The sequence below is a fragment of the Cynocephalus volans genome, chromosome 12 (genome assembly GCF_027409185.1).
Source record: "Cynocephalus volans isolate mCynVol1 chromosome 12, mCynVol1.pri, whole genome shotgun sequence".
Lineage (NCBI taxonomy): Eukaryota > Metazoa > Chordata > Mammalia > Dermoptera > Cynocephalidae > Cynocephalus > Cynocephalus volans.
The window spans coordinates 18,343,189-18,487,367 of record NC_084471.1 but is presented as its reverse complement, the minus strand read 5'-3'; the positions used below and the strand labels follow the sequence as shown (position 1 = coordinate 18,487,367).

At 44.9% G+C, this 144,179-nt stretch overlaps 1 protein-coding gene across 1 annotated transcript; it reads right to left on the bottom strand.

Annotated features, from left to right (window-relative positions):
- Positions 1 to 28,386: 28,386 nt before the first annotated feature.
- On the bottom strand, positions 28,387 to 100,058 carry NUAK1 (NUAK family kinase 1). The gene is made up of 7 exons (XM_063074651.1): positions 99,052 to 100,058; positions 68,449 to 68,569; positions 51,000 to 51,151; positions 48,373 to 48,438; positions 37,766 to 37,885; positions 35,806 to 35,938; positions 28,387 to 32,981 (listed from the first exon to the last, which is right to left on the bottom strand). Exons 1-7 carry the CDS (start codon positions 99,307 to 99,309, stop codon positions 31,828 to 31,830), a joined length of 2,004 nt encoding a protein of 667 aa, XP_062930721.1. The 5' UTR covers positions 99,310 to 100,058; the 3' UTR covers positions 28,387 to 31,827.
- Between the last annotated feature and the right edge of the window lie 44,121 nt (positions 100,059 to 144,179).

Below are 144,179 nucleotides of genomic sequence, written 5' to 3'. Positions count from 1 at the left end.
CCTTATTGTACCTCATCTGTAGAATGAGTGAACTCGACATAAAAACTCCTCTGCCATGTTGGTAGAAAAGTAAATGATCACAGACATTTCAGAAAAATCTGTCAGCCCTGAGTAAAATCAAATGTGCATATGTCTTCCTGGATACATATCCCAGGGAAATTTTCTCCCTCTGTGGTTTATGGTAATGGAGATACCAGGAGAAACAACAAAGTTAAACATAATGAAAGCAGTCTATGGGATGCACTGCAGCAAAAAGAAGCAACAAGCTATACATCATAGAGCAATGTGGACAGATTTCAAAGGTGCAGCATTCTCATGCAAAAGAGGCAAACAGTCCAGAAACATGAAAATATGTACAACCTCATTCATTATTTTAAAAATGCAAAATAAATATGTGCTGAGGTACTATTTCTCACCTATTAGATTGTTAAAACTATAAACCTTCAACTTTACTCTGTTGGCAGGACTGTGGACTAACAGGTGTCTCATACATTGCAGACAGGATGTGAAGGATACAACTCGAAGGAGGGGAATTTGGAAGTATCTCACAAAGGGACACAGTATGTGTTCTTTGACCCTGCAGGTCCTTTTCTAGGAATCCACCCTGAAAATGCACTTCCACAACCTACATCCAAAGTTATGTCCAGTGGCATTGTCTGTAATAATAAAAGAATGGAAGGAATCTAAATTTCAAACAATAGGAAACTGGTTGAAGAAACGAGTTGTAGCCTGAAATAATAAAAGGAATGCAACAGTAAAAAGAATAAGATTTCCATATGTTGATATAGAGTAACTCCAGAATATATTGTTATGTGAAAAAAAAGCATAGAACACTGGGAGGAGACACCTCTGAGTGGAATTTTTAATTTAGTTTTTTTCTTTTAAATTATGTGTTTTACATATTAAAAATAAATAAACCAAAAAGAGGAGAAAAAGACAAACCCCCAAGTAAAAAACAAACTTTTGAACCCAATGTCCTAACTATTCATCCTTAGTGGGATCTATTCTAAAAACCACAACAACGAAAGAATTTTGCAGAGAAATCTTAAACTTCATTCAGTAGTTTTATTGTTAGTAATATTTGTGTTTTAAAAAACATTTTGTGTTTTAAAAAACATAGTATTGAGTGAGAAGATAAGAATAAGATTTAAAGCATAATATTATTTGTGACTATTACAAACACTGGCAATATTTTACAAGGACACAGCCATATGTAAGGATATATAAGGGTCCTTAAAAAAGTTCATGGAAAGATTCATATTGTCTTTTAACTGTATTTTTCCATGAAGTTTTTAAAGTACGTATATATCACATTAGAGTGAGTACCTATTGAAAGGAGAGAGAATGGGTATGGGGATCAGGAAAAGGGGGAAAAATAAAACACGAGAGTTTTTGCAGGGACTAATGATGACAACATGCTATGAGATGAGGGGAATGACTTACAGAATTCTCTGAACATGAGGGGGAAAGTAGTATAGATATTAAATAAATTAAATGAATGGATTGGTTTGAGTAATTGCTGAGGTTTCTTCTACCCCTAACTCAAATTTTAGATAAAGAAAATTTGAGAAGACCATGAGCTACATGATGGCGTTCTTTTATATCCAGTACACAGCACAATGTCTGGCTAATGACAGGTGCTCATCAAATGTTTACTGCGTAGATGCATATCAGCTATACGTTGCATTTGACTGCTACTAACACAGACCAAACTTCATAAGAAGCAGCTTATTTCTCTCATGCACAAAAGATGTCTAGAAGTAGGCAGATTTGAGCAAGTATGGTGGATTCCTGGTCATTAGGGACACAGGCATCAATCTTTCTGCTCCACTGACTTCATCCTATGGCTTCTGTCTTCAAGGTCACCTCATGGTCCAAGATGGCTACCAGAATGCCAGTCATTTCATGTACATTACAAGCCAGATGAAGGAGGAAATGTGAAAGACCAAAGGGAAGGAAGAGTGGTTTATCCCCTCCCTTTAAAGGAAACTTTCCAGAAGCACCAAATAACAATTGTGATTACATTTTATTGCATATAACATAGTCATTCAGTCATACCTGGTTGTAAGGGAGCAGTAAAGAAGGCTGGGAAGCATAGTCAGGTGATGTGCCCAGCTCGAAATTAGGATTTGTACAAGGAGAGATAGAGGACAGGAGTAGAGTGGGGGCAGCTAGTAGCCTGCCACAGGAGAAAGAAACCAGGCTTTTTGGGCCCCAACTATGTGCCAAGTGTTTAACAGACTCAAAACACATTATCACATGGCCATAGCTCATGGGACACACTTATACTAAAAAATTGTCGTTTATGTGAAATTCAAACGTAATTGGGTATCCAATATTTTTATTAGCAAGAGCTGGTAATTGTACACCCTTGGCAGCTGAGCAGGAGACTGAATGGCTTAGTAGTAAAGCAAGCAGGCTCTGGAGGCTGCTGGAGTGCAAATCCCCATCGATTATATGAACCTGAGCAATTGCTTAGTCTCTTTTTATGAGTCACTTTCTTCAGTTGTAAAAGGAGGGTAATAATAGTCTCTAATTCCTAAGGGACTTGTTAGGATGAATTGTAAGAGCAAAATACCTAGGACCAAGCATATGTAAATAGATAAAGGAAGTGAGTTTTGGACAAAGTCCCCTGTCCTTCATGTCCTGACTGACACCCCAACAGGCTGTATCCCAGATAACATGTGTTACCATTGACCCTCTACCTTCCACTTATTACAAATACTAATGATGATTAATCATAACAGCAGTAATTATAATCACCCATCCCACTATATTTTACAATGAATGAAAACAATCTCCCTCACCTTACCTCTGCTCTCAGTCTCCATTAACATCTGTAAATTATCAGTGATATTCACAATGATACCCACTCAGAGGCCGATGTGAACATATATGTGAGAATATATATGAGATCATGCATGTTCAAGCCTGTCACATAATAGGTGTTCAATAATGCATATGTTTAAATCCTATACTCTATTGCTTAGCCCTAAGAATATGCAACATAGAACGTTTATATATTGAATATTTATTTTCTATATTTGAATATTGAACGTATATTTATATCTATACTGATTTATGCATAGGTTGAATATTTATTGCAAATAATGCCTAAATGAGCCAAGTCTTGTCGGTGGAACTAGGTCACCCCCATGGATGACTGTCATTGGGGGTCACCCTGAGGCACTACATGAGCATGGCTTGTTTCCGTTTGGCCTGGCCCTCGCACCAGTGCTGTAACTCAAATCTCTTTCAGTCACTGGCCTGTGACTGGGCCTGCTCCAGAAATCCCGAGTCACGAAATAGACTCAGAATGGGGACTTTTGGGTTCTTTTTGTTGCAGGCCTGGCTCAGAGCTGGGAGGACATCGGGCAGAAGAGAGAGGTCTCCAGGATGCTAGAGGGGGCCTGGAGTACGGAGCACACCAGGGGAGTCCCCTGACCCACGAACTGCTGTAAGGAGTGTCCACCATGTCCAGGCAGAATCCAGGGTGAGTGGGATTCTGTCCCCTTTCCTTTGCAATGCTTGGTGCAGACAGATAGCAAAGGGGGGAGGAGAGGCAGGATAGAAAGAACAGCAAAGTCCCCAGTGGTGGTCTCCACAGCAGGGCCTCAGCATCCCTCATCTAAGTTTCAGGTGGATAGACGGTAGGCCATGTCACACAATGTAGTCACAAAAGGGGACCAACTCAGAACAGATATTAGAAGGCCTATTTCACCAAATAGGAAAAAAAAGAAAAAGTTCTGCCATGCCCAGGCCTCACAAGCAAAGGGGTCAGAACTGTGTCCTGCTGGCTGCTGTCCTCATTCTACTGTCACCCCAGAGTCCTCTGAACCAAGGGCCAGATGGGATCCACCTGCCTCTTCTTTCCTCAGAAGGGATCTGCGCCTTGCCTTTCACCCAGCTTAGGTTACCGTGGGTAGAGTCTACGTGATGTGCTCGAGACTCAGATGACCTGGGTTCAAGTTTTAGCTCTGCCCTGCACAAGCTCAGCATCTCAGGAAAGTGTCTTCACCTTCCTGTGGCCTCAGTTTCCTCTTCTATTAAATGGGGAGAATAGTGGCCCCCTGCTGGATTGTTATGTGGATTAAAGGAGATGGCATAGGATGATTGTCATTTGTCATGGATCGCTTTTTGGCTGCCCAGCATTTGAACCTCATGGGCCTGTGACAAAGGCCAGAGCAGCCAGACACACCTGCTTGGGATTTCCAACCTGAAAGTAGCAAGCCACAGAAGCAGTGATGAAGAAGCATGCGTGCCGGCAGTACCAACCAGGGACATCCCATTTTCTAAGGCAGTAGTGCCCAGACCTGGCCGTGGAAGCAAAGCAGCCATGATGCTAGTGCTCAGCCATGGTGGCTATGGTCTACCCAACAAACTGGCTCTGGGCTCCAATTGTGGCTGAGTTCTGGACACCTTGCTTCCTTGAGTTTTCCAACTCTTTCTCAAGCCTTGTTTTCCAGCCTTCCTGGAGATTCTGGGAACTCTCTTATTTTCTTTGATAAACTTTGCTTAGATCAGCCAGAGCTCCTTTCCGGTTGCATGCAATTCAGAGCCCTGTCTGGCACCACAGTCAAGAGGCCTGGCCACAGTGTTTGGTCAGCAGCAAGCATCCAGTGCCTGGTAATTTCCTCCTGTACTAGTTTTCTACTTGTATTAGTTCGTATTTGGGCTGCCATAACAAAGTATCACCAGTTTAGGGGCTTAAATCACCCCCATTTGTTATCTCACAGTTCTGTAGGTCATAAGTGAGGAATGGCATTGGCTGAACTCGCTGCTCAGGGTCTCACAAGGCCAAAATCAAGATGTCAACAGAGACGAATCTCTTCTGGAAGCTCTAGGGCAGAACCCACGTCCAAGCTCATCCAGGTTGTTGACAGATTTCAGTCCTTTGGTCCTCAACCTGTACCCCCATCTTCAAGCTAGCAGCAGAGTACTGGATCTTCTCGTACCTCATGTCTTTCTGGCTTTCTCTTCTGCTTTTGTGGGCTCATGTGATGACAATGGGCCCACCAGTGTTTTCCAGAATAATCTCCCTGTCTTAAAGTCAACCAATTACTAACCTAAATCCCATCTGCCAAGTCCCTTTTGCCATGGAAGTAACATTCACAGCCCCAGGGGTTGGGCTGGAATCTCGTGGGGGCCCTGCCCCTCAGCACCCTTTCTTTTCAAAGGCACCCTGAAATGCTTCAATTTTCTCTCCTTGCTCAGACCGTTGATATCACCTAGAAAATGTTCTGAAGTGGGGTCTGATGTGTGGCAGTATACCAGACGAAGTGCAGAGGAGACAAGGTGGCCGGGGAAATTGGCTCTGAAAATTTGTGAGACAGTGAGGGTGGAGACCAGGCAGGGGGAGGCATCGAGAGCCACAGGGAACCTGGAAACTGGAGCCAGAGGGAGGGCAAGGGGAGGCGAGGCAGAAAGCAAGGCCGGCTCCTCCTAGCATCTCATCCAGGGCATCCATCCAGTGCCAGGGAGCAGAATGGAAGCCCAACAAGGAGCAAAAGCGGGCTTGCTGGGCAGGGAGGAAACGATTTTTATTTGAATACATTGAATTTGAGAGGCCTGAGGAACGTCAAAGTGAAGCTGCGTCCCCATGCCCGGCCAGGAGGCAAAGGAAATTTGAGAAAACTAAAGCTAAAATTTTAGGTTGGCCGGTTAGCTCAGTTAGTTAGAGCACCGCCTTGTAACACCAAGGTCAAGGGTTCAGATCCCTATACCAGCCAGCTGCAATAAAAAAAGAAAAGAAAAAAAAAGAAAAAAATTAAAATAAAGCTAAAATCAAAAAAAAACAAAAAACACCTGAGAGCAAAGGGAAGAGAGGGATGAAGAACTCGGAGGGAGTGGAAAGTAAAGACAGGGAAGGAAGGAGGAAAAGCAGCATCTCAAACATGTGACAGCACTGCCTGGAAGCCAGATTCCCCTGACAGTGCCTGCTCTGATCACGTGATTTCCAGTTCCCATCTGCTACATAATCAGTCACGCCAGCTTCTGCCTCCAAAGCACGTGGCTTTTATGCTTCCATGTGAGGCTGCAGCCTGGCACAGGCCTGCTTTCCTAATTTTGCAGAATAAGGCTGCTCAGGGACGTTATGGAACTCCAGATGGCACTCTGGGATTCCTGCCCACATGCCTTATGCTTCTCAGGCCCAAGAGGGGTGCTGCCACCCAAATTCTCCTCTGTTCCTGCCTCCCATCTCCAAACATCCCACATAGCAGTCTTTTCCACATCTCCCTCTGTTTTCCCCCTTCCACTCCTTCCTTAGTCCCCTGCCCCACGATACAGTGGAAAGATCGTGAGCTCTAGAATTTGATAGACCTAGGTTAGTATCTTAACCAGCTGTGTGGCTTTGAGCAAGTTACTTAACCTCTCTGAGGCTCAGGTCATTCACATATACCATGGAATCAGGAACACCATCTCAATAGGCCTGTTGTGAGTAAAATGTCCAATGCAGTACCTGGCAGGAAATAGAAACCCCATCAGCGTCGGTCCCCATCCTCCAGCCTGTCACACAGGCCTCTTTTTAGAGGTTAAAAGGTTTAGACAAAGGTTCCAGGACCAGAATGACTCTGGTAAGCACAAGCTTTATAGTCAGAAGGACTGAGTTGTCGTTTGTCTTTGCCATTTATACTTGATGTAATCTTGGGCCCATTCTCTGTGTGACATCTCTGGGCCCTGGCTTCTTCCTCTATAACACAGGGATAGTAATAGCATGACCTCTGCTGATTCTCTCCCATTTGCCCCTCCAGGCATATTCTCCTGCCTTCTCCACGTGCTCTAGGCCTTGAAGCTGACCTATGTCACCTACATCAGCGGGTATCCCGCCCTCTGGCTGCAGCAATGTTTCAGATGAGGGGGCGCACTGGCAGATCAAGGGAAGAGACAAGACCCAGGCCCGGGTGGTTGTTCCCCAGTTCCCTCCCTACAGGTCACCTCGGGCTGGCTGCTTCCCTTGGTGACAGCTCCTGTCAAAGAGGCCCTCTCAACATAGCTCTCTCTTCCTAGAGTCCACTAACTGCTCCCTTTCTCACACCTTACTATGCCTGGGTACAGCAGGGCCCCTGTGACTGCCCTATTCCCTGCCCACACCTTCATAAATTGTCCTTTTACTAAAATTCCTCAGTTTATCTTATTTCATGCTCAGACTCTGTCAAAAACTGGTAAGGAATGAGTGAGTTAGTTAATGAATTAATACATGCCAAGGGCTTGGAAAATGTTCTGGCATAGAGTAAACACTAAATAAGCATTATTCTTGTTGTAGTATTCCATAGGATATTCATGAAAATTGAATGTGATCTTTTTTGTAAAGTGCTTAGCACCTGGTCTGACACAGAGCAAGATCTCAATTAGTGATATTCTCAGGAGAGTGTTTAATCCTCCTGTTTTGACAAAGGATAGGGAACTCCTTTCCTACTTGGCAGGTGGGAATATTGAAAAAGGGCACACATCTCACCCTTGTCTGTACCCCTGTCTCCTGTGGAACGCAGTAATTATCTGCCTGCTGAGACCAGGAAAGGGGCACAGGGCAAGCTCACCAAAAACCGTTTTGCTTACCACCCGCCCACAGGAATTCCAGTTTCTTCCCTTGGGTCTGGGTGAGATACCCCGAGTGGGGAAGACTGTGGTCATCTGTCTTCTCTGCCTGTTATTGACAGACAGCAGAGAGCAGCAGCAATAGAAGAGGGAAGGAGCAAGAAGCCCATTTGGGCTTAGGGTCCAAGCCATTCTCTAATTTTGCCTTATCTGCAATAAAGCTAGTTATAAAGCTAACACCTGGTATGGCCTCTCAGTAGATTCAGAACCTAGAACAGAAAAAAGTGAGACTATTTATTACCCTGTGAATCCCGAGCTAGAAATTGATTTTGTATCATTTTTATTATTATTATTCTACTAAAAGGTAAGTTGCAAGCAAAAAAGCAGCAGCATTAGTTGCTTGGCTTCATGGGAAAATATACCACAGGAACCTACTTGGTAATGCTTGTCTAATTTGCCTCCCCCCAGGACCCCTCCCCCAGGCAGCATGCTCCATAGTTCTTGTACTTGGGGCCTCATGACGCTCTAGATTCAACTTGACCTTCCCTAACATGGTTAGCACTGTGGATATTTGTCATCCTGTCTGGCTGCCTAACATTGTGGAATGCTCTTCCTATGTTGAAGAATTCGCCATCATATAAAGTTTTGTTTAAGGTAGAGGTTACTATAGAAACCTTATCTTCACTTTTCTGGCCACTAGGGTGCAGGTATATGACCCAGTCTCCTCCAATTAGACAAGCCCATGCCTAACTTGACACATGGAGATGTCACATGGAGTCCACTCTGGGAAGGGTGGTGGAAGCTACCTCCAATTTTCAGAGGCAGCTGTGACAAATACTGTATCATTAACATCCTGTCCTCAGCATCATCCTGTCAGATGTTGGCAGTGCACGGGGGCGAAGTCTGTGACCACTAGGGCCGGCAGTGAGGTCTCCACCTGACCAGTTCTGCAACAGAACTTTGTTTCTGCAATTGCAGTCTCAAAGTCTGGTCCTTCTGAAGGTTCTGTGTTTACTAAATAGGCTTTAATAATTTCCATTTCTGCTTAAAAGAACCAGAATTTGTTTCTAGTGTTTGAAGCAAAGAACTCTGACTGATATAGCCATTAAAATGACATCCCCTTGGACCATGAAGAACATGAGAGCAAAGGCCAAGTTTGTCTTCCCAGCGAGAATTTCCTCTATCTTTTTATCCCATGTTTTACTCAGAAACTGTATCAGCCAAGAATCCTTGGGTTGCAAATGACAGAAACCCAATAAAAGTAATTAAGACCCCCCAAAGCAAATAATTCTCATCACTGTAGGGACAGCTGGACTCAGAAGATAAAGGATGCTACAGTGCACATTTCACTTACTTTCTTAGTTCTGTTTCACTCTCTCTTGGCTTCGATGTCAGGCCATTTCTTTTATCACTTGGTGATAAAATTGGCTGCCAAGAGTAACTCTAGTTTTACATAATTCTCGTGGTAATCCCAGAAGAAAGAAAATAATGAAAGAAAGGAAGAAGAAGACCACAACCAATTCCTCTCCCCCAACATCTACATCTCCCAAATGGCACTGATTGGCCCTGTTTAGGTTTTGGAACAAAACCTGGACCAATCAGTAGGTCCAGGAGAAAGAAAAATCCAACTAGTTAGAGTGGATGGAGAGTTTGACCCTGTGGTGCAGAAGGTAATTACAGCCAGATGATGCCGCACTAGAATCACATTGCATCAGGAGGGACAGTATCTCAGAGGAAGTGACGCGGAACTGACAGAAAGAGCAGATTTCCACTACAGAGCCATCATTGGCACAGAGGATGTATTCGATGAATGCTATTAGAATGGAAACTGAAAAAGAGATCTTCTACTGAGATTAGTACAGTCTCTCTTCTCTCTCTCTCCCTCCGGTCCCTGTCTCACATACACACAAAAGGATGTGTTTTCAAAGAGTCCCTGGGGCCCTAACAGAGGAAAATAGCCAAGAGGATCAATCCCAGTATTACTAAAAGGGATAGAGATAAAAAAATCTCTTGTTACATCAAGAGGAAAAGAAAAACTGCTAACTGAGGTGTGAACTTCCTAATTGTGGAGACCATGATTGGCAGGCACTGAACACTTTATCATTCTCAAATAGACCGTAAGCTTCAGGAAGCCTTCAATAAATAACCGATCATATTGTCATGAATGAAGTTGGGATGGAGTGGGCTGTGAGAAGGTGGTAAAGGCTGAACGAGAGGGAGAAAAAGATTGTTTCGGATGTCCTTTGTATCTCACCGTTATCCAGATACTGAAATTGAACCACCATAATGAGCCAAGTATTATATTCCAAAAATATCTGCCAGACATTCCTGCCATTTCAGCTTTATCCAATTACTATGTAGGGCAGCCTTAGAAATATAAATCACAGAGAAGCAGGAAATGGGTTTATTTCATTAAGCCATCCAGCCTTCATTTAAGGCATGCTGGTGCTCCTCTGAGGAGGAGCCTTACAACCTCGCCCTGCAAACACGCTGCATTTTGATCTGCTGCAGCGGTAAACCTGACGATGATAGACTATCGTTCAATTCCTGCTTCTCCTCAGAAGCCCTTTCTTTCTAATTTAATAGCTCAGATGTCATACAGAGCTTTCAGAGGAGAACATCTTTGTGTCCCTCTGTCATTTCTTGGTCTTCCAGGCGGTAGCTGGCCAGACTTGCTCTTTCACTTCCATTTAAATGGGAACAAACATCTGGATGACATGCAAAGTATCCAGATGACCTTGGATATAGAACCCGGTGCTCTGTGGAGGGATGCACACCCAAAATGCTTAATTGATGGCACCAGTAATAAAGACAGGTTATCTGGTAATAGCAAGAAACTCTGCGTGCTTAGATGACAGAGCAGAATTAGGACCAGAAGATCTGGATTTAGATGGCCTGAGTTCAAACTCGGACCATGCACTGACCAGCTGGATGTCATAAGCTTGCAGCTTTCCTTTTCCCAGTTTCCATTCCATCAGCAGTATTAACATTTACCTCTAGGGGCTATCGAGAGGTGGCTTCAAGGAAAAAATGAGCGTGGTGATAACCTGCAAAACATAACTCAACTTTGTTATTATTATGCACCCAGACGAAAGAACACAAGAGACCTATATTCAAATGGTTCGGCTTGAGGCAAAACTTCAGAGTCTCTCCTTGCCACCTTTCCTGCGAGTACTCCTATGCTTTCTCATTCTGCCCCATTTCCCAAGGAGCCTATGTCACTCCCCATTCTTACTCTCAATTAACACAATAAATATCTCCTGAAATATTAATAGCTGGCTAAGGGTCCAGCTGTCAATAACTTTATGTGTGATTCCTCCCACGAGTATTGGCATTTATTTTAATAGAGAAGGAGACCCTATCTTTGCTCCTAACCACCCAGAAGCTCCACCAAGGCCTAGAGAGACATCCCTAAAATATTACCTTCTGGGCCCTTCCCACATGATCACATTGAAGGTTTGGTAGAGTGAACAAAATAAGAAGAAGAAAGCAAAGGAAAACCTCTTGGGAGCACTTGTCCCTCCCACCAAAAAGAAAAGCCTGGTGCCTGGAACGCATAGGTGATCCATAAATAATCTTGAATAAGTGAATAAAAAAAGATAGAATTAATGAATGAGTGAATACATAAATGAACAAGTGCCCCATACTTTCCTTGTTCACTCACAAGGAAGAAAATAAGTGAAAGCTAACTTTGGCAGGGCACTTCTGAGAAGGAGCCAACTGTAGCAGCAAGCTCCCTGCTGAATCCTTTTTACCAGAATTGCAAGCAAGCAGAAGAACCAATTTGCTTTTCACTGACTGCATTCTTACCTGCCTTCTTTCTGGAATGTGATCAAAAAAGGGGAGAATGGGATCTTGCTAATGGGGAAGGGCATCAGCCTTGAAGTCTGTCATACCTGAGTTTTAGAAGCAGTTCTGCCAGCAACTATTTGTGATTGGACAAATGGCTTCACCTCAACTTGGCTTCTACCCATGAAGGAGAAACTCCTATGGGATACTCCCAGACCCACTGAATAAACAAACTACAAAATAGAACAAAATATATTAAGCAATTGTTTTCAGACATACGACAACAGGCCACAGTAGAAAGGGATCCTAGTAGAGGGGGAAAAAATAAGGTAAACTGTAAAATTGACCCCGATTAACCTGGGAACAATTTCTGGACTGAATCACGAGGAGGATGAACCCAAACAGAGCAAGTGACAGATCAGGGAGCCCAGTGCAGCTAAATTTGTGGGCACAGAATACTGAAGTGGAGGGAACTATATAAAAAACAAACTCCAGAAATCTGCATAGGGGCACTGTGGGTCTTTAGCTAAATACTAATTTACACATGCATGGGGGAAACCACCATAGGCTGAGCAAAGAAAAAAAAAATCACCAGGGAGCTGCAAGCCAGACAATTCTTAGATCTCACCCAGGGCTAAAAATATTCAAATTCCCACCAGCCAGAGTACAGAGACTTTGCTGAATGCACAGGGAATTTAAAACACCTCAGAATGTTTATGTCTTAGTAGTGGGGCTAAATTTAGCCCTTGAGTAAAGGGGTTAAATTAGCCATTTAAAATGTCAAAATCAGGCCTCAAAAGAATCAAGCTGAACTGCAAGTAACTCAACTACCTACCAATACAAAGCCTAACACTCTTTAAAAGGATACAACTAAATCCAACAATAACCAACATAAAAGGCACAATGCCTAACATCCAATAAAAAAATGACTAGATAGAACAAGAAAATGTGATTTATAAAAGAAGAAAGATCAATCAATAGAAACATCTATAAATTTGAAAGATGAAGGAATTATCAGTCAAGGATTTTTTTTTAGCTTTTTTTGGTTATTTATTTTTCATAAAATCTGTCACAAAATATTACTTCATAATAAAATATTAATTAATATACACTTTCCCCTGGCTTTTAGCAATTTTTATGTTAAAAGTAATACATATTCATTAAAGATTTCAAGAGCAAAAGAGAAATATCAGCTATGATCCTATCACCCATCTACAAACTGTTAACATGTTTTCCTTCCAAAATTTTAGTGCCTGTTTGCTTTTTGGAAAGCATAGTTCTGATTAAACATTGCAAATACTCATCAGTGCCCTGATCTTTCATATTACATTGTAATTTAAATATTTTTATAAGTTCTTCATAAATATCATTTGGATAAGTGTGTAGTCTTCAAATAAATATATGATAATTTATTTTATCTTTTCTCTTCTTTTGGGTAGTTATCAGCTTATTGCTATTAAAAATAACATGAAAGTAAATATCTTGGTGAAAAAAAATCTCCATTTTTTACTCCTGGATTTTGGAATATTTTCTTAGACTAGATCAGAAAAGTGGAATTCTTGAGCTAAGTGGTATGACTATTAAAATATATAAATTGTTTTTGTAATTAATAAACTTTGTTTTTTAGCAGTTTTAAGTTTATGGAAAAACTGAGTGGACAATGCAGAGTTCCCATATATCCCCTCGGCACTCCCCTGAGTGCATATTAACATGTTATTATCTGTTAATAAGGTGTTCTCTAATTAACATCTTTTTCCTTATTTATTTATTTTTAATTGAATCAGAATTGATTGTACATATCTGTGGAGTACAGCATTGAATATAAATACCTGTGTGCAATATGTGATCCTCAATCCAAGATAATTACTCTATTTATCATTCCACAGTGTAATCATTTTTTATGGCCCTTTACCAATCTCTTGCTAACTCCTCCTGCCCCTCACCCTTTCCCACCTCTGGTGGCCTCAGCAAGGAATTATTATGATTGTTCTTTCTTTCTTTTTTTGTTGATTTGTTGTTTTTTTTTTTTTTTTCAGCTCACATTTATGAGTAAGGATATGTGGTATTTCTCTTTCTGTGCCTGGCTTATTTCACATAACATAATTTTCTCTAAGTTCATCCATGTTGCTGTGAATGGCAAAATTTCACTCCTTTTTATGGCAGAGTAGTGTTCCATTGTGTAAATATACCACATTTTCCTTATCCAGTCGTCCATTCATGGACATTAGATTGGTTCCAACTCCTGGCTACTGTAAATAGAGCTGTGATAAACATGGGAGTGCAGGTATCTCTTTAACAGAATGATTTCCATTCCTTTGGACGTACACCCAGCAGTGGGACTGCTGGATTACATGGCAGTTCTATCTGTAGTTGTTCGAGGAAACTCCGGTTGCATAGTGGCTGCACTAATTTACAGTCCCACCAACAGTATATGAAGGTTCCCCTTTCTCTGCATTCTTGCCAACATTTGTTATTTCTGTCTTTTTGATAATAGCCAGTCTAACTGGTGTGAGATGATATCTCAATGTGGTTTTGATTCACATTTCCCTGATGCTGAGTGATGCTGAGCATTTTTTCATATTGGCCATTTGTGTGTCTTCCTTTGAGAAATGCCTATTCAGCTCCTTTGCCCATTTTTTAATTGGGTTACCTTTTTTTACTGTTAAGTTCTTTGAGTTCTTTGTATATTCTGGATATTAACCCCTTGTTGGATGCATAGTTTGCTAATATAGTCTCCCATTTTTAGGTTGTCTTTTCACTCTGTTAACTATTTCTTTTGCTGTGCAGAAGCATTTCAGTTTGATATAATCCCATTTGTTTACTTTTTCTTTTGTTGCCTGTGCTTTGGGGGTCTTATCCATAAAGTCTTTTCCCAGTCCTACTTCCTGAAGTATTGCCCCTGTGTTTTCTTTTAGTTGTTTTGTAGTTTCGGGTCTTATATGTCTTTAATCCATCTTGAGTTGATTTTGGTATATAGTGGGAGGTATGGGTCTAGTTACATTCTTCTACATATGGATGTCCAGTTTTCCCAGCACCACTTATTTAAGAGGCAGTTCTTTCCCCACTATATGCTCCTGTTACCCTTGTCAAATATCAATTGGCTATAAGTATGTGGATTGATTTCTGGGTTCTCTATTTTGTTGCATTGGTCTGAGGTTCAGTTTTCATACCTGTACCATGCTGTTTTTGTTACTATACCTTTGTAGTATAATTTGAAGTCATGCAGTGTTATGCCTCCAGCTTTATTATTATTATTACTATTACTTTGCTGAGAAAAGTTGTCACTGGATGACCTTCACAAGAAGAAATGTTAAGGAAAGTTCTTCATGAAGCAGAAAAATGATACTCAGAGGGAAACTTGGAACACAGAGTGAAAACATGGTAAACATAAAATTATGGATAAATATAAAAGGTACTTTCCGATTTTAATTTTTAAAAGATAATTCTATTTATTTCTTTATTTACCTAAGAGATAATTTTAAAAATAACAATGTAAAACAAAAGCAGTAATTATGTATTGTGGATTCAAAACAGATATAAAAGTAAAATATGTGCAAACAATAGCATAAAAAACATCAGGGGATTGAAAGTATACTATTGTGATGGTTTTACATTATACATAAAGGAAACGGTATAATATTATTTGAAGACAGACTCTGATTAGTTAAATATGGATATTGTAAATCCTAGTGACACCAATTTAAAAATAGATAAAGCAATGATAAGTGGCTAACACCCAAAATAGTAGACATGAAGTACAGTACTGAAAATATTCAATTAATTCAAAAGAAGACAGGGAAAAAATGGGGGTAAAGGAGCAGAAAAATAAATGAGATAAGTGGAAAACAAATAGCAATATGATAGATTTCAATTCAATAATATCAATAGTAGCATTAAGTACAAATAGTCTTAACACACCAATTAAAAGGCAGAGATTTTTAGATTAGATGAAAAAGCAATACCCAACTATGTTTTATCACCTGGAAGCCCACTTTAAATAAAGGGACACAAATTGGATGTAAGTAAAAGAATAGAAAGGCTACAACCATGCAAACACTAATCATATGAGGGTACTTCAAAAAGTTCGTGGAAAAGGGGAATTAAAAGATACAAATCTTCCCATGAATTTTTTGAAGACCCCTTGTGCTAGAATGACCACATTATGATTAAACTTCATTAAAAGTAATATTACTAGGAGAAAGGGGGACATTTCATAACATTAAAGCAATCAATGTATCAGGAGACATGATTATCATAAATGCATACACCTAATAACTGAACTTCAAAATACATGAAGAAGAAACCGACAGGATAAAAGGAGAAATACGTAACTCCAAATAATAGATGTTTCAATCCTTTTTTTCTTTGTAATTGATAGAAGAAACAGACCATAATTCAGTAAGGATGTAGAAGACTTGAGCAGCACTATCAACCATCTTGACTGAAATGACACTTAAGGAAACGGTCAATGCAACAACACCTGAATATGCATGTTTTCAACTGTGCATGGAGCATTCACCAAATTAGACCAGATATTAGGAATAAAAGTAATTTCCATTAAGTTGACAGAATTGAAGTTAAACAGTATATTCTCTGACTATAGAAGAATTATCTTAGAAATCAGTAACAGAAAGATATTTTTAAAATATATATTTTTTGAAATTAGACCATACACTTCAAAATAAACTATAGGAAAAAAAAAGAAAGAAATCAACAAGGAGATCAGAAAATATTTTGAGCAAAGTAAAAATGAAAACACAACATATCAAAATTTGTGGGACGCAGCTTCAGCAATTATTAGACAAATATATAGCATAGAATATTTATATCTGAAAAGAAGAAAGGATCAAAATTAATGACCTATGCTTCTAAAAAGCTAGAAGAAAAACAAATTAAATCCAAAGTAAGAGGAAGGAAGAAAGTAATCAAGAACAGATACCGATAAAATTAAAATGAACAAACAATTTTTAAAAACTTATGAATCCAAAATTTTATTCTTTGAGGAAAAAATCAATAGAATTGATAAAATTCTATGAAGACAGATAAAGAGAGGGAGAGAGAAAGAAGAGAGAAGGAAAGGGAAAAAGTATTAAGAATAAAGGATGGACCATCACTAGAAATCTTACAAAAATTAAAAAGAAAAATAACAGAATATCATGACCAAATTTATGACAAAAATTTAAGTAACTTAGATGCTTAAAAGACATGAATTATCAAAACTAACTCAAAAAGAAGCAGACTAATCAGCTCCATGTCAAGTAGAGAAATTAAACTTATAATTCAAAACCTTTCCACAACGGAAATTCCAGGACCAAATTGCTTCACTGGCCAACTAAATTAAATAGTAAATGAAGAAATAATACTGATGCTACACAAACACTTTCAGACACTAAAAAGGAAGATAGCATTTCCCAACACATTAGAAGGTCAATATTACTCTAATGGCAGAAAAAGACTTCACGAAGAAAGAAAGAGAGACAGAAAGAGAGTGAGAGAGAGAAAAAAAAACTTATAAATCAATATCTCACATAAAATTTTTTTAAAAGAATATTAGCAAATCAAATCCAGCAATATATAAAAAATAAAAGCAACAGTACAACATGATACGGTGGAAATTATCTCAGGAATGCAAGGTTGGCTTAATATTCAAAAATCAACCAATACAATCACATACGAACAGAACAAAGGTGAAAACCATATAATTATGCTTATAACTTCAAGAAAAGTACAAATTTCTATACCCATTTGTATCTTTTTTAAAAACTCTCAGAAAATTAGTAATATAAAGAAACTTCCTCAGCCTGATCAAGGGTATCTAAATCTAAGATTACACTTAATGGTAAAAGACTGTTTTCTCTTAAGTTCAGGAACAGAGCAAAGAGATTTTCTCACTGTGTCTATTCAGTGTTTTACTAGAGATCTTAGTAGAGGTGTATTCTATTGTAAGGAAGCAAGAAAAAGAAATAAAAGGTATACAAATTAAAAAGGGAGTAGAACAGGTTTTACATATAGAAAACCTAACCAGGTACAGCTATGTGCCACATTACAATGTTTTGGTCAATGACAGATCATACATACAACAGTGGTCCCATAAGATTATAATGGCTATACCATACAGCCTAGGTGCATAGTAGGCTATTCCATCTAGGTTTGTGTAAGTGCACTCTATGATGTTTGCACAGTTCACCTACCAATGCATTTCTCAGACCATATGCTTGTTGATAAGCAACACATGACTGTACATAGAAAATCCTAATGAATCTTCAAAAAATCTACTAGGACTATTAAGAGAATTTTGCAAAGTCATAAAATTCAATTATATTTCTATATACTAGCCATAAAGGATAGGAAAACAAATTTATAAAGAACACCATTTGTAGTCAGTGTGATTCTCAGAAAAAAAAAAAAAAATAATAATACCATATATAATAGTATCAAAAGCGTAAAATACATAGGAATAAATTTAACAAAAACTGTGCAATACCTGTATGCTGAAAATACCAAATAGTACTGAGAGAAATTAAAGAAAGCCTAAATAAATACAAATACTCTGTTCACAAACTGGGAGACAGTATTGTTAACATGTCAATTCTCCCCAGATGAGCTATAGATTCATTGTAAGAGCAATCAAAATCTTAGCAGACTATTTGTAGAAATGGACAAGCTGATTCTAAAATTTATTTGGAAATTCCAAGGACCTAAAATATCCAAAATAATTTTTAAAAGAAAAACAAAGTTATATGGTTTCAAAATTTACTATAAAGCTACAGTAATCAAGACAGTGTGATTTTGGCAAAATGATTTACAAATTAATGGAAAAGGATAAAGACTCAGAAATAGACCCACACATTTGTAGTTAATTTTTTGGCAAGGTGCTTTGCCAATTTAATAGAGAAAGCATAGTCTTTTCAACAAATAGCACCCCAACAACTGAAGATCCATATAGGAAAAGTGAGACTCAATCTTTTCCCCACAATGCAAACAAAAATTACCTCAAAATGGGTCATACACCTAAATGTAAAAGTTCAAATATAAAGCTTTTGGAAGACGACATAGAGAAAATCCTTGCAACATTGGTACAGGCAAAAATTCCTTAAGACACAAAAAGTGCAAATCATTAAAAATTTTATAAAGTGAACTTATTCGAAATTCAAAACTTCTGCTTTTCAGATTACTCTGTTAGGAAACTAAAAAGGCAAATCCACAGACTGGAAAAAATATTTACAAACATACATCTCACAAAATCCTTTTGAATCATATGTATAAAGAACAATTATAACTCAATACTGTGAGGATGACCAACTCAACTTTTAAAATGGGCAAAATATTGGAAAGACACTTTACAAAAGAAGTTATGTAACCCCAAAGCACCTGAAAAGATACCCAACATCATGAGTCATCAGGAAAATGCAAATTAAAACTATAATGTGATACCACCACATACCCACTAGGATGACTAAAATTAAAAAGACTGACAATGCCAAGTGTTGGAGAGTATATGGATGTCTTAGTCCGTCTTGTGTGGCTATAATAGAACACCTGAGACTGGGTAATTATTAAAAAGAGAGGTTTATTTGGCTTACGATTCTGGGACAGCTGCATCTGGCATGGGCCTCAGGCTGCTTTTACTCATGGCAGAAAGTGGCAGGCAGCCAGCAGTACAAGAAGATCACATGGCGATAGGAAGCAAGAGAGATGGGGGAGGGGAGGTGCCAGGGTCTTTTAAGCAACCAGCTCTTGCTGGAACTAGTAAAGCAAGAACTCACTCGCTACCCCAACCCAGGGAGAGGATTAATCCATTCATGAGGGATCTGCCCCCATGACTCAAACAGCTCCCAACACTGCCACATTGGGAATCAGATTTCCACATGAGTTCTGGGAGGACAATACATCCAAACGCCATCAATGGAGTAATTAGAATTCTCATCTATTTACGGTAATAATGTAAAATAGTACAACCACTTTGAAAAACTCTGTGGTTCTTTTAAACTTAAGCATACATTTACCATATAATCCAGCAATTCCACTTCTAGGTGTTTGTCCAAGAAAATGTTAACATATATCCACACGAGGATTTGTACACAAATGTTCACAACAGCTCTGTTTGTAACAAGCTGTGGTATGTGCATACAATAGAGAACCACATGGCAATAAAAAAGAATGAACTATAGATTCTTGCTACAACATCAATGAATCTCAAAAATATTGTGCTGAATTAAAGAAGCTAGACACAAGAGTATATGCTATATGCTTTTATTTATGAAAAATGGTAAATCTAACCTTTAATGACAGAAAGGTGAGTGAGTGGCTTAACTATAACGGGGTGTTAGTGATGAAAATGTTCTACAAATGTTCTATATCCTGATTGTGGTGGTAGTCACATAGGTATATGTGTTTTTCAGAATTCCTCAAAACTAAACCCTTGTAAATGGTGTGTGTTTTATCATATGTAAATTATGCCACAATAAAGTTCACTTTAAAAAACAAAATGTCCTTACAATTATACATACAGTGGGAAGAATAACGTATCTAGTCCTCTGGGTTGTTATGATGAAGAAAAAAAAGAGAATGCATGCAAAGCACAGTAAATGTCAGAATGGAAGAGGAGATTTATTTTCCAAATTTTCCCTCAGAAAGGAAATGGTTGCCTTTTGTCGTGATTAGTGCTGTTGACCCAGAATTTCCACTCTCCCGGAACACAGTAGGACTGCATTTCCTTGCCCTCCTTTCAAAGCTATGTCTGTGGGATTTGCTTTGGCCCAGGCAAAGTGAGCACAGTGCCATGGGTCACTTCCAGGAGAACCATAAGAGCCAGGGCCCATTTCCCCACATTGCCTTTCCACTGCTGCAGGGGACATGCGAGCACGTGGCAGGATGAAACCGTGATCAGCTAAGGTCCCTAAGTGACCACCCAAGGCAGCCACAGATAACCCAGGTCACACACGCAGCATGAGCGAATAATAAGCTTTTACTGTGTTAAGATGACACGCAAGAGTCACCTGTTATAACAGCGTAGTCTAGCCCATCCTGACTAATACGCTATCACCCTTACAATGTCTCTCGTACTATGCTGTGCTCTCTTAATTGACACATTTTGAAAAATGAAGTGTTGCTTGGGGTTAACATGTTCACGTGAAATGATCTTAATCAATGAGAATTTATCATACTTATAGGTATCAACAAAAAGAGTAAAGAAATTTAACACAGATTTAGTCATTATTCTGGGGGATATTCCCACATAGACAAGTGTTGGATCCCTTATAAAACAATACAGTGAGTTGTTTGGAGGCTGTGAATACTCACCTACAGCAGTGATTCCCAAAATTTTTGGTCTCAGAACACTTTTGAAATTATTGAAGATCTCAAAGAACTTTCGCTTTGGGGGGTTATATCTCTAGGTATTTATGAAAAATTAAAACAGAAGATTTTAATATTTATTTATTTTAACATAGCCATGACAAACCCAGTAAATAACATGATTTACATAAATAACGTGCTTTACGAAAAATAGCTAGAGTTTCAAAAACAAAAAAAATATATAGAAGAGTGGCATTGTTTTATATTTTGACAAGTTTCTTTCATGTTTGGCTTGATTCTAGATTACCTCATCAGTATTCTTAGCTGGATTCGCATTTCTGCTTCAGCACACACTATGATGTGATACATTGTTTTGCTTAAATTGCATGAAGAAATGCAGACATGTACGTGCACAAAGTCTGGGGGATCCCCGTCAGTCCTCAGACCACACTTTGAAAATTACGAGGAAAAAAACCCATCTCTCCCTGTGTTCCTTAAATGAGTTCTGTGGCTTGGGATGCCTCTTGCTACCTCTTTGACATCATCTCCAGCCACCCTTCCCATTGCTCCAGCCACCCTGGACTTCATGTTTCTTGAACACCTCAAGTGTATTCCCTACTCAAGGCCTTTGCATTTGCCGCTTCCTCCACCTGGAAGGTGTTTTTCAGTGCAAAGCTGCAGGGCTCACTGCTGTGTCACCTAATCAGTGAAGCTTTCCCTGATTACGCTACGAAAAAGTACGGCTCCTTGCCCCACCCCATCCCCCTTATCCTGCTTTATTTTTTCCATTGTTCTTATCACATCTGACATATTATGTATTTTTGGTTTTATTGTCTGCCTCCTCCCACCCACCTCTGGAAGTCACCTCCCTGAAGGCAAGGACCATCTCTACTTATTCAATGCTGAGTCCCTTGCACCTATAACAGTGTATGCAATAAATATTTGTTGAGCGAATCAATTAAAGCAGGGCAAGAAACATTTCCCATTTAGAGGGGTAAAGGGTTTCTGATCCTAAAAGCATCAGGGAACAGTGCTGTAAAAGTGAACCAGTGTATATTCACTATATTCACTACATGCATGCAGTGAAAAACCAGGTGAAGTGACTGGAGTAGCTATTTCCATTTGTGCGGCACTTGGGGAGACCACTAAGACCAGCAGTGTTAGTGGAAGATGCTCACACTGGCTCATAAGAGCCAACTATTAAATTTCTGGGAAGATTACTAGCTGGTTGATATCACTCTACAAATCAGTGCATCTCTTCACACCCCACCCTGTCTCCCACTGCCCAGCTGCTCTGACCCCAGAAAGCCAATTGTTAAGCATTTACCAGCACACCACTGATTAAGGCCTTATAGCCTAGTGCTTTTTTTGAAACTTTTCCAGCTGTGAATTTCACTCCTCAAACAAAAACCTTTTAAGAGGCACAATACACAGATAAAATGGAACAGTTTAGGTTGAAGTGTGGGTAGGTTTTCTAAGTCCCACCAGCTGTGGTTTCGTCTCCCCACTCTCCCTGATCCAGGTGGTTATCCTTTAAGATGATCAAAAGAACAGTTTGAAAATCACTGCTCCAATTTGACCCCTTCCTCTGCAGATGAGGAAATGGAGTCTAGTAAGGGGAAACAATAGGATTAACATCACAAACACCAGAAATGAGGTCTCCTGACTCCCACCTCAGCATGGGCATCTGTTTTACACCAAGCCCTCTGACTCATTTGGCTTGGAAGGATGATTCCCAATCATTTATTAGACGTTGGGTCAGACAACAAGGTAGCCCAGTGTGGTAGAGGGTGCCAGCTGACCCAAGGGTCCATGCCAGGGAACCCACAACAGTGGTCACATTCAAGAAATGAGTGTGAGGCTAAAAACAAAGACAAAGCAAGAGTTCAAGAGTCAAGAGAAGGCAGAAATGGCTTGGCAGGTGAGGTGGAGGGAGGAAAAAAGCAATGAGAGACAGGACTTTGGCTGTGAGCAATGTGGTTGGCATTGGGTATGGTGGCAGGATCGTGAGTAGGTCGGCCAGAATGAAAGGTGCAAGGACAGGAGGACCTCAGGTAACGCACTAGTCAAAGCACTGGCACGTGGCAACTGCACTGAAACCCTAGAGGATGACTTGCTTCTTCTAACCTGTCCCTTCACTTTAGAATCCTCTTCTCAGCATTCTCAGGCCTCTCTTTAGCTCCCACACAGTCTCATGGGCAACATGACCCCACTATTCTGGATCCCAATAGGACATGAGCATGTGATGATGAGTTGTTCCCCTATTTCCCCCCTGGCCTTCCGTGTCTCTTTATTTCATCATGGTGCCCAGCTATACACGTTTATGAGAAGCCAATCTAAGGGCCCACTTCCAGGGACCATCTGTACTTTATAGAGATTGAATCCACAGCCATGCCTCCCTGGAGCTAACCAGCAGGACTGGTTCAGAGGCCTGCATCTGGCTTTCTGCTTTGCACACATGGTTTTGTCTAAGCTCCAAAGCCTGGGGCTGAAGCTTCTGGAATGCCCTAGGCACTGCTGAATCAGATGTTTTTCAGCTTCAATGATTCACGAATTCCAATTTGCAGAACATTTTTAGGCTAGCTGTTTTTTGGAGTTCCTTTTCTTCAGCTGACTCCAAAATAGATTATCCCCCACCCTGTTTCTCCTGACAGAGAAGTGCTCCTCTGGAAATCCGGTTTGGAGCCATGCCTGTGTCATCGTCCTGCTCTGGGATTTGAAGACATGGGGATACCCTGCTTTTTGCATGATGGAAGTTGCTATTGCTGTGCCTGACCCCAGGAAGGTCCATGCAGACCAGATGGCATCTTGTATTTCCACATGGCTCCAAGCGGGCTGCTTTGAATTCTCAGCCCTCTAGAAGCAGGGTCCCCTGAGGCATAAAAGCACAGGAAAGAGCATGTGGAGCCCTGTTGGCGTGCATAGATACACAGCTGTGGACAGAAGAGACCTGGCTGCTGAGGTCTACTGTTCCTTCTGCTGAGTTCTGAGCCATTGCAGAGGCTCAGGATGGAGAAAGACTACCTGCTCCATCCCATCCCACTCTGTAGTAGTTAAGAAACCTGAATCATTCCATTAATTCCATCTGCTGGGACTGGGTCTCCTAAAACTTGACATTAATGGGGTATGGGGGGGGGGAGGTTTCTCTCTTCTCCATGTTCATTTGGAGAATGCACTGACTTGGGCCAGCATCTCCATTCCTGGTATCTGTTCAGCTCCTGCAGGAAAATGCTATTTACATGAACAGGGGTTGGGGCTTATGATCAAGAGACTGAGTTGCAGAAGGATCATTCCAGATGCACAACAGAGCAACTAAGAGTTGGGCTTGGAGGTCAGTCACCCCAGCCCATACTTGAATCCAGCTCTACATTTAACAACTGGGTAACTGGGGCAAGCTACCACACTCTTCCGAAACTATTTCCTCTTCTGTAAAAATGGAGAGAAGGAATATGAGGAGTATTAATAGAGATAGTGTACATAAAGTGTAGGTACACAGACTGCTGTTCAGTAAACGCTTGGTTAATATTTAAAATAATTATCCTTTATTTGCTCTCCATGGGAAGCAAAAATAAGCTGTGGCAAAAACATTGCAAAGTGTTCATCTGATTCCATTTTATTTTCTACTTTTTATGTACTTTAGACTTGAAGACTATCCGTGAAGTTAGGATGGAGTCAGGTGACTGAGTTCCGGCCCATGAGATGTGGGCACAAATGACGCACACCACATCCGGGCCCAGTCCTTAAAAGGTTCAGGCTTGTGCCCTCTCCCTTGTTTGCACAGCAAGAAGCAAAGAAGCCCAAGAATGCTCCACAGGATGTAAGGAGCTCAGATCCCCGAGTGCCTGCTTGGAGGTGACATGAAAGGGGAACTGCCCAACCTGTGTTGGACTTTGCAGGAGCAAGAAAGAACTGCTTATTATATTGAGCCACTGACATGTCGGGGTCTATCTGCTACTTCAGCATAACATAGCCTGTCCAGACTAATCCACAAATGAAAAGTAGCACAGGGAGTAGGTGGGAGAACCGGCTGGTAAAGACATGATGGATATTCCCAGTCAGGTAGAAATGAACAGTGTAAATTTTTCATCAGGAAGAAGATAATTGTCGTAATTTTAAAACAGAATTGATTGCTAGTTTCCCACACCATTTCCTACTGGAACCTGAAAGTTGTGTGAGGATGGGGCAGGTCTTGTTACATAAGAACCTTAGTCCACTTTCTGGACTTCACATAGCATCACTGCTGCACTGTTTCCATGCCCCAAACTTTGCATGACTCTGTGGATTAAAAACACCCTCTCCAGGAATTTCAATAAATTGGCGGTGAATTTCTGCAGTGGAAACATACTCCTTGTCTGGGGACCACCTGTCAAAGACATTTGTAATTAAGGGTACACAAAGTTATAAATGATCACAGCCAGTCCACGTTAGAATGTGGCTGCATATGTTTAACAGAACATCACACTCCCTGGACTATGATTGTCCTATGCCAATGCACCAGAAATTAACTCTGTAAAGACCTGTTTTGAAGACCTCAGGGCCTTTGCATATACTCTTCCCTCTGCCTGGAATGCTCACTCTTCCTACAGTTAGTTCTTCAGCTTCAGATCTCTGCCCAAAGGTCACCTTTCAGAGATGGCTTCCCTGTCTACTCTTTCTACAGGAAACAACCCTCCCTTAATGCTCCATCTATGCACCCTACCCATTTCCTTTATAACACTTATTGCTATGTGTAATTTTGGGGGGGAGGGGGTATTTGTTTATTTGTTTATTGTCCATGTCTCCCACTAGAACTAAGTAACCATGAAATCTACCCTACCTTTAGAATTCCAGGTATGTGAGCTAATAAATCCCCTGTAGTGTTTAAGCCAATTTCAGCTGAATTTTCTGATTCAATGATTTTATAGCTAAAATCTTCCCCCAAAATATACTTCCTCTCTATAGAATTACTATAGTCTTCACCGAGATTATCAGTGTAAATTAAAAATCTATGTGCCAGGCACTGTTAGGTACTATATTTCATATCTTCACAATAAATCTGAAAGTTAGGAAGTAGTTAATGCTCTTTTGGAGGTGAGGAAATTGAGAATGAAAAGATGTGACTAACATGGATGACATTTTGTCAGCTCTGCATCCCTTTCTCTGGGGGAGCTGCACTCCCACACTCTGTAGGACTCTGAAGGTGCTATGGTTCAAGTGTACCACAAGGGTGGGCACATGATCCAGGCTGGCCAATCAGAGCACCTCTCTACCAAGACTTTGTGATTGGGCCAGAAGGAGACACATGACCCAAGCAAAGCCAATCACAGTCCTTCCTTGTTACATAAATGCTCAGACAGTAAGAACCTCTCTGACTCTAGGATCCCACACTAAAAGGAACTTGTAAGTCTTCTACTGCCGGCAGCTATCTTGCTGCCATGCAGAGAGAGCCTGCCTAAGAATGAAGCCCACATCCAGTGAGAGTGAGTGTAAAAGAGCCCAATGACATCTCTTGAACCCCTGGATCCAGCTGTGCCTGACATACTCCTTGGTCTTCTCAGTTCCAGGAGGCAGTAAATTTGTCTTATCACTTAACATGATCAGAGTGGTTTCTGCCACTTGCCACTCAATAAACATGCAGTGAGCATCATGTAGAAGCTCAAAAAATGCTAGTTCCCTCAATTTTCCTCCTTAAAGTGACCATTGCCCATTAACCCCACCAACGGTTGACAACATGTCAACTGCTGCCACTCCAGTCAACCCTATTTCCTCACTACCCTTTATATGTCACATTTGGTCCAGCCTCCAGGTCATACACATGTGATTCCCTCTATCTGGATGCAGAATTATGTCTTTCCAAAGGGTCTCACTTTTAAGCAAACTTCCTCTTAGTCCCTTACTTCTGCAAATGACTAACATTTTTTAATGTCCTATTTTAAAAGTCAGTGAATATTGCCTTGTAAAGAAAGGACTATTGTTTCCCACTCATATTGAGTTTTGCTTTCAAGGTAGTTTCATAGAAATTGTCTCATTTGCTCTTCACTGTTAGAGTTGGGTAAGATAACAATTAATATATCCATTAGACAGATGAGAAAACTGAGGTCTAAAGAGTTGTGGCGATTTGACTCAATAGCAATCATCAAGTCCAGACTGGAATTGGAATTCTTCCCACCTCAGCCCAGCTCAAAAGGCAGCAACATGTTCTAATTTGGCAGGTCACAAAATTATAAGCATCTATCCCTCAACCCCATACCATACCCAACACTTCATCAATTTAGCCTTAAACTCCATCAGATTAAGTTGTCAGATAAAATACAGGATGCCCAGTTAAATCTGAATCTCAGATAAATAATGAATTTTTTTAGTATAAGCATGAGTCACATATTGTATGGGACATACTTATACTAAATAATTATTGTTTATCTGGAGTTCAAACTAAGTTAGGTGCCCTGAACTTTTATTTTCTGAATGTGACATGGTACATCAGATTTCCTTCCAGTATATCATAAAAGAGTTCCAGTTGTAATTTCTTCAGAAAGTCAGACTTTACTCACACAGATCCTATAACATTACTGTTTGGTGCAGAGCATGACTCACTAATGTTTGATACTAAGGCAGGGTTCTATGTCATTTAATATCATGGTCAAGATCCAGGAACTGCTCAGTCTTACCCTATTATGCATCTCTCTTTCCAAGAGTTTTCTAGAGGGTATGTTCACACAGGCAAAGGTGGCAAGATAGGACCTAAGATGCCATTTTATTTTAGGCTGAACCATGGTCTTCCCCACTAGGAAATAATGGCCCATAGACCTTGGGCTCTGATCAATCACGTTAGCAATTTGTCTGCCTTTGGAATAGAGAGGTGTCCTAGGAGGGGGCACGAGGAGAAGCAGAAGTGTGAGGAGGGAGAGTGGCGGAGTGTTAGCCTTTCATGATGTCTCTAGTCCAGACTACCTGGTTAGTCATCTCTTTTGGAAACCAGAACTGAGAACATGTAAATTTCAAAGTTATATGGTAAACCAAAGTGGGTTACACAATCAGGGAAGAGAAAGCTGGAAGATAATTGTTGAGAAAATAGAATAATTTAATCAGGCCCCCTGGCCTCAGGTCCGGTTGGGTGTGGTGCAGCACATTCTTTGTAAACAAATTGTACGTGGGAAGGTGGAGTTTGTGTGCATGCATGTGAATGTATCTTTTTAGTTTTGTTGCTATTCTTGTGTTCTTGAGAGTTGTGTGGAGCAGCAGCCCTGAACTGCTGGCCAGCAGAGAGCTCGCATCTAAAAAGAAAGCATGTTTACTTTGCTGGCAGCTGCTCAGTTTTTCTTTGGACTTTACCGGTAGCAGTTGAGTTTCTGAGTTTCTCTTTCAACTGCCTAGCTCTCAGACGTGTGTGTGCAGAAATAAAGACTACTTTCTCTTCAACCAAGGCTCCAAGGATCTTTCTTCCAGTTACCTAGCTCGTAGACCTGCATGTGAAGGGTTTGTGACCCAGCCTGGACAACAGGCTTGAGGGGTCTGTGACCCAAGCTCCAGGACCCAGCCCTAGCTCTACAATAATAAAGCTAGTGTGCAAAGAGAAGCAGAGAGTACGTAGTCCTCTTGGATCTCACTTCTCCAGTCCTAGATTCCAGCTGCATTGAGAGCTGCATGTCCTCTTCTGAGAACTTTGAATAAATCCCCCTTCTTGGCTTAAGCTAGGCTGGGTAGGCTTCTGTTGCTTACACCCATTCTGTCACTTACTTGACTAAGAGGAAAACAACCAAATAAAGAAGCAAGGTCCCAGTTCAGTTCAGTTCATTGCAATTTATTTAATTTAAAAATAAAAACAGAAACAAAAAAAACAAAAACAAAATGAAACAAAAAACAGTTTCCAATGAAAATACAAACACTTTGGGTGGTTATCCAGCTTTTTTTTTTTTCCCCTGTAGGATGTTCTGGGCTCAAACCAATCAAATGAGCGAAAACCAATTTTGACTGGAGCCATAAAGCATGTTGCACCAATTAAATTACACCAATATATTATTATAATACCTTTGAAATGCCTTTCAGACCAATAAATAAAAAAGACAAATTCAAATAAAAAAGTCAACTTTTTATTACCAAAAAAAAAAAAAATAGAAATTAAATTAAAAATCACAACATGGATATTTTAAAAATGTGCAGTCAAGTTTCTCTCTCTCTTTTTTTTTTCTTCTAGGAATGATACCATGCCAGTAAATCCCTACAGAACATTTCCAGTTTGGCAACAAGCAGTCAGTCGATCATTCACATTTGTACTCAAGACAGTAGGCCTGGGCAAAACTCGCCTGAATTTCACCCTGAAAAGTGCTCCCCACATTTGAAGAAGCAGCACCTGGTAACAGGGATGGAAATTCAGAGGGTACTTAGCATTTTCATTTTCGCCTGGGGTCTTGAAGCACTTCCTGAAAACTGATCGTGCCTTGAAATTTACCTGTAAAAAGAAGTATAATTCTACCCCTTTGGCAGATGTGTAAACTGAGACGCTGAAAGGCCCACAGGGACAAGGAAAGGACCAGGAGAGCCGACATAGAATCTCCTGCTCTGTCCACCAGATCATAAAAGTGTCTCTCACTTGTAATTCCATGGAAATGAATCAAGCATAACTTCCTTGGCAGGGGATTGGCTGGTACGGATGACAGGACTTAATCAGGAAGCAGAGGGAGCTGCTGTGAAAGGGCCTTTCCTTCTATTCCAAGTTTTTCCTTGAAAGGACAGTCAGCATCAGATCTAGAACCAGAGGATGTCAGCAGAATGTCGGAACTGAGCAGAGCCTGAGAGACCTGCTAATCTACCCCTTCAGCGCTCAATGAAAGGAAAACTTAGCCCTGAAAACACTTCAGGTGCCTAAGACCACCAGCGACTTCACAGCAGACTGGGACTCAACTGAGTATCAGCCTCTGAGTGGAGGACTTTCTGTGCCACAATCCACTGTCTGAGTTTGTTGACAAAAAGAGGATAGACAGGTGTTTTTAGGGAGAGAGAAGGGAGTAGAATGATTTTCCTTAATAGTTTCACTTTTACTTAAAGATTAGAATGATGGAAAATACCAAACAGACATAATCACCTGGCAAAAGGAAAAATTGGTTAATAGATGGACGTTATACGTCCTGACAGCTACCAACGTGGCCAGCTGCCATGCGCGAGGGGCCAGCAGTGTGGCAGTATAGGCTGCTCAGAAAAGGCTGCACAAAATGAGGCAGGAAGTAGGGGGCACAGAGGCTGCCAGCTGCTCTCTGTGCACCCCCACACCCCCACACACAATTTGCTATCTGCAGATTTTTTTTCCCTTTTCACCTCTGTTGGAGTTCAGGAAGGAGGTGGAATTGAATGAAAGGAAACTGGGCAGCTCCCATAAACCACTGCTCAGCTCCACCTGAAGGAACACTCAAGCCAAATCAGCAGTGCTGGTGGCATGGGGAGAAACAGAACCTCCTCCTTGAGGAAACGGCAATCTCATTCTAATTAACCCAGTGCTGTAAAATGAATTCTTTCTCATCTCCCTATGGACTATTGCTTGTTGGTTTTTCCAAAGATATCCCCAAAACCAGTCCTCCAATCTCTCGACGTGCCTATGAGTGGTCAACCATCTTGAAATAAGGATTTTGATTTGCCCAGGACAGTAGAATCAGAAGTCATCCCAAAGACACCATTAATTCCAAGCCCAGTATCCTGAAGATGTCCCATGTGGGAGTGACATCTTGTCACCTGTAATCTGAGTGTTTAGAAATTACACACCTAGTTCTTTGCGTTTTTAAGATAAGAGTCCTGACACATCTCTTTTCTGCCTTCTCCAGAACCACCTGCAGGACTTCTGAGGAAATGTCCCCTCTCTTATAAGCTTCTTCCCAACCCACTCAGCTCTTCCAAACACCTTAGTCATTTAAATGAATGGAACTTTCCTTTTCCCTAAAGCCCAGGAGTTCATGTCAAAGTCAAAACCATGACAAAGAACACTTATATTTGGGGAAAAGTCACCTTCTGCCTGTCTTTCCTCATCCAGATATCCCCCCTACACACTAACTCCCTAGAGGCAAACTCACCTACCTCTGAGGATTCTACACTAGGTGGACAGGGAAACCATTTGCTCTTAGTGAACGGGGCTGATGGCTGAGACAGGCAATCCTTTGGAGATGATGGACAGTATCACATCCAATTCAAGCCTTCATGCAGGTGAGAACCCAAGAGGCAGCATTCCAGTTAATATTGAGACATTAAAGAAAGTGACAAGTTGCCCCTTGCCGTTGTGCATCAACCTCCAGCCATCTGTGCAAAGACCACAGAAGGTCTTGTGCTCTGTGCTCTGTCACACACAACAGTTTCGACCTCTGAAACCACCGTCCTTTGCTTTGTCCACCCTCAGGAGGTTGTGCTAAAGAGCACGGTGGACATGAAGAAAGAGGAGGTGGACAGCAAGGAGCCAAAATATCACCATGGGCTGACCCTATGTCCTCAGCAGGGTTCAGCGCATTCTCTCTCTGACCAAGGCCCTGTCTTTCATTCAAGATAGAGTAGCAAACTGACAAATGCCACACCAGTGGCACAAATGTAGATCTCACAGGATGCCTTAACTTGATTCCCAGGGCTTAGCCAGGTCAAAGATGACCTGGCATGAGGGCTATGACCTCCCTTCCCATTCCCATGGCAGACAGTACTATTCAATCACAGCACTCCTTCCTGACATGCCTGGGCTACTCACACCAGGACACCCAGCAGACACTATCAATTGAGCATCGATGCAACCTCAGGTTGCTGACATCTACTTGCCAGCTCCATGCAGTCAGGCCAAGCTTGCTAATGTGAGGAGAAAAGGAGCAAGCTCCTAGGGCCCACCCAAAGCAGATGGCCGCAGCCACTCTCACCCCTCCCCCAGAAGCACTTGCATAACATCTAGGGAAATGCTTCCTCTCCCATGTTTCCTCCCCCAACTAAGTGCTGGCCAACACCACCCTCCTGGACAGGTGGTCCTCTAGGAGGTGCCATAAGCAAATGCCAATTAGGACCCAAATTCTGACTGGCAGTAGAACTGGCAGAGAGCCCATTCTCCCTTTTAGGCGCTGGCTCAAGGCTGCAAAATTGGCCAAGCGAGATGGCACCAATCCTTTTTCAGTCTATCCTCATGGCCAGCAAAGAGGTAAACAGCCTGTCGGCATAAGTCTTGCTCTCCTTCCTCCAAGGTGCCCGCCCGCCCCACCCCTGCGCTCCAGACAGCTAGTTGAGCTTGCTGCAGATCTCCAGCGCTTTCTTGTACACCTGAGTCACGTCATCCATGTCCGTGAGGAGGGAGAAGCTGCTGTCTGCCAGCCGGTTCCGGTACCGTTTAAGGTACTGGGGCCGGGGCCGGTTCTGGAGCCCCTCAAAGTCCTGGATCTGGAGGAAGTTTTCGGCAGAGACGCAGCTGCGGATGCGCTGGCGGGCAGGGCAATTCTCCTGCAAATCCAGCAAGTCGAAGGAGTCGCTGGACAGGATACTGTCATCGCTGATGACACTGGAAGGACGGCTGTAGCTCCGGGAGAGGCCCTCGGTGGGGACACCGGGCTCTGACAAGGATCCCAGTGTGGGCATCTCGGAGCTGACGAGGGCCGGGTCCATGGTGCCCGCTGAGTACTTGCCGCTGTGTTTCAAGATGCCCTTCCTCCGGCAGGAGAGGCTGTGGGAGGTCACCCGGGCTGGGTCTGGGGGGCTGGGGGAAGGGATGCTGCTGCCCATCCCGTCGTTACTGTCCAACAGCTCGGAAGACTCACTGCGTTCTGGGGACGAGTAGTAACCCGATTCTCTCTGCTGGGTCTTTTTCAAGATGCCTTTCTTGGGCATGGTGGCCGACTGTTTGGGACTGAGTTTTACCGGCACCTCTGCATCGGCGGAGCTCGGGAGGGGTGCACCAGTCCGGCACAAGTCCTGGTCCATCTTGAAAGCAGATGGTAAGGCAGGACCCACGACGCCTTCAATGAAGCCGGTGCTGTGAGAGCGATGTTCACTGTTACTTCGTTTCTTCAGGATCCCCTTGGGCCTCTTGGAACTTAACTTGGATGGGCTTTCCTGCACTGAGTCCTGGCCAGACTGGGCAAAGTCATTCTCTTTCTTGGACTTCTTCAGTGACCGCTGTCGCTCCAGCATGACCTCAGAGGCCCCAGGTTTGGCCAGGCCCTTAATTTTGGCTTCGGCCTCAGCCTGCAGCCCAGTGGAACGGTGGTGCCAGTCGATGATCCGTGCCAACAGCGGGGACTCGGAGTCGTGAAGGGCATCGCAGTCACAGACGCTGGTCTTGTAGCCCCAGTTCACCCACCAGTGGTTGGCAATGTCCTCAATGGTGGCCCGGCGATCAGGGTTCACCATCAGCATCCACCGAATGAGTCCTCGAGCATCTAGGGGGCAAGAGACAAAAGGAATCAGGCATTACATGGGAGCTTTCGGCTTCATGACAGGGGTGGCCCTCCAGGAGTGGCTGAAGAGACACACTCACATTAGGAAAAATCCATTTGTAACCCTGGTCCAGCCACACTGTGGAGCAGCAAGCCAATGCCCTTAAGACTGTACATCAGAAGCATAATTAAGACTCAGGGCCACTGGCCAGTGCACCATCCTGTCAAATCTTTCCTTATGAGGGAAGGAATGTCATGGAACAACTGAGCTCTCCATCATCTCAGGTGTTTCTAAAATGCAAAAGGCCACGGAATCGGGAAAGAATCCAAACCCAATCCTTTGGTGGATATGATTTTACCAAAAGGGAAAACAGGTGTAGATCGCCACGGCTTTCTTTATTCCTCCAAAGGTGGGTTGCATGAACATGCAGTGCTCACGGTCACTGGGAAAATGTGCTGGAGACAAGAGGATGGAGAGCAGCTCAGAGGCACTCACCTGACACACCTGGGCAGTGAAAGCGGCCTCACCCCGGGTCTTGCCGGGTTCTGAGACCCACGCCCAGTAAACACACCTGCTTTCCCTCTCTGATGTCATCCATGTCCTACTGAGCTGTCGGATCAGACTGCTGATCTGTATCTGCTACCTGTTCACAGCCTGTCTGGAAAATCCCACTTGCACATTTCTACTGCCAGAGAATTAAGGGAAAGCCCCAAAGGGATGTTGGGGAGGACACAAGAACCAACTGGTTCTCACAGCTGATAAACTGACTTTTAAGATCAAACTGTATTCCCTCAGCTAGGGTTGAATTATAACCTGGGAAGCTGATGCCTTCCCCCAGCTGCTTATGTAGGCTAATGAGTAGCTGGCAAAGGCCTGGCAATGGGGGCTGGGATGAGCTGCCCCCCTTAAAAGTAATAGGTTGCTCATTCATTCAGTCATTTGATAAATATTTCCTGAACCCCTGCAATGTGCCAGGAATTGCATTGGCACCAGTTAGCTGGTGAGGTAAATAAGGACACTAGGTCACCCTGAAATTTCCCAAAAAGAACAGGCTGGCTTATTGAAAAAATAGATAGATGCACGCACACACACACGCACACGCACCCCAATCCATCCTCATTATCTACAGATTCTATATTTGAAAATTCGCCCACCTGCTAAAATTTATAGCCCCAAAATCTATTCTCACAGTTATTTTGCAGTCATTTCATACATGCACAGGGCAGTGAAAACCTTGGGTCTCCCCAACACATGCGTGTGTTGGCAGTTGAGGTTGAATAAGGCCACATTCTCGCCTCATGTTTCAGGTGTGATGCTGTAAAGTGTCCTTCTCTCAGACTATTTAATGACATTCTTTTCACACTGTTGTACTTTTCTTGGTGATTCCACTATTTAAAATGGCCCCCAAACACAGCGCCGAAGGGCTGTCCAGTGTCCCTAAGTGCAAGAAGGCTGTGATGAGCCTTACAAAAATGGGTGTTAGAGAAACTTCGTTCAGGCATAAACTATAGTGCTGTTGGTCATTGAGTTTGATATTAATGAATCAACAATATATATTAGAATCAATAATATATATTAAATAAGACATCTTTAAACAGACATATACATAAATCAAGACTATGTATCGACTGGTTGACAAAAATATTGTGAGCAGAGGCCAACAGAAATCTAAACTGTAGATTCCCCCAGGAGCAATGGTTCAGTATTCACTAATTTGGGGTTCAAAGCAACCTTTTGGAAAATATCTACTGCAAATAATGAGAATCAGCTGTGTGTGTACGTGTGTATGTGTGTGTGGAAAAAGTTTGTGGAAAGATCCATATTATCTTTCAATCCTGTTTTCCACAAACTTTCTGAAGTCCCCTCACATACAACATATATATAGTATGTATATAAATGACGTCCCTGCGTTAACTTCATTTGTTGACAAAGATGACCAAAGCTAGCCACCTGTGCACACTCTCTCTGTGCAGGCATGATGCTCTCCCATCAAGAGACAGAGCTTCTGACCTGGGCTGCTTTGACCTATAGAACATGGCACAAGTGACAGTATTGGGTTTCCACGCACAGACATTACGAAAGCCTGGCAGCTGCTTCTTCCTCCTTTTTAGAGCCCTGAGCTGCCGTGAAAGAAGCTCAGGCTCCCTCCTGGAAAGAGAGGCCTTGTGGAGGCTCCCCACAGAGAGAGCCCACACAGAAGAGCACCGGGATGTCCCACGTTCAGTCCCAGCAGCAGACCCACTTGCAGTCTGATGGCAACTATAGGAGAAACCAAGGCCAGAGAGCCCTTCCAACCCACAGAATTGAGAGACATGGGTACATGGTTGTTTAAACTGCTCCGTTTGCTTTCGTGGGGATGGGATAGAGTTATTATGCAACAATCGATAAAGGAACAGTGCCCAGGAGTCATACCCCTGGCCAGGGGCACAGAAGTGGAAGAGCAGGTGCCAGCCTCACTTACAATCTAGGGAGAGTGGTTTATATGTGTTCATGAGCTGGAAGGGACTTCACATATACCTTTTCCAAAATTTTAATTTATAGTGGCAAAACTGCATCCAAAGAGGTTAACTGACTTGCTTAGGTTTGCACAGAAAACAAACAGGACTCCTAACCTGCCATGTAGAATATTAGTACTGACAATTTTATTTGGGAAGCTTTGGATAAAATAGCCTAACAAGCCTGCTTTGCTAGGGATGACTTTTCTGGAAAGAAGAAAGAGAAAAAGCAGGAGACTCCTTACAGACTTATTAAAACAAAAGCAGAAAGTGTGTGTAGTGTAAGCCGATCACTCTCCCCTGGACCCCTGACCCTCCACAGGGCACGCACCTGAGGGCTGCGTGGGCTCCCGGTACTCTCCGCTGCTGATCTGCCGAATGAGGTTTTTGTGATCGAAACCATCGAAGGGCATTGTTCCATAAATGAGAGTGTAAAGCAGCACGCCCAGGGCCCAGCTGTCCACCTGGAGCAGAGAGATGAGACGGGACATATAGGAACAGGGAAGCAGATTCCCGGGATGCCTTCCAAACCATTAGCATCACAGCATGTGAGCAGCCACCCCCAATGACACCAGGAGCTGAATTTAGCACCTGGCAGACAGGTTCCCACCATAGCGTGACAACTGATAGCAGTGCAGCTGGGCCTGCTACAGAGTCTGACCTTTCCATTTTGAACAGAGGCCAACAGTCCCAACCTATTTAAGAACTTCAATAGATTATCTTCTTTCATCTTCATTATAATTTTGCGAAGCTGGTTTGGCCTGCATTATTTTCAGTTCCATTTGACAGATGGGGATACTGAGGCACACTGAAGCTAAATGGTTCCTCCAGAGGCCCTGCCCCAGGGATGGAGGTAAGACCGGGATGTGGGCTCTCCATTCTTAATCCAGGAATAAATTCCTTCCTGCATCTTCTCCAAATGGATCGAGGGTTGCAAACTCAAATGATTACGAGAGCCAAGCAGACAACACAAAGCAAGAAAGAATTTGGGGTACAACGTGGAGTGTTGGGGATGGACACAAAATGTAGTACATTTGCCCATCCTGGGCAGGCAAGCTCTCCTTGACTAATTGCTGCCATGCAGTAACACAGGCCCAACACTACTGGATCTTTTGGTTTTTCAAGAGAAGTTATGTGAAATCTCCCAATTACTGAACGTTTGTTCATTTTTTTTTCTTATGATGACTAATGTGGCCAAATAAAGCCTCTTTGGCTGGCCAGACTGCAGGCGGCGATAGGTCATCAAAGATCAAAGCAGCATTCATTGTCTACAATAAATTTACAATGTTGAATTCCCACAATTTTGTCAATTGAATCCTATGCTCCTGCCTTACGTATTTTAAAAAGACTTTCTCATCACCAAAATTGGTAGAGGCTCTTGGCATCCTACTCTCACCCTCCAACCCTGCTCCTAAACACTCTCAAACAGATAAATACTTGGAAGAAAAGATTTCAACACACTGAGCAGCTGCTATTTAAAGGATACTGAGTGGATGAATCTCTCTGTAAAGAGAACCATATTTTTAAAAGAGAATAATCACTCCCAACTCACCCATTTTCAAAATCTCATTTTCACATATGCATATCCTACAGTGGCCCTGAAAGCTTTAGGCATGTAGAGAAATACATTTCTCATAAATTAGAAGATGCAATTAAAATGTATTTCCTTAGTCAAACATACATGCTATCAAACATATATGTGAAAAGATATTCACTGCAGAGTCAAGGGGGTTTTTTTTGTTTGTTTTCTTGTTTTGTCTGTTTTGATATAATAGGGAAAAACTGAATGTCCAAATCTAGGGACATTATTAAATAAATAACAATATATGCATACAATAAAACAATGTTTGTCATTAAAAATCTTAATTTTAATAATAGTGAATTCGGAAAATGTCATAATATAATGTCATGTACATATGTATATCTTGTCTTTTATTTACTTCACATCAATTATTTTTAAGGTGATTGCATTATATTTGAGATCTCAATTATTTTTGAAATTGCAAAGATCTGCATTGGAAAAAGTCTAAAAGAAAAGTCACAAAAATATTAAGTGGTTATCTCTCAGTGGGGGATTGTAAGTAACTTTATTTTCTCCTTTACACTTTTCTGGATTTTCCAAATTTTCTTCCAGGTGCATATATTATTGCTTTTATAATCATATAAGAAAAAGGGTTTTTTTTGCTTGCTTTTGGGAGTTTTGTTTCTTAAGAATTTCCCAAATCCAGTTCTTGCCCCCTCTCCTTTCTCCTGCCATCTCCCCTCTAATACACACTAGGCAACCTGCTCACCTCTGGCCCTCGGTAAGGTCTCCCATTGACAATTTCAGGAGACGCGTAGAGTGGGCTCCCGCAAAATGTTTGCAAGAACTTGTCCTTCTGGTACAGGTTGGAAAGCCCAAAGTCAGCAATCTGCAAAGAGAAGCAAGACCCAGGGAGACTTGTTAGCATTCCAGACAGTGTCTGCATTGGATCAATTCACGGTACACAACACATAGAGTGGTTGAGGGCGCCCTGGTGCCAGCTGGATTGCCATTGTCTTTCCAGTCCTGAGACTTCGTAAAAGGACCACTCAACACAACTAGGCCCGTGTTTCCCAACTGAGGTCCTTGGTATCCATCACGAGTTCTGCCATATCTCCATATTACTATTACTTAAAATTACTCTTTACATGGACTCTCTATCTGAACTTCAATTTGGACTTGCCCTGAGAAATAGCATCCAAAAAATCACTGCTTGATGTTTCTGATGAACATTAAGGTGTGTAACTATTAATTTAAAAATTGTCCCTCTGTGGCCTACACCAGATCACGCTGCACCCACAGTGGTGTGCGTATCACACTGTGGAAAACCCTGATCGATGCAACTGACACTATCACTTTCACATCCACCCTCTGACGAGAACTATATTTTGCTCGCCTCGTGACCCGAGATGAAATGAACTTAGACCACTGGGTATTTTGAGTCACTGTATTCCAGCCCAAACTCTGCCACTAGCCATTTGTCTGCAACAAATGGTCACATAGCAACCCTGAGCCTCAGTTTACCCACCAGAAAATGAGACTTCATGATCCCTACCCTGTTCTAGTTCACAGTATTATTGTGAGACTACTACTAATAATAATAAATCAATCAAGATGAGACCATTAATGCAAAAGTGCTTGATAACCTTCAAGTTCCAGGCAAATGTTATACATAATCTTGCTTCTGTTGTATTCTACACACCTTGGAATCATTCTCCTCTCCTTTGGTTTCTTGAAGTGTTTTTTTATCTTCCTTTATGGAAGCACTTTTACATATAAATGTATATGTGTGTGTGTGTGTATACATATATGTACATGTACATGTATATACTTTATACACATACATGTGTATTTGCCTTCCCAACCAGGCTGAGTCCCCTGAAGCAGTTAGCAGGTCCCACATCTTTCACTATCTTTGTATCATCCACTCCAGAGCACCTGCCCCCACCCAAGAAACACTTTCACTAGAACAGGCAATATATTTTGAAAAGCACAAGATAATTAATAGATAATGCAAAATAATAAAAATAAACATAGTTGCCACTTATTAACAACTTCCACCTATCAGGCACTGTTCGAAGTGCTTTATGTTCTCTGATCCTATCAAAAACCCCATTTCCACAACAATGTGAATGTACTTTATGTCACTGAACTGTACACCTAAAAATGGTTAAAATGGTCCATTTTATGTCATGAATCTGCTACCACAATTAAAAAAAAAAACAACAGTATTTAACAGATGGGAAGCTGAGGGTTAGGGAGATGAGGTTATTTATCTAAGGAGATGCAACTAGTGAGCAGCAGTGTAAACCCGTGTGTCTCTAAAGCTTCAAACCACTGTGCACACTGCCCCTGGGGAATCTGCATGTTTCACTCCAGTGGAAGCCAGCCTTGCAAGCTGAGCCCCTGTGGGTTTCTGCCACCGCCCAAGCTGATTTCCATTTGAGGCTTATATAGAGACTGGGCAACACATGTGCCCAGAGAGCAGCCCACCCTGAACACCAGTGAGGCCCTGCTAGGAATGCAGCCCCTGGAATTGGCTATTTCGTAAAAGTTGTCCCTGAATGAAGAGAATGTCACGGAAAGTGGCTGGTGTACAACCGCTCTCAGAAAATGCATTCTTGAGACTCAGATGGCACTTAATTGCCCTGAATTCCACTTTCTTATCAAGGCCCCTGACTCGCCTGCAGGAAGCTGGCTGAAAGCTTTATGAAGTGTGCCCCGTCAATCAGAAGAGGAATGGAATGGCTGCAGCCCTGGGCCATCCTGAGATGTCCCCAGGCTTCGTCCTCTCTCCGGCCGCAGATAAGGCACAGCTGACACAGCACAGCAAAATACGTTCCCTTCCTGCGAGTCAGAGCCTGTGGCGTCTGGGGCACTGTCTGAGCTTCCAGATACACATGTGCGTGAGAGGCACCACTGTGCACACACACACAGGGTGGTTTTCCAAGTCTGGGACATCCTCGCTTGCTTTGAAGCCATTCTGGAGAAGTATGTTTATGTTACGGCCCACTCCCACCCTCACAGACCTATATTTATCAGCCTCTCCCAGTAAAACTGTCATTGCCACTGACATAAGATTAATAGAAACCTAGATTAGCCCATGTTCTTGGCACTTCAACGGGAAAGCAATATTAATCAACGCATACACACACACAGAGAGGTCTCAAACCTTGAGCCTTTCAGACTTGGTCTTCAGCTCTAAGATTTAATGCTATGTAGAGCTAATATCAACTATAATATATAACATATCTGAGAGAAAATGGCCACTGGTTATGAAATCTCTCAGAAGCCTCAGTTTTCTCATCTGTATAATGGGGATAGGAAGAGTATCTGCCCTACAGTGTCATGATGAATATTAAACGATATAAAGTACATAAAATGTTGACAACAGTAATGGGCACAGAGTTGGAGTTTCCCACCTTTAAATCCAGATAATTAACTTCATGATACTTGAAGCAGAGTTTACCCCAACACCAGAGACTCTCAACAGTGAAGAAACAGAGAAGTCTTAGGTGACAAACAGTCACAGAATTAAATAACTGAATCACAAAATGAAAAATTCATTCCTTTCTGGATTTTCTTTCAGTCCTTCAGATTAAGTCAAGGAGAAGGTCTCAGTTGGGCACTGGTGTGTCTTTGGCACCCCCACTTTTATCAGAGAGAGCAGGCATCCGGCTCACAGCCTGCGCCAGCTACCAACATCAAACTAGAAGTTAATAATGCAATTTGGTTTCCATTATATTTACTTTTAAGCTTATGTTCTATTCATGGCGATTGACACTGATTTTTCATTTAAGATCATTATTTAGGGCTTCTTTTTCAAATAAATATCACATTAAGAAGTGACCTGAACTAAATAAAAATGTGAAGTTAGACAGCAGAGAGGATAATAAGGCAAAAATCTACCAAAAAAAATGAAATAAAAACTGAAATTTGGGAAATACTGATTTTAAACATAAGGAAACAAAAATAATCACATCCCAGAATTGGTTTCAACCTGAAAGATCCCCAAGAGATGCAAATCCTGCCCTTTGTTCTGTAAGGCACCCCGGTGGCACTTTTGTGGGTGCTGGGCAGTCCCCTTGCCCTGTACTGGTTCAGAACCACCCTCTGTCCCTGCACTGTGCTATTCAGTTCAGCCTTGACTCAAAAGAAATCTGGGAAGTCAAGGCTCATGTCTTTAATTTTTGGAGTTGTTATTGTTATCAAGCCTTTCTAGAAGTGTGTCCTGCTAGATGAAAATCAGAGGTAGAAAAATAAATTAGGAAGTGAGTTTTAGCATTTCAAAAGGATTAAACTCACTACAACACAGATGAACCTTGAAGACGTTATGCTAAGTGAAATAGGCCAGACACAAAAGGACACATATTATGATTCCATTTATATGAGGTCCCTAGAGAGGTCAAATTCATAGAGACAGAGTGGAATGGTGGTTGCCATGGCTGGAAGGAGGTGGATGGGGAATTAGGGTTTAATGGATACAGAGTTTCAGCTGGGGAAGATGAAAACACTCTGGAGATGGATGGCAGTCATGGTTGTACAACTATGTGAATATGCTTAAGGACACTGAACTGTACACCTAAAAACAGTACGTTTTATGTTACGTATATCTTGCCACCATTAAAAAAAGGATTAACCTCAGAAGACTGAATGACGAGCTCGCCTGTTGAAAAAGGAGGTATCACCTTGTCGATATTAACGACTAGGAAAGGATGCTGATGACGATGATAATTAGTGATGGCCTGACAGTCATTTGCAGAGCCTAAGAGGAAGTGAGGTGCACTCCATGGATCAGAGGTCTTGGCACCAGGAAGACCTGGTACTAACCTTGACCTTGTGATTACTAGGGCATTGGTGGAACCTGCCAAGTCACTCAATTTCCCCATCTGCAAAATGAGACTCTTAACAGAACCCACCTCATAGAGGCGTTGGAAGACTGGAGAAAACACATGTAAAACCCCTAGAAGAGTCCTAGTACTGGTGGACTTTATAAATTACAGCTGTTATGATAATGCTGATGGTTTGGCTGACTAACAACTGTCCGCTAGGCAAGGCAAATTTATGACAGAAAGCACTAAGAGCCACTGCCCACTAAGGGGCCAAGAAATATTATCACCCTTATGAAATAGGTATATCCAGCCTATAAGACAGGAAAGGTGAGGGATTTCGGGTTTGAGTACTTGAGTTTCAATCCCGGCCCTACCTCTCACCAGCATCTAACCTGAGGCACCTGAGTTAATCCCGCCCCACTCCAGGTTGGTCCATGGACCAGCAGCGTGGCCATCATCTGGGAGCATCCCAGAAACGGCGACTGTCAGGCCCCACCCCAGGCTGCTGAATCGGAATCTGCATTTTAGCAAGCCCCAGGGAATTCACTTTCACATTAGCCATTCTGAGCCTGCGTTTCTTTCTCTGTATGAAACCAAATGAATGATATGTGGCAAGTGCTTACACCAAGCCTAGCACATGCATGTAGTAGGCTTTCGACAAGGGTTAGCTATTACTACTCTAAAGTCTCTGAGTCTCAGTGTCCTTTATTGGAAAATGGAATTACAGTAGCACCAATCACACAGTGTCGTGAAAACCAAAGTCAGATTAAATGAGATAAGAATAATAATAATAGCTGCATTACTACGTGCCAGGTACTGTTCTGTGAGCACTACATACAAGCGGTCTTCAAAAAGTTCATGGAAAGATTCATATTATCTTTTAGTTCCATTTTCCATGAACCTTTTGAAGCCCTCTTGTATATTAATGTGTTAAATTCTCACAACAACCCTATGAGGAGGATTCCATTACTATCCCCATTTTATGGATGAGGAAACTGAGGCACAGGGAGGTAAAGTGGCTTGCCTGAGGTGTTGGTGAAGAGCTATCTTGGTCGTAAAGTTCTATCTACATAAAGGGGACCTGGAGTCATTGCCCTCAGGTGGCTGATGAGGAAATGGGCTTTCTGCATAACTCTTCGGGAAGACAGCAATTCTATCCAGGAAGACACACTCTGAAGCTCCTTTCCAGCCTGGGAGTTCATTGCTGTGGCTTTACCCACCTTGAGTTGTCAGGAAGTGAAGGTAGGGAGTGGAAAAATGAGCACAGGGAGTAGGGTCGGCTTTCATCTTCAGAAGATCTAAGTTCACACCGCTTCTCTCGAGAGACAAGAAATGACCGACCAGAAGCAATCTGAGGAAGCTCTTAACCCAAGGCGTGTCCAAGCAGCAGCCTCTCAGGGCATGCTAATAGAGTAGCTGGTGCCGGTCACTGCACACACAACTCTGGTGTCCCTACATGGCCGCTCTGGCCACCCTGACTCAGGCAGCCTGGCCATGGGCCACCATCAGACTTGGACAGTTTCTGCCAGGGACAGCTGTCTGCAAGCCTGCCTGCAGACAAGGTAAGCCTGATGAAGGTGAGCACCAAAAAAATGCCCTCCTATGACACTCTTTTGGATTTAGGGCAAATTTAGGTGGTAGAGGATAGAGGGTGGAATTTATCAGGTGTCTGGTCTTTAGAGTCAAATAGCCATAGGTTTGTAGCCATTCCCACCACTTATAAGGTGTGGGAGCCTCCTCATCTGTAAAATGGGGGTAATTAGACCCACCCTGGGTGGATACATTCTGAGGACCAAATGAAGTAAGGCATTTGGAGGGTCAGGCACAGGGCCTGGCTTCTAGTAGGGGCTTGATAAACGTTGCTGTCCTTTTCTAGTCTCCATGCTCTGTTCCTGTGCTTGCTGTTTTTTCCTCCTGAAAGGTCTTCATCACATTCCTTTCTGTCAAACTCCTATCTAGCCTCCAAAACCCACATCTATCACCATTTCCTCTACGAAGGCTTTCTGGTGCATCCAGCTGGACAGACCCACCACTTCCTGCTCAGCACTTCCACAACACATTACACAAGGGACAAAGATCAGGGAAGGCTTCCTGGAAGAAGAGATATTCAAGAAGAGCCCCAAAGGAGGGGCAGGCAAAGAAGAGTGGAAAGAGCATTCCAGACAGCGGGAACTGTGTATGCCAAGGTCAGGAAGCCAAAGAAAGCTTGGTGGATGTGAGTTCAAGTCCTCTGCAAGGGGCGTTCCCTGACCCCCTAGATAAAACAGTACTTTAATTCTGCATCCTCAGCCTAAGTGGATTTTCTTCACCATCACGTTACATTATGTATTTATTTGTTTATTACTTATGTCCCCACCTGGAATTCTAAGTTCATTAAGGCAGGCACCTCTTCATTTACTTCTGTGTTCTTCTGGCCCACTAATACTGCTGGTTTAACAGCTGCTAGATTCTGCATTCCAAGAGGACAGGGATTTGGCCATCTAGTTCACTACTAAACCCCAGCACAGGGCCAAGTATGCAGGATGAACTTAATAAATATTTGTGATCAAATAAATATTGCACATAGGAGATGTTCAATTGCTCAATGAATAAATGCAGGAGCAGATGAGTGAATACAGGTATACATGGGTATACATACAAAAATGGAGGAATGAACAAGTGAATTGATTAATTAATGCATGAACGTAGAGTTCTCACATTTATGTAATCAAAGCCCAGAGGCCTATGATCCCAAGCTGCCCCATTTGGTCTTGCTAAGCATCAGAGGTTTCTCTCTCTCCTCAGCCCTGGCCATTCAAAGCTTCTTTTCTTATCCACAGCAGACATGTTTCCATTGTCCTAGGAGGCAACAGGCCATTTCCCCCATGCTCCTCTACTCTGAGCCCTGGGAGCTCACCAGATTCCCAGCCCTCTTTGAAGCGGTCAGCTGACCCCGATGCCTGGACCTCTTCTCATTGTAAAGCATTTTTACAGGAGCCTTCTATGGGAATTGTCAGCATTCTATTCTCCCAGAGAGTGGGATGTGAATCTGGCCCATTTTTATTAATTGTGAATTAATGCTATGCTGGGTGTCTATTTTAGTAGACATGCTTCCACAGAGTACGGAATGCAACCCAAAGAAGCACATCGCTCTCATTCTTTCTGCCGACCGACTGTGTGAATATTTTTAGAAGCCACACCCTCTCACAGTGGCCAGATAAATAATTTCCAATGCCAGATGTGCTCTTTGCAAATCAACAGCAGGCAAGGAAGGGCAGAGGAACAAGCTACGCGGCTCACACTGAAACTACATTGACATGTGACAAGTTTAAACCAGTAGCATTTTTATGGGCTTCCTGGGCCAAAATCCACCACTCTACCCTTTAAACACTGAAGATGGATCCACATTTAGAGAAGCAACAGAGGGGCTGCAAGAGGGACCTCGTTGCTCACATCCTGTTAGGTGGCAGCTCGTCTGTTGTCCATGGTCCCCGAGGTCCAGACCCTGCTGGCTTGGGCTTTCTTCAACATTACAGTCCAGCTTGTGGCCATGTGTCTGCCTCCTTTTGTCACCAACTGCCCTTTCTAAATATGTTTCAGCAATATGCTGAGTCAGGAAGAGCTGAGACTATGCAGCCGGAAGATGAATCAACACCAGCTGAAACACATTTTCAAAAACTCTGGAAGTGGGTGTGAGACGATAAAAAGAGAATCTGCCTAGAAGTCAAACATGTGAGTTCTAATCCTGCCTTGTCGTTCCTTTATTCCAAAATCAAACAGCTCTTAAGTACATACTGTATACCAAGCACTATGCTACACTCTGGGGAAACAAAGACCAATAATGCAGTCTATACTGATCCACTGTGTGATCTGGGGCACATCACAGACTTCCTGAGTCATAATCATTAAAACGAGGGGTTGGAAAATGACCCTCAAAGTTCTTTCAAGCTCTAGGATTTTCAGATCTGAGTAGGATTCTTTGAAGAAGCAGAGAAAGAATTTAAGAGTGTTGATAATGGGAAGATTTGGCTTCTGTTTGAGGTGTGTGTGTGTGTGTGTGTGTGTGTGTGTGTGTGTGTGTGTGTGTGTGTGTGTGTGTGTGTGTGTGTGTATTTTACCTTGGAAAATGCCAGGAGTAGAAATTCTTAAGGAAAAGACAAGGAAAAAGATATGACCAAAACCTTAATTTTATAATATTCTATGTGTGTGCTATTTCCCTACGTAATGCATAGGAATGCTAGATTCAAGGACTTGGTCCAGGAAAACTATTAGGCCAACATCATTGCCCTATTGCTTATGCAGATGAGCTATTCTTCTGGGCTCCTGCCCCATTGTTCTCCTGCAGAACTGCTTTCAGAATTCTAACCATTCTTCTCCATCAGAGAATTCTGTGACTCCATAGGAAGCTATGTGCCTTATCACTTCTGGACCACATCATATGACCAAGAGGTCACACTGTACCACAGAACCCAGTCCCCAGGCGAGAGCCTCACATTCCAGGCCTTGTAAAGACTACATTTAGTTTTGAGAGCTCTGGGGGCAGGTGGCAGGATGAATCTAGAGAGAAAGACATCAAGGTCGCTGACACAAACCCTTAGAGTATGGCCCTTGGGCCAGGACCCCATATTGCAGCCACTGCCAACCACTCCTCAAGACCCAGGCACCTTCAGAGCAACTGGCTTCTGCTTCAGTTCCCTCTCTAGTGGCCTGCCGTTTAAGCAGGCTGCTGGTATAGTCATAGTTAAGTGCTAACTGCTTTGACTATAGTATTGTCTAGAATGTCCAGTTTGTTACTGACCCCCCAGGACTGGCACAGGGCACTGCATGCAGTAACTGCTCAGAAAACATTGGGAAAAAATGAACAAATAAACAACAATCCCCGGAGACAAGAACTGCCATCCCTACTTGACAGGTGAGGAAACTAAGACTTACATAGACAGGTACTTTACCCAAAATCCTGCATGAGTAATGGACTGGGTTGCAATTCAAACCCAGGCTATCTAATTCCAAAGCCACTGCTCTTAACCTTGACTTGCTTACACACAAGTGCTTGGCAGTTTATAAAGCTAAACAAAGAGAGCATCTCATTTAGCCCTCAAAGCAAGCCTGTGGATATTACTGTGACCCCTTTTACAGGTGAGAAAACAGAGTTAAATGGCTTTCCCAAAGTCAAATGGCTAGTAAGCCACACAGCTGAGAATTTTCTAATTCTACATCCAGTGATCAATCTAGAATAATCCGGCTGCTCTGCTAGAAATGGAGAGACCCTGGGATTTCACTTTCTGTTCCTAGAGAGAACTGTTTTGACCAACTATTTCTCCCTTACTCTATAGTCTACACAGAAATATGTGACTAAGGTCAACCACTCTGCAAGAACAAGAGGTCACCAGTATAATGGCTTCCAGGGGCTTCTCAAAGGATGACGGTGACTAATGGTTGCCTCCCTGATCTGCAAACAGAATCCAAACACCAAAGTAACTGCATCCTTCCAAGCAAGGAAATAGTCTCCCCATCATGCACCCCACAACTGAGAGCAACAAAAACAAAAATAGAGGAAGATGCAAGATCGTTCCCATGCCTTGACCAGGGACCAGGGGTAAGCCACTAACGTCACCAGCGGCCAATTGGAGAGCTCCTGCTGGTGTCGGGAGTACTAAGGCCATTTCATAATGAAACCCATGCGGTGAGCTCCATTTATTTTGAAACCGTATTTGTTTATTTTGCAGACGTGATCAAAAGGACACTCAGAGTGCTCCCCAGGAGGCACTTGAACCCCATCAGCCAGGAGAGCTTTCTCCAGCTCCAGCAGCAGCCAGCAATAATACTCTCCATAAAAGTAAACTCCATCACTCGCTATTTCCCAACAGCAGACACCACCATCATTTCGGTCAGCTTTCCAGTTGCACGGCTGGTTTCAGGGGTGGGAGGGTTGGGAAGGAGAAGTAGGAGACATGGGGTGGGGAGTGACAAAAAAGTGGCCAGGGAACGAGTTCCAACTCTAAAATAACTGGGGACCCTGCTAGCAAACTGAGCACAATCATTTGAACTTGGTCTCATGAGTCAGACAGACACGGGTCCAGATCCCAACTCCACTACTTACCATTGTGTTATCTCGGGTACATTACTTAGCTTTTTCATGCCTCAGTTTCCCTGTCTATGATATGACATAAATAACAGCCACTATCTCCTATGGTTGTTGTAAAGGTTGAATTTAAGTGATTGCAAGCAAATATGATATGAAATACACATGAAATATGTTGGTTGTTACAAGTATTTTTATGTGATGACTTTAGACTATGAGCTTCCTGAGGGCTGGAACTGTAGTCATTGCTTCTTATCCCAGCAGGAAGAACAATGTCTGGTATGCAGTTGGAGATCAATAAATGTTGGTCAAATTTAATTGTCTGAACAGAACTGAGACCTCCAGCAAAGAGGGTCTCCCTACCCACCTGCCAGGAAAGCAAGTGGCTACCTTCTTTCCAGGCTGCAGCTTGGAAGGAGTTAATCCCCTATCCGGCTGCAGTCCCCAGGCCCTGCATATCAATCAATGAGGCAAGAGCTTTACCTTAATATTGCAGTTGTCATCGAGCAGTATATTTTCCAGCTTCAAGTCCCGGTGGACCACACCATTCTGAAATGAGAAGGCGAGGAGGGAATTGAATGAGAACGGTTAGGATGAGAGAGAGGAAGGAGGAGGATGAACACAGGGAAATGCTGGACAGATTAAAGAATCGCTCCAGCCTGGTGGTCTTTGCTGCATCCTTCAGGGCTGCTCTCACTGTCAGGATGCTTCCCCACCAGCCATCGACCAGCGACAGGAGAGCATTAGTCACTTGCTGTGTGGTTAAGGGAAAAATGACTGGAATCCATTCTCCCCCAGAGCCTGTAAAACAGCAGGGGGATTCTTTGTTGGAATGCAATTCCACTATGTGAAAGCCATATCATTCCAGGCACGGGCAAACAATGTCTGTCTGTGATGCGATTCCCAGGGAAGAAGCAGATTTCTCTGCTGGGGACTCAGAGCATGGGGCTCATAGGTCTTGATTGTCTGTCTGTCTGCCTACTTCCCCAATGCTGGAAAGGGGCCTGGCCCAGTCTATCCTGACCCATGAAACCAACCCAGATCTGTCCTGAGGATAACAGGGTATTTTCTAAGCAGCCACAAGAGAAGATTCTGAAAGTCCCTCTCTGCTCAGCAGGACTCTGTGCTGGGTGAAAGGTGAAGCGTAGGAGCAGGCCAATGAGACTGCAGCCACTGGCCTGACCGAAGCAGGTGGCTGCCCTACTGTGTGACCTTTCCATTCAGGCCAACTCTGGCAAGGCTGGAGGCTGAACTTCAATGACAAGCAGACAGGCAACTGAAAGGTGAAAAGGAGTCATTAACCAGTAGCAACAGTCTACACAGCAGTAACAACTGGCCTGCTCAATTCTTTTCTAAGACCCAATTATCTTTTTTAAGGGGTGGGTGGGCATGCCAAGAGCGGTAGGACTGAAAGAACCGGCTGTTTGGGGGCTGAGCAGATAAATGGCAGGGAGTAGGTTCTGAACATCATTCAGCACAAAGGACATCTGTGATTGAAGCTGCTCTTTTGAGTAAACCAACTGGCATGTTTACAGTTGGTTCTCTATTGTTTATTTTTCTTTCCAATTGACAGTTCCTAAAATCTCCAAAAGCACTGACTGGAGAGAGAGATGAAAACATGTATTTCTACTACTCTTTTTCTACTTCAAGCCTTCGAGGAGGTATTTTGAATTCAGAAATGCACAGAACCAAGTCTCCTAGAGGAAAGCTATGAAATACAAGGCACATGATTTTGTTTAGTTTTAAATATTGGGAGCAGTTTGATTTACACATTGTTGCATTCCTGGTTTTCATAATAAGATGGAATGAGTCTAATAAAGCCCCATTCACACAGAATCCAAGTGTTCACACACTTCAAATAATGAAAATATGGTCTGTAGTGCTTTTACAATCATACCTGATGATAAAATACAAAATATTGCATGACTGAAATCATGAGTACCTTTTGAGTCAGTAAAGACAGGTCAAGTAATGTTCACATGGGGTAAGGGTTCTGGATTTCAATAATCCTCTACTAATTACTTACAGAGCCACTCTCAATTAAACAGAATATTTAACAAGCCAGAAGGCCCCATGCTGCAATTATTTGTATAAAGAAGTTGACTCTGTTTGGAATGCCATGTTCAACTGATGTCATATTGTCCTCAAAGTGTGAATAATTGTTCCAGGTATGGCAGTCCTGGGGAAGTCTGAATGGGATGAAAATCATAGCTAAAATGATTAATAGTAGTAATGACTGAAACATGGCTGGGAATTATCTGTGTACTTCATTTCCTTCTCCAGAGACCCAGGGAGCTACACTGTGGCTACACAGTGAGCACGTCCCACGACGTGTGTTGCAATAAAATATATGTGTATGTAGGTAACCTGTGCAAGGAAAGGTACCAAGAGTATAGAAAAGTCCAGGACCTTTCACCCAGTAAGTCCACTTCTGGAAAATCCCTTAAGTAAATTATTCAAATGAGAGGAAAATATGTTTAAAGCTGTTGATCACTATTTATAGTAATCAGAAATTAGAAACAGCCTGAATTTACGACAATCTATAATTACAGAGAATTCTTAATGACATAGAAAAATGTTCAGAAGATTAAAATATTACGTGAAAAAGCAAGACATAAACTATCAAAATAAATGCAGCTTGGTTGGACTGGATCCTGGAACAGAAAAAGCTAATTGATGGAAAAACTGGTGAAATTCAAAAATCTGAAATTCTGTTGATAGTAACATATAATATTGGTGTCTCAGTTTTGACAAATGTACCACAGTAATGTAAGATATTAACATTAGGGTAAACCAAATGAGGAGTATATGGGAACCTTCTGTACTACCCTTGAAACTTTCCTGTAAATGTAAAATTATTCAAAATAAAAAGTTTAGATAAAAAGTAAATGTGAGGAGGAGGAAGAGGACTGGAAGGAAACAAGCAGACATGTCAATAGTGGGTTACCCTGGACTCTGGGATTGTAGGTGATGGTGATTTTCTTCATTCTAGTGTATAAATTCTCCACATATACTATAATGAACAGACAGCACTTTTATAATATGCAAAGAATCATGTGGTGCTATTAAAACCATCGGTGGCCGAAGCCGCGGGCCAGGCACGGCCTTACCTTGTGACAATAGTGCACGGCGGACACAATCTGCCGGAAGAAGTGTCTGGTCTCGCGCTCGCTCAGGCGTCTCCGCTCGCTGATGTAATCGTACAGCTCGCCTTTGCTCGCATATTCCATGATGATTACAATCTTATCTTTGTTCTCAAACACTGTGGGGAAAGCAGCGATAAACAGATACCCTCTCACTTAGGACTCCAGAGAGTGTGACAAGAGGACAACGGAGATGTCACCGAGCAGGGGCAAACAGCTACCGACCGGTCATGGCACAAACGGGCCCATTCAGCATCACGAGGAGTCCAACAAGTGCTGCAGCCGGGTGGACAGTGGCATCGTCCCTGTCGCTCCTGGACATGCCTTTGCAATGTAAGGGAAGCGTGGCTCTCTTTTCTGGGGACCCCACTCCCTTCGCCAAGATCATTTCTCACAACTCCCCTCCCATCAGAATTGCCCCCTTGTAGACGGGACCGTGGGTAGTGACTAACACAACCACCGTTTGTTCACACTTGATATAGACCAGCTTCCTGGACCTGACAGAGCTTTTCTGACCCCAAAATGGGTGCCCAATCTTGTCATCTCTTTGCTCAAAACCTTCCAGACATCCCATCTCACTCAAAAGTTCCTAATGTAGCCAAGTCCTACATGATCCCATGGACCCTTCCTGGCCCTATTGCCCACCCATTCTGTGTATTTATTGTCACCGCCACTCAAATGTAAGTGAGGGTTGGCCTATTCCACTCCCTGATGTATATCTTCAGTGCCCACATGGTATCTGGCATATTGAAGGGGCTCAATTAATATTGATTAAATGAATGAACTGAGATTTCATAAATGCATTTTGGACAATCATAGTAAATAATAATTACTATTTACTATTATTGATGATATTACTATGAGCTCACTATGAACTGGGCTTGTGAAAGGGTTTCAGTACCTGACGTGTACTAACTCATTTAAACCTTACAAACAATCAGGGAAATATCTGTAATTCTACCATTTGAAAAATGAGGAAACTGAGGCCTGGGGAGGTTAAGAAACTCTCATGGACTGCAATCTGGCAGTTTGATTCCAAAGACTGAGTGCAGAACGATAGATGAGATGGCCTCTCAAGGAGCTGCTGAAATCGGCTCAGCTCCGGCTCCCAGTATGGATGCAGAACCATGTGGCCACAGTCTGGTGTTTTACCAGGGCTGCCATAATCACCTTCAGCTGGGTTCCCTGCCTCCTGCTTCAGCCCCTTCTCACCCATCCTCCACACCATCATGGAAGTCATTTTCCAAAATGCCTGTCTCCCCAACTCTGATGCTCTGTTGCAGTGATGTTCAAACTCGGGGTTCTAGGCAGATGCCCAGGAGCTGAGGCATGAGGTTGGAGAGGCCATGAAGGACAGGCTCTGGTCCTCGGCACCACCTCAAACATAGCCACACCACTGCTACCTGTTTTGTACTTTGGGCTTTCACATAGGATGTCCTTTGAGCAAAGACAAAATAAATAACAATTGTTCTAAAATCCCTTACACCCAAAGATATGGTATGAAAACCTTTGGAGGGTACCCAAGACCCTCGCTGATGGACCCCTGCCTGCCTCCCTCTATCTCATTAGCTTCTCCTATTCCCATCAGGGCCCCTGTGCCCACCAGTACAGAACCATTTGCTGTTTCACACAATTATACACACACCCACTGCTGCTTCCCACTTCCGTCTTACCTGCCAGGGAAACTCCAACTCATGAGTCAAGACTATACTCAGATGTGGCTTCCATACTGTCTCCCTTCTGCCTCTCACTGTCCTAGTCAATACCTGACTCACAGCACTTTCAAAATGTGCAGATTTGTCTGCTATTTGACATATCCATTTCCTCTGCCTGCACTGAGAGAGCTGAAAACTGTAGTTTTGGAATCAGATACTCCAAAGTAGAATTACTTGTAGGATTCCTGGATCTGCCTCTTACTGGCTGTGTGACTCTGGGGAAGTTGCTTGCCCTCTCTGTTCCTCAGTTTAGTCAACTGTAAAATGTAAATAATATTAGTAAGTACTTCTTAGAACTGTTGGAAGGATTTATTGATTCCAGGTATGGTAAATGTTTAGAATACAGCCTGTATTTACAGCACACAATCAATAATGTTAGTTATTATTCGTGGTGTCAATATTATGGGACCTCCAGGGCCTAGCACCAAGACAGATGCACACACTCAATGAAGAACTGAGTTGAACTGGAACTTGCCGCAGGCCTGGGTCCCCTGTCCTCCCACAACTTGTCCCTGGCTGCTAGAAGCTCAGGCCCCTCCAGTTCCTTTTCGGCTCCTTCAAGTCCAGCCAAACCTCTCTGATAAAATGAGGGGGAAGGAGGCAAGCAGGGACGAGGAGGACGAGGAGAGACCAGCCAGATAAAATTGGCTGCTCTGGCGTCTGCTGGCCTCGGTGTACCCTGCAGCTTCAGCTCCTGCCAGGGATTTCAGCCTGTTGTGCACTTTTCATTAACAATAAACTTTGGAAACTGGAAAAGCTGCCTCAGGATGCATGGCTCAGGCTCCAAAAATGATGGAGTGATATGCCCTGGAGAGGGGCAGCAGGTTTTCTAATTTTAAAACAGGGGGAGGTAGAAGAAGGAAAGTACTCTGACAAGAAAATAAACAAGGAGCCTCCCGCCCCAAAGAGTCTGGTGCACCCTTAAAGGAGCCAAAGCCACTGGCCCTTCAGTGACTATTGTAAGGTGTAGGTCACTCGCCTCATGCAGACAAAAGGACAGATTCAGTGACTGGATTCTTCCCTTTCCAATGGCTGGTTTCATATCAAGGAGACATAAACACAATTCAGTTCAATACAGTCCAATACACCAGATACGAGTATTTTTCTGAGCAGCTTCCATCAGTAAGTCCTGCTGGTCCTGCCTCTAAAATACGTCCCGAGTCTGCCCACCAGTCACCTCCCCAGCCACCCCTTGTGCCCATCCTCACTGGACTCCCCCTTTTCACTTTTGCACCCTGGTGACTGCACTTGGAAAGGGTTGAGGAAGAACTTCAAAGGCATTTCCATGCAGCACTAGTCCTGCAAGATGTCCTGGAGAAAAAAGGGTTCCATGGTCAAACATAGGTCAATGGTTAGAAAAATGCCAATACTTGATCGCCCTTGGAGAGCCTGGTTTCCTTAACTCGCAGTTTTGCAGGTTGATTTGGCCATTTCAATGTTCCTATTGACATCCATAGGAACTACTCAGGAACCAGTTTGATACACGCTAGATGAATGAGACAATATGTGAGTGATAAAATTGACCCCTCACTGTTGCGGGCAGAGCTGGTGGGCAGCCCAGTCAGAGGACTGTCTGAGTGGCTGGGCCTGGCTCTGGGACACCATCCCCCACCCCACCCCACCTCACAGGAAGCAGCTCAAGTCTCATGGTCAAGGCCCTGATTGTAACCTTAGATTAGCTAAATGCAAACGAGACTTCTAGACCTGGAGTGTCAATGATTCATCAAGAGGCTGTGTGGTGCTATAGAGGAGGCTTCTTAAACCCTTTCTTAATAATAACAGCATTGTTGTGGGCCTACTATGTACAGACACCATGTTAAGAAGCGTTTTGCATGAATTATGTCACATGGGTTTCGTCTTATTTGTATCCTCGGTTTACAGGTGAAAACACCTGGGTACGGCAAGGTGAGTAATAATTGCATGGCTACAAAGAGTACGAGGTAGAGACTGGTGGTCTGACTGCAGACTCCAAGCTCCTAGCCACCATATTACTAGACATATATTTTAATCCCTCTCAACCTCACTCAAACCATCAGTCAAACGAGGCTAATAATGTCCTCTCATGGTTGCCAGGAGACTCAGTGAGCTCGTGGGTCCAGCGCCCTCAGCACAGTGCCTCGGCCAGTGCTCAATAAATGGAAGCTATTCTCATAATTGCTTCATCTGCCTCTGGGGCAGCTCTGGCAAAACAAAGCCCTAAGACTTTCCTCTCCCTCCCGGCATCACTCTTTAAAATATGTTGTGGCTTCCGAAGAATCATGAGGTTGTCAAGCAGGAAGGGACCTTAGAAATCATCTATTATTTTTCCAGAATAGCCCAAGATTTATAAAGTATAAGAGCAAGGCCTTGGGATTTCATACTGAAGAATGACCAGCTTCCACACCCTCAGCCCATGGTTAAGGTCACTATCAGTAAGGTGATAGGAACAGTCTTGGCCATTCGTCTGGCAAAAAAGGCTGCTTCCCTTGGGCACTTTTACAACTGGTTATTTATAAGCCCAGAAATCTTGTCTGTGTTTATGTTATTAGTCACTAAGCAAAAGCTTATTTTCCACCAGTTGGGAAGGGTTTCCTTTCTGAAAAATGAAAGCCTGTGTCTCTTGGCCAGACAGTTTTACCCAGAAGCCTGGTGGCTCCAGCATGGTAAGGAAAACTATGGCCCTTGACATGCCAGGCCTACCAGGAAAATTATAACCCGGAATAGAAACTTAGCTCAGCTTGAGTCAGCCCCCAGCACCGGGGACATGTCCATGTGGTGCACAGACTGGTTTGTAGTATAGCAACAAAGTTTTATGAAGCACCTACTGCGTGGATGGCACTAGAGATACTGAAAGAAGAGGTTAGGAGGGAGAGGACAGGCAGGCCAAGGAGCAGCAGGAGGAAGGGAATGGGGGCAGAAGCAGGAGCACTACAAGCAGGAGAAATGCCAGCAGCTGGCAGGTGCCAGGGAAGAAGAGAAAAAAGAGGGCCGAGAATAAAACATGGGGGTCTTGAATGTGCACAAGGAGCTCCAGGAGAGTCAGGTAACCAAACGTCACTAAGAGCAATAAAAGAGATGGAAACAAGGGACAGGGTAGCATCCAGGATCTGGATTTATGAAACAGTTCAGGGTTCACTTCTTCCCAGACTTCCCAGATAGTGATCTCTCATTCCCTAATAACAGTAGTTTACGTTTACTAAGCCATTAGTGCATGCCTTGGATTAAAACATTTCAATCCTCACAACATCCTATGAAATAGGTATCAATATCACCTTGACTTTTTAAATAGAAGCGAGCACTCACATCAAGAAACAACATTGCCAGCATCCCACGAGCACCCCCCATGTCCTCTTTCTTCATTCACCATCTCCCCAAGGACATAGATAAGCCAACATCATAAATACAATGAATAGAAGCTAATATCAGAGATGAGTTTTGCTGATTTTGAAATTTTAAAAAATGGAATCATGCAGTATAGATTCTTCTGTGTCTGGCTTTATTAGCTCAATATAACGTTTGTGAGAATAACCCATGTTGCTCCATGTGATTGGAGATCGTTCATTCTCGTTGCTGTAGAGTACTCCATTATGTGAATAGATCATGGTTTATTTATCCATTCTACTGTTGACAAACATTTAGGTTGTTTCCAGCTGAGGGTTATGAACAGTGAGGCTGTGAACATTCCGGTGCATATCTTCTGATGCATATCTGTATGCATTTCTGTCAGGTGGATACTCAGTAAGGATTTGATCGCAAGTTTGCGAGAATCAAAAGTGTATGTTCATGCCAAGACTCTCTACCACCTTCCTCCACTGTCCATTTACTCCCCTTGCATTGTACTCAATGAAGATTCTCCTCCATTAAATGGAGCCAAGCTCACTACCTTTTCTGAAAGTTCTTCTCTATCAGCCTATCTGAAGCATTTATCTGAGCATTTTGCTTTGTGTTAAACGGAATTACAAAAGCAGCATAAAGCACAGCCTTTGCCCTCAAGGACTTGCTTTCTAGGTGGAAACACTAGCACTTATGAAATAATTCAAGAGCTAACCTATATGGTACAGACTTTAAGAACCTACATGATCAAAGAGTAAGATCCATGAAGTGAGCTGAAAGGGCCTGAAAAGATTCCTACAGAAAGTAGGCATGCAATGAACCATCCAAAATGACTTGTGTTTTGCTTTTGAGATGGTTTTACCATTGTTTCAGAATACCCTAACATATCCGAACTCCCTCCCTTTTCTCCTACTGTTCCACGGAAGGGCCTTCCTTCTTCCCAGACACCAACTTGAATTATTTTTCTTGTTTTCTGTTTATTTTCCATTTCAAGGGAAAGTGGGGATTCGTTGCTATAGCAACAACTACTTCTCCAAATTAATGCTGAATTTCATCAGATGCACAGTTTGACAGTCCAGTTCTGCCTTCTGATTGTCTGGCTTTCACAACCACCCTAATTACCCAACTCTTAACGATTCCCTCCTGCTGCCCTCAAGGTTAATAACACAACTTGTATAACTTGAGAAAATGTGCATTATCAAAACAAGGATCTGGCTGGGGAGAAACGCTGATGCGTGAGGAGATCGTGGGATTTTAACCATCCACTGGCCATTTTAGAGCCAGATCCACTAGGCCATTTAGGAGGAAAGTGTGGTTAGGAGGAGAGAGGATGGGTATCTATTTACGGGACGCGCCATGAAGAGCTGGCTATAAAAAATGGAGGACACCTTTCTGCAGAAATGGAGGACACCTTTCTGTGGAAATGGAGGATATCTTTCTGGTGTACCTTTAACTTCAAGGGAGGAAGGTTAGTTTGCTCGTTTTAAGCAAAGAGACCACCTGCTACTTCAGTACTGCTCTTACTGCCTTCTCTAGTTGCTATTTTATATACGGTATGTGTAGGAAGGGACGAAAAAAAAAAAAAAGAGACCAAGGGCCTAGGAGTGGACCCGCTAGAATTCTGTTCACGACTTTGCCTTCCTTCTATCAGCTGCGTGTCCTAAACCAGTTCCAGCAGGTTACCATTCCTTCCACGGTGTGGCCTCCCCACATGACAGCATTTTTATTACTTTATCAAAATCTCAGACAGAAGTACCTTTCCACTCCTAAGGGGTCCCCTTTTATTAAAGGTCAGTAGGATCCTCACAGAAAGTAACTTAATTTTCAGTTCAGAAAAGGAGCATGCTTTCCTTTGAAAAAACTGTCTGCAACCTAATTAGGTCACTTAGTCAATACATGATTCTTCAAAAGTTTCCACCCCAGAATTAAATTTCAAACACCTCATGAGTTCATGGCTTCACGAGATGGTCCCCCGATCCCTTGAGTCTGAAAGCCCAGGGCAGCGAGGGTGAGAAAATGAAACTGAACTGGTGGCTCCAAGTTGGGTCAATATCTTTCCTGGTTTGGACAATGAAAGGCTTTTTAGTTCACTCATCGTTTTTTCTTAAATCAAAACTCTTTTTGGATGTTGGCTGGCATGCTCAGGAAGAACTAGAGTTCACCAGGCCACCCACTGCCAGCAGAGGACTTCATGGAAGTTAGGAGAAGGGGTAAGAAAGAGCAGAGCCTACCTGAAGGAGAGTGGTGCGGAGGGCTCGCCGAGAACCATTCCTTCCTGCTAAGATTGTTAGTGCTGTGTAGGGACTAACATCAGATCCTAGGAAGGCAGGGGACATGGCCAGGACAGAGAAAGGAGATGTGTGAGAGGGGGGACTCCAGGGCACCATGTGGGACCAGCCACTGGACTGCACCCTCCTTCCACAAACATCCCTAGGGGCATTTCCATGAAAACCAAGCAGGGCCCTTAGGGGGAAATGGGCTCCACCAAACATCATCACATGCCCACTACACATACCCCACAGCCATCCTGATCATTCCCTCTATTGCTCTGTCTCAGCCTTTTTTTCATACACACACACACACACACACACACACACACACACACACACACACACACACGCACAAGCATGCACACGCAAACACACACAACACAATCCAGAATCAGAGAGCCCTGGCGAGTGAGTGATCAGAACCTCTCACAACCACCCCAGGCTGAAGTGGGGGCTCTTGCACTTGATGCTGCAAACTTCCCAAAAGAGCAGCTCCCTGGGCACTGGCAGTGACGGGGATAGAAAGGATCCTGAGAAGACAGCCTTAGTCTTCCTCTTCTGAAGACCCCAGCAAAGGACTTTGCTACAGGGTCTCATCTCACCCTTACCAGTTAGCCAGGTGGAAAAGCCAGGCCTGTGGCTATCCCACCTCTGGGTCTGGGTCTAGCTGCTGCTTGACCCACCAGGTACATATGACTCAGCCACTCTGAGGAGTACCTTGTCAACTCTAAATTCCAGACTGCCTCACTGGGCAACATAGTGCTGTGGTTAGGAGCCTGATCCCTGGAGTTCAAATCCAGGCTCTCCCACTTACTAGCTGGGTGACCTTGGCAAGGTCATTAGCCTTTCTGTGTCTCAGTTTCTTCATCTTCTGCCTCATGTACTCCTTGAGAGGACTATCCCAGCACACAGCAGCAAGCATATGTCTAAGTGTTGGCTGTTCCTATTAGTCAGTAAGTCTTAGTTTAAGAGAGGAGGGCAAATGAAGACACATGCCTGAATCAAATCCAGCATTATGGAAATGTATTGGCAGAATCCACACCTGAGATGCATTCGTGCCCTTAAGATTGCACGTCTGTGTGATGAGAGGGATTGGAAGAATGGCAGACATAGTGAACTCATACTCAAAGACATCGCAGCAAAGGCGGAGGTGACGGCAGGTCTAGCCCTCTAACTTCCATTCTTCAGTCCCCAGTGCTGTTCAAGAGCATGGATGCCAATCTCAGATGAGCCCACCATCACAAATCATGGTGAAGCCATCAAAAAATCCCAGACTCTGCAGGTTAGAAGTTACAGTTCATCTAATCCAATCCATCTTTCAATATCTTAATCCCCCATGTTGTGCATGGTCACTGTAGAGGCTCTTCCCCTGGGTTCTATGATTCTTCCAAAAAGCATGCTGTTGACAGCCCAAGCAGCTTAAGAGAGCCATCCCAGTTCATTTCAAAAGACCCTATACTAAACAGAAATGCAGTTTCTTTTTTTTTTTTTTCTTTAAAAATTAGCTTCAAATACAAGTAGTATTATTTAAGGCACTAGAAAAGATTGAATTCCAGGAAACCCAGGAGGGTGAGGCAGGACAGCGAGGGAGTAGCATTCGTTTTCAGTTGTTTTATTTCTAATCTCCAGCCTCTAGAAAAATGACTTGGGTGTAATCAAATGAAAACAATGAAAATAATACACTTAAAGGTCAAATAGCTAACTTAATAGGAAACTCATTAGAAATGTGGCTGAACAGATTCAGGTTCAAAGAGCTCCTTCATATGATTGAAAGTGAAGAAAATCTCTGGTGTTGTGTTATTAACAGGGGTGAGTCCTGAATTTGGATCTAGTCTGTAGGGACTTCATGTGGATCTTGTGAATCTGGCAGCAAAGGGAGTGTGTTAAAATGCTCAGCAATTCGCCATGGGTTCGGAAGAGTAAACACAAGCATAATGCACCACTCTGCCAAGTTCAACAAACTATTTCACGGGCCTCTGAGTCCCTGATGAGGGCAGCAACCAAATGGCTAAGTAAACCCAAGCCCAAGGTATCACCCGCTGCACGTCAGGGACTGCTGCCAGACACACGTTCTTCTCTAGAACTCACTGACGACACGTGAGCCAACGAAGACGAGTTTATCAAGCAGGGCTCATTCCCTCTTGGTTGCAGAATAAAGTCCATATTTCTCAGGCTGGCCAATTAAATTGTAATCCTTAGACGTGAGGTCCAGGCATCAGCATTTTTTTTTACAAACTTCTCATGAGATTCTAATGTGCATCCTGAATTCAGAATCACTGTTCTAGGCCATCTGGCCTCAATCTTCTCTCCTACCCACCTGCTGATAGAAGTTTCAACTCCAGCCAGAAAGGACATCTCCTTGATCCCCAAACATCACCTTAGGAGAATAATCAATAACACTTCTTGAGCATTTCCCTGACACTGTGCTTTGCAATTTTATTCATTAGCTCATTTAATCCTACAACCTTTCCTATAAAATATTGGCCCTATTTTATTGAAGAAACTGAGCCTCAGAGAGCTTACTCACTTGCCCAAGATCACACAGTAGCAATTGGCAAAGCAATTGGCTCCTTCGCATCTATGCCTGTTTGGATGGTGAATTATATGCTCACTCTACTCGAACAATACCTGAAACATTAGTGCTCAATAAGTTCTTGTAAAGCAAATGAATGATCGAATGAATGACTACATAAGCAAATGAATGACTGAATGAATGAGTACAGTGGGTAGCATTAATGATCACTGACCTTGTTAGATCAATTCAGCCATCCCTAACCTTCTTAAAAGCCTAAATCAGGACCTGCTTGCAAGTCTTCCTGCCTAAGAACCCTGGATCAGCACACTTGAGCCAGACAAGAGGAATGTAAACTGCTTCCACTACAGGTATTTCCAAATAACTGAAGCTAGAAATGCAGCCCTGCTTTGGTTTTTGACCCTCTAAGGAGGGGTTTCTCTAATACAGTGGTTCTCAAACTTGAGTGTGTATCCATCCTGTGGAGGAGATGGTAATTACACAGATTGATGGGCCCCGCCACTAGAGTTTTGATTAAGTAAGTCTGGAGCAGACTCAGCTGATACTGAGGCTGCTGGTCCTAAATGTCCTCTGAGAACCGCTGCTCAAACACATTACTAGGCAGGTTACCAGGGTCCTACCGTTCTCCAGGGGTTATTTTCCAGGGGCAAGGGATGGGGAGCAACAGTTTCTGACTCCAGGCCCTCTGCTGGATTCTGTGGGGACATTGCACAAGCCCCGCTGCCCCTGGCCACAAGCTGGGGGGCTGCAGCACACAATACGGGTTCTGGTCTTTTCCATAGACCCCGTCTCTTGGTTTCTCCTCTGCTCCTCTGGATTTTTAGAGCCGTGATGTTCACCAGCAAGCAAGAGTGATAGCCCCTTCCAGAAAGATCTATCAAAATCTCAGGAGGCACAGGTAGCTTGAAGAAGCATACTGTAATGCAACTTCTAGGAAAATGGGAGACGCTTTTTAACTGATAGTAAACTTATCCAAAGTGTCTTCATGGAATTCAGAGAATATTTGAGAATCTAGACTCTTTTACATGGGCATCAGGGTAAGGGCTAACAGGGTAGGGGCATTATCAAAGGAGGCATGTGTGTTTGTCTATTTCATTTTGTTTTGTTCTTTTAAAGTTTGAGAAACTCTTCCAACAAGTGAGAGATCACAACCAACGAATGCCAAACAGGCTTCCGACTTTCTCTGGGAAAGCCAGGATCACCCTTACCTGAGACAGAAGTGACGAAAGTGTTGGCCATTTCTAACAAATGACAATGCAAAGGGCCAATAAAGAATGTAATCTTGAGTGGCCACAGGGAGTGATTTCCAGAAACCAAAATCAAGGGCATCAAAGTGAAGGCACAGGCCAAATCTCCCCCCACTTCCCCACCTTTCCGCTTTGACATGCCGGACTGTTACCAGATGGGATGCTAAATAAGGCTCCCTAAAGCGTTGTGCGGCAACGATGCTCTTTCTCAGTGGTTTTGTAGACCGGGTCTCCTAGGCTTTCAAAGGGGAAATGGGGGTGAGACCATGTGACAATGTGCCTTTGATGTCTGAACTCTGGTCCTGAAATTAGAACCTCAGGCAGAAACTGTTTTTATCTGCTCCAGCCTAGTCAACCAAGTTGAAAGCTCTTCGTTTTCAGTTGTTTTTTCCATATTGTCAATTACCTCCCTGCTGGGAGAATGGAATTCCTTTGGCTGGAAACAGGGGTCCATCTCTGAGATGGTGCCAGAGATCTCTTTCCTCTCTCTTGATTAGGTTACCCTTAGTATCACATACTAGAAAGGATATGTCTATCCTCTTTTATTTACTTAGCATTAGAAGCCAGTTATGGTTTGTGTTTACACAGAGTTGACAAATTTGAGGGTTAATTACCTTCACCCACAGGTCAATAGGAGGTTAACCCAGAGTCTGCTTTGAGAAAGACACATTTAAAGGAATGATTTTTGAGATTTGCTGAACAGCAGAGTTGATTCAGTGAAGTCACACATTTTATGGGCCTGAGGGTATTGTAAATTATATATAAATAACTTAAGTTTTTATGGTGTTCTATAATTTAGAAAACACTTGACCTATGAGTTTACCAGATTTGGGCCCCAAGCTTCTTCCTGGGATGTTGGCAGAAATATTTTCTGAAATATCTACAACGCTGGAATTTAATGCTGTCGGACATATACAACAGCAACCTCTGTGAAGGCTTGGAATTCTCTGTATCACAGGGTCTAGGGCAATACTTTCCTCCAATTAGAGGTCACTGCAGACCACCAAATGACCTGGTCAGTATTAGGAGCACCGGCTACAGAGTGTCACTGCCTGGGTTCCACTCTTAGATCCACCACTTACTAGTTGGTGTAACCTTGGAAAACAAATTCTGTCTCTAGGCTGAATTTTCCTTACCATAAAATAGGGATGTTAACAGTTCAGATTTCACGAATGTAAGGATTAAATGAGATAATACAAGCACACCTCCTGGCACGGGGTAAATGCTCAGTAACTCCCAGCTACTGTTAGTATTAAAGTGTAGATCAAAAATGCTGCTTCCTCCTGCAATGTCTGCATTGGTTCCTGTCATTCCTAGTATAGAATCCATTCTCCCTCCTTTAGCCAATGTGGTCAAGAATTGGCCCTCTCCAACCTGCTCTCTCCTGCCACCCTCCTCCTCACTACCTCCCTCGGCCTCACGGGTCCTCTGTCCCTTCTGCCAACACCAGCTCCTCCCCTCCTCTGAGCATCTGCATGTGCTGTTCCCATTGCCTGGAATGCCCAGGTCTTCGGAGGACTTAGTCTCAGCTCCAAAATCACTGCTTCGTTCAGGACTCATCTCAAAAATCATTTACTCAAAAATCACTCAGCTCAAAAATCAGTCCAAAAGGCCTTCACTGACCATCTTATCTATTCATCGTGTTGACTCTATCTCCTCTCCTTGAATGTCAGCTCCAAGAGAGACGGGGGCTTGTTTGGTCTGCCCTTGTATTCCCAGTGCCTAGAATAGCGCCTGGCACATAGGAGGCACTTGATTGGTATATTTTTAAATGACTGACTTACTTTTTCTCTGGAACTAGTATTTCAACATCGCCAGTTAGTACAGGCCAAGATGCCTAAACATACAAGATTAGAAACATCATTGCTTTGTCACGTTGCTGCTGATGCTGTGTGCATGTGTGTCTTTGTTTTTAATCATAAAGGTTCTTGTTGAAGAAGAAATTGCGAAGTTCTTTAATAGCTTCTATTCACTTGACTAATATCTAAAGAATCGCTAAGGAAACAAACACATTTCTGTACTCAGCCGAGGCTCTTGACTGCCCTGTCAACCTTCCAGAGAGAAGGTTCTGCCTCACTCTGTGAGTGGCCAGGAGACTCAGGTCCCTCCACACCCCAGGGCCGTGGCAGGGGCAGCAAGGTCAGGATGGGAAAGGCCAGGTTGAGGTGGGCTACAGAGCCAGCCAAACCAGGCACAAGATTGGAAGCACAGGGCTGAGACCTGTGTGTCAGGGCCACCAACCAGCTGTGACACCCAGCATGACGAGCTGAATGGTGACCCCCCAAACTCTTATGTTGAAGCCCTAACCCCCAGTACCTCAGACTGTGATCCTATTTGAAGACAGGTTCTTTACAGAGATAAGTTAAAATGAGGTCATTAGCAAGGACCCTAATCCAAGATGACTGGTGTCCTTGTGAGAAGAAATTTGGACATAGACCTGTCCAAAAAAAGACGATGTGAAGAGACTCAGGGAGAAGACAGCCATATATAAGCCAACGAGAGAGGCCTGGAACAGCCCCTTCTCTCACTGCCCTAAGAAGGAACCAAGCTGGCCGTTACCTTGATCTTGGACTTCCAGTCTCCAGAACTGTGAGAAAATCAATTTCTGTGGTTTAAGCCACCAGTCTATGGTACTTTGTTTTGGTAGCCTGAGCAAACTAACACACCCAGCAAGTCATTAACCTTCCACAGCCTCAGTTTCCACAACTGCAAAATGGGAACACCTGCCCTGCCCACCTCCCAGATGTGCTGTGGGGACCCAATAAGACTAGATGTGGGAGATCTTTGTAAACTATAAAGACTTCCACAGATGACATCGAGACTTCCAATTTCACTTGCAGAGCTGGGTCTTGGGGTCCTGGGCAGTAAAGCAGATAAAGTCATGGGACCCGGGGGTTGTGGGGTCACAGCTAGAGGTGTAACAGCTGAAAAAGATCTTTGGCAATCTCCTGCTCTGAGCCCCCAGGGAAGGGAGGAGAGCTCCACAGTTATTTAGTAGATGTAGGAGAAACAGAACTTGCGTGGGAGAAGTGAAAGGGAACAGAGCAGAAACCGGAGATCTCTAAAAAATTAAAAGAAAAAGGCCACATTTAAGTCCCTGGGAGTTTTCGGATAAAAAAAAAAAAATACCTTTTATTTGTATGGCACTCTGCAGGTCACAAAACACTTGAAAGCAGTGGGTTTTCTTTAACCTATTTGAGGTCGGGAATCCCTTTGAGAGTCTGATGAAAGTTAGGTGTCCTCTCCCCAGAAAAAAGTAACCCATGGACATAACACGCAAAACATTATATATCAGCATGGTCCAGTAGAACTTGCTACAATGAAGAAAATGTTCTGTATCTACACTGTCCAATATGGCAGCCACTAACTTCATGTGACTATTGAGCTCTTGAAATGTAATTAGTGTGACTGAGGAACTGAATTTTTAGTTTTTTTGTTTTAATTAATTTTAATTTAAATACCCACCTGTGACCAGTGGCTTCTGTATTGGACAGCATAGTTATATACCAGGGGATTCACAGATCCCCGGCAGCTCCATGTAATACCCTTGTCAGTGGACCCTGGTTGAGAACTATCTGTGATGATTATACTGTCCTCATAATAATAATCTTTTCTGAGCTTACCAGGTATATGTATCATGCTATTTAACCCTAACAACAACCCTACAAGAGAGACAGAACGGTCATCCCCATTTTATAGGTATGTTACTGAGGCACTGAGAGACCCACTATCTGCCCCAAAGCCTCATGTCTAGGCCATGGTGAAGGATTTGGGACTGAAACCCAAGACTGATGTGAGAACTCAGACTTCTCCCTCACTCCCTAAACCCTGCTCTAAAGGTTTTACAAATTGAAGCCCAAGCTCTTTCCTGAAGCCTTGATAGAAATTAGTTCTGGTCACCAAAGGAACTCTAACTCATATTGGTACCCATCTTTAAAGTAAAAAGCAAGGGCTTCTCTTCTTCTTGAAGCCTCCAGCAGTGGCTGGACTGAGACCCGCTTGACTTTGGTAATAGAATGTTCTTCCATTAAGGTTCATCCCTGACCTCCCCTTTGGCAGGGGGACAGTTCCCTGTTCCCCATTCATCCTGTCTGTTCCCAAAACCAAAAGGGCATGACACTGGTCAAGAAGTCAGGTTCTCCACACCAGACTTCAGTGACCACAGATCATCTCCCAAATAATAAACCTGTAAACTTCATGCTGGGAATAAATCTCTCTGTCTTCCTGATAAAGAAGGCTCCTAGACCTAAAAATCCCAAAACAGAACAGTGCTCACAGAGCATAGGACCTGCACCTGTCCACGCCGTGCAGGTCATCCTTCACCGTGGCCTTCAGGTTTCTATGGTACCTGGGCCACAGGGAGCAAAAACCCTCAGAATTTAATAAAACTCACTCTTACAAATATTTCTACTCACTTCTAACTTCTAGAAATTCCCCTTTTTCACCAGACACATTCAGATTTTGTTTTATCAGCCTGGAATTCTGCTTTTGCCAATTCTTCCCCCCAAAAATCCCTTCAAAGCCAAGTTCAGATATCATATACCTCCATGAAAATTTCTAACCCCCAAGCCTCCCTGGTCCCAGAATATGTTGCTTACATGTCTATGTAATACTTTTTCCATGCTGCCTTACACTGCTGAGTATGAGATTCATCCTTAAATTTCTAACTTCATTTAAAAGAGGGCTTATCAAGAAGTAAGATCCTCACTAGACCAGTGGTTCTCAAACTTGTGAAAGCACAGATTGCTGGGGACCACCCCGCTACCCTGAGTTTCCAATTCAGCAGGTCCTGAGGCCCAAGAATTTTCATTTCTAATTATCTCAAGTGATGCTGACGCTGCCGACCTAGGAATAGCATTTTGAGAATCACTGCAAGAGATGTTTGTGAAATGAGTAAGTGATTGAATGAATGAAAACATCCCTTAAACATCCTATCGCCAAGGGCTCCAAAAATGAGCTTTAGAAAGATCAGCATAAAATATAAGCTATTACCAACAGGTACTTCTACATAAGAAACAAAAGTAGAAGCAGCAGGAGGAAAAAAAAAAAAGGCAAAAATGATCAGAGAACCACATGAAAGAAAACTAAAAATATCAGGAAAATTTTAGGTTCACCATCTGGTTTCCTTTTAGCCTTACCTGATCACCTCTTTTGATCAGACTAGAAATGAAATATAGGTTCATTTTTCTGACTCAACCATATATTAAAAAATATTCCAGGGAAAAACCTTGACTCAGTAAGTCCAAGACTAGTAATTTTTCACAAGAAAATAATCAGAAATGAATGTCAAAATTATGCACAGGGAGGGACACTAAAGCCCTGTTCATATTAACCAGAAATGTGGAATACCTTAAATGTTTGGCAAAGGAATTAAATTCAATGAATTATGGTATGTCCATAAATGGAATACTATAAAGCCTTTTAAAATGATCTTACAGGGGAATATTTATTGACTTAGGAAGAGATGCATGATATGATATAGTGAAAAAAAATCAAGCTAAAAAACAGTATAAACAGTATGATCGAACTTTAGATAAAAACCACATATAGATATGGAGAAATAAAATATAGATATGGATAGAGAACTATTCATCAAATTAGAAGCTAAAAGAGAAATTATTTTTTTAAATTTTAACATTTGTATTTCTATAATTCCTATAATAAACACATATTGTTGTGTAATTTCTTTACAGGATCTTAAAAAAAAAAAAAAAAGATAGGCTGTGGGAGGATTATACTCTCTATTTCTTCCTGTGAAGGACCAAAGAGTTGAACTGAAGTATGAGTGTTTTTATGAGCTTTTCCTCACCCTGCCCTTTTACAAACACCAACACAATTTGGATTCCATTTGCAAAGCATCTGCTGTACCAACTCTCTTTCTTGGTGATTCCTGGACCTGCTCAGACTTAATTCCTAACTCAAAGAGCCTAACTTTGAATAATTCTTCACACTACCACCATAGCGATAGGCTTTGGGGAATGACGTTTACAATGTAGCCACTGAGACTTGGTCACCCAGCAAACGACCATTTTTCAGAAAGCATGGCTGTCTCACAGACTGGCTTTCAAAAGGCGGTTGCTTAGCAACTGCCAAGGAATTGGGAAGACAGAAGAAGGCATCCGCCAGAGATATTTTATAACCAAAATGAGCTGTGCTACGTGTGTCTGATTGCGTTCAAGGTAACCAATTAAGAGACAACAACCCAACAACCGACTATTTTTGCATCATGAGGAAAAATACTTGGCTCCTGCCCAGAAGGGCAATTACCTAAAAGTCTTGGCAGGTCCCATGGTATGAGAAATGGTAACTGATACGAGGATGAAAAAAAAAATCACTGACCTTCATAAATACTGATGATATGAGGATGGTTGAGGGATGACATGATCTCAATCTCTCGTCTGATGTGAACCATGTCTTGTTCATCCTTAATTTTGTCCTTACGGATGGATTTTATAGCAACCTATAAAGTCAGGAAATGAAATGTTACTCAGAGAACTAAACAGATGCAAATCAGCCATTGGGGGAGTTTGGAAAATAAATACAGATGTTACTTGTTGGCAGAACCGACAATAACCAAAACAAAGCTTCGAAATACCCCCTGTCATGTCTTTCATTTATAGCAAAAACACCCTTCTCCCGGCAACAGAAAACATCAGGTTTTAACAGCCTGGGGTTTGGGATGGCAGATTTTTTTTCATAAAGCAGAGGCTGCTTAACGTGGCCAGATTCATTGACTCTAGGAATCCTGATCCTTTGAAAAAAGAAGAAAGGCGAGCTTGGTTTACAGGGTATTGATAATAAAACGTGGTTCGGTGAAATGAGTACCACTCGGCTCCATCGTGCAGCTGCTTACAGCAGTGGTTTAAAAAAATAAATAAATAAAAATTTTTTTTACATGGCCAAATTCCAGGCCAGACCTGCATCAAATCTTGGGCCTTAAGACTTCAGCCTATGATGTGTTTATGCAATTGCTCAGAAGCCAAATTCTTCCTACATCCTTCCTCTTGCTCAATGCATATTCAACAGCACGTGGCGGGGGCAAAAGTGCTCTTCTAGAGACAAATCAGGGTAAAACAAAGGGAGTGACAGCCAGTCTCCCCTGCCCAGACCCAGTTAATTCCAAAAGCTCAATGCCAATGCTCTCTGCAAATCCAAACTGTTAGAGAATTGCCAGGGGCAACACAGAGCAATTACTCAAAAGAAACACATAAATAAAAAGGTATTAAATGACAGTAGGAATCTAATAAGGAAATATATGTTTGCCAATGGATTCATCATTGCACATAAACAAGTTGGTTGGTAATCTAATCCACCTTGGCTGGGGTCGGGGGGGGGGCAAAACTAATTTAAGGTAAGGGATGTCCACAGGTAATAAGGAAACCCACAAACCAATTTGCTGCCAGCTCAGAAATACTGTTTAGTTCCCACCTAAATGGGTCTTCTTGTGACCTCAACTCTCACCCGTACCACCTTTTCCTAGAAGAAAGGCAGCTAAGCCATCCTTCTCGATTATAAAGGCATGGAGTTATCTGGAGAAAGAAATGTCCTTGTTATCAGCAGCCCTTGACTATCACAGGGTCCGCCCCAGTCAGCCTAGCAGGGAGGTATTCACATTCGGGAGCATTTGCAACTTCGGACTTGCACCAGCTGTCGACCAAGCACTGTAAACGGAAACATTCCTAAGATACGATCAGCCCACCTATGACTCAAGAATTGGGAAGCTGTTAGTGTTGTTTTTGTTATTTGCTGACCTCCCAAAATACACATGAAGTCCGACTAGCAGCTCCCTTTCCTTCTCCTTTGCAGTCCTTTCCCCAGTTGTATTACATCGGTATTTGTGTCTTTACTTGACTCTACACTAGTGGGGATCTTATTCACAGCTTTCCTTATCTCCAGTCCTTAACACTGTGCTTGACATGTGGTAGACCTGAGAGCACAGTTAGTGTAGACGGGCAGGCAGGCAGGTAGGTAGATAGAAAGGGACAGAGAGAAGGAGGGAGGGTTGATGTTATCAGGTGACGGCAGCCCAGACCGGAAAACTGGTAACGCAATTGGGGCAAAAAAAGGAGAGTCCACCCCAATTAAATAACACTGCTACAACAGTAAGATGATTTGGGATTTCTTTGACATCCTATATACATGGGCAATCAAGGAATGGAGAAAGCAGATTTTACACAGGAGCCCTGTTGTAAACCCAAGGGCAGGCAACACCCTCCCTTAGACCATGGTTGGACCCCAAGGCTGGATAAGAGGAGGCTGCAGAGAGATGAATGAGCCTTCCAGCATCAAGGGACCTTTTCACCATGGCGCCAGGCTCAGAGCTACCCCAGGCCCTCACGACAGCGCATTCAGTATGTAGCAAGAAGAGCCTCCCTTTGCTCATGGCAAATGTAAAGATATGACTGGAAGGCTTTATTTCATCTGAGTGAGGCCTGCAATCCCGGGAGTTTGTTCTTGGAGGAAGCAGACAGCAAACACACACAGGCCATGGAGGAAGTGGGTGGCTATTGGACCAACTCCTGTATTCCTCCATAAACTAAAGATGGGTCAAGGGTAGAAGGGTAGACCCCTTTGATTATGCAGCAAGCTGAACTTGCCTTGAGGATGCCCCATTGTCAAATTACAGTAGAAATACATTCTTTCACCGTCCAGGGTCAGGGAGGGCAGTGACATTCTAGGGGACGAAAACATAAGCCCACTTATCAATTCCCCCCCAACAGCTGAGCGAGAGGCCGATGGTCCCATGGTGCAATTGCCAGGGGATGCTTCTAGCCAGGCCTGAAAAGGATAGTGCCCACATTCTAGTAAAACCCCACTCATCACTTAGGAAACTAAATGGGCTCCTGTAAATGTTAATAACCATGGTGGCTGTCCCTCCACAAAAGCTTCCCTCTTCCTACAATGAATCTTCCACTGAAAATGTAAAAAAGGGTTCATTCTGCTCCCCTATTTCAAAGGGGTGGTGGGAAGTCAGGAGGGGACAAATGCTAGAAATCACTCGGAATTGTGCAACTGCCAAGGCTACAGGGTCGACATTCGGTGCCACTTGCAAGAGCAGTGGATGACCCACCCAAAGCCAGACAGCCAGTTAATGGCAAACCATTACAACAATAGTAATAGCAACAACAATAATACTAACAGCCAGCATTCATTAAGTACTTGGTATAAGGCGCAGACACCATGCTAAGTGCTTTAAACACTGTGGACCTCTGCATCCTTCCCATCATTCAGGCTTCGGCTTCAGGCCACCTCCTTAGGGAGACTCCCCCCAACCCCTCGGGGCCACCTCCCTCTCTCCACGCCCTTCCCATTTTATCTTCATCAGGGCATTTCACACCAATTGAAGTTATCTTGCTTCTTTATTTGTTGGCTACATGTTCGGTCTGTTTTTGTAGGACCCAGAGAGCTAAGAATGCTTGTCACATTTTTAAAGGGTTATTAAGAAAGATGAGGGAGATCTGTAAATGTCGCTCCTGTAAGAGAGCCTGCTTCACAAAATCAAAAGATAAACTGAGCCAGTGCACAGACAAGCAAGAACGCAAAATAGTTAGGAAGATGGCTTTGAGTCCTGGCTAAAACCACTCTCGAGCTGTGTGACCTTGGGCAGGTTACATAACCTCTCTGTGTGCCAGTTTCCTCATTCACAGAGTAGAGAAATAACAGTACCTGGCTCCTGGGTCCCTGTAAGGATTATGTGTCAGGTGCTTAAGAACATGCCTGGGCCAGGGTAACTGCTCAAAAAATGTCAGCCACTTTTGACCCAGAATAAGTGTCTCGCGAGTAGAACCTTCCTTTCTTCTTTGGAGCAAACTTGAACTCCTCCCAGTTCCTCTAGCAAGTGGTAGTCTTGGGAATGGAGACCACATGTGTTCCCAAAGAACGTAAAGGACAAGAGACTCTCCATCATGGGTCTTTAAACTGTAATCTCATCTGAACTATCAGGAAGCTCAGGACAGCTGGGGCAGCAGCATCCCATGGCATCTGAGTCTAAGCCCACATGGGAAAATGAACAACTGGACCCAAAATTTTGCACCCAAGACCATTTCCCCAGTTTCCTTCTTATCATTGCCCATTCAGCTGAAAAAGGGGGATAAAATGCTCCTACTTAGAATCAAAAGTCTGCCTCAAGATACCCACGTCAGCCTTCATCAACTTGGACTGTTCACTTATCCTCTTTGAGCCCCACCATGGACCAGATGACTCAGAGGAAGCCAATGTGATTCTGCACCAGCTCTCAAGGTGGGGGAGAACCCCAGGCAAAAAGCAAAATTTACACCAATAATTACATAATTACCATGGCCAGGGGCTACCAAAGTAATGTACACACATGTCCAGCATTATGCAGGAAACCCCCTCTCCAATTGAAACCCCCTCTCCAGTTTTCCTCAATTCTCACATCTTCAAAGAAAATCAGAGGTAAGGAAAGGGCCTAGCAGGAAGATTTACCAAATGTCTGAAATCACACCCTCCTCCCAAAAATCCAATTTCTTCCTTCATAAGTCAGAGAGCTTGACTGGAGCAGGGGACTCGGGTGTCTGAGCCCAACACACAGGACAGCCACTTTCATAAATGTTCCCAAGTCTAGACGGCACCACGTGCTTTATAAAACAGTCTGCTTTTAAAAAGGCCACCCTATAGTTTAATGTTTAAACCTGATGCAGCAGCAGGTTCTGCCCTGCGGTGCCTGCTTGTTTAAGGGGCAAACTCAGCCCAGCCAATTCCCATCCCTTGTTAAATGTAACAGACCCAAGCCTCGTCTTTGGGGTTGGCAGTTTTTCGCTTTTTGAATCATCACCAAAAACCACCTGCTCTGCAGACGGCTGGGCGTCCTTTTCCACAGTGGCTGCAGGGAATGTTGAGAGGTTGGTGACGCAGGCAGGGTTAGGAGGAGGTAAAGTGGTACAGGAGAGCTCAGACTTCTGTTGGCTGGGTGACCTCAGGCAAGCCCAATCCTCACAGGTCTCAGTTTCCTCATCTGTAAAATGGGGATAGCAACCTCCTTGGGGTTGTTGTGAGTAGCAGAAATAATGTAAGTAATCTAGCACACAATGTCCACTGAAAGGTGATGATTATAAAAGAGGCCTGTCCGCACAAGACAGTGACACTGTGACACAGGGTCTGGTACCACACAAATAGTATCACAGGCCTCTCCCCATTTGTACAGTGACAAGAGCAGGTTAAAATTAATATCCAGCCAGCCCTGGAGAGGCTACGGAGAGGACACCTCTGTAGAGCAGGACCTGCTTTGGGGAACAAGGAGAGTCTGGGCAGGTTGTGTGTATCTGAGGCTGTAACCCTGTTCCCTCCCCAGCCACCTCCCCTGGTTGCTCATCCACTGACATACATCAGCCTGCGGGGAGTATTCCAGAACAGTGCCTCTCAAACAGGAGTCACCTGGGCATCTGGTTAAAATGCAGATTCTGAGTCCATAGGTGTGGGGTAAGGCCTGGGGTCCTGCATTTCTAGCATGCTCCCAGGTTATGACAACAATGCTGGTCCAGGGACCAAACTTTGAGTAGCCAGGTCTCAGTGCTTTGTATTTGGCCCTGACATATCAACATTTTTAAGTCAGTGGCAACATTCTTAATAATAACAATAACTAACATTTGGTATGTGTTATCCATGTGCCAGTGGACCTTATCTCATTTAATCTGAACTACAATCCCATTTTACAGATGTGAAAAACAAGGAACAAAGAAGATAAATATTGCCCAAAGTCACACAGCTTGTAAAAAAATGGAGTCAGAATGTGAGCCCAGGCAGGCTGAGCCCAGAGGCTGCTGATCCTTGAGGCTGTTGGTAAATGGACGGTGAGCACCACAGGTAACAGAATCTCTTGATGGATCCCAAAGGGTCTTTAAAGCCTAATAAGATGGACCCCCTCCAAGCAGATGAAGTTTTGCAGGGTCCTATGTGAGGTCCCAGAAGGTGGGAGGGGGGACTGACCAAGGAAGAAACCTGGTCATAAACACAGCATTAGCATCACTTAGTGAGAACATACTGGCAATCTAATCCCAGCAACACAAGCTGGCAACGTCCCCACCACTCACAAGGCGTGACCTCACACCCGGCTTCCTTCCACGGGAGCTGCAGGGCACTGAGTCAGAGGCAGCACGGGGGATCTTTTCTTACCAAGGGGCCCAGAGGCCATTTGCAGCAAGAGCAGCAGCCAAGTCAAGTGAGAGGCCAGGGTAAGGGGCTCCTGCTCTTGTCTGGGAGATGAACAGTGTTTGGGGCAAGGCACAGGTAGCTCCACACTGGCCAGAGCTCCCCAGGATCACCACATGGCTCTCAGAAAGGGGCAATGCCATCTAGGAAGCCACCAGCTCCCAAAGCCCCTCATTAATTAAAGGACCCCCAGCTCTTTGTGGAGGAACCTGGCCAGCTCCGGACAACACTCCAGCAAGTTGCCACAAAGCAACAAGCCCGTGACCCACGCCAGCTCCGCCTCGGGGCCCACGGGCCTCTTCTTCCCTTCCTCTATTGCCTGTTGATTCATGTTGTTACATGGATGTTTTTGCAGACAGAAGCGGGTTGGAAGCCAAGAGTTGTATCAACAGGCTCTAAGGAGAGGCACCCGCTGCCAGGGAGCACGTAAGTCGAAGCTTTTTCTTCAAAGAGTGGCATTCCACCCTTCACCACCATCAGCCCTTTAATCTTGTAAGAGGTTCTGAAACTATAATCCTCCATAACTCAGTTCTCAATCCCCTATTTCCCATCCCCATAAAAGACATGATGATGCCTCGAATGATACCTCTCTCCTGCCATGAAGAATGTGTTCTATAGCCACGATTTAAGTAGCAAAGCAGATTTGTGTTTGACTGGGCCTGCTCTGGAGGACCTCAGAGAGGACTGGGACGTTTTTATCTACAGGGATAATCATTCCTCGCTCTCCAGTCCCCACCCTCAACCCTTCCCACTCCCAGGACTGAGCTGAGGATGTCATTACTGCAGTGGTGATACCTCAAGGGAAGTGGAATTAATGACTAAGACAGTGCGGGCAGATTTACACTCCCTGTATGGCGTTGGGGTTTGTAAACACAAGATAGTGGCCATGGCTGACCGGGCAAGAACCAAAGGAGAGGCAAAGAGGCCAGTGGAAACTCCGCACTGGGTGGCAACGCCAAGAGAGAGCAACAAACCAGCCTGAAAAGGGCAATCAGATTCTCTGAGTGAACCACTTATCAAAGGGTGGTCAGCTGATCATTAAATTGATCATTAAAATGCAGATTCCTGGGCCCGCTCTAGACCTAGTGAATCGGGGTAGGGGAGACTGGGGTTGGGGAACCTGGTATCAGCATTTTTACAGCTTTTCAGGTGATTTTGCTGCACTCTGAGGTTTGTGAATTGCCATCTTAAACCAGAGTAAATGCGGCCCTGACAGCACCTATTATTCAGTAATTAGACGACTGATGAAAATTAATGAACTGCTGATCTATATAAAGGGGAATTAAAAACAAGCTGCTTCCTGGAGGGGGCTCGGTGACCCGAGTTAATTTACCCCTGGCAAAGGGAAGGTTTGCTCCCAGCAGATCTCTCCCATCCTAGCACGAGGCAGGCCTATGGACGATGTGAGGCCACAGACGCTGGCTGCAGGTGGGTTACCGCACAGCCTGCACACAACCTGGGGCACAGACAAAACTCTGGAAACACAAGAGTCGCTAACACAGGCAGTATCAGATTCACAGAAGGGCTGAAAATGCAAGCCTGTTTAGCTGGGACTCGGGTTGCCAAGCAGCTGTTAGTTTTGGACTTTCACGTTTCCGAAAGCCAAACGTAACAACAAATCAGAATTCTAAAGGGCAACTGCTTTTCTCGAGGTTACGATGGCCTTGAAGAGGAAGGGAAAGGAATGAGCCAGAGGGGTAAGATCACTTATAAGTTGGACAGCTTCAGCTGATAGCTTCTGATCACTCTGATGCTGTTTATAACACAGCTTGGATACACTTAAGGTTGTACAACTCTTATTTATCAACCTCCAAGCCCAGTGGAGCCCCAGCCAGAACCTAAGAAACCCCAGCATCCAGCACCTTGGTCAGTCACCTGAACTTGGTCAAGGTGCCCCCCACAAAGAAAGATGCTCAGGTAATCAATCATGCCACAGACTCAGTTTCCTCATCTGCAGATGAGGGTGACAGCAGTAGCAGCCCCACAAGGTTTCATGTGGGAATCATATCAGATTGTGCACGTGATGGAGGGCAGAGAAGCAAATAGTAACTACAGCAAAGTCATTATGAGAACCATTATCTTCAGTAGATGTTAGAGTTGTAAGGACCTGAGAATGTTCTATGCCAACTCCTCGTGTTACGGACAAGGAAACTGAGTCCCGGGGAGGTTAAAGTACAGGCCCAAGTTCACAGTGTTAATGGCAACACCAGAATTGCAACAAGAGTCCTGAGTCCCACTCCCACTCCAAGCAAGGAGTCCTGACCCAGTAACAAGCCACAGCTAGAATCAGGACCGAAACTACCACAAAAAGGCTTGACATTTATATGTGAGGCCCCAGCTGCAGCAAAGTCCCCAGAATTGTTGCATTATTAATAATCCGAGATGAGGAGTTACAGCTACTCCTAAGCATCCTGGCAAATGATGACTTATTTCACAGGGCAGCATACTCTTTCACCTTCCTCTAATGCCAGGAGACTGTCCCTGCACAGCTATGCTGGGACACAATCCAAACTTGCTCCAAATTCTGAAGCCTGATTTGATATCACACATGAATCAGTATACTTGAGAGGTTTTCATCCCATATTTCTTAATTCAATGCAAATATTGCTTTTAAATATTAACTTAAGGCTGCTACTAAATCACTGACCTTGGGAACAAGGAGCAAGGGACACACCTAAGAAGCAAAATCAGTTTTCCAAAAGGAAAAGAAATTAGTCAGTTGAGTTTAGCTGATCCAGGTGAGCAGAACAACAACAAAAAAAACTTCTCAATTTCTTAAGATGGTAAAATATAACATGCAAAAAGTGGCATGACTTAAATTTTTATTTTATATTTTAACCACAGATGATTTTGAAGATAAGTGAAAGGGAAAATTCTTCAGAAGTTATTTTCATCTGACAGAATCCTTTTATTTGGAAAACTGATTTGTAGCAATCAGAGTGTGCAAAAATGTATCAGATGGGGGGGTTAAGTTTCAGGCTGCAGCCCATCCCCCCCGCACACAGGCGCCTCTGGCCTCATCCATCATCTCCCCACAAGCATCTTTTTCCTTCCAAGGGGAGCTCTCATTGTCCATTATTCAGAGAATTAATAGGCTGGTCCCTGTTCCACAGCCCCATTGCAAAATCCATCTGGATGCTTGTCATCTTGCTAATTAGCGCTCCCAAAACCTGGCCGGGAGGCTGGTCACACCTCTGGCTAAAAACGCACACAGCCCCGAGTGCTAACAGCCTGACCCCCAAGGGGTGTGCTCAGTCCCAGGCGGGCATCTCCTGCCGCACTTACAGAAGGGTGAGCCTTATCCAGATTGGGGCAGGTGTCTGCGGTCATCACAGTAGCCTGGTTGGGGAGTGTGCTCATGTCTCTGGACTTTGCACTTATTTTCTCTGCCAGGACTCCACACCCTTTTATCTGCAACTGACGTTTTGGATGACCAACTCCTCCGCATTCATCCCCTGCAGACATGGCTCATCCCCTGCAATGAGCCCCCATAATGCACAGATAGGTCCCCTTTTACAACCTCACTCACCATTACTCGTAAGCTTCATTCACACAGAGGCCATTTCTGTTTTATTCACTACAGCATCTCCAGTGCTGAGCAGGTGCTTAATGTACAGTATATGCAAAAGAGCTGTTGCTGGAACAGACCCCAAGTATTAAAAAGGACACTTAAAAACCATAAAACCGTAGGGGGACATTTTATCATTCCACCTAACCTAAACCCCAGCCACCTGCTGCTGAGTCTTCTATTACTTGCTAATCTCTCAATTGTTGAACCTGTACTTGTCCCAATATCACTGAGCCTGAACTTCCTCATCTTCCAAATGAAGATAATAATAGTGCCCACTCCAGAGAGACTGGGGGATGATTCACAATAACAGCTAACAGTAATCATAATAATTACCAGTTAAGCTCTTACTATGTGCCACGCTCTGGGTACCAGTCTGTTAAGCTTCCTAACCTCTCATTCATTAGACTCTTGCAAAAACATTATTATTTCTGCTTTCTCAATGAACCGGGTCTGAGGAAGGTTAAGTAGCATGCTCTACAGCACTCAACTATTAAATAGGAGAGCTGGTTCTCACTAAAGCCGAAGACCATACTCTTAACCTCTGGACACTGACAACATGATTAGCACAATGCCTGGCACAGTGTAGGTGTTTGATAAATACCAGCTGAATTGGAATCCCTGGACATGAAGGCCCCACCAAGGCCACACTGCCTTGTTCCCCACCCAAAGTCTTTTTTTAAGCTAATATTTAAACCACTTCTATCTTCAAAACCACAACCATCGGTGTTCCTTGCTGCTGTCTGGGGGACCAGCCAAGGTAGATGGGCAAAAGGCAGAACTGGACAGAAAGGTCTGGGAGGCAAGTTCCTAAAATGAAGTGATAATGAGTCAATTCCCCAACAGACGATTCTGGGAAATCCACTCTGGATAAGGCACTGATCCAGGGCATGGCCTAGACCTGCCCTTCAAGGTGCTTACAGTCCAACCAGAGAGGGCACCGGACACAGAGCCTTCTCACTGCCCAGCACCCATTTGCCCTTCTACCAGGAGGAACACCCTGACTTTGCTCTGGGGACTATCCCTGCCCCAGTGGATGCAGTCAATCAAGACAAGTCACCCTCCCCATGCCAACAGGTGGGCACATGACTGTAGAGTAGGGCCTGGGAGATGCTCTTTCTAAGACTAACAGAGACACTCTTTCTAAGATTGTTCCCAGCAAAGTGCTCTTTTGTGGAAACACAGGCAAACCAGTGTGTGTGTGCAAAGGGGACCTCCTGAGAAGTCCTCCCGCACATCCCTCCCCCATTTCCACCTGTGTCTCACACGCTCCTAAATAAGAATCAGTTCAAACCAGAACTGAGTCTCGTTTTGCTCAGTTATTCATTTTCCCTTCCCCAAAAAGAGCCACAGCAGTGCCTCTGCTGTCCCTTTCTCATACGACATGCCTTACACTCAGCCACCTCTTGCATAAAATGGACTTATGACAATTTCACTTGACTGGTACTAGTCGAAATGCTATCTTTGGGACCTATTTGGATGTAATTTTTACAATAACTCCCTCTAACACCACAAAAATGCCATATTAAATTATTGTGGGGTTTTGCCTTTTTTCGGGGTGGGGGGGTGTCAGTAAAGATAATTGTGTACTTTGCACAAGGTACAGGAAGTCTAGTCATATTCTCTACCAAATAATGTTCACACCTACAAAATACTTACCAGTCACTGTCCATGCCACCTCAACAGTGGTCAATACAACCTAACCAAAGAGACTGCAAGACAGGAACCTTAACTGCCACGTTCCCTTCTGTGTCCTCAGTATCTAGGAGAGAACCTGGTACTACAGTAGACTTTCAATAAATATTTGTTGAGGTAAACGGAATCAAACATGGTGAATATCATAAGTCTTAATTTTTATAAGAATTATTCCTTTCTTACTCATTTACCAACTACCACCAACCTGGCCCACTATCCACAAGTTGTTGAAGTCAGACAATCCACCCAGATTCCACTCTGGTCCACGTTGCTTCTGCACATGTCAATAAGACCACAAACCCATGGAGGCGATACCAAGTTGTACAAATGACCCCCTTCCTATGTATTCAATAGCATTCCACTTTATTTTGCTCCCCCACCTGAGACAGGCTACTTAATTTGCAGGAGAGGAAAACTAAAACTGAGAAAAGGAACTCCCCAAGTTCCTTTCCACAGGTCATAAAGGCAACACCCAAGTTTCAACCCAGCTACTCGGATTCTGTGGCCAATGCTGCTTCCACTGGGTCACAGCTATTTCCACATTTTTTCAAATCTATGGAACCATGTGGTAAAGAATCACTCTTAGCCCTAGCATCATGATGCTTCCTTTCTGTGCAGTTTAAGCCTAGGGGAAGTTTAAGCCTTAGCTCAGTAACCAGGTTGTTCAAATGTCAAAGAAGATCTGGTTGCGGAGCTAATCAGAACTATTTGAGTGTGCGGCTAAACAAGGACACTCCTTCCTGGATCCAGCATGTCCTTGATGGCAATACTTCATAAGAACCATTCCCTGTTATAAAAAAACTGTCAAATCCAGCAACCACAGGCCAGAAACACCCCAGCAGAACCCCGCCAAGCTGCTTTCTGATGTACTGTACACACAAATACCAATATTCCCCAGATGTTCTCCATGTAAAACATTTGGTTTGAGACACAGCTCTTCTTTCCCCAAAACTCTTACATTTGTTTAATGGACTCATACAGTTCAGCTAAAATATCCTGGAGCAGACATCTGAAGGCAGCCCGGCTCTAATGCAAGCATCCCATCTGCAGGAAAGACAAATAAGTAAATAAGACAGTCCCTCCCAAGATTTACGCTCCCTGCAACTTTAAGCAGGTCATAAAATGTAAGCTATGTACGGGTAATAAGGCAAGTTGCTTTCAAGTGTGTTTCTGAGTCCATCTCGCTATTAATCGAAGACTGATGTTCCAACAGAGACTGGGCCTGGCATGCTGAAGTGGGGGTCAAATTCTGCTTCTTACTCCCTCAAAAAAAGAAGTTTAAAAATCTGTCACTTAAGCAACCTAGATGATTGAAGTAAAAGGTAGGTTTGTCCTGGTTTCAGTTATCCTAATATAGCAAGAACTCCTTTATTCCAAAACCACTTTTCCCTTAATCCACCATCTAAAACGCAGATAAGAGGTAGCAAAATAGGAAATGCACTTGACCTTGAGTCAAGAGACCCAGCTCAGGGCCGAGCCCGTGGTGCACTCGGGAGAGTGCGGCGCTGGGAGCGCGGCAATGCTCCCGCCACGGGTTCGGATCCTATATAGGAATGGCCGATGCACTCACTCACTGGCTGAGTGCAGGTTACGAAAAAAGACAAAAAAAAAAAAAGAGACCCAGCTCAGCCACATACTAACTGAGTAAGACCCTGGCCAGCCCTATTCCCTCAAGGTGGCTCATACTGTTACCCAGGAAAACAGAACTTTACTAGATTCACTGTCAGGGCTTGTTCAGCTCTGAAGATTATATGAGGAAGGAAAATAAGCCCTCAGAAAAGCCACCCAAAGAAATGCCATAGAATCCATGCACTGAGCCCTTGCAGATGGTCACCCATAGGTTCCCTACTAATACAATTCTAACAGGCTTGGTCACAGCAAATCTATAAGGAAGCTCGAAAAGTAGAACTAGAAGGCTGCTAGACACAGCCTCGCTGAGAGAATCAAGACATAACAACTAACTTTACCTTTAAACTTTAACTTTTCTGTGTTGCATGAGATTTCAGTATTGAGCATGCATTATTTTTGTTATAGGGAAAATAATTTAATATTTTAAGAAGGTCACAAAAAGGAATGAAAGTCAATGAGGGAGAAGATAGACAAACTATAAATAGAAGACATGAGAACTCGAAAACACAGTACTGAGGACCACATAGGAGAAGTTGTCCAGAGATATCAAGAAAAGGTTTTAACTACCTTCAAGGTACTTTATTTTAAGAAGGCAAGAAAGGGTGCATCCATTTGAGACAGATTTCCTTAAGAAATGCCCACAATTTTTAAGAGGATTGGCTCTTAAATGGATGAGCTCCAATTATCCATAAAAATATATTTAGAGCCCTCCATTATAACTTATTAATATTTCCACTTGACCAAAACATCAGATTAACCAGTATTCTCCATTCCCTGGACTGAGGCTAATGGCAGGTTAAACACTAGGGGCTGTTGGGCTACTCTGTGTTTTTCCCACACCCTCCCACTCAATTAGCCAACTACCCACCCCATCCCAGTCAAGTCATCTGCCTCCAATATGGCGGCTTCTCCAGTCCATGGAACAGCTCATCCTCCAACAAGCCCAGAAAATTATGGCACAATTGGTAACTGCCCCAATTCTGAGTATAAAAAGCCCCAGATTGCAAATTTATATTTACTATCATCAAAAAGGTCAAATTCAATGAGATAACATATAGAAAGCACCCAGTGTTGTCCCTGACATATAGTATATGTTCCCAAAATGCTGGCTGTTCTCAGCATTTTTGTTATTATTGTTAACTAACAGACCTTAAGCAGAGATGTGTGTAAGAACAACCCCTACAATGAGACCTTCCAACTATGAGGCTGAGAGGACGATGTCAGAGGGCAAAGGGAAAAGGGGGCTGGGAGAAGGGGAGCAGCTGGTGGCCTCTTTCGAGAGGCCGTTTCAGGTCACCCCACTAAAAGAAGTCCCTCCAAATGTACTTCTGTAGCCCTCAGGGAATTGATTTTGCAGGACAGAATTATTTCCCTGAAATAAACAGACAGATAAAGGTCAAGACAACTGGGGCCTAGAAAGAAAACAAGCTGGCTGCTGATTTACAGGCAGCCTGTGATGCAACACAGCAGAAGGTCCCAGCCCAGGTCCACCGGGATGGCTGTGGACACGCCAGTCCTCCCTGGAGAAAGCAGACAGGGCAAGATGGAGGAGGAGCCCACCTTCCTGTGAGCAAGGTCCCAACTTGACCCGCATGGATGGGGACGCCTTAGGAGGGCAGACCCGTGGATCACTGTCTCAACCCGCTCCAGCCAGTGGCTCTCAACCTGAGCAGTGCATTCTGATGACCCAGGGGTCTGCTTAAAAGTACTGATGCCTGGGCCCCAGCCCCAGATAGCCTCATCTACTTAGCCTGTGGTAGAGCCCAGACACCAGCGTTTTTATAGAAGTCCCCAAGTTACTCTAGCACTCAGCCAGGACTGAAAACCAGTGGGGTAGTGGAAAGAGCCCACAGTGGGGTCAAGTGGGCCTGAGTTTTTAACTCTGAGGCTACCTTGCATACTTGAGCAGATCAGTTACTCTTTCTGAGCATCAGTTTCTCTAACCGTAAAATCAGAATAATTGTCACTGCATGTCACAGAGTTGCTGTGAAGATCGTAGGAGATAACACAACAAACTGCCTCATTGAGTGTGTCTTGCAGAAGGCACACACTAAGTCATCTCTAAATGCTTACCGCTCCCTTTCACGCCTCCCTGTTCAAGGTTCTCCCACACGGGTCGGGAGCTCTGAACAGCTTCAACTCTAAGAGGTTTCCTGCCTTTCTAAGTGGTTAAAAAAGGATGGGGAGGGGGGCACACCCTTCCTGAAAAGCAGGTATGAACAAGGGTGCTGACAGACGCCACCCTGCACACAAAATGAGAGAAAATCTAAGCTTTAAGATTTGCTTTGCTTTTTCCTTCTAGAAGAAAACCTATCTTGCATGTGACACTTTCCCAGGAAGTCCTTGCCTGTGCCTCTGTCTCCCCCATCAGGCCAGGTGCAAGTCTTAGGGCTGGGTGCACCGCGCAGGGCTGCCACATGTGTCATAGGCCCACAGGAATGGCCACTCAATGAATTCATTATGCTTCTTGAGGGCAAGGATGGACATTTGCAGACCAACAGAGCTCAAAAGGTCCACACGGGTTAATCCCCGAAACAGGCATTTCATAAATATACCTGAACTGTGATTCCAAGCAACTGGCAGGAAAGAATAAAAGAGCACATTGGGCATTCAGGAGGTGGCTGCTCAAAGTCCCGTGGCTGTGAGCAGCAGCATCGCAGCAGTTCAGGGTTTGAATCCCACTTAGGAGGAGTGTAAATGTGGGCAAGTGACTTAATTTTCTGTGCCTCAGTTTATCCGCCTATCAAATGAGGATAATCATGGTGTGTACCTCCCTGGGGTTGCGGATGAATTTGGTCAGTGATTTAACATGTTTAGAATATCTCCTGGCATACAATTACTACTATGTAATTATTTGCTGTTATTATTACCATAACAGGATAACAGAGAAAGAGACCTCGAGCTTCAGGCCCAATATAAGAACCTAGAGTCTTAGAGCCCTTCGCTTATCACAAGAGAAGGTGTGCGCTGAAGAAAGTTGGGTGGGGTATCCCCAGATGAATACAGCAACTAATTTCCCACCACCAGAGCTGTGCTTCTCAATGTATAGATTATGGACCTCCTGCATCACATTCTTTTTAGTCGCTTGTTTAAAATGCAGAAGATATCCCAGTGTTCCTAAGTCCCACCCCAGCCCTGCTGAATCCCACTCTTTGGGGAGAATGGTGCATTTTAGCAGGCACACTCAGGAGACTCACATGTCCCCCAAAATTTAAGAATCATTGGATCAGATAAGCTCCTTAACCAGAGGATTCGTGTCTGTCTACTCACCACTGTATCCCCAGAGTCTCCCACAATGCCCAACCCATAGTCCATGCTCAACAAATATCAGATGAATCTATTCAATGGTTACAACTCTAGAAGTATTCCTTTCATTTTTTTTTTTGAAGACCCACTATGTGTCAGGCACATGCAAAGCACTGCTGAATCAGGCAACTGCATTCATTCTAGAAATCTTTAAGTGCTTACTACATACCAGGCACCGTTGTAGACATTGGAGATATAGCAAACATGATGAATGAGTTGCTTAGAGGTACTTGCAGATCGTCACAAGTGCTACAGAGTTAACAAAACAAGGTAAGGGGCAGAGCAAGTCCCTGTCCTCATTAAACTCAGCGTCTAGAGCAGCGCTAGTTCTGCCCAACAGAACTTTCTATGATAACGGAAACAATCTATTCTACATTGTCCAAAGGTGGCCACTAGCTACTGGTCACTTAAAATATGGCTGATGCAACCAAGGAACTGAATTTTTAATTTTATTTAATTGTAATTAATTTTAATTTTAATAGCCATCTGCATCCACATTGGTCAGTGCAGGTCTAGAGGGAGAGAGAGATATGGGATCTGGAAACTACATCACAAGGCTATGAGCTATGAGAACGAGTGTATCGGGCACCGCATGCTATCAAATGCCTCTCACCCAATTACCAGATGCCCTAATGTTTCTGGCTCTGGGAATTGAAAGAACAAGGTCAGGTACAAGGCATTGTACTTGGGCTGGAATTTTTATAGCCCATGATCAGTTGGAAGTGGTATGCAGCCCAGCCAAGCCCCAGAGACTGCAGCTCAAGAACACACCACCGTCCCCAAAGCCTGGACACAGCTGTCAAAGAGATCTCTTTCTTCCCCGTCATTCTGTTGATGGTCATTTTGTCCTTGGCTAGAATGTCGCACTGGGCCCGAGACACTATACAGATTTTATGAGATTTCTTCCCTTCAAGCATAAGTATGAATACAAGCCTCCTAAATTCCACCGGAAAATTGGTGGCTAATCCAAACATTTCATAAAATTAGAACGCATTGTGGGGCTGAAAGGAATTCAGACTGTGCTGCCACCAAAGAAATGCAAAATATTTGTTATAATTTTTTCCTTCGTGAGCTGTTTTAAGAAGCAAGTGCTTTCTCTGCTTGAAGCAAAGTGGGGGGAAAGGGGAGAGTTTTTGTTTTTGTTTTGTTTTCTCTGCGGTTTGCAAAAAGCATTGCCAGATGAAAAAGCGAGGAATCCTGCCTGACTCCCTAATCCCTCAGCCAGCAAGGATAAACTTCCCCAGTCTCGGTTGCATCTTGCCTTTATAAAGGCAGAGTTTTTCCTGGAAAATGGGACTTTTGCTTCTTAATTTTCTTCGGCTTTAGCTCTAGAATTTTTATATCCTGAGATTTCGTTAGCAAAAGAGATACTGCAATCACACATGCATGTGGCCAATATTTATCTGCCAGGCGCCATTGTAGGCACTTGGGGTACATCAGTAAACAAAACGGATGAAAACCCCTGCCCTAGTGCAGTTTAACTTCTGGTGGAGGAAGACTGAGGAGAATTCAGCGACACCACTCCGAAGCAATTTGGGGACAAGACATGAAGGTGCACGACATGCACTTTCTGGAAGGGGCTGGAATGTAAGCTGCAAAGGAGCAGGAATCTTGTCATCCTCACTGGATTCCTATCACCCAGAGCCGGGTCTGACACAGAGCAGACGCTCAGTAAATACTTGTTGAATGAATAATGAATCCTAAAACAAAAATCCAGCCTAGAGCTCTCATCTTACAGATAAGTGAATTGAAGCCATGGAAGGGACGTGTCTTGCCCAAGGTCACACAGCTCAGGCTGCGGCAGTGGTGAGACTAGCACCCACGTCTTCTGACCATATTCCCAGATTCGTAACACTCCACAGCCACTCCACTGCTGTCTGTTGCATTCTTAGTGTGTGCCAGGCACCGAACTAGGCACTGGGAGAACACGAATGAGTAAGACCCAGAATGATTGGGATCATGAAACTAAGGTCCTCAAACTGCTATTTTCACAAGCGTGGAGACAGCTCTTCTAAGTCTGGGTTCAACAAGTGCCTTCCATCCTGCTGTGCTGATGAAGAACCACAGCAGAGAGTTACAGAAGCTTCCAGGGTTCTGCACCCACGAAAGGCCACGGAGCCCAGAGGTTATGACCGTGAACACTGAAGTCAGACAGCCCAGCCCTAAATACTGGTTCTGTGACTTTGGGCAAGTCATTTGATCCCTCTAAGCTTCTGCTTCCTCATCTGCAAAATGACGGTGCTAATAATAAGAGGGTACTTCAAAAAGTTCATAGAAAAATAGAATTGAAAGAGAACACGAGTCTTTCCATGAACTTTTTGAAGTACACCTGTTCAGGCTCAACGGAGAGAGAGCGAGCCTTTAAAGTAGTTAGAACAGTGCCTGGCACACACTCGTCACTCACTAAATGTTTCCTGCTGTTAGGATTGTTAGGGGAAGGATCCTCCCTCTGCTCTGGGCCTTCCTATGCATCCAAGAAGGCGGATAAGACTCTGTAAGTGGAGATTTCCACTTAATTCCTCTCCTCTGCAGGATTTCTGCTGCCAGCTGCCTGCAAACCCACACTCATCTGCTCCCTCCCAGAGCATTCCACTTGATTCCGCCTGGAAACAGATCTCTATTAGCCATGAAGAAGGTGCAAAAGGAGGTTCTCCCTGGAGTGGGCGTATCATTCCCCGTCTCTCCATCCAAACGCATTCACGCCCTGGGCTCTGAGCTCACCAGATCAACGAACTCGCGGCCTCTTCCTTCCCACTGCTTCTACTAGTTGAAGAAAGAGTTCACTTCCAAATCCACTAAGAACCACATAAGGTAATTATGTTGCATCAAGGACCACTGAGAGATTCTCAGAGTCAGCTGGCAGCTCTTTTAATTGATACTGAGAAAGCCAAGGCCGCATAATGGATGTTTGATGCAAAGTGATGAAATTCTGAGAGGTTAGAGAAAACAAAAAAACAAAACAAAACAAAAAACCAGAATATCAGTCTCCTTAAACAGAGCAGCAAGGAAGGATAAGTGGGGACCACAAAGACTGAGGATCTAGAAATGTAAGGGTCAGATGCCCGTTCTAGACTCCTGAGGTGGACAGACTCCTTTGGAGCAGAGGCCATATATTATTCCCTGTTGTCTCCCAGTCCCTAGCACAGTGCCTGGCAAAAAGGAGGAGCTCAACAGATATTTGAATAAATATTTTTAAACCTGCTACCCAGGAGAGGCCAAGGAACACCTGCCACAAGAAACATGATGAAGATATTTCCACTCCTTCTTGGGAAGCAGTTAAGAGCTCAGACAGACATGAGCTGCATTCCTGACATCACCCCCAGGTTGCACAGAGTGTGGCCCTGGGCCTCAGTTCCCTCTGTGGTCATGCCCAGACAGTGATAGCATCTATCTCATAAGATGGTTCTAAGATTCAGCAAGATGATGCAGGCAAAGCACTTAGCAAAGGGCCTGGCAAATATAAAGTGCTCAGGAAAGGTTAGTTTTATTTGCTCATCTTTAATGATGAAATGGTGGTAAGCATATTGGTCCAGTCTTCCCTTTAAGTGGGACTGTCAAAAACATCCCTTCCCCTGTGGAGAGGGCTCCTCCTAGGTATTTTCCTCCAGCCTCCTATCACCCAGAATCAAGGAGCCGAGCTCTCCCTGGGTGCTGAAACTGCCCTAGCCCCTGCCCCCCATCACTGCTAAGGCTATGGGGAGAATGAATGGTGTCTATGGGGAGAGCCAGATGAACAACCTCGAGCAGAAGCAGCCACGAGCCTCTGGCCTCATTGGAACCAAAAGCAAAGCCCCTTTGAAGTCTAAGCATCTAAGGAATCAGCAAAGATCCCTCTGAGCAACCCAGCAGAACACGAGCTGCATGTCTCTGAATCCCAAATACAAACAGCTGATGTTGATAGAGAACTAGCTCCATGTCGGGCACTGTTCTTAGCATGTGTCCTGTCCGTAAATCCTATGACAGCCTAGGAGGCAAGTCCTCGATGGGAAAACTGGGAGGTTCTCAGAGGGTGAGCATTTTCTATTTCACCTACAGTCTGTTAGGGACCCACTTTGAACTGAATAGGAACGCATTTGCATCCAACAAAACCAGAAGCCCTGGAAAGTGGGAAGACCTCCCTAATGCAGGTTGATGCTCTGTGTAGGGAGACTCTCTTTACACTTGAAACGCAGTTTTGAGAACTAAAAATACTTCCCCTTCCCCTCTAACCAGCAACGAATCCTTCTGCCAAAAACCGAGCAACAGGAAATGAAGTCTACATTTTACCAATTCCATTCGGTGAACCCTAGGATTCTCTTCCTATGAGCTGGCAGGGACCTTTGAGGACATTCTGTCTCAGCCTTTCAATTTGCAGGTGAAGCAAAGGTGGTCCACACTGAGGGACCTCCTGCTATATGAGATGCACTGTGCCCAGGCTGCTGAGGCACAGAGACAGCCAAGACCCGATCCTGCCTTTCCCAAGAGAGCTCCTTCCAAGAATAGCACTTAGCCACTCACTGTGGGCCACACACTTTTCTTTCTTTCTTTCTTTCTTTCTTTTTTAAAAAGATGACTGGTAAGGGGATCCTAACCCTTGACTTGGTGTCATCAATACCACGCTCTCCCAAGTGAGCTAACCGGCCATCCCTATATAGGGATCTGAACCCTTGGCCTTGGTGTTATCAGCACCACACTCTCCCAAGTGAGCCACAGGCCAGCCTGGCCACACACTTTTCTAAGAATTCAATGTACAACCCTCCCAGCCACTCGCATTCCACAGATGAAGAAACTGAGTCACAGCTGACTCGTCTCAAGGTTACCCAGGAGGTTTGTGGTGGGCTCTCAAACCCAGGCAGTACAGCTCCAGATGCTCCAATTGGATCGTCCACTTTCTTCCCCCATCCTGTAGACTACTGGGATGCGGTGTCCTTTGGCAGTTCGGGTGAACCACACATGAGCCCCAATTCATAATGCAATGAGAACAGCCGGCAAGGATTCATGCTAAACTGCTGCAAACAAACACCTTTGTGGCCAGTGAGCCACAGGAACCATAGGAGCTTGCTGGAGATACTAAGAGAAAGAAGCAGCTATCTTCTTTTAAACTGGGAAACTGCCCTTCAGCCAAACAGATGAGAGTTGAGCCCTGAGCCCCGTGAACACCCCCACCTCTTCCCTTTCCAGGGAAGGAGCTAAGCCTACCACCGCCCGCTCTTAGCACCTTCCCACTGGAAATCTCCATATCTCTAATGCAAGTAAACAAAGGGAAATTCTTTTCTCAAGTTTAAAAAGCCAATCATGATGGTGTTTTTTCCAGACATACATTAACTCTGCACTCCAGCCAGTTTACAATTCTTAAAGTACTTGATTTACAACCCAGGGAGAAATGTTTTGAAAACCTGCAGATGCATTTTGCATCTAAAGCTTGCAACACTCTGCAGAGCTGATCACCAGGGTTTCTCTCCGGAGGAAGACAAGACGGGCAAGTGTGGAAGCAGCCTGAGGAGGCTGCAGAGCTCCTGCGAGAGCAGCCACCAAGCGTAGGAACTAGGCTGGGGCTGGGCTCAGCCTCCTCCTCTCCGGCCACGGTGCAGAGCTGTGAGAGAGGCACCTGGCAGTGCTGGGCCCTTCATAGCTGTGCACACTGTGGTGAGGAGAGAGGGGGCCCAGGGGAGGAGGAGGGAGCCCCAAGGGCCTTCTTGCTGCCTCCTGCCTTCCCAGAACTCTCCCTTCTCAGGATTGCTGGTGCTCTCATTGATTCATTCATTCATTCTTACTGAGCACCAGGCCACAGTGCAGGCTGCAGTGAAGAGTAAGGCAGACAGCACCCCCGCCTCCTCTCCAGTGGGGGAGGAACGGGAGGGAGTGTGCAGGCCAAAAATCCAACCCACACTGTATAGGGGCTCTGAAGGAAACACACACAGGGCTGGGACAGAAGAATCGGAGTGAGGGTTAGGAGGCCCAGGCAGGAGCCTTGGAGGATGTGGTCAATCACACTTAAGTCCACACACAACCCATGGGAGAGTTTTAAGCAGGGAGAACCATGAGCAAAGATAAGATTCCCCGGGACTCAACGCTAATACTACTCCCCAAAATACTACTACTAGCTCCAGTTTTCAAGAGCCTGCAATGCACCAGGCTGTGCTTTAGAAGCTTTCAAATCCTATTTCTGATGGCAACCCCACTGGGGAGGATACTAGCAGCCACATTTTCTAGAGGAGAAAACAGAAGCTCAGAGAAAATGTGCAGCTTGCCCAGGACAGGTAGCTATCGAGTAGCAACACGGAATTTGAACCCAAGTCCACCGGATTCCACAGCTGTGATTTCTACATCTCATGTACATACTCAGACGACTGCATTGCTCTCAAGCTTCGCAAGTTATTCCAGATGTCTTAATCACGTGGCCCCAATTAAATTCTAGGTATCTCAGTGGCAGGTCTTGTCAAGCTCTCCTCTGAAATGTCCCACTGTCCTGGGCATATTGGTAAGCACTCATTAAATACATCTGGTTTATTGCTCGATTGGAAGGAAGAGGATGTGTACCAAGCCCCAATGGATGCTGCGACTTTCTGAGGGTGAATCTCCAGCCACAGAGTAGTGATGAGTGGTCTCTAAGAAGAATGAAGAAAGCTACCATCAGGGCCACCAAACAGGGATGTTCAGATGGTAGGAGCACAAGCCACCCAGCAGAAGGGCAAGGGAACGATGTCACCCATAGTGCTCCCACGGAACCACTGGCTGCGGGCTGCTTCGGGCCAGGACAGGAGCCTTTTCAGACATACCCACCTAGAGGAGCCCTTTCTCTAATTTAGACAAAGATGGCTTTTAGACTAGCAGTGGCCCTGGGCTGCATTTATCATGCACCTACTACATGCCAGGCACTGGGTGGAAGCTTTATCTACATCGTCTCATTGAATCCTCTCAACAACCCATCTAATAAGATTATGAACCCCAGATGAGAAAACAGAGGTGAAAGATTAGTAACTAGCCAGAGGTCACACAGCTGTCCAGGGTGCGATGGGATGTGGATGCAGGTGATCTGGTTCCAGGGCTTGCTTTCGTGACCACGGCACAGAGGATACCACCTTCTTCTTTCTCTACAAGTGAGCACAAAACTTCTGCAGCACCACAGCTCGGAATCCTGGAGGCCTGACAGACACCGGCTTCTACCCTATTCCCACTGCCCACCCGAGCTGCAAGGTTTTATTAAAATAACAGCTTTATTGAGATATAATTCACATATCATAAAATTCAATTCGGGGGTTCTAGCATATTCACAGACTTGTGCAACCATCACCACAATCAATTTCAGAACATTTTTAACACCCCAAAAAGAAACCCAATTCTCATTAGCAGCTATACTCCGTTTACTTCCAACCCCACACCCCAGCCCCTGGCAACCCACTGATCTACTTTCTGCCTCTGTGGATTTGCCTTTTCTGGACACTTCCTAGAAATGGAATCATACACTACGTGGTCTTTTGTGACTGGCTTCTTTTCCTCAGCACAGTGTTTCTGATGTTCATCCATGTTGTAACATGTATTAAGTACTCCATTTCTTTTTATTGCTAAATAACATTCCATAAATATTCCATAAATAAAATTATGGAATGGACCATAAATAATATTCCATAAATAAAACAAACATACCACATTTTATTTATCCATTCACCAGCTGATGGACATTCAGGTTGCTTCCACTTTGGGGCTCTTATGAATAATGCTGCTGTGAACATCTGTATACAAGTTTCTGCATGGACATATGTTTGCATTTCTCCTGGGTAGACCTAGGAGTGGAGTTGCCCAGCCCTGATTTTAACATGCAGTGAAAAGTGTACTGAAGAGCCTCACCACGCAGCCAACATCTGGCTGCTCCTGGGCCGTTTCCAGGGAATTTTATCAATTCAGCCAGACTCCACTCGCGGGTGGGTCATCTGGCCCAGCCCCTCCTATTCTGGGGCCTGGGATCTTCTCATTCCTGCACTCTGCAGTGTCGTCTGGGCCAGCGCGATGATAAATGCATTCTGCTTTAAAGCAGATACTTCACAAATCATAACTTACAGATGCTCTGGGACTTTCATGTGGGAAAGACAAATGAGACTCTGCTGTCTGACTCCAGAGCCACTGAGGACAGGAAGCCATGGCCAGGAACCCAACAAGCCCTGGATATATGTCTCTCCCTAACAAATGCATGAGCAAATGTAACAGGAAGGGAATCTGTGCAGGGAAAGGTCTGACTGTCTTCACAGACTACTGCGTAACCCGCCGTTCGTTTCCAGCCATTGCCTTTTCTCCCCAACAAATCTGAAAGTTCCCTGAGGTCAGGGATGATAACCTCCAACTTCTATACCTCCCAAGATATTCCCTTGCTCAATTTATTCAGTTCAGTTCCATCCTACAAGCTTTTGTTGAGGACATACTATGTGCCTGGCACTATGCTAGGCATTGAAAATAGGCAGCAATGTAGGATGGATTCAAGCCAGTTAGACAGGGCATCACGACAGACATGTCACCTTGATTCAACCCCTTCTCTCCTGCTGCTTCCCAGGAGGAAGTGAGATCAGGATAGCCTGGCATGGTGTGGGTGCACTTCTGTCTGCAGGCAGGAAAGTGAACTAGCTGACCCCTCCAGGCCCCTAGGGATTTCAGGGTCTGAATCTGCTCGGGGAACAAAGAACTCTATATGGGTCCAGGTGGAGAGCTCTTTGGCCTGATTCATTAAAACATACTCGGGGTCCAACAGCAGACAGCTCACCAGAAGCAGACATGTGTCTCTCCCCCAGCTTGATTCTGATCTTTATCTTTTCAAACCTCAACTCTTGCGAAAACCTCCCTGCTCCAAGCCAGCACCCCAAACTGATGGGCTCAGAGCCCTGCTGTGGTCAGAACCCAACTCAGCCCACCTCTAGAGAAAGGGTTATGGTCAAGGTCTTGGAATTCACACTGCCTGGGTACCAACCCTGGCTCTGCTGCTACATGTGACCTTGGGCAGGATAGTTAACCTCTCTGTGACTCTGTTTCTTCATCTGGAAAAAGGGATGATAACAGGGTTGTTATGAGGATTAAATTAGTCATCATGTACCTGACATGTTATAAGCACCCAAGAAGTATTAGCCGCTATTATTGTTATCATCATCATCAGTTATTATTACTCCTATCCTACCTTGCCAGTCTTGCCTCTCACCGCAGCCCTGCACCAACCCTGCATTCCGAGCCGTCTGGACTGCTCACCTTTCCCCAAACACATTAATGAATGCCCTGGAATCTGCCTTCTGCCTAAAACTCTCCATATTTCAATCTTCTGAAACCCAAATCAAGGGTCATCTTCAAGAGCTCTTGCCCTCCCATTAGCTGGAGGAAAACTCTCCCTCCCTGATCCTACAGTATGTCATAGCCCCTTCTCCAGCCCCTTCCTGAATAGCAACAAGAAACCACCCAGGAAAAGAATCACCCCGTGGCTGCTCTCCGACACTGTTAGCCAAGTATCACTCCCAAATCCAGAGGTCACCAGCTACGCAACTACAGGAAGGTTCCCAATTTCTCCAGCAGCACCAGATTTCTAAACAGACAGACTTGCTTGACATTGCCCAGCTCTATGACTCTCGGCAAATTACTTACGTATGGGCATCTTCTCCACCTATAAAATGGATCTAACTGAAGGGCACACCTCCTAGGGTTGTTGTGAGGGTTAAATGAGGAAGCATGTCTGTAAGGCACTTAGTATATCGTGACACACCCTAGCTCTCAAAATATAAGCTCCTTGTCATAATAATAGCAGCCTCAGTAATGGGGGGGGGGGGTGTTCCTGCCGAGGATGAAAGTTAATTTGATGACCTAAGCTTCAATAAGCTACATTTGAACTTGACAATCATCTGAAATAATCGAGTCCTCTATGGAAGAGTTACCTGTGGCCTAGTAACTACTTACTCTGTCTCTCCCACCAGACTGTAAGCTCTGTGGGTCTTTACTCATCTCTGTCTCAGCATGTAACATGGTGAACAGGAGATGGTAATAAATCTCTGTTGAACTGAACAGTATCAGTTCAATATTTATAAGTGCATTTCATCTGTGCTACTAGATTGTAAGGTCTTTAAGAATGAGGACCATGTCTTGCTCTAGGAAAGATGTATTCAATGAGTGATAGAAAAATACCAAACCAAGAATCAGGTTTCTTAGACCCAGCTCAGTCACTTATTAGCTGTACAACCTTAGAAAAGTCACTTAACACTTCTGTGCCTTATTTTTCCCACCTCGAGGATGAGAAGCTTGGACCACATTTGCCGAGGTCCCTCACACTCTGAAACTGGGTTTGGGCCTTAGCTGCAACATGGCACGTAAGCCACCGTGCATATGATGTCCCCACACCCCCTGGTTTGGCAGGCCAGTTTACTAATTTGCCTCCCTGATCTGCAGTTTTCCTGCATTAGGCTATGAGTAACTTTGGGCCAGTGCTTAAAACACCCATTTTTGGTCAAATCACTTTGTTCATTGAGTGAGGATGCCTCTTTGCCCAGGCTAAGTGCTCTGGTAGCCAGGGTGCCATGGCAGAGTAGGGACACACTCTGCCTACCGGTCCTGCACTCCTACTCCAGTCTCCTCTCAGAGACCCTGCCTCCAGCTCACACCGCACCACACCACATACTGCTCACAGGATATAAGCTGGTGCAGAGAGAAAGTTGAACTTGACTCTTGACATTGAGGTGATCACATGACACCTCTCCCCAAAAAGTTGTATGTGTTTGCTTTTGGATTTTTTGGTCATGATTTGTGCAGCCTGAAGGTCCAGGGAGTTTGGCTCAAAGAAAATGCATGCTGCATTATGACACAGAGGTTCGCCAGACAGCCCAGTCCAAAATTGTATCCAAACAAAAGTTGTGCAATAAACAAGGCCCAAATTCAAGACTTTAGAAAGGAGTTCAGATCCTATCTGCATCTGACTGATTGTCTCACCTTCTTATGGGCACACTTCCCTAATTAATCTAGCACGTTGATTTACTTACCCTGAAAAGTTGATTACTTCCCCTACTTCTCTCTGTTTGACTTAAGGCCAATTATCCAATGCATCATGCTTTTGTAATGGTCTTAAAATCTAAGTGAAATTCTAAATGAGATGAGGAAAAAGAATCTGCTAAAAGGGGCAGTAAACTGGTTAATTTCCCTCTTTCAGGCTTTATGTAGATTATTTTATCCAATTCTCACAAGTCCATGAAGTTGGTATTATTAGTAACCCATTTTACAGATGAGGAAGCTGAGGTTTCAAAAAGTCACATAGCTTGCCCAAAGTCACAAAGCTAGTAAGGGATACATCACAGATTTGGATGTGAGCCACAGCACTTAGTCTTTCTGCAAGAGTGTCTCACTGTGTTTGTTTTGTTTTGTTTTGCATTTGTTTGTTTGTTTGTTTTTGTGGATGGCCAGCAGGAAGAGTGTCTCATTGTTGGGCTTATCTCCAGAATAAGCCACTTTGAATCCTTGTCTCATGGACATGCTTAAGCAGTGGCTCCAAGACCACACTTGGGAATGAAGAGGAGAGGATGCCTGGAGTATGCCGAGGGCTGGACTGGCTGATGCCAAGCTCCTGATTCTGCAACTCTCTTCAGAACTGCCTTTCACAGACCACAGAAGATGATGCTGTGTTGTGCTTTGTTTTATTCAGAAGGCCTTTCCAGATGTGCAACTAAAAGTCACAACATTGTCATTTTTAAAAAACTTCTCTCTGTCTGAGCAGGGTCCCTGCTTTCAACAGGAATACTGATTTCACAGCATTTCAGCAGCCTGATACCCAGCACCCGACCTCGGCCACCCACATTGGCAAACCAGGTTAGAACCACTGTTCCTCTTGAGAGATGCCATGAAAGGCGCTGGTACAAATGAAAAATGTAACATTTCAGAATTTCACCTGAAGATCAGAAAGGCAGAATTAAGACAGTGCTATCTCAATTCTCCCCAAGGGTACGTTACAAGCAAGTTGTGGGTATTTTGAATATCATTGAAATGAGAAGAAAACTCCAAGTTCATACTTTAGATGAAAATTTCTTGCTGCTCTTGACAGATTCTGAGGTTACCAGGCACTGTCTGGGCAAGAACAACTTGCTGACTAATTTTTTGTTTGTTTTGTGTTATTTTCTGTTCGGCCAGGCATAGGAAATTTTCCACCTGACAATTCCTGTTTCTCACTTAAGACCTTACACCATCTGTGAGCAGAGTGCCCAGCAGGGGTAGCAAGGCAGACGTCACTTCACTAAACCTCAACCTCAGTTTTCCCATCTGTTTAATGCAAGGTTTTCACCACAGGGTCTTGCAAACATTAAGCTCAGCTACAAGGCAGAAAACAGTCCCATGAATAAATTTGAAGCAGTTTGGGGATTGCCAGTTTCTGTGCCTGGATCTTCTGCCATCTTCAAAATCTTTACATAATTTTTTAGTAAAACAAGAGATTCAGCTGAAATGAACAGCACAATGGGAAACAGAACTAAGGCTGGACAATAACAGCGGGACTTCAATCTTGCGGCTGAGAAATGAGTCACCGGCGTTCTCAGGGCGCCCCCTAGTGGTCATTCGGCTAACTCCTGACGGAATGTTCAGAGTTTCTGCAAATAAGGGGAAAGACACCCACAAAAGGCAGGCTCCTGCCTACTACTGATGGAAGTTGCTTTCACTCTAACCTAGTCTGTGGATCAGACAGCTAGAAGAACGCCTGACAGGAAGCCCCAAAGAAGCTCAGAAAGGCCTCTGCCATGAGACAAGTTTTCATTCTTTCAGTTTGAGGCAGCTCTCCAGCTTTTAGGCACTGGGGTCCCTTCACAGATCCCAGACACACCCTTACCACTCAGTCCTTCACATTCTCACATCCTCAACCTGCAGCTCCAACTGCGTCTGTTTTTCATTATTCTCTCCAATTTCCCAATGCAATTCTTCAGCCGCTATTAAGACAACATGAGCAAGGAGCTAAGCTTTAGTTTTTGCTTATTCAACATCCATCCAGCCTGGGGAATATCAACTCAGAAGAAAAGCATGAATGAAGTGCATGTTTCTCAGCCTCTTCTTCCACAAACCTGAAAGTGCGTTCCTCAAAGAACATCTCCACTTTAAAATTTTCAACCTACAAAAACGGCACCTGTCCAGAGTGAATTCTCAACTACTTGCGTGCTGGAGAATTTGTTCATCACAGAGGCAAGTTTAAAAAAAAAAAAAAAAAAAAACAGTATGATGTCTCAAATTTTTAATTAATCAACAGCAGACTTTTAAAAATATATTTATATATTTAGGTTAAAGTGGTATCAAACCCAAACAGTGAATCTGAGAAATGAGAGGGTTATCTAGGTATCTAGATATTTGAGAATTTGGGGGCTGAAATTTGCTGATTGGTACCACATTTTTTCCACAGAACTGTCCCTGCACAAATGGAAAAAAAAAAAAAAAAAAGTCAGTGCAAACCTACCACTTCTTTTGACAGTCCATTTTGCTTTTTGCTTTTTTTTCCCCTGTGGTCATTTGTTAAGTTAATGAGCAATCCTGTAACAACCCCAAAAGTGGACACAAGGAGTCCCATAATTAGTTTCTGAATAAATCAATCAAAATACATCTGATCTGCATCAAATCGAAGAACAATGTTAATTTTCTGCCACGCACCACACAAAATCTTTCTGCAACAGTCAGTCACTTTGAACCAACTCTCTAGCCACAAGCAGTGTGGATTTCAAGGGCCTGTTCTGCAGAAAGGAAAATGACAACAAACCAAAGCTGAGACAATGCAGAGACCCCCAGGCTCTCAAAGCACTCCCTGGAGCTGTGCAAATGGTGCTGGGACCCTAGCCGGCTTTCAGCTGTCACAGGGGCAGCTGGGTTAGACCCCTTAAGCACTTTAGGAGCCCTGCAGCCAGGTCCTGAAACGCAATTGTGTCTGCAAGAACTCAGCGCAGTCTGTGTGGCTACCCATGCCCTGGGAAGCATCTGTATGGTTATCCACAACCTGGGCATTTCAGTCCTCCCAGAAGCCACGATGCAAACTGTCACAATCCTCAGGCTTGCAGTAGCCTTTATTTTTGCTCCCTAAATCTCTCTCTTAAAAACGGGCAGGAATCTGCCCTCCTCTGCAGCCACAGCATCAGGATGCTGGGGGAGGAGGGGTTCCAAATGAGAGGATGCAAAGAAAGGGTCTGTGGATAGATGAGGGGAAGGCGGGGTAGAGACCCTACAAGACAAGGGACTGGAAGGACCAGCTCTGAGCTGAGGATGTGGGTGTTTTTGGAGTTGTAGAATTAAGGCATTCCGGGGCATGGCCTGAATGCGTGCCCGCAAGGGAGACACCGACGGTCCCAACACCGCAAAGTGTTTGCAAACCCTAAACACTACTTTGCTGCTGGGATTTTTTTTTTAAAAAAACAACAAAATATGTGCAGACAGGATGTAACAAGTGTCTTGGGAGAGAGACTCGCCTGGGTCACGGGGTGCTGGGGGGAGATGAGGAGTCTGTCTGAGGGGTTCCCGAGGAGCCCCCTCCCTGTCAAGAGAAACCCGGAGCTTGCAGACCCCCGCCCCTCTCGCCCTCGGCTCCCAGCCGCGTCTAGCCGGCGCCCCCCGGGGATTTCCCCACTCACCACTCGGCCCGAAAACCTCTCGGTGGCCCTCTTGACTTTGCCGTAGGTGCCTTTGCCCAGGGTCTCCTGCAGCTCGTAGCGGTGCTTCAAGTTGTGCTTGTGGTGATGCCGCTTCACCCCGTGCGGCTTCCTGGGCTCCGGGGCCGCCGCCGCCACGGGGGCTGCCGTCGCCCCCGCCACCGCCTCCGAGCGAGAGGCGGGCGCCCCCCGCCCCAAGTCGGGGCCGTCCCCCTCCGCGGGCGCAGCGGCCCCTTCCATGTCCCAATGCGGGGCGAGCCGGGCTGGAGAGGACAGGACCGGGCACTGCGCTCGGGGTGCCGGGGTCCCAGCCGAGGGAAGCCGGGGTGCGCTCAAGGTCGCCCCCGCAGCATGGGGGAGGCGGCCCGATCCCGCTCGGGCTGCGGCGGGGTCACTGGCGGCGGCGGGGACTGCACATCTGGCGCAGCCGGCGCGCCCGCTCCGCGCACCGCCCCCCGGCCGCGGCGAGCTGCGGAGCGTCGGGCGAGGTGGCGGCGTTGGCAGAGGAGGCGGCGGTGTTTGCAGGAGGGAGGGGACAGGGGTGGCTCCGAGCGCAGGAGGGGGAGTGTTATGTGGGGCGCCGCGCCCCCCGACCCCTCCCCCGGAGGACGGGCAGCCGGGGCGGGGGCGGTGCGCTCGCGCGGCCCCGAGGGAGGGGACGAGGGCGGCGTGGCCGCGGCTTCCCCCTCCTCCCCGCCGCCACCCGGGGCCGGGGGCCACCCCGAGCTGGGAGGGGGATGGGAGCGTGTCGCGACGCGCCCTTTGTGCGGCGCAGCGAGGCGGAGGCCGCGGTGGCGGCGGCTGCCGGGGGCGCTTTGTCCTCGCACGGCCGGGGACGGGGGCTCTGAGCCCGGCGCTCCCGCCGCCGCCGCCGCTACCTCCGGCCCTCGGCCTCGGCTCCTGCTCGCGCCCAGGCGGAGGCGGCTCGCCCAGCCCCGGGCCCGGGGAGGCGAGAGCGCACCGAGCCGGGGGCCGCCGGGGCCCGCTCGCGATCCGGCCGAGGGCGCCAGGGGCCCGGGCGTCCCTTCATTTTGTGTTAGGTGTCGCCGCGGCCGCCAGGCCGGAGCTGGCGGGAGGCTGGGGGAGGGGAGCGGGTTGGTGTTGGGTTACAGGCGGTGAGTCACGGCCACCACCCCGCCGCCGCGCGCACCCCCGCCCGGCCGGCCGCGCGCCCCGGGGAGCCCCGAGGGGGCCGCCTGCGCCCCTGCCCCCGCGCCCTCCCCGAGGAAAGGCGGAGTCGCCGGAGACGTAGGGAAGCGAGGAGGCTGCACGCGGCGCCCGCCGCCGACACGGTCCAGGACCCCGGCCGGGGCAGCCGCCTGGGAGGGGAGGAGTGTTGGGGGCGCGGAAGAGACGGGTTGCCAAAGGCGCCAGGACGGAGTTGGGTCCGCGGGGACACCCACCCTGCCCGCGAAGGCCGCAATCGGAGGTGGGCAAACCGGGGACCTGGGGTGGATCAGGGTCCCGGGCCTGCTGAGCCACCCCTTTGCTGAGCGAGAGGCGACTTGCGGGCCTCCTGGACCCCCTTAGGCCTTGGGAGCTTTCCTTTAGGTGGAAGGGCCGGATCCTGGCGATGTTAACGGGGACCGTACCCCACAAGGTGAGGTCAGGCAGGGCCTCCGGCCGCTGCGAGGCTGCCCTCCGCGCCCCTCACCCACCCCCCACCCCCGCGCTCCTAAGAGGCAAGGAAAAATAAGGAAGAAGGCAGGAGAGAGAGGCCTTAGGGAATGTGTTAATAAATGGTGCGGTATACCAGACTGGGATAGGAAGAGTGCAGTGTGAAGAGTGTCTGGTATGTTCTGCAAATCGCCTGGAGATTGGCCACTTTTCTACCGGTGAACCGCGCTGGAGCTTCTTCTGCAGCTCTCAGGAATCCCTTCCTCTGCATTCCTGCTGTCTTCACTCCTGCCTACCCCTTATCACCTTACCCTGGACTCCTGCAAGAGCCTGCCCTCCCCGGAAGACCCCTGCCTGCTGCCAGAGTAATAATGGCCTGAAACGCTGCAGTCAACATCATAACCTCCACGCACGTGCCTCTGCTACACGCTGGTGCTTGGTATTCTTATCTGTCCAAACTTTTCTTCCACTGATGCTTGACATGAACCCCTCTGCCCCTTCTGCCTTCCGCAGGAGCAAACACATAACACAAACACAAAGGCCATGTTTATTCAGTTCCTATTCTGTCCACCACATTTGCACGGCCTCCCTGCCCCCATCCTGAAACTGTTATAAAAAGTCTGTAGACGCTGTGCCTGTAGATTCAAGAGTCAGGGTGAATAGCATGCTGGTTGAGTGCTGACTCCCCAGTGAATTGGCTGTGTGACCTTGGCCAAATGACAACCTCTCAGAGCCTCAGTTTCCTCTTCTTAAAATATGGATTAGCAGATCTCTTTTATACATAAACAGACTGTGTCTGTAGCGGTAATTAAAACTGTGCACTATATATTTTCAGGTTCTTTCCCTCCCCTGGGATGTGGTAGGAATCCACTATCCCATCCTCTTCAAGTTAGGTGTGGCCAACTGACTTGCTTAAGCCAACGGAATGAGAACAGAAGTGATATATGTTGCTTCCATGTGGAAATGTTCAGAGCTGGTGAGCAAATCACCATGTCCTCTTTCTCCATCTTACAATCATGGCAGTACAGAGTTGGAGCCTCCCCAAGCCAGCCTGGGTCTCTATGTTAGGATGACAAAACAGTCCCAGCCAACCTGCATTGGAAAAGTAAAAGAAGTTGTGTTAACCCAGTGAGGTTTTGGGTGCCGTTTGTTACAGCAGCATAATCTAGCTTATTCTAGCTGAAGTGTTACTCCAAGTGCATGGGACTTAATTGGTACCTGTTGAATGAACAGCAGCTATCACATATTGGTACCATTTTCTGACAGTACCCCACTCTGTGAGGTAGCTTTTATAATCCCTATTTTCAATTGAGGAAACCATATCTGAAAGGTTATGTAATTTGCCCGAGATTACATGGCTTATTAAACCCTACCTGTCCAGTTCCAAAGCTCCTGCTCTTCCCCTTCCATACATGCTGTGCAACCTCTCCTTAAATGGGAAGGATGGGAAGCTCCCAGTACAATGCCTGGCACACAGTCATGCCCAGCACTGGGAGTTCCTCTCCAGACTGAATTCCTACAGCATTTATAATTTGAACCACACTTCAGCACAATGTTAGCATACATTGTGTGCAAGTATTTTCACATAGAAAAAGCATTTCCTATAACAAGAGCCCAGGCTCCTTGATTAAGAGCTTGAGTTCCAGAATCAGACTGCCTGGGTTCAAATCCCTGTTCCCTGAGGTCACCGGAGGAGGGAAAGGGGGAGAAGGGGTAAAGGAGGAATTGGTAAAGGGCCATGAAAAATGATTACTTTGTATTTTGTTGAATATAATTATCCTGATTTGAGCATCACATATTGAACACAGGTGTTGATAGTCAAGTCTGTACCCCACAGATATGTACAATTAACTATGTAACAATAAGAAAATTTTAAAAACAGAAGAAAAACAAATCCCTGTCCTACTACTTACTAAGCAATTATTTAGAATAATTGTCTTAGACAATTATTTTCCCCCTTTATGCCTTGGTTCTCTTATCTGCAGAATGGCAATGATAATATATGTGGTATTGGTGGTGGTAAGAGGATTAAGGAATATAATATATACATTCAAACCATGGCTATCTCTTAATATACTTACTTTTCATCTTGTATGGCTTCTACTAGAATTCTGGGCAATTACAAGTACTTTAATTATACTGCTTGATTAGACTCTGATTTCTGGTTTCGTCCTAGATAAAGGACAGATATTGTAACACCTGCACTTAGGAGTATGATATCCACACTATCCTACATATGATATTTGCATAAGGCTCATTACTCATCCTTTATTACACCATTTCCAAAGCAATTTAAAAGAAAAAAGTATGTTCACTTTCTCAAGAAATCTTCGTTCAAAACCCATAGTAATATCAGTTATCATTTTATCTACTGTCTGCCAGGACCTTTATATATAAATTACCTCTAATCATCATAAAAACTGCAAGGTGGGTATGATGATTCCCATTTCACTATTGAGAAAACTGAGTCTCAGGAAGGTAAAGTCAGTTGCCTGTGGCCAAAGAGTAACTGCCGGAGTCAGGATTGATTCTGACCTCTATTCCAAGCTCACATCAATTAATGCCAGTGCTTTAGTTGATACTGTTCTTCCATTTTTCTACACGCGGTTTGGAAAGTTACCTAAATTGTAACATTTGTAAATTAAATATGTTTGCTGGTGGACATCCTAAACAGCAACCAGAGAAAGTGCTCATTCTTCACTGAGGCAGAAGGAAGGAAGCTGACTACCAAAAATTCGTGCTTCTCCATGCATAGAGCTGACAGACAGCTGCTCGGCCAGGGATGGATTTCCCAGCCTCCTTGCATCCCAGCGTGGCCCTGTGACTAGTTCTCTCTAATGGAACATGAGCAGAAGGGAGGTTTGTTGCTTCCTGGCCAGGGTGTTGTGTGGTGTGCCTTCCCCACGTTGCCTAGCTGGGAGCAGAGGACTCCAATGCCCCAGGGGACGGTGAAGCCACAGATAAAAGAAGCCTGGGTCCCTAAATCACCATGAGTGAGAAATAAACTTCCATTGTATTAAGCCCCTAATATTAGAGGTTTTCTGAGTTACAACAGCTAGTGCTGCCCTAACTAATGCATGTGGTTTACAATAAGTCTGTATTTGCACATTAAAGCAAAATGGAAGATTATAACAACCATTTGAATAATTAAAACCGAAAACCCCAGTTTTATATTCTTTAACTGCTTGCTTATTTAAGGAGAAAGCAGATTATGAGGGGCCTGAGCCTTTCCTTTCATTTTTCCTGTGTTACATGTATCAGAGATCAAATAAGAGGAGTATTCAACAGTCATAAACAGTAAGAAACCGATTTACTCATTCCACGATATTTATTATTTCCCCACTCCGTGTTGGGCAGTGGGAGGCTGAGGATGAGCTGCGACAAGGCAGGACTGCTCTCACCTTGCTGGAGCTTCCAGTCCATAGTAGTGAGCACAGTTTACAGCATTCCACTGACCTCCAGCCATCAAACTTTGGGGGAGAACCCAGGCTATTTGAATATGGAATAGATAACTAAAATTTAGTCACAAATCAAAACAGAAAGCTATGTTTCTTCCCCAGCTAAGTGGCTAGAGAGACAATAAAAATGGTGACTACGGACATTGTCTCCACAATCAAAACCAGCCGAGTTAAAATCCTGTCTCTGTCACTTTCTAGCTGTGTGGTCTTGGGCAACCTCCTTTCTGTTTCTCAGTTTTATCATCTTTAAAATGGAGACATTCATAATATCTACCTCAAAAGGTTTTTGTTGAGGACTGAAAGAGAATGCAGTAAAAAAAAAAAAAAAAAAAAAGGCACTAAGAACACTGGGAGATGGGTCAAAGCACCCAATAAATGTCACTGTCAATATTTTTTGCCACCTCACTAGTATTAATATTTTGTGCACAAAAGGATATAAGAGAAGGCCTTTTCATGGAGGTTGACGGTGACATCAGGAAACAGAAATATAAACAGAATCAGTGACTGTCACAAGGATTCCACCAAAATGACCTAGACTGAGATTTTACGTTCAATTTCTCCCATCCATTTGGTGATTGAGAGGGCAGAAGGATCCTTTTGGGGAGCACATCTGTTTGGGTATGCACCGTATTGTGGGGACACCAGCAGAACAGATGACCTGTGTGACTCTGGTGCTGCATTCTTGACTCCATTGGAGATTTCAGTTTTACGTTCCTCGCACTTTCCTTCCTTTCTTCCCTTACTTGGCATTTGTGAAGGGGATTGGACAAGTGGACAATTTTTTCTCTGTCTTAAACTTTGTACTGAAAAATTAGATTCCCTCAAACAGTGGGGATTTATTGGAAGATTCTGCTATTGAAAAAAGAATCTTAAATATGATAAATTCTCGTCAACATGCTTACTACTACATGGAGGCACTGGCAGGACTGCAGAGCAGAAAACATCACCATGCCATTCTGGAAAGAGTGGCCACCAGAAAAGTGGGAGAATAAATGTGTCACATGAAGGATGTGCTGGGATCATGTAAGAGGGAATCTCTACGTGGTTACAATGCAAGAGGCTTGGGGTTTCACTGAGGTTAAGTGGAGGGTTCTGGGTGGGGTGGGGGAGACATACAGAGCTTCTCCCTAGATTTTGCTCCCTGAATGGGCTAATGCATGCAACAATATTGAGTGCTCACCACAGCCCATCATGGTTTTAGGCAGTGTGGATACAGAAGTGAGCAAAAAGTAGTCCCTGATTCCGTTAGGTTTACACACAGACACAGTGAGCCGTGGACAGACGAATGTACTACACATCAGATTCTGGTAAGGGTTAGCAGGAAGGACAAAGCAGGCTAAGGAAGGACAGAATGGGAAGGATGGTGAGAGGAGGACTTTCTGATAAGGTGACATTTGAGCACTGGTCCCAAGGAAGCGAGGGAGTGTACAGTCTACACATCTGGGGGCCAATCTGGATATCTAAAGGAAGAGCCTTCCAGGCAGAGGGACTAGGATGTGCAAAGGCCCTGAGGCAGGAATATCCTCGACTTGTTCAAGGAACAGTGAGGAGGCCTCTGTGGGTGGAGCAAAATAGGAGAATAGTAGGAATTGAGCACGGGGGAGAGTTAACAGGAGCAAATCCTGTGGGGCTTTGTGGAATGATATTAGAACTTTGGATTTTATTTTGAGTCTGCAGAAAGCAATTGGCCAGTTCTGATTCAAGCAATAACATAGTCAGAACTGGGTCTCCCTCTAGCCACTGTATTCAAAATAGATTTGGGGAGGGAGGAAAGTGATGGATGGGGGTGAGGGAGGAAGTGGCTGTGACAAATGCCAAGGAGAAGTGCCTACAAGAAGAACAGAGCAAGGCCAGCCCGTGGCTCACTCGGTAGAGTGCAGTGCTGATAACAACAAGGCCACGGGTTCGGATCCTATATAGGGATGGCCGGTTTGCTCACTGGCTGAGCGTGGTGCTGACAACACCAAGCCAAGGATTGAGATCCCCTTACCGGTCATCTTTTTAAAAAAAAAAAAAAAGAAGAAGAACAGAGCAAGAACTTTGATACTTTAGTCGATCTGCCCAGTACCATTCCCTCTCCATGTGACCACCACAGTTCATCCCTAAAACACACATCTGATCCTGTGTCTCTCTCCTCTAAGACTCTGCTGATCTCCTGTGGCCCTCAGGACAATCCAAACCCCTTAGCCTGACACACACAGGGCACCCTGGCGGGGCAGCAAGAGTATTGGCATTAGCATCAGTAAAACTTGGATTACAATCGTGGACTTCCTATTCACCAGCTGGGTGACTTTGCCCAGGTCACTCAACCTCTCTGACCTCCGTTTGTTCTCTTGCCCCCTTGTCTGCATATTGTTACCCGCATGTCAGCTCTGTGAGAGCAGGGGCTTTCTTGGTCTTGTTCCCCACTGTATAGTCAGCTCCTGAAACGATGCCTGGCACATAGTAGGCACTCAACGACTATGCATGGAGTCAATGAATGAGCGAATGTAGGAGAAAACAGTGGGTGCACAGGTGCCCAGCTATGCCCCTTCCTTTTGCTCAGAGTGCTCACTTCCCTACCCCTGTGTGGTCTGACCCTAACAGCACTCTCCTGATGCACAACCCCTCAAGCACCCCACATTCCAGAGACACTTCTCACTGTTTCACACCCCTTGGCCTTTGCACAGGCTGGGCTCACTGCCTGGGACACCCCCTTTCCTGTCCTCCAGATGACAGACTCCTACTAATCTCAGAGACCTAACTGAGGACGTCACCTCTCCTCTGATCCTGTACTGGGCAGAACTGAAGGCTCAGTTCTCTGTCCCCAGAGCACTCAGTTCCTGGGTCTATTATAGCACTTACCTCATGGTATTATAATCACTCGATTGTGTGCCCAGCTCCCCCCAGCTGCCTGGGAGCTTCAGAATGGCCAGGTCTAGAACAATACTGTCCCATAGAAATATAATGTGAGCCACATATATAATTTTAACTTTTCTAGCAGCCACATTAAAAACAAGTAAAAAGAAACAAGAGAAATTAATTTTAATGTATTCATTCAACCTATGTCCAAATGTTATCATTTCCATATGTAATCAATATAAAACATTCATTGATGACATATTTCACATTCTTTTTTTTTTTTTTTTGTACTAAGTCTTTGAAACCCATTATGTATTTTACATTTAGAGTAAATTTCAATTAAGGGCTATTTTTTCAATATTTAAACTGATATGTAACCCTAGTAAAACAAGAAAGTTGTATTTGACAGAAAAATATTTTATACTGCTTCAGGTTTTTTAATTTATATTTAAATTTTAGTTGATGACATAAAATTAAAAATTTTAGTTTTCCAGTCACACAGCCACATTTCAAGTGCTCAATAGCCACATGTAGCTAGGGGCTACTATATCCAACAGTGCAGCTCTAGATCTTGTCAACAGAAGTATAGATCTGGCTTGTCATGGGTGCCTAATAAACACTGAACAGATGGATGGATGGATGGGTGGGAAGGTGGATGGGCGAGTGGGTGGATGAATTTATTTCACTACCTTCATCTCCTCCCTACTTTACCATCCTATTTCCTACCCAGGAAATGCATAGCCCAGGAAAGAGAGTGAGAATGAATTTAAGGGAAAGGTGAATCCATAGAAATCTTTCTTGGACTCCAATCTGCCTGTTTGCCCCCGTGGACAAAGTTCACAGGCAGCCAAGTTCTACTACCTGATTCACACACTTCAGCAGTTCAGCACCTTCAGCTCTTTCCTCAGATGTCACCTTCCCTGCGGGGCCTTGCCTGACAACCTTGTTTAAAATTGCAGCTGGCTCTCTCCTCCCTTCCCCTGTCCCACTACTGGTATTCCTTCTCTCCCTTCCCAGCTCTACCCTTCACCACTGCATTCACCACTGTGTACATATTACGTCATTTATGTATTTGTTGTGTTTGCTCCACAGAGCAGGGATTTTTATCTGTGTTATTATGCACACATGAGTCCCTGGTCCCTGGTATACAGTAGGTGCACAATAATTATTCATGGCATGAATGGATGATGAATGAATGGCTTGAGTTCCAGCTCTTTCATCCTCTAGCTCTATGATCTCGGAAAGGGACAGAACCTCAATTCTGTCATTTGTAAAACAGGTGTACTAGTGACATTTACCTCACAGAGTGGATGTGATATAATCCTACAGGGTTAACACTCAACTTATAGGACTAATTACAATAATGTCTACGCAAGGGAGGTGGAATGTTCTGTTTGGCCACCAGGAAACGAGGGGTCAGCAGCCCTGGGGGTGGGGTGGGCACACACAAAGGGGACCCGTCCCTTGCAGCCTGCTTTTCTCCATACCCCCAAGCTCAGAGCTTCCTCTTGTGCCTCTGATTGTACCAGCCGATGCCACCCCCATTCTGGGCACAGTCACAACCTCCCATGCAGTGGGAGGGCCTCAGATCCTCCTACCCAACAGCTCCTGCCCCACTTCTCCCCCACAGAGGGGGGCTGAAGCCACACTGCCCTGTTTGCTGCCCTGAAGCCCCCTAGCAATTTCCCAGGGGTGGGCCCGATGCCCACTGTTCAAGAGGCTTCATGATGTCTGCTGGGCATTGCTGAGCTCCCAGACCCCTAGTTAAATGTTCCTTGTCCCAGCAAAAAAATAAAATAAAAAAGACAATGTCTGTGAAGCGCTTAGCATCGTACCCACATAGGCATGTGGTAAGCCCTGAGAAAATGGTAATAATACTATTATTAGATTTATTCAATCAGGCCTATAGCAACCATGTAAAGTAATTACAATATCCCAAGTAATTCAGTCCCAAATACACACACACACACATACACACACACACACACACACACACACACACACAACTAGGTCAGGAAAAAAATGGGACCTGGATTTTCTTCATAATTGCCTATATTTACCTGTGCTGTTTTTATTTGTATTTTTTAACCATGGGAAACAGGTCCTTCAGGCCCACTCTGCCAAGACCCAGGCAGCTCAGTGTCAGGCCCTGCATACCTTATATTTACTGTCACCAGGGACTTGGGCTGTAAAAGCAGGCACAAGAGGCAGGGCATTCCAGGCAGGTCACCAGCCCACCGTGATGCCAGAAGCTCTTGGCCCACCTGCTCTGGAGCAGTCACACAGGCCTGAGATGGCCCAGAGCCTGGCAGCTGGGCCCAAGTGGAGCCAGGCTGCCCGGCAGCCAGCTGGTGTGGGATGCGTTAGCTGCCTTCCTGGCAGATAAGGCACGTGCCCTAAATTCCTCTCAAGGGCCTGATTCTCCTGCTCCCTCTTCTTGCCTCATCCTTTGAAACCCTTACTCTAGCAGGCACATTTCCAATCTACCCACCCCTTCAGAGGCTCTGCATCCCCCTGTTCGTTCATTCATTCATCTGACAATGTTAATTGAGCATCTGTGATGATGAAGCCATTGTGCCAGGGCTGGGGATAAAAAGTAATATAAGACAGTGCCCTCAAGGAGTTTCTAATACCTCCCATCAATATCATGTTTTATAGTTTACAAAATACTTTCCCATATGTGGTCTCTTTTAATTCTCATAATGATAGTTTAACTTGGGATTAGATATTTTTATTTTCCCGCTTTTCATATGATGTGCTAAGAGATTGAGAGACTAACCTGAGGTCTCACAGCTTACAAATGGAAAGCCAGGACTCAAACTTAGGTGTTTTGGCTACAATGCAGCTAGTATCTAAGTGACATCACATCTTGCAAACAAAAGTCAGCTCATTGAAAGATAAAGGTCATTGGATTGTATATTTAATAGCTCCAAAAAGAAATTGCATGTTGTACCTGGTGAGGAGAGAGACTGATTCCTCCGCAACAGAAGGGGACAACTGGGAAACTTCCAGGAATTTAAATTACTTGAGAACCTCGCCAGATCTCTCTTTCCTAACCCAGCTATTTCAAGTGTCCCACTCGGGATTCCTGAAACATCTGAACTCAGATCCCTGACTGTTCAAATCAACGGGATGTGGACAGATGCAGAAAACACATGCACAGGTATGAACAATGTCTCTTTCCCCCTGAAGCCCCATTTCTGGTGTCCCCATCTTTAAACCCAAAGTTCTCCTCCAGGAAAAACATCCAGGTGCCTTGATGAGGAAAAACATCTTCCCACAGCACCACCAAGTGGCTGAGTCTCTGCCCACTAAAAACGTCCCCAAGAAGTAGGGAGAAGAAATGTAGTTCACACCAGTGTGGGCCAAGGCACAAAATATCTAACGAGCAGGACTGAGGAAAAGAAGTTGGCACAATGGAAGGGGGTTAGAGAAATTCAGAGGAGACCCAGGAGGCGTGGATGTCCTTAAAGCAGGTAGAAGGTAGGCAGTCAGAGCTCTTTATCAAGAAGCAATCTGGCAAAATTCATAGACTCTTAGGGCTGGAAGTAGCCAACCTTTCCTTTGTTATAGATGGAGAAACTGAGACCCAGGAAGCTCATGCCGTTACAGTATGATATAAGGGTGATGATGGACTCTGTGAAACGTGTTACCTGTGCGATCTCATTTAATCCACAGAAGCCTAAGGTCGAAGTATTACTGCTCCCCGGTTTTACACACGAAGATGGAGCAGGGGTCAGCACACTATGGCCCACTGCCTGTTTTTGTGCCTTACAACAAGCTAAGAATGGTGTTTACATTTTTAAGTGGCTGAAAACAAATTAAATAAGAATAGTATTTCACGATTCCTGAAAATCACATGAAATTCAGATTTCAGTGCCATAAGTAAGATTTATTGGCACACAGCCACGCCCATTTATTTATGTATGTATGTGTCTGTTTTTGAGCTACTAGGGCAGAATTCAGTCGTTTCAACACAGACTGTACAGCCGTCAAAGCCTAAAATATTTACTCTTTGGCCCTTTACAGAAAAAAATTGCCAACTCCTAGGGTACAAACTCAAAGAACTTAAGGAATCCAGGGAAAAGTGATATGATGGCAAGAGAATAGAATATGCAGTTAGAAGGCCAGGTTTGTCACTAACCGTGTGATCGGTAAGACCAGGTTTGTTGGGTGGATGGGTTGAAAACTTAGATAGATGCAAAAACTCGTTGTCAGCTGTAAAGGGCTATACATGTTGTATCTGTTGTTATTTATTAGATTAGAGCCAGGTTAGAGTCTCAATCTCCCAGCACTTCCTCCACATCACACAGTTTCTCTGGGCCTCAGTTTCCCTGTAAAATGGAGACAACAATACCCTCCGCTGTAGAGACATAATAAAAAATATATATATGTTTGTGAAAGCCACTTGTAAAATACTCTGTATGTTTAATTTCAAGGTCTCATCTCCTTTTAAAAATGAAAAGGCATGCCATGAGTTTTCAGCCTCCAGGTTAGAACACCATGAGCCAGAAAAAGGACAGGACAAGGAAACACAGCCTGGCTTCAGCTAGGCCCCTACTCTTTCCAAAAGAGCAGCTGCCTCACTGTTCTTTTTAAAAGGCAGCTAATTGGATTGTCAGATCCTTCATCATGCTGGAAGGGGATTTAGGGAAATTAATGTGTCCCTGGGGTATTTTCACCCAGCAGTCCTCTCCAGCAGTGCACTCTGCTACTGCTCCTGGCCTTCTTGGGTTACCAGTGGGCTCTCTCTTCAGAAATAGTACCAGCCACTCATATCAGGCAGATGGCAGGTGATGAATGGACTCTGGCCCCAAGGACCAGATCCCTTCAATGACCATGCGTAGTCCTCCCATGCCGTTCAGAAAGACAGGCAAGGATCTACTGCTCAGGCAGGAGCCAGTGAGCAGCCCACTCAGTCCACACACAGCCACAGCACAGATACAGCAGTTATCCAGAGATTTTAGGCCCCCAATATCTTTACCTAAATATCCCAACAGCTGTCACCAAAATACCTGGGTCATTGGCCCACCTGCTGGCTCAGACCTCCATATGACTGTGTAGCCCTTTAGCATCGAGCTGCATCTGTCTAAAACGACCCCAGCCAAAGTTGAAGGGAATAAAGCACAGAGAAAGTCCCGTGTGGGAGGGGCTATATAATAAAATAAAAGCTCTGGAGTCAGATCTGGGTCAAATCCCAGCTCCCTCCATTTTTAGCTGTGCAAACTTGGGCAAATTGCTTAGCTTCTCTGGGCCTCAGTTTCTTCATCTACAAAATGGGAATGATATGTAACAAATATAGTTTAGGGAGAGTCATATTATCAAATAATAAGGGCTCAATTAGAGGGGGGGTTGTTATTTTTTATTGTTGAGGCAGCAATTTCTCCATAGGCATCTTGGTAACCCTTCACTCTTCCAGTCAAAACTGCAAAGAACTACTTGCTAAATGTGAATGAATAAATGAATGAACTAACAAGCAAAAGAGCAGCATGCATCCTTCTGTCTTCCTGATGATGTCGAAGATTAATAATAATACTATTGCATGATTGTGTCCAATTTGCAGACAAACAACATGAGACCCAACAGCCTACCCCATTCATAGAAATCTGGAGTTCAAACTAAGGGCTTACATTTTGGCTTCTGTTTGGGTCTTTGTTTCCTTATCAATTAAACAGATATAATCATCAAACCTATCTTACTGGGTTGTGGGGGCATCCAATGAGAGCAGGGGATAGGAGAACATCACTTTTGTAGCTATTAAGCGTAGGGCTGGCTGGTTAGCCCAGTTGTTTAAAGCACGGTGCTGATAACACCAAGGTCCAGGGTTCGATCCCTATAATAGCCCACCGCCAAAAGAGAAAAAGTGTCAAGGCTCACTTTCCAGGTAGAAATGTACTTTAATAAAACACAGAGTCCTTGCTTGGTTTTAGCCAAAAGCATGAAACTCTACAGAATTTCAGGCACAGCCAGATGAGCTTCAGAATGTCGACGCAGGTGAAAGGGGACCTTACCATCACCTTTGCAAATAAGTGGTGTATGGCAGTGTTGGCCAGGGGTGACTTTGTCCTGTGGATGTGTTTTCCTGGATTTGTAGAGTCCAGCTTTGACTGTGGCTCTGGCCTTTTGAGTGAAACTTACAGAAAGTAGAGCTGCAGAGACAGCAACAGACTCCACAAAATCCATCCTTATTACTTTAGTAGAATTATCTGCATAGTCCCCACTTATCAGCACCCTGTCAAAGCTATAGGGGTCTCAGGCTGCAGTGAGCTGTGTTTCATTCACTCCACCGGCTCTCTCATAGGTAGAAACCCATGAGAAGAAGTCTGTCAGATTACACATGTGCGTGTGCGCATGCACCCACACACACAATTAGGTTTATTTAACATTAGAAGAATCATCCAATATAAAATTATCTGAACTGTCTAGACGAAACCTTCCCATTAATGCACAAACATATATTCCTTTGTGATAAAGGCCTTATCCATGCCTTAATGTCCAGGAAGGTGCATGTAGGAATAGCTCCCCCGCAGGAATGGACGCTCTCTCTCATCTCAGCAGTAGGTTGGACCCAGTAGAAAAGTTCATATCAGGACTTAATCCAAAGACCTTTAAGGATTACTTAGGAAAGTAGGGGATGGGGTGGGGTGTGGAGGAGAACACAGCACAGCCCCTGCCACCTATCCATCTGCTATCAGGATTCTTGGGCTCTGTAGGCAGGAACTCCTCTCCTGTGATTGGTTTCTCTAGGGTGTTACTGTTCACTCTCTTGCTCTGATTGGCTATATGCAAATAAGCAAGCCCGAATATGTCGATCCTAGATATGTTGATTAGTGCCCTTGCTGCCTTTGCTTCTCTACCCATCTCTGTCTTTTATGGATGTGGAAATTAGTCTACCTTAAAATACTGATGCTGGTAAGATACAGTGGTCCTTGCTCGGAGGCAGGCTGCCCTCACGTGCTGATATTGGTCCCAGATCCCGGACTTCAAGTTAAAAGTCATATACTCACATACTCTATACACCCCCACAGTAGGTGCTCAATAAATACTCTCTTGCCTGGTTTGATTTGCTCCCTCCTCACCCCCCACCCTGTGGCTGGGTTCCCCTTCTTTGTACTTCCATACCATCATTGTCTTTTCCATTTTTTGGTTGGAGTTACCTGTTTATCTGTTCACTCTCCCTCCCAGACTGTGAGCTCGCTGAAGGCAGTGTCTGGGTCTCATTCTAACCAGGCATCACTGGTGCTAGCATCATCATTGATACAGTTGGTGCTTAGTAAATATTGAACTAAGCTGTAGTTATACAACTATAAAGCAAAGAGACTGATTTGTAAAAAAAATAAATATACCAGAACATATACATCAAAAATGAGTGGTGCCCATTTCAGAGTAGTCACCATAGGAGGAAGTGCACTTGCTGGACCCTTTTTGGGAAAAGCCTGTTTAGTGTGTGACACATTCTTTTGAACAGCCTTAGTGAGAGTGAACCTTCCTCCCATAATAGGAGGATTTATATGAGAATGCTTTTAGTCACAAGGAACAAAACAGCAGAGTAAAAGTGCCTTAAACAATAAAGACAGGTTATTACCTCACATGACAAGAAGCCTGGAGGTAATTTGTTCCAGAGTCAGCTCAGCAGCTCAACGAAGTCCTCAAGGACCCAGACTCTTTCTGTTCTTCTTCTCTGTCATTCTGAGCTTTTTCTGATCCTTCAGGTTATTACCTCATGGTCACAGATGGCTGCCACAGTTCGAGACATCACATTCTCATACATTTGGTTTCAAAGGAAGTAAGAAGGGGTGGAGGGTCAGCCAGGGCAAAAGGGGAGCTCCCCTCATGGGCCTCTCTCTCCTCTTATGTGATGAAATACTTCTCCACACACTCCACTGGCCAGAATCTGATCACGAGCTACCCTAAGCTGCAAAGCAGGCTGGGTACCTGCATACTCAGACTCCATAGTGGGAGGCAGGGAAGGAGAAAGGAGGTTGGGGATGGATGACGGGAAGGCAGCCAAGAAAGGTTCTCAGAGATTCGATTTCTGTTCAAAGTGAAAATTCAGTTAGAGTCTGATCTAGGACATCACGTGGTTAACCCCAAGATGGGACCATAAATAACTGTGCTGAACACTAGCTATCAGCCAGATTTATAGTGAGTACTCGGCCCACATTGTTTTAATTAATCCTCTCAACACCCTTCAGGTAGCTACTCTTGTTAGCTCCATTCTATCTTTGAGGAAACTGAGGCCCGAAAGGTTAAATGACTCACCCCAGGTTAAATCACTCACACAAACAATATTTGGTGAAGTCTTGTCTTACTCCAGAGTGAAGCCTCTTGATCCCACCATTAGATTAAAAACAATTGATAAGAAGGTTTTTCCATCATGGCTCATAAAACCGAGACAGGGGTGGACAGTTATACTGTGCCTTCCAGTTGCCCGTGCACCAGGTCATTTGCTCGTGCACCAGGTCATTTGCTCCGCAGAACAACTTGTAAGAAATATTACACCGTAGTGGGATTTCTAGTTGTCCTGCACCGTTCTGCTTTTCTTCTGCAGTAATAGAGCTCCTGATTTTTAACTGGGTCCATGGCCACCCAGAATGAAGACTATATTTCTCAGCCTTCCTTGCAGCCCAGTTGGCCACGGAACTAAGTTCTGGACAATGGGACATAAGCAAAAGAGATCTGGGCACCTTCTGAGTCATGCCCTTAAAGAGAATGTTATTCCCTCTCTCTTCCCCTTCCCCCATCTTGCTAGGGTGAATATGGACCCATACAGTGAACCATAATGAACCACGGAGATGAGGGTGAAATCTTAGAGCTGGGGTATATCCAAAGAAGAATTTACCATCAGTACAGTCCAGTGTACTGGTGTGGGGCTTTACTCTCTCAACCCTACACTTCTTAGAACTGGACTGTTGCATGAGGAACAATCTTCCTAATTAAACTGCTATATTTGATGTCTCTGTTAAGCTGGTGAACCTCTGTTCTAACATAACCCAGAGATAAATTTTGCGGTAACTACTCAGATCACAGCAACGCCCTTGACCTCCCACTTCACCCATAAGTGTGAGTTCCCCTTATTAAGTTTGTACTCCGAGACCTTGACTCGATGCCCACAGGAGTAGACAGTCAACCCAAAATGGGCCAACTGAAGTCTCTCTTCTAGTTGAGATAAGGATTAAGTGATTCTAGACTGTCTGGACTAATTCCTTGAACAGAGATGATGTAAGCTCCAGAGCTATGGGACATCCACCTTCCACACACTGTATGGACCAAGAAGCAGAAAAAATCAGTCTGTAAACAGAGAATGAAGCAGATGGGCAGCGAGAAGCTGTGCGGTCCCTGACGACTACACTCCTCATTCCAGTCTTTGCCTAAGGCCCAGCTGCCTCTCTTTTCTTCATCCTGCAAAACATCTCTACAGCCTTACACTGTATTTTCCCTTTTGAGCTGCCCTAGCCCAAACAGCTTTCTGTTAGGCTTGCAAGCAGAGTCCTAAATAATATCATGAGGGCCAGTCACGTCAAGGCAGAGACAGAGCCAAGACTCACGCTCATACTCACGATTCTGGGTCCAGTGCTCCTCCCCCAGTAAACCTATTTCACAGCTTGACTTGGAAAGCTGGTCTCACCTCTCCCTTTTTCATTTCAATGGATACGTCTGGGCAGGACAGGATGCAGGAAGCCAAGTTCCTAAATTCCAATCTGGCCTAGACCCCGTAAGCTCCACCTAATACTTGAAGTAGTTGCTGGGTCTCCACCACCTCATTTCTTTTCAGATAATCCAAATGCATCTCAGAACCTTTCATAATTATTCACACGGATGAGTTAAAGTTCAAGTCTTATCCACATCACTCACTTACTGAAAACCCTTCAATGAGTCCCGTGTCTTTTGGGTTAAAGTTCAAAGGCCTTGATTGGCGAGGCCCATGCTCCTTAGCAGGTCCCCTGCCTCCTCCCCATCCTCGAGCCCCATGGCGATGCTCCAGCCTCCCTGAACTGCCTGTGGCTCCTGGTCCTGGCCTCTCTGACTTTGCTCGTGCTCTTCCTTCACTTAGTGGTCTAAAAGCATGCCTGTTACTCACTTTTAGTAGTCATCTTTTCTTGTGGTAACAAACAACCCCCCAAATCTCTGGGGCTTACATGAGAAACATTTATTTCTCCTGTATGGGTTTGCAGTCTTCTGTGGCTCTGCTGGGCACAGCTGGGCGTGGCTCCAGGCCGTAGGCCAGGTTCAAGTCTGAGCCACCTATCTACTGATTGCTGGACCCAGGCTGGAAGAGCAGCCTCTATCCAGGGTATGTCGATCTCATGGCAAAGACAGATGTTCAAGAGGCCAAGCCAACCATGAGAGCACATGTCAGGCCTCTGACTGGATGTTGTATATATCATCTCTGCTCCATTCTTGGCCAGTGCAAGTCACATTAGGGAACCACTCATGTGGCAGTGTATTCCCCCCACTGTGAAGCAGGAGGGACAGTGAGTATTGATAAGCAAAGACACATCCTGCTGCACCATTTCTCCTGTCTCCATGTGTCACCCTTCAGAAGAGAACAGTAGTACTTCCTCTCTCAGCAATCTCTAGCTATCCAAGTAGGGAAATGGAAAACAGGGGACTGACCCATGTGGGGTCTCCCCCTGGGCATCTGCCTGCCTGCACAATACCCGTGTTATTTTTCTCTTATCCACATGCCTTGTGATAAACTCACCAGGGTAGGGCTTAACCTCTGCAACAGGATAAGTCAGTCTATTAATAGGGCAAAGGAGCAGGAAGACCATACCAACCTTATGAGATCTCTAGTCCAGTTTTACCAGTGTAAAATCCTTTCACCTCTGTCTGATTCCTGTGTCCGTTTCTCAGTTGGTTCACAGTATGAAGGGGAGCAGAATCAACTAAGGTCTCACCAAATCCCCAGCACTCAGAATGCTCTAACCTTTCTCAGGCCCCCAGCTGGCTAACATCTACTCATTCTTTAATGATAATAATAAAAATAATTCATAATAATAATAGCTAACCCTCATATAATGCTTATTATGTGTTAGTCACTGTTATAAGCCTTTTTAAGACTTATGCAAACACCATAGGTTGGCACTATTTTTTTTAACATTCACATGTTAAAGATGAGGGATGTCAGGCACAGAGAGGTCAAGTGACTCACCTAAGGTCACACAGCTAGTGTCAGAGCTAGATTTCAACTTGGGCCACATGGCTGAAAACCATGCCCTTGATCACTATGCTTTACTGCCTCTAGGCCCCCTACATCCTGCCTCGCCCCCAGGCTGGATAAGCAGAGCCCTTCTCTTAGCTGTGTCTGCAATACCCCCACACAAACTGCTATCACCACACTGACCATACCGTATCAGACTCAAATGTGTTTTTGAATCTCTCTTCCCCTCTTGGCTCTGAGATTCTTGAGAGCAAGAAGTGTATTACATTCTTACTTTTATCTCTGCTGCCTAGTAAGATGCTTTTATTTGTTCATTCAACATTTCCTGAGCACGACTAATGGCAAGCACTATGCTAAATGCTAGTTTATTATTTCTTCGATCCACATGATATCACAGACGATAGCAAACTTATAAAGTTAGAATGGTAGATTTTTTGCAAAAAATAAAATGCCCTGCAATCATTCTGTTTCATGAATGAGTTCCCTCACTCATTGGATCTGGGCTGGTTTTGTGACTTGCTTTGGCCAATTCAATGAAGTGGAAGTGATGTCTGTCCAGTTCCAAGCCAAGACCTCAAAGATCTTGTCCACATCTTCTCACTCTCTTGAGGCCTGGGCACTGCCATGGGAACAAGCCTGGGCTGAGCCAGCCTATTGGAGGATGAGAGATCACATGGGGCAGAGATAAGTCATCCCAGCTGAGGCCATCTGCTATGGGTTGAACGTAAGTTCATGTGTTGGAAACTCGATCCCCATTGTAACAATGTTAAGAGGGTGGGGAATCCAATTATGGTATTTGAAAGATGGCATCTTTAGGAGGTGATTGGATCATGAGGACTATGCCTTTGTAAATGGATTAATCCATTCATGGAGTAAATGGGCTAATGGTTTAATGGGTAATCATGGGTATAGACTGGTGACTTTATAAAAAGCACATGAAAGAGCTCATGCTGTTCTTGTCATGTGATATCCTGCATTGCTGTGGAACTCTGTACAGAGCCCCCACCAAGAAGAAGGCCTGTACCAGATGTACCTCTTGGACCTTGGACTTCCCAGTCTCCAAAACTATAAGAAATAAATTTTGTTTTCTTATAAATTACCCAATTTCAGGTATTTTGTTACTAGCAACAGAAAACGAACTAATACACCATCCTAGACCAGCCAGTCCTTGAGTCATCTTGCAGCTGACTGCAGGTGCATGAACCCAGCAGACCTAAGTCCCATATGGCCCAATAAGAGAAACAACCAGTCAAGACGGACTCATGAGCTAAATAAATGGCTATTGTTTTAAGCCTCTAAGTTTTGGAGTCATTCATTGCACAGCAAAAGCTAATTAATACAACAGCAACTCTGGTTTGCACAAGGATGGTGGTGAGAGTTACAGTGAAGTGCACAGACTATCTCAAGGCTGGAGAAGAGATGCAGCAACCAGCCCACATGCTGCCTTGTCAGTTAAGGCAAAGACCCCAGTTCTGCCTCTTCCTTTCTGCCCTCACTCCAAAGACTGGCCACATGGTCTGCAAGGTGAGAAAAGACCACGAATGGTTCCAAACACCCTGTGAAAAAAAGCCAAATAGGCAAACAGGTCTCTCATTCCCATCTCCAAGGGTTTTAACACACCAGCTGTCAAACCCTGGGATAAATCTTGCTCTACCAAGAAGTGACTATTGTGTATCTGAGAATTATAACATTACAAAAGAAATTTGTAAAGACAACAAAGTGCCAGGAAAGCCTTCTATGTAATTCAAAGGGAATGACGCCAGTCCCCTCCGAAGGGATCTTGGAGAGGACACTTGCCTGTTTTTCTGGTTAGTGATTAAGAATTCAACAGATGAGAACCTGTCTGTTCTCTCACCAAGTCTTGACTCCTCTAACCCAAAGCTTTTGATTTTCTTCTCCTGGGCTCTGACTCAGTGAACTGAGGGTAGCTTCTGATCCCTCCAGGAAGGAGGAGCTGTCTCTTTCACTAGCTTCTGCATTGCCCTGCTATGTTTTGATAACCCAGTCAATAGCCTCAAGGTACATTTCCCTGGTGTAAGTAGGAAGATAGAGAAAAGCCTTTTATTGGGAAGAGCCCTTTGTTATTATTCATTGAAAAAAAATTCTAGTGAACTGGTGTAGTGCTAGGCCCTGGAAATAAAACAGTGAAATGACACAAGACCTGCCTTCTAGAAGAAGGACATGGAGAAGGAAGACAGAGAAGAGGAAGAGGAGAGGATCCTTTAATTACCATTGGTTTTTGCTTCTTCAGTTATTGTTTTTTGTTTTGTTTTAAGCTTTCATGTATTGAGAGCCTGGCACTGTGCTAGGCTCCGGGAAGAAAAGTATTAAGAAAATAAACAGGATCCACTTTCAGAAAGATAATAGCAATTGTTGTTAATAATAACATTGTTATTATAACTTCCTTAGTTTTGTTTATTTGTTAAGTGGTCTGGCCAGCACCGGAACTCAAGCAGTCTGGTTCCAAAGCCTGCCCTTAGCTGCTACTCTATACTGCCTCTGATTTTCTCTTTTATAAGGTAAAACACACATAACATAAACTTTACCATTTTAACCATTTTTCGGTATACAGTTCAGTGGCATTAAGTACATTCACAATGTTGTGTCCACATCACTACCAGCCATCTCTGGAACTTTCTCATCTTCCCCAGCTGAAACTTTGTATCCATTAAATACTAACTCTTCATTCCCCCCAGCTCTTGGCACCCACAATTCTACTTTCTATCTCTGTGGATTTGACTACTCGGGGTATCTCATTGTAAGGAGAATCATACAGTGTTTGTCCTTTTGTGTCTGGCTTATTGCACTTGGCATAATGTCTTCAGGTTTCATCCATGTTATAGCGTTTGTCAGAATGTTCTCCTTTTTAAGGCTGCGTACTATTCCATTGCATGTATATGCCACATTGTGTTTCTCCATTCATCCATCGCGGACACTTGGGTCGCTTCCGCCTTGTGGCTTCTGTGAATAATGCTACAACGAACAAGGGTGTGCAAGTATCTCAAGTTTCTGCTTCATTTCTTTTGGGTATATACCCAGAAGTGGAATTGTTGAATTTTATGGTAATTCTATATTTAATTTTTTGAGGAGTGGCCACACTGTTTTCCACAGCGGCTACACTGTTTTACAGTCCCACCAACAATGCACAAGGGTTTCAATTTCCCCACGTCTTCGCCAATATTTGTTATTTTCGGTTTTGTTTTGTTTTTTAATAATAGCCATCCTGATGGGTGTGAAATGATATCTCATTGTGGGTTTGATGTGCACTTTACTAATGACTAATGACACTGAGCATACTTTCATGTGCTTATTGGCCATTCGTGTATCTTCTTTGTTGAAATGTCTAAGTCTTTTACCCATTTTTTAATCAGTTTGATTGTTTTTCGTTGTGTTTATTTTTGCTGACCATACTAGGGCACTTCAAATGCTTGTGGAAAGATTCACATTATCTTTTAATTCCATTTTTCCATGAACTTTTTGAAGTATGCTTGTATATTGCTTTCACATTTTGTGCCAGGCATTGTAGCAAGCTCCACAGATGCCTTATTTGATTTAACCTCCCTACCAGCAAATGGGGGGTTGTTATTCTCATTTTACAGAGAAGGAAACTGAGGCTCTTTTGGTGACTTGCCACAGGCCATACCTAGGAAGGGGATGTGAGGGATTTGAGGCAGGCCTGGCTGTCCCCACTAAGGCACACTGCAGCTCAGGCAGCAGAGGCCTCCTGAAAGAGAGCCAGGAAGGGAAACTGAGTGCATACCTGGCCCCTGTGGGAGTTGGTCTTTGTGTCCGACGTATTTCTGCTGGTGCCTTTTGCAGTATTTTCCTCCTCTTCTTTCTTCCTTCCCTCCTGCTTTCTCTCCTTTCTGGGTCTGGGCCAAGTAAGTATCTCCCTCCTGCCTGCCAAGATCTGATAAATCCTTAGCACCTGAGTGAGAATCACTCCCTCCCCAGAAGGATTTTCATTTCAAAGGCATGAACTGCAAGAGAAAGTCCCCAGTGTTAAATTTAAATCTGGCCAAAAGCTGTCTCCACACTTTAAATTCCTACATGGCAAACTTCAACCTAACTTGGTATGTAAACAAACTGCAACCAAACTAAGACTATATTCTTGTAACAAGTAGCTGAGCTTCAGCCAATCACAGGCTGCCAACTAATCAGACATATCCATGTAAGGCAAATGCCAAGCTCTGACCCATCAAACTGTTTCTGCATGTCCCTCCCATTTTCTGATTATAAATACTGCCTGCCCACGTTGCTGGGCAGAGCTCTCTGAACCTCTCCTGGTTCAGGTTGCTGCCTGATTTGTGAATCCTTCTTTGCCCAGATAAATTCTGCTAAATTTAATTTGTCTAATGTTTTTCTTTAACACCAGAAAGACCCTCTGGAGGGTCACTTCTGAGGCCCTAACTGGGAAAGTTGAATCTAACCTGGAGTAAGCCACCTGAGAAAAAAAGGGGAATGAGCAGACCCCAGATCTATCCCCATAAGCCAGTGACTAGAACTTTCTTTTCTTTTTTTTTTTTTTTTTGCACCAAGGAGGGTTATCCAACTGTTCATTAGTTCTTAGTAAAAAATGTTGACATAGCTTCCTTAGGTGCCAGGAACTGTTCTAAACACTTTACCTGTATCCAATCATCTAATCCTCCCAAGCACCGCTGGTCCCATCTTGAGATGAGGAACCTGAGCCTCAGAGAGGTCGAATAACCGGCTCCAACTCACTCAGCTGTTAAGTGGTGCAGCCAGCACTGGAACTCAAGTGGTCTAGTTCCAAAGCCTACACTTAGCTGCTGGTCTGTACTGCCTCTGAGTTTCTCCTAGAAGGATTTACAGACAGATATCCATAATAGATAGACAGACAGACAGACGGATGGGCAGGACGATGGGAGAGGCGTTTTCTCCAATCTTGAATTTTACTTAACTGTGGAGCAGCTCCACCATCGTAACTGGCCTCTGTCTGGTTCCTCACTCCCCCTGCCCAGGGTAGGAAGAATATGTTGTCTATTCATTTGCTCCCTCCCCACTAATCCATTCTCTGTTCTTTCTCCAGCTCTGGGAGGCTGACCCCTGTGGGCTGCATCTCCTGGGCCCTCCGGCCTCTAACTTTCAGCTGGGTGCCGCCAGTGAGAAGCACCAGCAAAACAGGACGGCGAGAAGCGCCCTATCGCTGGCAGATCTGTTTCCTTCCATGGCCATGGATCCTACCCGGTGGCCCCCTACACACCCACCCAGGACCACAGCCTCTCATGGCATGCCACCACTTTCCTTGCATCCCTGGGGAGACACTTCCTGCGGTTGCTAGTCAGGGTGCCGCCATTGCTTGTTTGCTTGTAAGCTGCCCACACCTCGGGAATGCTCCCCTGTCTTCACTCGGTTCCGCCCTGCCAGTTCTTCAGACTCTCTCAAGAGGCTCAGGAACAGGAGGGGAAGAGGCCTGTTTTTGTCAGACCACATTTATTCAAAGAAATGCTAATCCCTTGCTGAGAAGGTAGAGCCAATACAGGGGTATACAAAAGTACTTCAAAAAGTTCATGGAAAGATTTATGTTATCTTTTAATTCTATTTTTCTATGAATTTTTTGAAGTATACTTGTTGATGGATCTTAGACATGACCGGCGCCATTATGCACACAATAAGCACAAAATAGCCACTGACCTTATCTCCCACTCCAGCACCAAACCCCTCCCCACTTCCCTTTATGAGAAGCCTCATGACTTCTGCAAAACAGAAACCCTTTTGCTGCCTCAAGGGCGCAATTCTCCACCCTGGTCACACAGCTTCCACATTAGCATAATGCCCCTCCTTGATTGTATCAGCCAGCCCTTGGTGCCCTATATAAGCTCTCTCATGGCCACACCTGGTGCTGTCCTCCATCTTGAGGGCAGCCCTGGCTGCCCTCCACTTTGAGCACAGCCTAGCAGATTTTTTTCCTTGAATAAAGCTTGATCAGTACCCAGTATCTTGGTTCACTTTCTTTCATGATGGTGCCAAAACCTGGGAAGGGTCCAGGCCGGACCATTGGACGATACCCTCTCTTGGGTTGATTGGCCCCTGACTGCCCTTCCTGGACCTGCTGAACAGGGTGCCTCCAGGACCCTCTCCTTTGGCCGTTTCAGACCAATGCATCCAACATCGGCCTCAATTCAGGGTGAGTCAGTGGGTCTGTCCTACTTCTATGGGTTCCCGCAACTACTCTCTATGACTATGGTCTCTACGAAGCCCAGGCACCCGGCAGAGGGAACTCTTCTCATGCCCCCCAGCTATTGGAGGATGCTCCATTAGCCAGTTGGTAACTTTTTGCTCAAAAAGAAGATGCACACCAAAAGGGACACTCCTTGGTGGCATTCTTCTTCTACCAGGACCACCTGTTTCCTTTCTCACCCTCTACATGGTACCCTCACAATCCAAACCTCCACGCTCTATGCCTCCAGGCTGTCTTCTGGCTAGTTTACTCCTTGGTCTCCAGGTAGACATTAAACCTAAACCTCCCATTTTCTACTGTACTCCATGCTCTATGCCTCTGGGCTGTCTCATGGACAATCTCTTGGCCTCCAGGGAGACATTAAAACTCGAATGCCTCATTACAATGGATCCCGGTGGCCACAAAATGGCACTCTCAATTTAGATACTCTCAGAGACCTAGACAGCTATTGTCACTGAAACAGCAAAGGCTGGAGAGATTCCTTATGTTCAAGCCTTCTATCTTCTATCTTCTTCTCTCTGTCAAATCTGTCCTACGTCTCAAATTCTCCTAGCTCATGCCCAACCTCCCCTTCCAGACTCGGATTAATCTTCTGATCCATCAGCCTTCACCTTTTCCCTCTCTTCCCCCTACCTGGTCTTGAGACACTCATCCTCAGCCACCCAACCCCTCTCCTTCTCCGCCTTCTTCAGGTAACAACTCTGCCTCAGCTCCGGCTCCTTTTTACCCCCCGTGAAGTAGCTGGGATGGAGGGAATTGTCCAAGTCCATGTCTCTTTTTCTCTTTTGGACCCTTCCCAAATCGAAAAATGACTGGAATCCTCCCAGTCCAACCCAGACACATATCTGTCCCCTGAAGACAGGGAACAGGTCTGGATAAGAGCCCAAAAACAGGCAGATGAGGTACATGCCCAAAATAATAGGCAGCCTGTGGGAGCCACTGCTGTTCCTCGCACAGACCCAAATTGAGACTACCAGGCCAGCCATGTGGATTAGGATCTCCATGATAACATGATCACACACTTGATTTATGGCCTCCAAAAGGCTACTCACAAATCGGTCAATTATGATAAGCTTAGAGAAATCACACAGAGATCCACTGAAAATCCCAGCATGTTCCTAACCTGCCTCTCTGAGGCTTTACATAAATACACATGTGTAGGCCCAAACTCCCCTGCAGGCATGGCCCTCTTATACTCTCATTTCATTACCCAATCAGACCCTGATATTCGAAAAAAACTAAAAAGGTAATAACCTTGAGGATGGTCCAAATATGACCCAACAAGACCTCCTCAACACAGCTTTCAAGGTTTTTAACAATAGGGAGGAGGAGGAGGAAAGAAGGACCATTACAAAAGAGATTAGGCCAAATGCCAGCTCCTGGCTAATGCTACCCATGGTCCACATACTACAAAGCCGGCTGCTGCTAAGGGCAAGCCACCCAGGAACTGCTTCAAATGCAGTCAACCAGGCCACTGGGTATGGGCCTGTTGTAACCCCAGGCCACCTCCTGGGCCCTGTCCTCACTACAAACAGCCAGGTCACTGGGGGGTTGACCATTCCACTCACCAGAGAGAGAGTGGCCCAGTCACCAACCCACAGCCTTTGGCTTCATGTCCATCCCTACTGGAGCTGCTTGGTTTTGCCCAGGAGGAGGACCGATGATGCCCAGGGCCCAAGGCCCACATGAAGATCACCACACATGAGCCCAGGGTAACTCACCTCATAGCATGTAAGCTGATCTCTTTTGTCATCAGTATAGGGGCCACTTACTCTACCCTTCCTGAATATGCAGGGCCAACAACCCCATCCTCTATCACAATAGTAGGGGTCATGGGATCAGAATACTTCCCACGGTATTCACTCAACCCCTTTCCTGCACCCTACATCACACTCAATTCACACACAAATTTTTAATAATTCCTCAACACACAGCCCCCTTACTGGGATGGGACATTCTTTTCAAATTCAAAGCTACTGTTACCCTAAACACTTTAAATCCAGCTACAATACTCCTGTTACAGGTCACCCCAGACCTGGCCCCTGAGGCTTCCACCTTTTCCCCTCCCCCCAGACAAGGATAATCCTGTAGTATAGGACACTTCTCTCCCTCCATTGCTATGCACCATTCCCCTATCCTTGTTAAGTTACGGAACCCCTCTTTGTTCCCTAATGTCCCACAGTACCCCATCACTAACAAACACCTAACAGGCTTAAAACCCATCATACACAAACTCCTTTCTTCTCATCACTTATGGCTTACCCACTCACCTTTCAATACACCCATCCTTCCAGTTATAAAGCCTAATGGCTCATACCATTTAGTACAGGACTAATCCTGACATGTGCTGTTCCCAACAACTTACTTGGACAGTTTTGCCCCCGGGATTTTGGGACAGCCCCCACTTCTTCAGCCAGGCCTTAGCTCAAGACTTATCTGAACTTCCTCCAACCTCTAGCACTTTAATACAGTACGTGGATGCCCTTCTCCTTTGGAGCCCCTCCTATGAGGATTCACAGGCCCACACTGTTGCTCTCCTTAATTTCCTGGCCTCCAGGGGATATCGAGAGTCCCCCAGCAAGGCCCAAATTTCTTCTTCTTCAGTCACCTGTTTGGGAGTCCACCTCACCCCCAACATCAGAGAAATAATGGTAGATCACAAGAGTCTAGTTTCTGAACTCCCTACTCCTACCACAAAGGGTGAAATCTTTTCTTTCTTGGGGCTTGCAGGGTATCTGTGCCTATGGATTCCTAACTTTGGTGTGTTAGCAAAACCACTTTATGAAGCAGCCAAAGAGGACCCTGCCATTCCCTTAGATCCCACAAAGCCCACTCATTCTCCCTTCCAGTGATAAAAAACCACTTTCCTCACAGCCCCAGCTCTATCCCTCCCAAACTTATCTCATTTTTTTATCCTTATACATCACTGAAATCCAAGGATTGGTGGTTGGGGTTTGGGATGAGGTAGAAGATATTTTCTCCCTGGTTACATACCTCTCTAAACAACTAGACACCACAGCCCGAGGATGGGCCCCCTGTTTACAGGCCTTAGCAGCAGCCACCCTTTTAGCACAAAAAAGCTCTAAACTAACTTTTGTACAACAAACAGTCAAGACCTTCTCAGCCATAAGACCAAGTCAATTCTCTCTCCTTCCCACCTACAACTTATTCACCTTACTTTCACTAAGAATTCCCAGTTTTCCTTCAAAGTTTGCCCTCCCCTAAATCCAGCCACTCTCATCCCAAAACACTCACAACCCTTAGAACATAATTGCATGGAGGCTTTAGACCTCTTTCTCAATCCCTTTCCACAAATCTCCCCACACCTTATCATGCAGCCTAACCTACACCAGCCTCAGTCATCAGACAAAGTAGAAAAAGCCAATTATCTCATTTAAAAAAACACATCACCACCCCCACAGCAGTAAAAGTACCAGGAAAGGCCCCTTGGTATCACTTATCCTTGGTAAAACTAGCACCTGAGACTTTACCCAAAGAATCTGTTAACATCAAGCCAGAGGGGTCCCTCTGCTCAACCCCCAACCCAACATCTCCTTACACTTCGTCCATTTTAGGACCCACAAAACTGAAAATCTCCAGGACCTCCACTCTTCCCCCAGTCCCAGAAGAAGGATGATCTTTCCCCTGGTGATTATCCTCTCACTCTTGCAGGCCTGATTCACATCCTTCACACAGGAGCTGCTCCCAGACTGGTCCCGACCTGCTGTTGTGGGTTTGCCATCATGGGACATGATAAGTATATGCCACCCCGTGTCCCTAACCTTCATTATACTATCTGTTCTAGTACTTGCTACAGATTGGCAGCAGCTGCCCCAAAAGAGTGTAACATTATAGGAAGATTTCTCCTGGCCTCCTTTACCTCCTATCAGTAGGATGCTTCTGATCAATGTCATTGTGGCAATGTCCCCTTTAAATTCTTTTGGCTCCCTAACCCTTTGCATCCTTCCCGTGTTTTTCCTCCTATCTCAATGCTCCCCCTTACCTGGAACATGGAGGTTCTAGGTCCGGAGAGACGATGCAGTCCTCAGCGAATCAGACTGGTCCCCGAGTGACTCATCTGTCTCCCACTTTGTGAGAAACTTTTTGTGGCCACCCCCCTCCCTGTCGATGCACCCCACAACATTTCTACAAATGTCTCTTCACTTTCCTCTAATCTCACCTCGGTGGGGACTGTCAGCGTTGTGCGGGGGCTGCCCACACTCTGCCTCACTAACACCAAACGCTACCTCACTTACCCCCTCCTCATCCACGCCCTAAAACCAGAATATATTTCCTTTGCAAAACTACGTTATCCTGTTCCCCGCCCCCTAATGCAATTTCTTGCATATTCATTTGGCTTGTCCCTGACATCACCATCCAGTCAGATGGAGGGACGGAGATGGGACTGGGACCAACTTCGCCCCCTGCCCTCAGGAAGTGCCTTGCTCCTGTAGGGCACTAATTGTACCTTTTTAATTGGGGCAGGGATCCTTCCTGCAACTGGGTCTGGCATAGCGGGCCCTGCTACTGCCTCTCAATCCTATCAAAAACTCTCAGAAGAACTAAGCATAGACAGCATCTCCTCCCTCCAGTGACAGGTCACCTCACTCGCAACAGTTGCTTTACAGAACCATCAGGCCCTTTACTTCCTTACAGCCGAGAAGGAAGGCACCTGCCTCTTCTTGGGGGAGGAATGCTGTTATTACATAAATGAGTCCAGGGTGATCCAAAACAACTAAAACCATTTCACTGAACCCTGGATGCCCTGGCTTATGCCCCGACTAGGACCCCCAACTGTGCCTCATCCTACTTTTTGGTCCCTGTCTCTTTTGGTATTTCTCTAATTTCTTACAGGAATGAATGCAGGCTTTCACCAACCAAAAGGTTGCCGAATTGTTCCTGCAAGGAGGATATCAGCCCCTCAGAATCAGCAACCCTTCCCCAGAGAAATACAGCCTCCTCGCACAAAACCAATACCCTGTCACCTAATTGTTTTGCCTGCCAACATAAATCTCTTATTTTTTCATATCTTTGACCATCTCCAGGAGGAAGTAGCTTCAGAAGAATAAGACCTTCACCGTTTTTCCCTTCTCCCTATGCTTAAAAGGTGTGAATGGTGGATCTTGGATGTGACTGGTTCCATTGTGTGCACTATAAGCACAAAATAGCCACTGGCCTTGTCTCCCACTCCAGCACCAAACCCCTCCCCCTTTCCCTTTACGAGAAGCCTCATGACTTCTGCAAAACAGAAACCCTTTTGCTGCCTCAAGGGCGCAATTCTCCACCCTGGTCACACAGCTCCGCATTAGCATAATGCCCCTCCTTGATGGTATCGGCCAGCCCTTGGTGCCCTGTATAAGCTCTCTTGCCCCCACACCTGGTGCTGTCCTCCATCTTCAGGGCAGCTCCAGCTGCCCTCCACTTTGAGCGCAGCCTGGCAGGTTCTTTTCCTTTAATAAAGCTTGATCAGCACCGGGCATCTTGGGTCACTTTCTTTCACTTGTATTTAGGGATCAGGAGGTGCTTCTCTTTTCCCCTAAAATCAAGCGAGGAAGAGGAGGGCCTCCCCTGCCTTTGCAAAGAGTCCCCCCCTCCAAGCCCTCCCACGGCCATCACAGCCGCTGAGCCCTGCCTCTGCTCTCAGTCCAGGGCCACCTCGAGGCCTTGAGCACAAGAAGGGCCGTTAAGAAACCTTCCATGCTCCAGAAATTGCCAGAAGGGGCAGCCGGCCCTCTGCCTAGGCCCTTGTTCCCCAGTAGCCTCTGCTGTCAAGTGCAGAGTCCCCCCCAACCCCTGCCCCCCATCTGCAGGAGAAGCCAGAGGCAGGCTGAATTCTGAGGAGAGCCTGGGCTTCCTAGATGAAGCACGTTAGAAATCAGGACAAGAGCATCAGGCAAGAAGGGCACAAGCCCCCTCACCCAGGCAGGGGTCAGTCCCCCAGAGCCGTGCACCTGCCACCAGAGCTGTGTGGCAAGAAAAGTTTGTCTCCCACGACCCAGGTCTTCACTTCTATATTCTCCCCTGTCACCCCGCCCCATCCCACCCCACCCCACCCCAAAGGTGCTCAGCTTGATCCTCTCTCAGGACCTGCTCTGAGATCCTGGGACATGCAGGCTGGGCAGATTGAAACGTGTTGCTGCTGCAGGGGTATTTACATTTTAAATAGAGGAATCTTAAAAAGACAACTCAAAAATGGGCTTTAAAGGAGGAATTTCAGGCAGAGGTTGGGGCAGTCTATTGAGAGGCAGAAGCATCAGACCATAATCAACTTTCTATTGGATTTCAAAGCAGGGTCAGCCAGGGTCAGCCAGGTCACTGCCCATGGCTGCTTCTGAGAGAAACTCATCTAACAAGGAGCTAGCAACACCAGAGAAAGGAACCGGCTACTGAGATGTGAAATTGGGTCCACCCTTTCCACCCCCTCCCAGCTTTGCTGAGACTCTTAGGTAGCTGCAGTCAACAGCCTTTGGGGGGAGGTAAACAACCCCAGGCCTGTGTTCTGCTCCTAGATCTCCTAATTTTCTGTGTGATGTTAGGCAAGATACTAAACCTTTCTGGACCTTGTGTCATCATTAGCAATATAAAGAGGTTAGATTGGATGGCTCTAAGGTCCCCTCCAACTCCAATATGTTATATCCTCTCCCTGCATGTTTCTTCCCCCTTCCCCCCACAACCAACATCTGCCCCAAAGAAAGTATGTCAAGACAAAGGCAGAGAGTTTGGCTAAACTTAGTCCAAAGACTTCTGGGAACTGCAATAAGCCTGCAACTCACATTTGGTCAACCATGGCCAGATGTCTTGGGGACTGAAAGAGCTTCTCTTCCCAGGTCAACCAAAGGTTCAGGCCTAGATAAAAGGCCTGCCCCATGATCAGCTAGTCGAGTTGCTCAGCCCACATTCAGGATTAACCACGGCTCCTCACTGGCTCTCTGGTTTCAAAACAAAACAAAACTTTGAAAGAGAACCGCATTCAGTGGAAAATCCCCCAGTAACAAGGCCCCTGGGAGTGTTTTGGGAACACCATCTGCCAAGCATCAGTTCACACAACCTGTGACCAAAACAGCCTTTTAATGTCAATACCAATAATGATAATAGCTCCTGCATATTTAGACAGCGCTACTGACCTTATAAAGCCCCTCATCTGGGCTTAATTTGGCCTTGAGCAACTTTCTGTAGTGGGCAGAGCAAGGGACTTTCAAATAACTTAGTTCTGTTTTAGACATGAGGAAACTGAAACCCAGAAAAAATAACAGAGGTGGGAAGAGACATTCAAAGCTGGAACTAAGTTCCCTATGCAAAGCTCAATGAATTTCCCCCACACCAGTGTATCCCAAATGCCATCTGCAGATGGCCACCCAGCTGGCTGCATCACCACCTTCTGGGCCTCAGCACAAAGATTTTGGAGCTTGTGGATGAAACCCCCCAAATAAGCACTTTTTAGTGATGCACAGACATATTTGGGGACCCCTTGCCCACTATGCTATGGCCACAGAACCTGGGAATTCTAGAAAATCTGGGCCACAAAGACCATCAGATTTCCTCAAGATTAACCACCTGCTCTTTGCAAATCACCCCTCTACAGCCTCCAACCCATCCTTAGGATGTAGACACTGCTGCACAGGCAGACCAAAAATAGCAACAGCTGGGATGAAGAAGTTTCTTCCTTTCTCACATCACAGTCAGGTGTAAACAGTATAGGGCTGATAGGGCAGCTCCATGGTATCAGGGATGCAGGATTCTTCTCTGCTTTGGGTCCCTTACGGTGTGTCGCAGCTCAGGCTCCCCAGGAAGCAGACTCTGAGATGGAGATCCACAAGCAGGAGGTTTATTGAAGACTGCTCTCAGGAGTAGACTGAGAAAGAGGGTACGGAGCTGGACTGAGCAGAGAGAGTAGGTGGGCTGTGATGTAGTCACAACCAAGGCCTCAGCCAGCCTTGGGGAGCCTTGAAGCTGTTATCTAGATCAAGATGCGGGAACAGGGCTTCTGTACACACACAGACACTGGTCATTGGATACTTGCTGCCCCTGGGGAAATGGTGTGATCATGGATGGAAAAAATCTCTTCAGCTGAGAGCAATTCTCAGCAAGGACTAACAGCTGAGAGCTGGCAGCTACAGGAAGTCCTCTGATCCTTAAAGGTAATCCGGACAGTGCTGCACAGCATCAACTATAAGGTTATTACGGGTTGAACTGTGTCTCCCCCAAAATTCATATGCAGAAGTTCTAACCCCCAGCACCTCAGAATGTGACCTTATTTGGAAACAGGGTTGTTGCTTGTGTAATCAGTTAGGTTAAGGTGAGGTCATACTGGAGGTGGAACTTCAATCTGATAGGACTGGTGTCCATATAAGAAGAGGAAATTTAGACACAGACTCATACCGTGGGAAGACCATGTGAGGACACAGGGAGAAGGTGGCCAGCTACGAGCCAGAGAGAGAGGCCTGGAATGGATCTTTCCCTCCTGGAATGGATCTTTCCCTCTCAGCCTTCAGAACAATTCTGCCGACTCCTTTATCTAAGACTTCCAGCCTCCAGAACTGTGAGACAACATATTTCTCTTGTTTATCAGCCACCCAGCTGTGGTGTTTTGTTACAGCAGCAAACTAACACAGAGGTGTGCGTTCATCCACGTGGTCCAGCGTGCTTTACCATCACATGTGCATTCCGGCCAGCGGGAAGGAGAAGGGGAAAGCAGACAGACCTCCACTCGCTAAGGGTCTAGAAGTTTCCTACATCACTCTGTCCATATTATAGCTTGGTCACATGGCCATACTAGCTGCAGAGGAAGTTGGCAAGTGCAGTCCTCATTCTGGACGCCATGTGCCTGGGTGAAAGTTCTATGACTGAAGAAGAAAGGGACCATGAATAAAGTTAACTGAATCCTCCCTCCAAGAAGCTCAAGTGAGCTCAGGGGCCAGACATAAAAATAAAATAAAATTCTCTTGGAATCCCTTTCCAGGAGATCTTCAAGAAAGAAAAGCACACCAGACAGTGGGCACAGAAGAAATTCAGCCTCACTCTGAGAGCAGGGCAGGCTTCCTGGAGGAGGTGACACAGGAGCTGGGCCCCAAGAGAAGACATTCCCAATGTGCAGCCAGAAGAGGAGGGAATTGTGAAAGAAAACAAGAGCATGCTCGGTGTGCGGCATGCAAGGAACTGTGCATCCATCATCTCATCTCATCTTCAGAACAACCCAGCAAAGCAGCCGCTAGTATTTCACAGAAGAGGAATCTGAGAGGTTGAATCAAGAGGATAGGCAATTTTGACAAATCCCTTGTCAAAGGTCACACAACTAGTAAGAGGCAGAGCAGAGGCATAAACTAGGTCTTCTAATTCCATGCAAAGGCCCTATTTCTAATCCAGACATAAAATGGGCCTTGCTAATCCTTGAGATCCGTACAGGATTGCCGTGAGTGGGCACAAACCCAGCCAAAGGAGTCTAATCCTGTCCAAAATGTGTGCACATTCCCAGGGACTCATTCATTCACAGTCTTCTATTTCTGCCTCAGGGGTTCTGGGATGCCATTAGCTGTCGTGGCCTATCCTAGTGTCAACTTGGATATAAAACCCATCACCTGTTTCCTAAATAAGTAAGTAAAAAGTCCAGTTAGAAGGAATACTGGAGAGGGGGTCACATCACACCCTGCATAACTATCTCCTGACTCTCCAGCCCAAGCAAAGCTCTATTAAGGGTCTGGGGTGGTTCCATAGTTGAAGCCATGGACATCAAGGCCCATAGACTGCCCTGTGGGCAGTGAACATGTTCCTCACCTCAGCTCCCAAGACTTCCAATCATACATGGGTCCAAAAACAGCACAGTTCTGTTTGGATGAAGTCACAATTTGTCAGTTCTCTTCTTGTATTGAGAGGTGCAACAAGGCAAGCTGAACTTCAATGCAGGCTGGAGGGCTGGGTACCTTTGGAGGTGGGGGGTCTGCCTGTTGCTGGCTTGAGCTGGGGCTTGGGCAGGAGAGAGTTGGAGAGCCTACAGATGAAGGGTCTGGACAGCTCAAGAAATACTTTAAACCAGGACTCAAAAGTGGTCCTTCTGTAAATCAGAGCACACTTGTCTCCACAAGAGTTTGAAAAGAGATGTGGCACTCTCTGCTCTCACGCATCTTGCAGATAACAGTAATGGAGACACTCATTCCTTCATTCATTCCTAAACATTCAGATGAGCAGTCAGTGCTCTTATAGGCAGTACTGTCTGTGGTTAACTAGGCCCACTCTGGAGCCAGACAGACCTGGGTTTGAATCTTGGCTCTGCCTCTTATTACCTATGTCTTTGGGGCAAATGTTTTTATCTCGCTGAGCCTCAGTTTCCTCATATGTAAAAAAATGGGGATTTATTATGCTTCCCTGAAAGGGCTGCTGTGAGAACAGAAGGAAATCACTGGTGCCCAGCACAGTGTCTGACTTACAGAAGCACTCGACTAATAGCAGCTTTAAAAATCTGACCTGGTCGTGGCAGTAAACACACTGCCTGTACTTACAGGCTTGTCACCTGCTATTGACGGCTGGACACACACTCCCACGGGCCCTCTCTGAGAACCCTGACCCAAGCCAGGCCAACTAGATTTTGTCTTTCCCAAATGTGTAGCTGATCCTGAGATTCGGGCTCTTTACTGTTGCTGCTTGAACAGAGATGTAGGTGAGAGCTGAGGTGGCTGTTACGTTCTGTGTCCAGAGAAGCAGGGGAAGCCTGTGGGGAGGAGGAAAGATGAAAACAGGCAGAATGAAAAGCAGAGATGAAAGACCACAGGCTCTTGGGGAGACGTGAAAAAGGAGGAGGGAGAGAAAGGAAGAGAGAGCACACACTTGGTTTTCATAAGGATCCTCCCATCAAATTCCCCTTTTTTGCTACACCTGATTTAAGACATCAATATTTTTTGGATCTCTCCTCAGCTCACTGATTCTTCATATGTCCCTTCTGGGTGCAGGCGTCCTCGTTGCTCCTTCTACAGACTAAGACATGAGGCTTGGAGAGGCTGAGTGTTGTCAAGGGCACACAGCCGGTCTGCCTCAGAGTTAGGACTCGAACCCTGACCAGCCTGCCTCCCTGCAGAATAACCATGAATCCAGGGGTGAAAAGACCTTAGTTAGAGGAGTAGTTCTGTCACTCACTGGCCAGGTGACCTAATCCAGTCACTCAAGTCACTGAGCACTCTGCTTGCCTCTTCTGTAGAACGGGGATAACAATGTCCTCTCTTCTATCTTACAGGGTTATCCAATGAAATACCATATGTGAATGGGCTTTTTGAACTGCAAAACACGTACTGTACAAATACTAGCCATTATTAGTTCATACAGCTTTGTATACCTTTGCCCATCTTGCGAGATTTTGAAGTTGAAAATCCCATACATAGGTACCATGTCCCCAAAGCACCTGGAGATCTATCGGTCCTTGGAAAATGTTAAATAACCCCAAGCTGAGAAATAGCCAAGCACATTTATTTTTCAAAAGCAGAAGATACAGATTTCATACAGAGAATAAATATGTTAAGAAGTGAATCAATTTCTTAACTCAAGTTCCCAGTTATTCTTTGGAAATGCTGTTGGATGCCATTTGGGGTGATTAACAAAGAAGAAATTATTTATGTGAGCATCTATGTGTTGCCTCTTAAGGTAGCTATTAAAAACACGACTGAAGAGCATGTTTTTTTCCATTCTCTGGGAATCAAGAAAAATAGAGCTGTTTTTACTCCAACTTTTCCAAAACAAATCACCTTTTGTGATGGAAAATGTTGCCCCGAGGAGAAAAATTTTCAGGAACCTTACGCGTGAGTGAAAGAAAACAGAGCACCAAATAGAGGTTCTATTTCATGAGGACAAGAAGCCTGGCCAGCAAGCCTGAGCCCACACGCAGCCCGGGTCACTCAGCTGTCCCTTGTCCCTCGGTTCAGGAGCCCTGGCATTCAACAGAGTCTGGGGCAAATCCAGCTGTGCTTGATAGTGGCTGAGTAACCTGAGATGTCACTTCACCTCTCTAAGTCTGTAAAATAGGGGTGAGATACCTTCCTCACAGGCTTGTGGAAAAATTAAATGAAATGATGCAAAATGCCCATGATGTCATCAACTTTGAGTACGTTGTTATTTCTCTGGTTATATTGAACTGTGTAATCCCACTGAACGTATATCACTACCTGTAAGGTACCTCCCAGGTATAGGACCTACTCTTTTCCTAGTCATGCCCACTAGAAAATTCTAATCCCTGAAACTGAGATTTTAGGCTTCTCATTCTGGCATCTAACAGAACAGAAATTGGATTTAGAAAAGTAAACTTATTTTGTTTTCTCACTTGATTGCTTAAAACAACATTGTAAAGCATAAAAGATGGATGGGAAGGAAACTGATGAAATGCATGTTCCGGGTGCCTGTGGCGTGTGAGGTGGGTAAGGTAGGGAGAGAAGGGGGGGGGGTGCAAGTGGACTGAGAAAGAAAGAAGAGGACTTCCATTTTATCTTCAATTTTTAAAATTTCATTGTTATAAAAATATTTGAAGCAAATAAGGTAAAATATTAATGGCAATGTAAAGTGGTAGATAGATACATGGATGTGGTTTTGATATTCTTTATACCTTTCTGCTTCTTTTAAATATCAGAATCATTTCCAACTAAACAAATCATTAATGATCATAACAGTAATATGTTTTTGAATAGCAAGAACTTCACCAGTATGCGGAGCCCCCCATTAACTGATGTGCTTTATATCCCATTTCTTTTTCTTGTCTTTATACATGGGCATAGCCATGCATTTCCATTTCCACTTAGGGATATGCCAGGTTGGCAGAGTTGCAGTCCCGGGGCATGTCCTGTTGGGACGTTTGCTTGACCCGTGTAATGGGGCAGAAATGAGATTATTCGTGTTACAAGCCATCTGGCACCAATAGTCTCGAGTCTAGTTAGCTTCAGGGATTCATGTTGTTGCTGCCGTTTGCACCAGCCTGGTCCTCGAGTTTGCAAGCTCCCCATCGTAACAGAGCACGCGTATCTTTCTGCTTTACTCTTTGATTAGCTCTTTCTCAGTCACTAGTTCATCGATTCCCTCTAGCACCTCTATGTACCAGGCCCTGTGCTAAGCCGGAGGAAGCTGAAGGAGTCAGGCAGGGTGGCCGTCCTCATAACACTCAGGGGCGAAAGCGAGGGATGCACAGGTGCACAGCCCAGGAGCACTTCTACGAGGTGCTGAGGTGCAGCGACAGAGGGAAGCAGAGGGTGCATGCGGGGAAGGGAAGACCCCCCTCCCCCGAAGAGGGGATAGCTAGAGGAAATCCTGGAGGAAAGGTAAGCGTGGGCTGACACTGGCAACTTGAGAGGTTATTTTATGTTTTTAAATCCAGATGTTTTGGCTTATCTTAAGAAATCAGAAGACCTGACAATACCGGGGAGGAGTCCTAGAGGGCAAAGGTGGGCCAGACCTGAGTGGAGGCTGGGTGGCTGAGCAGAGGGAGCGTGAGGTGAAGTACCCTGAGGCCAGACGTGGGCAGACTCAACAGAGGCCACATGGCTGGGGGCCTCCACGTGCCCCCGTGGTTTCTCAGCTCTAGGGGAGGGCACCTTGGCTCCTCCAGACAGAGGAGACTTGATTCAGATAGGTTCTGTCCAAAGGTCTTGCAGGGCCAAGATAGATTTCAGACCACACTCTCCAAGAATAAATCCAGGGCTCTTGCCTCTCGGCCATGCCTGCTGCCTTAAACCAGAGAAGTCCACCTAATGGTAAAGATATCGGGCACTGCAGGAGGCCAGTCAGGGGGACAGTTTAGGGTGGGCAGCTAATACCTCGTAGCCCAATTCCTTCCGTATGGCCTCACAGAGGGGTGTTCCTGGGTGAGTGAGGAGAGAGAAGAGGCTAGTGAAGACGTTCTCATGCCCAGAGTGAGCTGAAATGAGAAGACAGCTGAGAAGGGAAATCAAGAGATGCCTTGACCCATTACTGATCAAAAGCCTATAGAACGTCTGAAATGTGCAAACCCTCAAACCTAAGAGTGTCTTTTGTTGTCGTGTTTGTTGTTCAGTAGTAACTACCTACCAGGCATTATTCCAGCATTGACCATTAGTCCTTACGAGAACGCTGGGAGGGAGGCTTTCTGACCCATATCTTAGAGAAGAGAAACTCAAGCTTTGAGAGGGTATGTGACTTGTCCAGGGTCATGCAGCTAGTGAAGGACGAAGCCAGGACACAGGACCCAGATTGTCTGACTCAGAGACCAATGACCTTTGTACTACCCACAGCCAACTGCCTCCAATGTCTAGGAATCTAGCCTAAGAAGGTAATCTCGAACTTGGAAAAACTTTGCAATGTACAAAATTGTTTACCCTGGGACTATGTATACTGTTAAAAAACGGGACACAACTTAAGTATTTAATAGTACCTGGCCCTGTCTGGGCCCTTCAGCAAACATCTTTCAGAAGAACAAAAAGGAAATAGTTAATTATGGGCCTCCCATCTTGATGGAGTATTAGATGCCCTTTTCTACGTGCACTTAAGAAGAGTGTGTGATAATATCTTAAGGGCTTGTTATAGTGTTACAGGGAAAAGCAGGGGACACAACTATATGTACTCTACGATTCCTACTATGTTCAAATACATTTCATGTAGGCAAAATGAATGAAAGAAAATATGACAAGGGCTTATGGTTGCTGTATTTCTATGTTAGTTTTAGATTAATGGGGATCTTATTTTTTCCCTCTTTTCTATTTTCCAGATTTTCAGTTGTAAGTATGGACCACTTTTATAATAAAGAGGAAACACTTTGTTTTATTTAAAAGAAATCTTGACTTTGCAGAATTCCAGTCTCAGACAATGAGGACGTGGAACTAGATCATGCTGGAAAAACTGGCTGGGCCAAATGGCCAGCCCAGCAGGCAGGTGCCAGAGAAGGGGCAGCTGCTCTGGATAAAGGCTCAAAGGAGAAAGCAAAGTGGACAACAGAGACATCTGCAAGGGAGAAGAATGTCTTTGTGGGGATGTGGTGCAGAAAGGGCCTGGGGCTGGGTGGGAGTGGGCAGCGACAGGAACACACACAGAGTAAAGAGGCATTTATTGAGCACCTACCTTGTGCTACTATTTCCTTATTGAGTGTTTACTACACACAGGCACTATTCGTATATTATCTCACATAACTCTCACTACAGGACTATGAGCTTTATTATTTCAGTTTTACAGATTAAAAAAATAACTGATTTGGAGCCATTTCAGAGGTGGAAAACACCTGAAAGTTGATTGGTTAGACCAGACCTACCTCTCCATCACAATCCCTGGGATGCTTTTTTAAAGTATGGTGATGTCATTTGTCAAGGTCACACAGCTAGCAAAGTAGCCAGGCTGAGACTTAAGACCTCTTGAAACCACTGTGCCACTTGGTCTTTGCAAGGTACAGCATAGGGCCCAGAGTTCAGGGGAGAACTTCTAATCCTCCCAGGTGGATGTCATAAAGGAGACCTCACCTTCCCACAGACCCCACTCCCAGTACCCCTCCCAGACTCACTACCCTGAGCCTGATCTCACCTGAGTATTCATTGTGCATTTATTTATCCCATGCACGCAAAATAAGCTCATAGTTTTGGAATTTTACATTCAGAAGACATTTTACAGGTGACCTGGCTTAGTCCCCATTTGACAAATGAGGGAAACACCTAGAGAAGTTAAGGGTTTTTGCCCAAGGTCACACAGCTAGGCAGTGTCTTGAACTTGAACTCTGTTAGAACTAGAACCCAAACGCTTTGACTTCAAGCCCATTTTCCATTTTTCCCTCTCTACACTTAATTCTCCCATGTTCCATTTCATTCTTCCAAAATAGAAGAATCATTAGTCCCAAATGGGAGAGAAGGCAAGTTTTTGCCCCCAAAGGATTTTATTTCCAATATTCAAAGGATTATTGTAAATTACACTAAGTAACATTAAATCATTAAAACAGCCCCGTGTAAAATGAATAAGTCATTTCTCAGAAATTGGTTTCAAAGTCATTTTTTAGAAATTAGCGAAAAAATAGAAACAGGGCAGGAAAATCTCAATTGATCCAAAGTGAACACATGTAAGGTCTAGGGGTCAGCCAAAGGGGGCAGAAATAGCCAATTTCTTTCAATTACCCCCATTTTCCATCTCCTAATCTAGATGCAGGCTGTCATTTTATTGGCTTGTCAACCTTTAGAAAATTTGACCGTTCTTCATTTATTCAATTATCTCTCCAGCCCCAGCACTCTAGCCAGAGGACAGCACGTGGCCCAGCTAATTTGTTTTTTTCCCTAGGGCTCCTCTGTTTGCATTTCACTGCCCACAGAGCTGCTCATTTCTCTATTTGGTCCATTTTCATTTTCCATCATCTCTAAATTCCATGCTCTGCCCACCACCCCAAGAGCATGGACTTTGGAGTCAGCCTGAAGTTTCATTTTAAGCCCAGCAGGACCATAAACTACCTGGGTTGCCTTGGATCTTTGAGCTCTCTGAGCCTCAGTCTCCCAGTCTATAAGATGGGGATAACAAAAATCATACATAATTTTTGCGAGAAATAAGATTATGTTTGCAAAGTAAGAAGCACATAGTAAGTACTCACTTGATAAATGCTGGTTTTATTCCTCCATGACATCTTGTGTGACACACATATTATCAAAGTACCACAAAGGTTCCAAGTACTTTAAGACTTAGAGAACACAAAAGGGACAATAGTTCTCAGAAACAGAAAAGCAAAGTTTTCCCTTTAAAAAAATCAGAATTGGTAATCCTAAGAAACATGACTGGAGATGGACTTGGGTAAGAACCCAGAACCTAAAGCCACTGAGAAGTCCTGCAGAAAGAAGTCTGTGTCCCCTTGCTTACCTAAGCTTTTTCTAAACTTATTTGACCACAGAAACTTTTATCAAGTAGTACCTACTAATTCCCAAAGATCTCACATCACCTTAAAGTAATTTGGGAACTGTCATTAATAATTTTAAGAGTATTTATAGCTATCACTGGTCAAGATGACCCTATGCATTAGGTGTTTCAACAACCTCATCTCTGCCCACACATACATGAGAACCATTGTTGTGCATATGAGAGAACAGTCTTGAAGGAGTAATCCCACTTCACTCAGGCAGTACCTCTCGTAGATGCACTTCCAGCAATACTTAATTGAAATCTCTATTAGCAGACACAATGGAGGTAGAATTCCGGTTGTTTTAGCATAGTCAAGTCCTCACTTTTCTTTGGCACACGACAAGTAGGAGTCAGGGACTAGGTTCTTACCCAGCTCCATCTCCAGTCATGGGTATGTCCTTGAGCAAATCCTCAAGGCTCCTCTTCTCTAGAATTCTGATGTGCCCGGTAGGAAATAAACAGGGTCTACTGCTAATCTAAGTGCTTACCCAAGAAGCACTTAGACAATGAGATTATCTGGGTTTACCATTTCATAGGGGCTTAGGTTCTGAAGTCCAACTGCTTGGGTTGGAATCCTGGCTCTTACCACTTAGTGGGTGACTTTGGGCAAGTTACTCATCTGTCAAATGGGGTTAAATCGCAGAACCTATTTTGAAGGGTAAAGTGACTAAAACAGTGCCCAGGATATTTCGAGTCCCTGATACATGTTAGTTAATATTATCAGCATCAGCCTCGTTGTTAAGTGCTGCGGAAGAGTTCACAAATCCCACAGTGCCCTGGTTCCCGGACAGAGGTGACCCCTCACCCACAGAGCTCGTTTTCTCCGCCCCTTCTCCCCCCTCAGATTCTACCCCAAACTCCCACGTTCTCCCCCAAACTCCCACATTCTCCCCCCGACTTCTCAGCCACAGAGTCTGAGTCCCTCAAAGAGGAGTCTCCAAGGAGTGTAAGTAGAAGCCGCCCTGCCTGAGGGTAGAGAGGCCCACCTCTCGCAGCTTGACTGGCTCGCGGTGACCGATTGAGCCATGTGAGGTCGCAAGGTTGGGGACAGCAGCAGGGTCACCTGAGAGACTGGCCAGGTCACCAGCCCATTCATGGACACCTGGCGCCCTGTACCGTCCCCAAGCCTCAGAGCCTCTGGGGCTACTGAGAAAGAAGAGACCCCCTCCTCTGCTGGGCTTAGACCCCCAGACCCCACAAAGGCCCTGGCTGACCAGAGCTGCCCCCAGGAGGGGCTCACACCAACAGGGGGTTTTATTTCTGCATCTGGACTCAGAGAAGCGCAGGCGGGTGGAGGGGCAAAGATGGGGGTGGGCAACGCCAGACACGGTGGGCTTCCTGCCATGAGCCGGGCTCTTTCCATGATGGCTAAGAGCAAGCGCTGACAAGGGGGCTGCTGAGCTCAAATGCAGTGCACCCCCGTGCCACCCTGCGTATTCTCTTGTCACCTAACCCCCGGCGCCTCCACCTGCCGAGAGGATGGGATGAAACAGAATGGGGAAAACTGTCAGAAAACATGGTGAACTCTCAATAAATCTGAACTGTTATTACCAACAATTATTCATCTATTCCCCACAACAACCCTCTGAGGTAGAAAAATTTTCCATTTTCCTGATGAGGAAACTAAGGCTCACAGAGCTCCGAAATTTTGAGCCTGGGCTCAAATGAAGCTCTGACCCCAATGTCCATGCTGTTGCCAGGTCCATCCCTACTCTGGAGTTTCAATGGCCCCTCTCTAGAACATTCTACTCTGGTGGAGACAAAGCTATGAAGTTTGTCCATTCAGCCAACATCTGGGATGTGTCAGGCACTGACTAAGGGGTCAGGAATGCAGTGGGAAGCAGCAGACACTGTGTCTACCCTTGTGCAGCTACGTTCTGAGGCTGAGACAGACACAGATCAAACCAACAGGAGCAAGAAAATGTAATTCCAATGTGAGGCAAATGCTCCTAAGCTGCTCTGTCCAATATCGTAGCTGCTTGCTAGGGTGGCTATTTAAACTCAACTTTAAATTAATTACAATCACGCAAAATGAATAATTCAATTCTTCAGTCACACTAGCCAAGTGCCCAACAACCAGTGGGACTAGTGGCTACTGTGCTGGACAGTACAAATATACAGCAGTTCCATCATCACAGAAGCTTCCAGAGGAGGCCATTGCTTGAGAGGAAAGGAACCCAGGCCCTGAGCTCTGGGAGCTCAAGTGCTGAGAGGCTTCTCTGAGAGAGAGACATTTAAGCTGGAACTTAAGGATGAGGGGAAACCAATTGGGAGAAGGTTGGGGAAGGGCAGGAAAGTGCTAGGCAGGGAGAACAGAGCCTATAGAAGCCTGTGGTCAGAGGGAACCAGGTGACTGGAATGCAGAGACAGGGAGTGGAGTGGCTAAGGGCAGAGTTTCCGAGGGCCTGGCTGCCTGGCTTTGAATCCAGGCCCGTGGACAAATTACTTGACTTCTCTGTACTTTGCTTTCTTCACCTGTAAAATGAGAACAATAATTGTACCTGTCTCCCAGGGTTGTGCTGACAATTGGAAGAGCCTGGCATGTGTTTAGCACTGCAGGTGTGTTTGCTGTCACTGTCATGGGCACAAGATGGGGTTGGAGGGATAGGCAGGAGTCTGTATAGGCCTTACGGGTCATGGAAAGAATGCTGGTCTTTATCCTAAAAGCAGTGGGAAGCGTGAAGGGTTTTAAGCATAGGAGGGCCGAGGGTGACGGTGGCCAGTGGAAAATCACGGCCCATCCGACGGCGATAATAGCCTCCACACATTACCAGCTAGACATTGGAATGTGTGACAGTAGACCCAGCATTGCCAGGCCTTCCAGTTTTTCCAAGAGGCTAGAAATGCAGATCTTTTTTTTTAATGTAAAGTCTCCTGACATTTTTAAATAGGCTTCTTATTCCCCAATTTTTAAATATCTTGAAAGAAAAAGAAAAAATGCCACCCACTAGGACATCTGGTCTACCCCATAATC

Excerpts from the sequence above, each read along its gene's own strand:
- NUAK1 (XM_063074651.1), bottom strand. The coding sequence starts at position 99,309 with ATGGAAGGGGCCGCTGCGCCCGCGGAGGGGGACGGCCCCGACTTGGGG. Across the intron at positions 35,939-37,765 it reads GACCTTACCGAGGGCCAGAG|GTGGACAGCTGGGCCCTGGG; the intron begins GTGAGCAGGTTG and ends TCTCTGCTCCAG. Across the intron at positions 32,982-35,805 it reads GGAGCCCACGCAGCCCTCAG|ATGCTCGAGGACTCATTCGG; the intron begins GTGCGTGCCCTG and ends CTTGCCCCCTAG.